This window comes from Falco punctatus, assembly GCF_963210335.1.
Source record: "Falco punctatus genome assembly, chromosome: 2".
Lineage (NCBI taxonomy): Eukaryota > Metazoa > Chordata > Aves > Falconiformes > Falconidae > Falco > Falco punctatus.
The window spans coordinates 116,440,141-116,584,319 of NC_137581.1; the positions used below are offsets into that span (position 1 = coordinate 116,440,141).

The 144,179-nt window shown below is 40.6% G+C and overlaps 4 protein-coding genes and 2 long non-coding RNA genes across 15 annotated transcripts; 3 read left to right on the forward strand and 3 right to left on the reverse strand.

Moving 5' to 3' along the window:
• Positions 1-2,708: 2,708 nt before the first annotated feature.
• NSUN3 (NOP2/Sun RNA methyltransferase 3) lies at positions 2,709-21,837 on the reverse strand. 3 transcript variants are annotated; one of them, XM_080377023.1, is made up of 7 exons: positions 21,696-21,818; positions 20,852-20,930; positions 20,529-20,633; positions 18,508-18,851; positions 16,740-16,894; positions 16,147-16,268; positions 2,709-3,359 (listed from the first exon to the last, which is right to left on the reverse strand). In XM_080377023.1, exons 3-7 carry the CDS (start codon positions 20,540-20,542, stop codon positions 3,098-3,100), a joined length of 897 nt encoding a protein of 298 aa, XP_080233149.1. In that variant the 5' UTR covers positions 20,543-20,633; positions 20,852-20,930; positions 21,696-21,818; the 3' UTR covers positions 2,709-3,097. The 3 variants fall into 3 exon arrangements, with proteins under 3 accessions (XP_080233149.1, XP_080233150.1, XP_080233148.1); XM_080377024.1 differs by lacking the exon at positions 20,852-20,930 and having other exon boundaries at positions 20,524-20,633; positions 21,696-21,837; XM_080377022.1 differs by lacking the exon at positions 20,852-20,930 and having other exon boundaries at positions 21,696-21,825.
• Positions 21,838-27,601: 5,764 nt separating this feature from the next.
• ARL13B (ARF like GTPase 13B) lies at positions 27,602-71,787 on the reverse strand. Of its 7 annotated transcripts, XM_080377016.1 has the most exons (13): positions 71,630-71,782; positions 69,385-69,665; positions 67,513-67,566; positions 66,757-66,931; positions 64,914-64,984; positions 61,212-61,461; positions 41,735-41,840; positions 38,263-38,465; positions 35,803-35,899; positions 34,455-34,686; positions 33,870-33,986; positions 33,304-33,372; positions 27,602-28,506 (listed from the first exon to the last, which is right to left on the reverse strand). In XM_080377016.1, exons 4-13 carry the CDS (start codon positions 66,813-66,815, stop codon positions 28,430-28,432), a joined length of 1,281 nt encoding a protein of 426 aa, XP_080233142.1. In that variant the 5' UTR covers positions 66,816-66,931; positions 67,513-67,566; positions 69,385-69,665; positions 71,630-71,782; the 3' UTR covers positions 27,602-28,429. The 7 variants fall into 7 exon arrangements, with proteins under 7 accessions (XP_080233142.1, XP_080233144.1, XP_080233141.1 ...); XM_080377018.1 differs by lacking the exons at positions 67,513-67,566; positions 69,385-69,665 and adding an exon at positions 31,572-31,615 and having other exon boundaries at positions 71,630-71,787; XM_080377015.1 differs by lacking the exon at positions 67,513-67,566.
• Positions 44,718-56,162, forward strand: STX19 (syntaxin 19). Its single transcript, XM_080377025.1, has 2 exons — positions 44,718-44,851; positions 54,830-56,162. Exon 2 carries the CDS (start codon positions 54,905-54,907, stop codon positions 55,781-55,783), a length of 879 nt encoding a protein of 292 aa, XP_080233151.1. The 5' UTR covers positions 44,718-44,851; positions 54,830-54,904; the 3' UTR covers positions 55,784-56,162.
• LOC308059531 lies at positions 44,845-120,468 on the forward strand. Its single transcript, XR_013926282.1, has 2 exons — positions 44,845-50,112; positions 116,638-120,468. It is a non-coding gene; the product is annotated as an uncharacterized lncRNA (long non-coding RNA).
• Positions 72,166-106,542, forward strand: PROS1 (protein S). 2 transcript variants are annotated; one of them, XM_080377012.1, is made up of 15 exons: positions 72,166-72,576; positions 76,799-76,956; positions 78,004-78,028; positions 78,360-78,446; positions 81,773-81,895; positions 82,052-82,174; positions 84,067-84,192; positions 91,008-91,129; positions 93,632-93,750; positions 95,840-96,029; positions 97,027-97,194; positions 98,214-98,382; positions 100,068-100,216; positions 101,005-101,218; positions 104,143-106,542. In XM_080377012.1, exons 1-15 carry the CDS (start codon positions 72,498-72,500, stop codon positions 104,286-104,288), a joined length of 1,998 nt encoding a protein of 665 aa, XP_080233138.1. In that variant the 5' UTR covers positions 72,166-72,497; the 3' UTR covers positions 104,289-106,542. The 2 variants fall into 2 exon arrangements, with proteins under 2 accessions (XP_080233138.1, XP_080233139.1); XM_080377013.1 differs by lacking the exon at positions 72,166-72,576 and adding an exon at positions 72,628-73,904.
• Positions 105,675-116,639, reverse strand: LOC308059532. Its single transcript, XR_013926283.1, has 2 exons — positions 109,207-116,639; positions 105,675-109,169 (listed from the first exon to the last, which is right to left on the reverse strand). It is a non-coding gene; the product is annotated as an uncharacterized lncRNA (long non-coding RNA).
• Positions 120,469-144,179: the final 23,711 nt, after the last annotated feature.

Genomic DNA, 144,179 nt, shown 5'->3' on the forward strand with positions numbered 1-144,179 from the left:
CTGCTTGTCTTCATTAGAGATCATGACGATTTCTCTGGTGACTCCACAATCCACCAGAAACGGTCAATTCCTTGCCCTCGTCTTGCTCACCTGCCTTTTCCCCGGGGCTGCAATTTCCTCTAAAGATAGAGAGGCTGACTTGACTGCTACCCCATTCTCATCCATGCTGCAGGGCACCGCAAGGAAATCAACTACACTTCCCTGGGAAAAAGGTGTGAAAAGGGAAAACGTTGCAGCCTTGCTGAACAGGAGTCATCTTATGCCATCAGAAGTATCCAAGAGGTACCTGAATGGACACAGAACCTTTTCAAGAAGTACCCTTCAGTGGATGCTGCTTCCCAACACGTGCGCAGCTTGCCCCTTATGCCTACAGGCATGCCCCCATCCTTTCTGCTTCTCCCTTCTCACCCCCTCTCCCTCCACATGTACTTACCAAATCCCTGTCATCAGTCAGAACCGATTAGAACAGAACAAATTAAACTCCACAGCACTCTGGACTAGCATTCATCTGCTACAGCGCAAAATAAGTACCACTTATTAATTAGCCTCATTTTTTCCTCTCTTTTTTTTTGGGTGCATTTTTAGACTAGTTGAAAAGGAACTCCAGGAGATCAGCAAAGGATTATGCAGAACTCAGTGCAGCTTTTACATCCATCAGGAGGCCTCGCTGCATAATTTAGGTCTAACGCAATGCAGTTCACAGGGACTCACCCATATGCTACGACAGAGAAGTTCAGTTTTCCAGGATCCCTTTGTTCTTTCTGTGATTACCTAGCCCACGTTCTCCTCAGCCGCGCAGTTTAACCACGTATTTTAATTCCATTCCTGAGTAAGTTACATTCTTGGCTTTCCATTTCAATTTCCACAGGGCAAATAAAACTGATGGAAAGCATTTTGACAAAGGTATTGTTATTTCATCCAGTAGCCTGAGATGACTCCAAATCTGGATATTACATTTAATGTTTCTGGGACAGATGCTGTTAGGTCTTTTCATAGGAACACAGTATCATCTGCATACATTAGTAACTACTGTGCCTCAAGTTGCATACGCTTTATATCCTCTTTTCAGAGACATCGCTGACAATTTAAGACTACAGGGGCACCTCAAACATTTTTCATCACAAAGTAAGGAGAAGTGACAACGGTGGAAGCTCACGCACCGATGGGGCAGAGTACATCATGCTTTAGTTCCTGCAGCAAACGGTGCAGCGGTGAGACACTGTTGGGAGGGCGAATTGCCTAACCCATCCCCCTCTTCATCACAGAAGCCTGAAGAACCAAAGCTACTGCTCATGATCAGCATCTGCTTTTAGGCAACTACTATTTTTCTTCAGTTCAGGGGCCGTTCTTCTGAGCGCTGCCCTCTCACTGCTCTAGATGCTACAGCCAGGACCCTCCCCGCAGCCACAACGTTCAGAGCAGGAACAAATGTCAAGTGCTCTGCGACCACGGGTGTACCGCCAGAACCGCTGTGAACGCAGTCGAGCCCCATCGGTGTCACAAGGTGAGCAGAGAATAAAGGCAGTGATAAGTCAACTGAATTTTTCAGAGACAAAAGGCAGCTCAGTCACGGTTGTAATAAGTACGTGTGAGCTCATGGCAACAGAATCACTGGAGAATCTGTAGTTTACTGCATTTCCAGCATGGTTACATGGAGCTCCTTAAAGATGGCCTCACGCAACCAACATTATTCCTGCCTTTGTCAACAAGTATTTACAAGCTGATGTTCTTTTGTACTCAGAAAAAAACCCAACCAAAAACCTGCATTAACGAGTCCTATTTGTGATTGCAAAAAATGTGCAATTACATATATTCAAATACGTACACACAAAACATATGAAAAATATATATATGTACACAGTCTCACACACATTTCCATGAGCCACGCATCTACTAGAAAACAAACCACGATTCTTTAAAAAACAGTTATTATATGCTTCTATCAGGGAAAGGACTCCTTGCTCAAAGAGGGATGAAAGGGGTCCATTCTACATCAAGACAAGCATCTGACCTAATATATACCCCACTACATGATCCACTGATAGGCACAGGAAGATGTAGAGGGCACGTGCATATGCGTGAACACGTGCACACATGTCTATATCCACAGCATTGTGGAGCAGAATTGAGGAACCTACAAACACCACCAGTACACCTTCTCACTGCCACTCTTCCCTCACACACCACAGATACAACATGATGAATCCATGTAGTATTTCTTCACTCATTTCTTAACTCCAGATTGTCCGTTCTGCTTGTCGTGACTGTCACTACGTAACAAAACTCTCCGAATACTGTGCTATTATTGCGGTTATTAATCATTCTGCTTCTGTTTCAAATATGTGCTCTAGAGGCTGCTGGATATACTGCATCATGCCACGAACTGAGTACCAAAGCTAAACACATCTAAATCTGCTGTTTTAAGGACATTTCAACATAATTTACTCTCTCAAATTGTATTTTTGTAAGCTCAAAAATATAAAAATATTAAAAAAAGAAGAAGTTGGTGTCGATACAGCCACTGACCTTTGCAAACTGTAAACAAAAGGCAATTTTTAACCAGTAAACAACTTAGCAAATATGAAACCTGTTTTGCCAGTGCTTGGAATAGTCAGTGCTTAAGATGACAGACTCTGCATACAAATAGATTCTTACAGAAAAACAGATTTCTATATGTGTTTCAGAAAGAATGCAGGAGCTCCTTGACGTCAGACCATTGAAACCATTTATTTTAAACCATACTGTATTAAAACCAAATTAGAAATTAAAACCCCAAAAAACCTGTGCAAAACCCAGCACGTTAGGCCCCTATTCCAGGACAAAAATCCATTTAAGAGCATCACCTTGAAGACAATACAAAGCTCCCTTGACTTCATAAGGACTTCACAGAGGCCCACAAGTCCAAGTTTGAAGACACATTCAGTATTTTAAGTTAAACAAAATCAGGTGTCTAGCTTCCTTTTGATCAGGCAGCAGCTGATACCAAACTGCAACACTCTAAATTCAGTTCCCTTGGACACGTTCACATACACATATGGTACTAGGAATATTAATTTATCACATCTTGCTTATAAAAAACTAACAGGCATCAGACAGACTAAATTTTCTTTAGTTTAGCTATGTACATTGGACCCCACGCTCTCCCTTTCTCTGGGAGAACCAGAAGTTCATGCTTTTGCATACCACTGAGAAAAGCAAATTCCTGAGAAACAGCTTTGGCCAGTTCACTTATGTCTACAGGCATAACATCACTGCAGGAATTTAGAATGAGATTTATCACATCACTGTTTTCTGCCTTTGAGAGAGTGCACGTAGAATAGACCAGTGATCCACCAGGACGCAATGCTTTAATAGCAGACCTGCAAATAACAAAAAAAAAAAAAAAAAAAATCAACGTAAGAAGCAACATACTGGGGGTGGCGGAACATGTGAAGACTTACAAATCTAGCATTACAAATAGGCATAAAGATAAATAACATAATCAAAGCATCTTAACAGTATATAATTGACAGTTCAGGAAACTACCTGCAATGCATTTTTCCCTTCTCATTTACTAATTCATTCTCAGTTAACAGAAGGTATTTTTTATAGAACAGTGACACAAAGAAAGCAGCATCCATTCAGAGCTGCAGTACATACTTCAAACATTCATATGCGCAGCACAACTGTGGAAATGCTACAACTGTGCATACAAAATGGGTTACACCACATCAAAAGTGCTAGTTAGATACTTAGCTAGCTGCTTGCAGAACAAGTATCAGAATGTCCAACTGCAGTAATAGCCCAAACTAACTACTGAGCTGTAATTCTACCAACATTTCTGCAAATCCTGCAGCTTATTTAGCAGGTAAGAAAACTCGGGGGTTTCACTGAGCCACTACTTTTCAACCGGATTTCTTAAGGAAGTGTGATGTATTGGATCATACCGTTTGTTTATGTGCCCTTTACCTGTTGACAAATTTTGACTAAAAGGCAAAATAGTGGCTTAAGATTTCAAGTATCCTGAAAGCTTCATGACTACTAGTAGACGGACAGAACAAAGGATCCTTTTCACTTCCCCACCGAAACTGAGTTGAAAGAAACTCTTCATTTTTTTACTTGCCATTAAAACAGACCTGCAAGGCCCTTTTTCAGACAGATAAAATATAACCTGTGAGAGTACAGAAATGAGATATGTCATCCATATTCACCTACTGCAAATTAAGAGTAAGGAGAAAATTCCTACACCTGGCACCACAGAAGAGCATTCTTCAAATCTGGTACCACCACATAACAGAGAGAAGAAGCTACAGTAAAGGTTCACTTGCCATTAAAATGCTCTCTTAAGATAATCCCTTTTAATCATACACTTTGGAGCCTTCAAGGACATAACGGCTCAAAGACTGAGTTGTAAGCTAGTATTCAGACAGATCGCTGCTTCTGGAAAACAGATACTACTGCGCTGAAGCAAATAATACACTAAAATACAATTGTTCCCTAAACAAAACTTCTTTTGTTTAAAACAAAGACAATCTGCACAAGTGCACGTTGTTACTCAGCTTGTGAGTATCAGAGAGAGCACAAGGTAGACACTCGAGGGACTGCAGGTGTGTCACGGGGAATTCAGCGGGTGCACGAGGGCAGGGCAGATACTGGAAGCATGGATTTGTGGAGCACAATGACACACAGAGTCATGCTGTATGGAAAGGCACTGAATAATCCTAGATTGGTAGGTAGTACTGACAATACTGCATTGCCTTCCCCTGCCCCCTAGGAAAAAAAAAAAAATCTATGGGAAAAAAACCCCAAACCCACAACATATCCTCAAACCAGTTGAGGTGTGCATCCCCCATACACTGTTCAATCAGTGAACCTGATTCCGAGCCCAGATAAACAAACACAATGCCACTGAAAGAGCCATTCCTCCAGAGACAGGCTGAGGACTTGCCAAGGGTGATATCTGAACAAAAACAGTAGAAAAAAGAAAAGAATAAAATAGAAGGGGAAAAAGGTAAGTCGTTTTAACTGGATTGGGCCTTTTCAGGAAAAGAATCAATAAAGTAAAGCCTAATCACAAGCAGGATCAAAGAAGATCACAGATCAAAGCTATTCTGAAAGTCCTGTCTGAAATAATGAGGAAACACCAGGAAAAATGACTGTTTCAGCCACACATAATACAACTCCGTTCACCTTCCCAGGTGAAAACTCCTGCATATCATACCCAGTCTGTTTCTCTGGGGAGAGTACACATTATCACGCTCGTTTCTTCTATGAATCTCGGTTACATTAATCAGCAAGCCAAGTACGTATTTGACTGGAATCTATACTACTCCAATTTTAGCGTAGCCCTCTCAACTGATGATGCTCAAAGAAAAATCAGTGCTTAATGCCTTTGTTGTATCAATCTTCAGTAAAAAGATGGAGAGTGAGCAGATGGCTAGCACATTTAGCCTAAATGAGTGAGCAGTTCAAGTTCAGCCTCTTATAGGTAAAGAGCAGGTTACAGAGTACTTTGATAGTCTGAATACTTTCAGTTTAACTGGGCCTAATGGACCCATTCTAGGATACTTCCAAAATTAGCTAAAGCCATCACGAACCCACAAGCTTCTCTCAGACCTCTTGAGCAGCTTTTGAGAGGCTGTAGAAATGTTTGAGACCGTTTTAGACACAGGTTGATATAGGACAAAATCTACAATGCCACCCTGAGACAGTACAACAGAGCAGGTGCCATCCTAATGTCCCTTCCAGATCTCATTTTCTAAAACTTCATAGAGTTACCAGCACGCATTTGAATTGCCTGCCTCCGGATAGTCATCCTTCTTCCCCTCAGCACCCCAACACGTCCTTCTTCCCCTCGGCACCCCAACACATCCTTCTTCCCCTCGGCACCCCAACACGCAGGCGCTCCGTAGCAGGCTCCAAGAGCACCAGCACTGGACGCGCTGCTCCAGGCTGCCCCCGTCTCTCCAGCTCCCTTCCTGGCTCGCAGCTGTCCCGCCGTCCATTTCAAAGGGCAGGGCTGCTCTCTGGCTGGTCCGAGCAACCACAAAGAGCCCAAATACGGGGATGGTAACTATTGTAAAGCAGAACAGGAACGTACAACCTTCTAATCCCTTGTCTCCTTGACCTCACACCAGTTCCGGAAAACATAAAACCATTTTCCTGCCCGCCCCCCCCAAAGAGTTGCTTTCTAGCTTTCATAGTAGAATTCGAAGCGAACAGGGCTGAAGTCTAAATGGGCTCTCATGAAGGTAAGCTGATCTTCACAGTATTATTAGAAATCACCTACTTTACTCCTTGTCGTGGAGCTTCCCCCTCCAGCTACACCATTTCCATGCATACAGGAATGCCCAGCCACGAAAGGACAGCTAGCTGGCTTGAAAATGTGAAAGTGTTTTTGCATAACAATCAGGATGTACCTTTAGCATACCTGATAACTTTACCCACAGCCCCAGATAATGGCAACTGCTTTCCTACCTGTAAGATGGATTCTACGTGAATATTTAAACAAGTGAGAAGGTATTCCTACCATGTAAAAGTGGACAAGGTAAAAGGCAAAGGGATATAGCAAGAAAGTAAATATAGCTACAGCTTACAGGATTAACAGCCTAGACACTTGGGAAGCGTCCTTTTCTTACCATATATAAAGCAACAACCATTCAAGAAAACACTTTCAAAGGCACCACGCTCCTGCAACTGTCACTGGGGCAGTGATTCAGAGGAAAGAGCAGCACAGGATTCTTCTGAATGAAATCCCGAAAATCTCACATTACCCCCCCCCCCCCCCCTAAATCTAAGCCTCCTTAGCTTGGGAATCTTCACCGGGCCATGACCCAAAAAGGTCAGGCTGCCTAGTGCAGTTATCTTTATTCTGAATCCAAGTTATGAATTAAAATATCTAAGGAGGATTACTTTATGCTGCAAGGTTAATCAATGTATCCATCTTGTCAAGTTCAGCAACAGTTGTTTCAGTGGCTGTGTTCAAAGTCAACCGAACGCCATCCTTGATTAAACCGTGCTTGGCTTTTGATAAACCTGCACCGAGCTGCAAAATTCAAAGTGAAGTAGTGCTGGGCTCAAAGTCACAGGGTGATACCGTGCTGGGCTAAGCAGATTCACAGAGTTTGGTCCCCCCGTCATCAGCACGACAGAGAATTCATTCAAGTGAATTTGTTCAAGTAATTTAAGAAACTAATCTTCCTCTGTAACCAATGGAGGGAAGCAAGCTTATCCAAGGGACGGGTCGGAGCTGTAGTATAACTAACGGACACTTAACAGGACCCCCCACTGCTACTACGACTGCATCAGCTAAGAACTTAAGATTCCTCTTACATTTGGTATCTTGATTATCCTCACACCAAATTCTTAGTGGAAGGTCAGCTCTTAGCTGAAAGAATCTGGTGCCTGTTTATAAGGTACCCTGTAACTTCCAAAAATGGTCTCTAAATCTGGAACGATTAAAAACGAGGCTAGGGCAAACGACCCTAAAATATTTTTTCACCTTCCTCTTATTATAATCCATTGTTTAAAAATAAAATACATTACTTAAAGTTAATTAATCTGCAGTTATTCTCTCAGTGGTACAGACAACGTTCCTGTTTATTAAAGAACTACAACTTCCAGTTTAAATACAGATCCAGTTGTACTTAATTTCCTAATTTTAGATTCAGGTATGTACATTTACCATAATGAATTTTACATGTTAGAGGCACTAATATTGCAGAGTTTCAAGCTTCATATAAAGAAGCATAAGAGCCAATATTAAAAGCTCAAAAAACTTTTCCTGAAGGGATACTCATGACTTGTTCCCTTTTCCCTACAACCATGTTTGCTTTAGTACTTGCAATCAAGACCCTAAAGCAGCACCATTGTCGGCACCTGATATGTGTAATTCAAGCTTTTCTGTTGCATGCTATCATACTACACCACTGCAGGTGTGAGGTTACTGTTTTAGCACCGTAAGAAAGTCAAGGCATAGCAGAAAAGCCTAAAATCAGTGAAATGCATGACAATCCATCGCCATGCCCGTTTGATCAGGTATGATGGCCTATATACAAGATCTCCAAGGTTAGTTCTTCCAGGAGATGACACGAAATGGTATGCAAAAGTAGTAATTACATTACAGAACTGCAAGTACTATTGCACATTACAAGACAATGTACATGCTAAATCAAAGAAAAAAATAAAGTCAGCTCTTCTCTGGGGTTCTGCACACAACTGTAGTACGTATCAGCAGGTCACAGCTTAGGAGACTTCAGTGACATCAAACAGTCTAAAATTTTGATGATTTGAAAATGTCATCAATAGCTTGGAATTCCAATAGCTGGAAAACTGCAGATAGTGTGAGATTCACTGGCACATCATTCTGTAGAAACTTGTGGGATGCTTCTCCACGCTTGCTTTGAACTACTGACATAATCAGTTTATAGCCACTGAATCCACACTTCAATCTTTCCAGCATATTAGTGCAAGACACATCTGTAATCCAAAAAAAAGGGTGGCTGATGTTCACCCCGTTCAGGAAGAACTCTGAAACAATTCAACACATGCAGACTGCTCCCCTCCTCGTTTTAAATTAGGTTTTACATATTGTGCTATGGAAGTCAGATGTACAGAAGATGATTTACAGCAATCTAACACCTCATATTACAAGAGTACTGGATTAGATTTTTTTAAAGAAATATATTATTTTAAAGGAGTTTTATTTAGTTTATTTCCCAAGATTAACTTTAAACCTAACAATGGAGACTATGCTAACAATAAATTAGCGAAAACACAGCACTATTATTATTTAATAGCTCAGTGTAAAAAGACCAGTCCAGAGCCACATGAGAACTTCTAAAACCAAAACACTCTTACATGCAAGTAAAATGTTGTTAGCCATAACCCAAAAAGAGGATTTTTCACACTTACAGAAAATTAAATGTGACAGGGTGACATTTTGTTCATTCTAAAAGTCTCGATGTCTCAAACATCCTTTTAAAAATAGGCAGACAATAAATATATATTTCATACTACAGCTAGCACCTGCATGTCCAACCTACTCCTCCTGTGCTTGGGTTTACGTTGCATGCCATTGGAAGGGTCAGCATTAATTATGTTAATCATTCAACCATTTTCACTATTAAAGCAAAAAGATTACACATATTTTAGGGCAATTTTAAAATAATACAACACTTCAACAGTGCCATCTCTTGGCAATCGGGATGTATTTCTGCTCAATACATGAGATAATGTCTGATCAGAATAAAAACCGTCAACCCTTTCATAACCTATTCAAGAAAGAAAGCATCTCAAGATGCATTTGCTTTTATCCTCAATCCTATTACTTTTATTGACTAAAGATACCACAGGTTTCTTCCTCTTACATGAGTCCAGATACATTGTGGTAATATGGCCTGCACATTAAAAGGTTTTACTTGTATTTATCCAAACCGAGTAAAAACGATAAGGAAATGCCTCCTTGGTCAAAATACCAATTTTTCAATTCTTTGTGATGGGTGGTGACAGAGGTGCACAGGAGACAGAGACACTAGTTGAAGTATTCTCTCCATACCCCAAGCATGTTCTCCTTGTGCTCCTGTGGTGGAGACTCTGCAGTTCAGAATAACACAGTAGCAACAGGAGAAACATGAAGTGAACTGCTTTTTTTCAGCACTAGACTGACTGTAAGTAAAAGGGGGCATAACCACCAAAAAATCCACACAACCAGAAAACCACCAACCAAACCCCCCAACCTCCCCCTGTTCTGCTGTAGCCAAAATCTGTCCTGAAAATTCTTATAAATAACATATGGATAGCCAATAATTTTCAATTCTTATACAGCAAAGATCAAACCTTTGGTTAACATTACTGGGCTTTCTCCTTTGACGCGTGATGACTTCTGAAATACTCACGCTATTAACCGGGGCTGTGAGACATCTTTTGCAACACCAGGACTGCAGCGCCTCTGTCATGGGAACAGATCCGTTTATTTCCTGTTCTCACACTTCAGGGCCACAAGTGCCAACGCAACACCTATGAATCTTGCTGCCACTCTCAACGCTGCAGCTGCCCCGCGTGCTGGCCTGCTGGGTCTTCACACACTCAGCATCATTTTATCAGCAAGGCTGCTTCCAGCTGGCTAGCCTCCAGCAGCCACAGGTAGCCCACTGTGACAAACCTTCAATCGCTCCATCGTTTTAGTCATCCCAGAATCACCTTCGTACCTCATATACTCTCAGAGGTCCACCCCTCTGCCCAACTTAAAACTTATTATTTGCAAAAAGAGAAACATACATAAACCAAGCAGAACCTTCTCAGCTACAGAAGGGAGAACAAAAGACCTTTGAAGCCCACTACAGACTTTGCCACACGGCTTGTGTTGCTCTTCCTTACAGCTTATGAAACACGGGTACACATAGAAAGGACTGGAGGTGGAATTAAAGCAAAGTTGTGCTCTAATTTAAATCTGTAATCCCCAAACAAATATCTAGCTGTTGGGTAGTTTATTTGTTTATTCGTGCAGTTATTTATTAATTCAATAAACTTGGTTTTGCAACATATTGTAAGGGACTTGACTCACAGGGCACTGCCAAAGGCTTAAGGAACCAGGCAGTACTTAAAATCAGAAACTATTTATTTTAACACCTCTGATGGAAGACAACATCGAGCCACAACAACGGCCACAGCATGCACTCACCGTGAAGAAATTCAAACCAACCACGAGTCTAAAAAACTGAGTAAAATGACTCGTACCTCCACTAACATAACCAACAGCGTTTTGGGGAATGGCACAGCACAAACGTGCCACATTCAAGGACTTGAAATTAGAACAAAACCCCAAGTCCCCTTGTCCAGGGAGCAGCTATATAACCGTTTCACCCGGAGCGGGGACAAGGATGCACAGAGAGGGACCACGGTTTGCACAGCAAGGCGCCCAGGACAGCATGCCCAGTTTGGAGCCTGGGGCTCCCAGCCTATACAAACTATTTGGCTTTTCTAAGATAGAAAGTCATTAAAGGAGGAATCATTCACATAACCCACAGAAGATTTGCTGGTGGAACAGTTGCAAATCTAAAAAGTTCCCAGTGGAGTTAAAGTATTAGACAGTTATGAATAACAAGTGTATTAAATGGTCAGCTACAGAGGAGCAAAGGGAAAAATTCCCGGGAAAGAGATGAGTAGTGTGATGAAATAATCCTCAGTAAGATTTCCTCCACTTTTCTACATGCCTTCTTCCCTTGTCCACAGAAAATGGCATGCACTTCTTTCCTCAGCTCCAGTACCGTGGTTCAGAATTCCTTTGTGTCACTCTAAAACGCCCCTGAACACCCAGGGAGCTCCTGTGCAGGAATCCAGCACATGCTGGGACAGAAACCTGTGGCACAAGACAGCTGCCGTGTTTCTGGGGGGACCCTCTTGTGCTTCTCCTCCTCCCCCAACATTCAGCCCTGCCATCCTTTCAATGCTTGACACTAAAATTCAAGAACCTTCTATAACAGTAATTTTTTTAAAATGTTCAAGACACTGGCTCTCCTTGCCTTTGCAATTAACATTAACAGCTGAGATTTTTTTCATCAGTAGCAAGTCACAAAGAAAACTGAATCACTTGGCCTGGACAGGACAACTAGCTAATTCCGAGTATCTTTTTACTTCATCATTACATGTCTATGTGCTATAAAGGCTTTTGTCTAAATCAAAGCAGAAATGGTACAGTGGTACCATATACTAAATATATGATGGCATAGTTATAAAAAATTTTTTTTGCCTTCACTCTACAACAAAAAAAACCCCAAACCACACAATTAAGAGCTCACAGTTCCTCTTCTAGGTACATGTAAAAACTACATTTCAGTGAAAATATAAAGGTGACACCGAAAGTGGGAAGAGGAAAATTGGGATCTTTCTAGCAAATTGTAGCATTTACTATACGCTATGTGAAAAAGACTCTTTTTCAACAAATAAATCTATGACTATATATATTCTATAAAACTATGTAACTAATTTTAACATACCAGAGAACACAGAGCAGCTTGTAACTTAAGGTTTGTTACATTTGCGTCCTACCTTTCCAACAGAAGTTTTAATGTTTATTCTAAGTAAGATATATTTCCAAAGGTCTGGACCGGAGAAAATAAAGCAGGTCCTGTGTCATGTAGATTAACCTTTAGAGACCTCGGTTGCCAATTCTACCTGATAACTCGAGGAAAACTGTCAACCTGCCAACTTCCCATGGGTGCAGACCGCTAATCCAGCACACAGCGCGGCTGCACGCTCAGCAGTCTGCTCGGGGACCGAAGCAGCAAGGCAAACAGATCAAAAGCTTTATGAAGCCACTTGCGCAACACCTGGTTACTTAGATATATCATATTAACTAATGGTTTAAGTACCCTTTAATTCAGAAAAACAGGTTCCGAATATTTGGGTGGAGGTTTTTCTTGTTTTATTTTTCTTTCCAAGTGCATGTGCACAACCCTCCTGCTGCCCAAACTATTCAATGAGAAAGAAAAAAAAAACCAACATAACCTCAAAAGCTCTGGTAACATTTGCTTCAACAAGATCGGCAATTTCAAATTCCATGTTATAACTGATATTCAAAGCAAAAAAGTTCTTTTTATCTCACTACTGTGCCCCACTTGCATAGGGTTTGTAAAAAGTTATACGCATGTTATACAGAACCAGACGTGGTTCCTTAAAAAAATCTTTGTATTTGTAAGATAGGGATTGAAACATTTCGTTAACTAGGAAGAATAAAGGGGTTTTCTGGATTTCTCAAGCCAAGTTTAATGCTCCATCCTGAGTTCTGAAAAAAAACCATACAACTCAAAAGAGATCAACCAGGAAAACAACCGTTTCATATGGCTTGCTTTGCTACCAGTAATCCAAAGCATACTTCAAAGTTCTCATGCACCCCAGATTCCCTCTAATCTCTTAACTTTGTGTGTGCACGTCTTAGGTATTCGAAACAACCTCCCCTGTAGCTAACTACTAGGGGAAAAAAAGTGGTGAAAAAAGAAACTCAGCCAATGTGTATCTTTTAAAGCTAGTCTGAGCTCCTGTGGACCAGAACTCTATTAACCACCAATTAGAGCTGTTTAATTACTAAGAGATGTTGTGTACAGTCATGTTACAGTAGTCTGAATGCCTTTGCTGTGTTTTCGAAATCGGATCCTGTTGGATTTATTTTCAGCTGAACCCTAACAGAGTTTCTTTCTGCAGCAGCAGCTGGTCTAGGAATAATTACGACATCCATAAGAGTTTAAAAGTAACTATGCACTCAAGCTTAACCCAAAATTTAATTTCTATCTGAGAACTGGCAACACTGGTAAATTCTCTTATGGGAACCACTGTATTTTGTGCTAGCATTCAGTATCAGGAGCTGAACATTCCTTCCTTACTTTGCAATTTGTTTTCTGCATGAACACTCCAAATAATAACAAGATTTGCAGCGTGTTCTCGGATTATAGCACTCAGCAGGGATGCTTTGGTTTTAGTATTAACAAACATTACAATCTCAATTTCCTTCAAATCAGTGATGCCCTCACTGCTTACAAAACGTGCTGGTCAGAATTTATGCCCCTTATTTACATTTCAGATTCTATTCAGATTGGCATAGGAAGATCACCGCACCAGTTCAATACTTATTCCAGATCTTCATGCTTTGAAGCCTCTATGTATTTAATAAATCACACTGTGTTGCAAAAAATAATTTTCCTTCCTCTGCTTCCTCTCTGATGTCCAAACCCAGAAAAATAGATTACAAGATTGCAAGTGAAACATTTCCTTAATTAAGAAAGGGGAAAACTCAAATTCTGGGCTGTGTGTCACTTGATAGAAATGAAAATAGAACTCCCCTTTGCATTTTATCTTTCTCATTTTTGTGTTATCCTTATATTTAATACGACTGCTGAACAGCAATAATGCTTGGTCCTCATACTTTTAAGCTTCATCTTAAAATCACACAATATTACATAAACTACTTTCAACAAAATTGCTGGGTTCCAGCTTTATACTTTTTTTTTGTTTTACAGATACAGAAGACAAGGTGAGATACGCCCACGAACATAAAGTACCAAGTAATCTGAACAGATAAACCTGAGGTAGCTCTGCATGAGCTGACTCACATAAGGTGCAGCACAGCTGGATCAATGTAGGTTCAGCCTTCCTGAATTTAAACTGGAAGTATCAGAGATGGGATTCAAACTCAATATTTTATTTATAATTGTGCACTGTAGCCATAAATCAAAGCCTTGAATAGGGTAGCATTCCACAATTTTAGTTTCACCAAATTCTAATGCACTTGGAGGAACCACCTATAGCCTTTCCTGGTCTCATTTTATCATTTCCTTTTTCCCTTTTGACACAGGATCTGAGATGTCTTTAGTATTGGAAATTCATTCTAAAGTGATCAGATAAAAGGCAGAATAAAAATACTGTGGACAGCTATACCATTTACTAAGCATATATCAAATATTTTAACTGATAACGCTTGTAACCTCTAACACTTGAACCTAACCATTTATTTCAGACGATTCAAAATCTTTTAAAAGACGGGGGGAAAAGAAATCCAGTGCACATAACAATAGATTGGTCGATCTACAGAACTACTCCAATCTATGTTGAGCAATGAAACTGAAATTTGCATCCTTCTACTTCAATTTACATTTCAAAAGAATTTCTCCTTACAAATCTAGTTCTTACTGCTGTTGCTATAATAAAGTACACTTTCAACAAAAGCAAAGTTCTTGATTTAATAATAATTTAATTAAATCTGATTTGGGCTGACAGGAACCTCTCCTTTCTTTAAAAACAAGGTTCATGCTGTCATCAGTTCTCCACTTCAGGATTACAATCTGGAATGATTTATGCAGATTCTCAAAATTTCTCTGCATGATATATGCTTTCTTTTGGTAGGGGTTCACAAATTGCATTTTATATGTCAAATATTGAAAAGGGAAAACCGAAACAGGTCAGTGTTTTAAATGTGATTGATTTCTTCAAAGGAAATGGGTGACATGATGCATTACTGCAATAAGATACTCATATTTCTGTTATAAATCATTGGCTCCTGCTAGGCCTTTTTCAACTGGAAGTCATGCAAAACTATCTTGAACTGCTGCAATGGGAACTTTCCACAAAAACTTTCTTTCTTTTTTGTAATATGTTATTTTTTCCCTCAATTTGCTTTGACAGATGGACTTGGATGTGACTGTTTCTTTTCAAAAAACACTCAAGTCTAGAAGGTATTATTGGGAAGTCGCTTTATTTTTTGCCCAACAAGAAAAACCGTAGAGTCTGAAACCCTTTCACAACTGCTAGCCTATGGCTGGTATCCTGAAAAAGTGTAATACATAATGACGTCCATTTGGATTATTATTGAAAAATAAACAAACAATCCTCTCTCCCCCACCAAATCCCACAATCTTTTACTTTTTTACCCTATCAATTATAGTCAGTAGTCTTTCTGGGCCACAAATAGTCAAACAGGTATTAAATTCAAGCAGCACGTAAGAACGTGCAATAGGCAACTCAATCTCTTCATATGAACAGACCAGAAAGCAAATTCTGAAGCAGCATTAAATAATGACCTAAGTGATGGTAGGTAACCTGTCTTGACTTAGAGCTCAGTTATTAAAAAGACTGCAACAAAGAACCGTAAGGGACAATTCTGTGAACAAGCATCACCACCACCACCACCACCACCACCACCACCACAAGGAGTGTGGGGAAGAATGCCCAGCTGGGCAGGTCTACAGACTATTTTCACAGGTAGTAAAAAATACCCCCACACTACTAAAAGTTATGCACATGTTTTTTGCTCCAGCCGGGGAATATATCTACAGCCATTTTAGCTGTGCCTACAAAAAATATTTTGATATGGTACCAGACTGTGCAGAGTCATGTGAAAATGGACACATACGTGGATAAGCAAGTCACGAGGACTGTACAGCAGTAAGGTAGCAGAGCATCTGGGCCTTACTGCTTATGTTACCCCATACAAATTTCCATATTCACATTAACCTAGACCAGCTGTTTCTTCTAAACAGCATTGCAACAACATACTATTCACATTCTTTTCACATGCTGAAACCTGGTTTTGGTTATTAAACATGACAAATCTTGCCCCCATGTAATTTTTCTTAATTATGAAAAGCTCCCTTAATAGCTTTCCTTTGCCCTTCTCACCTTAGCAGCTGGAATTGTAAAGATGATAACTTTTTCCTTTGTATTAGCCTAAGTGTAGCTTGCTGAATATCAGAAGAGAATAGCCAACTTCTGTCATTTGAACAAGGAGCATCAACCAGTACCTATACCATAAATAAGAGCAAATAAAGACAATTCACAAGATACTCACTTTCTGAACACGGTGTACAAAAAAAATCCACTCAACTTTTGCTAACACATTTTATTTTCCATGTTCTTTTTCTTTTTTTATTTGATGTTTTTTTTATTTCCATGTTCAGAGGCAAAAATGATCTAATTACTCTTTTGAGATGTTTCTATCAGGGGGTGGGGAATAAGAAATTACTGCTCCAAAAGTATTCTCTATCTGAATTGCTCTCACTTGTTCCCCCCACTCCTAAGTACACATCATGCAAAGAACACAGCTACAAGGTCTTCAGAATTCACTACCAAGGCCGAATGATCTTGGTTCCCCTCGATAGGTCAGATATTTTTGTGGGGGCCAGAAAACAAAAAGAAAATTAAAAAGAGCACAGCATAGGAAGAGAAAGAAGCAGAATGCAGAAATATAATTTTATAATAAGTAATAACATTACCTTGTCGTATAATTCAGGCTTAAGATCTCCAATCTGCGTACCGTCCATTTTAGTGATCATTATTAAGTTAATGAAAGGATCTGGGATGAAGGATTCTATTGTCTGTTTCAACCATGTTGACCTCAAATCATCGTTTTCATTACAGTGAAACTGACCTTAGAGAATTAAAGCAAACAAAAAAGAATTAAACACCCTAAAGCCAATATTTCTGGTTTTCCATTTTTTTTTTACAAATATAAGGATTTACACTGATTTCAGAAGTACTACTGTTTTGCCATGACTGCCACAGAGTTTACACCTTACCTGCTTATGTTATTGCACATTTTATAACACTGCTGAATTTTTATACACAACAGTAAATTTCAACATGCTCCTACCGAACAATCCATAAATATTTAGTAGTAAGTACTTACTGTAGCAATAGACTTCCACAATGAAAACAACTTTAAACATGGTCCATATCCAAAGACCAGTGCCAAATGCCTTTCTGGGCTCCTATATGAGGTACATGCCCTTTATTAATTAATGAACTGCCTTCAAATAAAACACCAGTTTCGTGTATCCTAAGCCGAGCAGTTCAATCCCTTATTTGAAATTTAAGCTAGAAGTGTTTTAACAAAAGCCTTCTGGTTGCACTTACTTTTAACAATGTAGCCAGAATAATTATCCCTTACCACTGTTGCTTGTACCCAGACCAGAAAAACAGCGTGGTATTTTTTTCTCTTAGTCCTATTTTCTAATTTAATAAAATTTCTAATTCCATATCTCCACAGGACGTCCTACGCTGTATTTGCCACGCACAATACAGTACATTTTAGCATTTGCTGAGGTATATTAAGAATCAACCTCCTTACATCTTATGTTCTTAGCAGCAATTTGGTATCTTCAGAAACAGCCATGAGATGAGTGTTTTGTTGGTTTATTTTTTTATTATTCTAAATCTTTTGAAAGGACAATCCATACTTAATTTATCTCATTGGCATCACCTCATTCCTCTAGAAGAGGGAAGGAAAACCAGCTGGAATCAACAGGTGCTAGTGGTTACAGTAATGGTCTCAATCAGTAAGAACATAAGGTGCTGTGAACATTTTGAGACAACTACTACCCAAGCTAACATATAAACTTGGAAACAGCAATCACAGCTTGCTTCCCTGGCCTGGAAGAACTGAGCGGCTGCTTGCTGTTACCTTCTAAACACTGTGATTATCTTAGTGCCCCTCCACAATATCTAGGTAGATTGAGGCACAGAGCTTATCAAATACTGATACAAACCAATTCCTCATCATAACCTTTCTCCCTCTGCCTAGATCTTGCATATTTACTTTGTTATGCTCTGTTTTACATCAGTAAACTTAAATTTACTTATACTACTGCACAGCACTGGCCAGAGAGGTAGCAGAGGAGAAAAAAAAAAAGGTACAAGTATCGCAAGATTGCAGATTACTGACCTCCACGTACCAACAAATTATGTGATTTTAAGGAACTTCTCAAGAATTAACAATAAGGGAACCAGTGGAGAAAGAAAAACATGCAATGTACTTCACTTTTGTCTGTCAGTCTGTAGTAACCTATACTTTAACTACCATATTTTTCATCCTCTTAAGCGAAAAGATTTCATAAAAATCTTACTAAACAGCATGGAACTACCTGGAATATAAACTGTTCTGGTTTTGCCCCCATTCCAAATCTAGCACAGACAACAGGCACAACTGAAACGGCCCAGGCACAGAGCCAGGGATCAGCTTCTAAGCGCACCTCGCTCCGTTACCTGGACAGGCACACTGCAGGATAGCTACTGATTTACCCCCTGGTGCAGCACAGAGATCCAAAACATCTTCCCCGTCTTTCACTTCTAACGCCAACACTGGCAATAGCGAAGCAGCGTTCAGCAGATAATACTCTTTCAGTTTACCAGCCTGGTGTTTCTGTGCAGGGAATCTCCCAGGGGCTCTCCTGATGTAACACTTAAAGGATGCTGGAAGATAGGGCAAACTTCTTGGAAAGGCAGGATGATATCCCCTCGCAGGCAAGGTGGTCTCCAGTTCAGCGGACTGGCTGAACTTGTTAAGCAGAATGGCGTACTGCCAGCACAATGGGTATGTGAGTACATCTCTAAATTGAAAAACCAAAAAAGCTATTTAAGAACTTGACAAATAAAATTAGCATTCCACAGCACAGGAAGCCCTTTCTTATGTAAGGATAACAATCTCACCATTGGATGATTCCAGCATAATCAAAAAGGAAATATTTTGATTAGATAAGATTAAGAAAAGTATGCAGGTAAATAATTTTAAGAGAAAATCAAGCCACCATTTTCTCTAATTATTGTACTTAAGGCACTAACTTCTTCTGAAACAAGATGTTCTCTGTTTTCCTAATTCTTTGGCAAAACAACTGCAGAAGTTATAAATGATGAAGGGTGATGCTCTTCCTGACTATAAAGTATTTCCCTGGGGACAAAGACCAACTGAAATATTAGTTGTAAATATTGCAACAAAAAGAATCACATTGGCTTTGCAACAGTTATTCCAGCCAACACCATAATATGCAGGTTTTACAAGTGGTTTTTTTCTAAATTTCCTTGTAAGTTCTGCAAACACTGGGCCAGAAGAAATTAAACTAATAAATATTCCTGGAAGACAGTAAAAAAGAAGTGCTTATATGGTAGGAACAGGCTTGTTTGTTTTTCAGTTAACTTTTTTTAGACCTTTCTTGCATGGATTTCCCCTATTTTCTATTTGAATTCCTCTCAGGACTTTTTCATTTAGTCTCAAAAAATACTACTCTGGAACATTCGTTGCCTAAAAATGAAATACACATTGATTCAACCTAAAAGAGTTTTTGATTTGATTCACTTAAACTAATGCTATATGTCTATGGGTTTTTTTCTTTTTTTCTTTTCCTTAAAAAAACTGAGACACTTATTTTAAACTACTTTTTACTCCAAAAAGGGCGCTCACGGGAGCAACATGGTTTGTAAGACTGTGATCACATAAGATCCCGTAAGATGCTTTTTCATTCCAAATAACATGGCACTGATGACGGGAGCGCTTGTCATGCACTTGAAGTCAAAGTCAACTGCTTTTGTTCAAACTCCTGTTGAAAAGTGTATAAGCTAAGCAATGCACTTCTCCAGAAGGGCTCTTCTGCTGGCTTCCCTACGAGCAAGGAAGGGAAGACGTCGTCTCTCAGTACCACAGCCAGTTCTTTAGCGGCTGCGGGATCAACGCCCAAATTAAGTGACAGACTGTTCTGTACATGGCGTTAATATTCAATCTCCTCTAAGGAAAGAAATCAGGGGATATACTTCTAACATCTTTGTCCCAGTTTCTCAAGATACTATAAAGCTGTAGAAAAAAAAAAAATCTTCTCTCCAGATACTATAAAGCTGTAGAAAAAACACTAACAGCAGCTGTTAAATATAAAAGGATGCTTTTTGGACCATGTTTTTCAAAACAGTCACAAACACGTAAGATGGTAGTCTCCTTGCAGTGCATATGCATACAGGAGAACAGAAACTTCACATGCCAAAAGAAACATCTCAACTAAAAAACCCTAAAAAATTCCAAGTTTTAGGCTTCTGTTATTTCATGCTTTTATGCTAGTTCTAAACTGGAAAAAACCTGAAGCAGTTGTTACAGTCTTTTTTTTTTTTACAGTTGTTACTGTTGTTACAACAAAGTTACAGTTGACTCTTTCAAAAGTTATTTTATGAAGCACTTGAAAAAATAACATAACATTTCCCCCTCTCCCCTCCCTCCCCCATCTCTCCAAAAAAACAGACCTGACCCTGGTCCACGCATCTCCCAGTTCTGTTGTGTACTGCTTCTCAAAATGATCCAGAACAACTTGACAAATCTGCTTTTCAATTCTCCCCTTTGTTTTATTTTCCAGCTTCAGAGAGAAAAGGAAGATAAATGTAGTAAAGACAAACAAATGGAACCCTCCCTTCTTCTCACTAGAATTCTTAAAAGAAGATTTTATCAATTTAAAACAACTTAGTGATACTAGGATGCTCAGGTATCCAGGTCACACCACAAAGGTGATCAGGATGTAACAGAAATGTCACAGAGAACAAACAAGCTGAGCGAGCACGCTCTCTTCGTCCCTACCTGCAAAAAGGTTATTCAGAACCTGCTGATACTACTCCTTCTCCGTGCCCACTGTGCTCATACCGTGGTTCCTGAGACCCTGGTACACCAGGAGCAAAATGAGCAAAGTGCGATGGCAACCACGCACCGCCACGTTGTACCCACGTAGTTAAATAAAAGGAAGAAATTAATTTAAATCCTTGTGTAATTCAGCTGGAGTTGAGCTGCAAAGAACTGCGATAGCTAATATACTTCAAGAGTAAGGGGGGAAAAAAAAATGGTTACACATTATTTTTTTTTTTAATCTATGGAAATCTTGTATTGGATATGGAGAGGAAGAACGTTTGGCTTCGAAGTTGCGCTGCTCAGAAGGAACCCCCGAAGGCAAACGCCCGGCTGCGCGGGGCCCCCCTGCGCAGGGCCTGCTGCAGCCCCCCGCACAAACACCGGCGGAAGGCGGCACCCCAAGCTCCGAGTCGCTTCTCCGGTTCCTTCATTTGTTAATTACACACCGCGCGCCTCCGCGTCCCGCCCCCCCTCTCCCCCGCCCCCCCGGCGGCAGGCGGCGGGCCCGGCCTCCCCTCCCGGCGGCGCGGGGCCCTCCCGGTACGCGCGTTAACATGACACGCACCCGGCGGTGCAGCCGGGGAGGGGCTCACAGAGCCGGCCCGGGCCCCGCCGAGCTCCCCTGCAGCTGCGACCCCCCCGGGGCGCCGGGCACCCACCGCCGGCCCGCAGCCGGGCCTCCTGCTCCCGCTCCCGCCGGCAGGCAAGGCCCGGCGGCAAGGCCCACCCCGGCCCGGTGTGCAGCCCCGAGCCCACCCGCCCCGGAGAGGGCCCCGGCCGCCCCCCGGCTGCGCCTCACCTGGCCCGGGGCGCGGGCGGCCGCCCGGCGCGGCAGGAGCAGGAGCGCGGCCCCGGCGGGGGGCGGCAGCAGCCGGGCCGCCGAGCGCGGGGGGAGCCGCATGGCCGGAGCCGGGGCACCGCGGCGCCCCCTGGCGGCTGACGGGGCAGCTGCGCCCCCCGGGCCCGCCGGCCCTGCCCGGGGGCTGGTTTCTTTGATGGGAGTTACTTTGGGTTGGTTTGTGTTGCTGGAGTTGTTTGGTTGTGGCTTTGGGGTTTTTTTTTTGGTTTGGTTTGGTTTTTCTTCCTTGCCCTCCCCTTTCCTCTTTCCCTGGCCTCCCCTTTCCTCTTTCCATTTCCCTTTTTTCACCTTGGCGGGCTGTACTGTCCTCCAGTCTCCCCTGCCTCCTCCAGGAGACAACCCGGGCTTAGGCAGCAACTGGGCCCTCCATTTATCACCTTATAAAACGGATGGATCCTCATCCCAGAGCCTGCGCGAGGTGCTGCTGCCACCCACGCCACCACCATCAGGCCTCTGCTAATTAACAGCTCCCACCAGCCCACAGCCCCGGCTGGCCCCGGCTGAGCGCAGGCGGCCGGCTGCTGCTCAGCACCCTAGAGCTAGACCAGCTCTAGCTCACCCTGCTGCTACTGCAACAAAAACAAACGGCTAGAAATGTGACAATTATTCACACAAAAGTCTTAGGTGCATTTCCAGATGAGCCGTTCCTGGGGAACGGCCACCAGAACCACCAAACTGAGTGAGCAGCACTACAACCTGAAGCTGTGCCGAGCTCGGGCAGTCCCTCGTCCCAACAGAAGCGCCGGGACCTGCAACCCCCCCTATGAGCAAGGGCATCTTGCCCCACCAGCCATCCCTGCCTGCAACCATCGCAACAGCGAAACAGTCACCCCCTCCCCTCCCGCAAAACTGGCGCATCCATCAGCATTTGCCGACACCCCCAGCTGAAGAACAACCCCTGTGGAAGTGGCCAGTTTGCTCAGCAGCAGTTTCGATTAAAGCCTGCCCACGTGGAACCGGCCTCTCAGCCCCAGCCTGGAAAAGGGTGCAAAGGTAAAGGCAGGAGTGCTATCGTTATCAATAAATATTTGAGTTTCAGGCACTGAATAATGAAGCCCGAGAACATTTATGCAAACCCCATGCAAATTACCATTGAACTTGAAAGCTTGTTTGAAAAGTTTCAATCGGGACCCTGACAAAGAGCCAGCAGGCAAAACGGAAGGAAACCAGAAACAGCTTTTTGATAAATGAGTTGTACCAACAGATACAGAACAAAACTGATATAAAAAGTACAATTCCCTGCAGCTGTAATTCTGCCAAGACCAGTAACATACAGGAAAATACAGATAACAATTGAATTTCACTGTTCCACTAAAAAGTGGTACCACTACAGTACACTAAAGATCCAGGCTATATTCCCCTTGTAGATGGTGCTGCCAGCGTTGCTTAATGTGTCCGAAACCAGCGAGATTTGCAACGCAGCAGAAGCAAAGAACCGACTTCAGTAAGGTTTGTTCACTAGCAACACCACCACTACGGACAGGCAGGCTGTAACAAACCAGTACAAACGCCACTGCACCCTGTACCTCTCCCATGGGCTACTGGAGGGACGGATTGACTCAGGGGGGAAATAACATCAGTACGTGTTGAAAGGCAGGCTGCCGTTTCTCTTAACAGTTATCCAAAATTATGTGATTTCTGTCACCAAAGCAACTACGCTTGCCATGGTTAAGTGACCATGTGCACACCCAGATGCCCTGTTACACCACAAGCTGTAGCTCATTTCTGCAGAATCCATTGCTATCCCCACTGTAACCTCAGTCCACAATTCTCTGAAGCTAACAGATTTCCTTGAAACCCAAGTTTCCTTATTTCAAACTTGTGTTTTCTAAGCATGTCCTTGCATTCAGGGAAGCAGAGGAAGAGGACACAGTGTATGCTTTATGGCGCCGTGATACTTGCAGAGAGGGAGGATGACTAAAATGTCTTAAAATTAGCAAGTCAGTAATCAGAAATACCACCAGCAGCACATCAACATCCTCCAGGCCTAGAGAACAGAAAAGATGGACCACTCATGTGACTTCCACTATTCGGTTTCAGGTGTCTACAGTTTCCTGGAGCAAGCACATATTGAGCCTTCACTATTATTATACAGTAATTTAGAAATACACAAGCAAACAATATTCTGTTTGTTTGTTATGTCAAGACAGACAACAAAATCTTGCCAGGTGTTACGGAGATGAAAGTCATGGACGGCGTGACTTTTAGGATAAAAAAGTAGTAGATTAGAAAGATCACGTAAATTAATGCTATTGGGATGTAGTACTCTTCGTGAAACTTTTTAAAGACTAATTTTCTGTATGGTAAATTTGAGGACATTGCTTTTTGCAGTAGCAAATGCAAACACGGTGGGAAGACTGACCAAGCATCAGTTTGAGGTCTGCAAAACCTATTACCTTCTGATGAAAAGTTTTATGTGTATGTATACATTTCAAAATCCTGAGTCTCCTTCTCTTCAGTCCCTCAGCCTATTATCTAGGTGCTTATCAGTGGATCACGATTTCAGTAGCATGGCTACCTTATCCAGACTCACCTGGCTTTGCTGGTCTTCACAAGTCTAACCCACATACTTTGCTTGAAGTGAGGATTTGATTTCTTGTTACTCGTCCTCTCCAAACTTTTTCCTTTCTCAGCCTTTCCACCATCCCAGCATTAAGAGATTCTGAAGTGATCTGAAATTCATATTCACCGGGGAATACACATAGATTGCTAATTGTTCCATGGTCTGCTTTTTTAAAATGTTCTGGAAAGCACAGATTTTGTTATCATAGAGCAATTGGCAAAGCAATCCTAAGAAAATACAGCTTACGTGAACAGTAAGGGAAGAAATAGGGAAAAAAAAAACCAAACGCCACCACCAAACCCACCCACAAAAACCTTCACAAAACCACCAAACAAGGAAAAGATTCTTCTGTCCTAAGACAAACTTATCTCAAATTACACCTACTATTAAAATATAGTTCCTTGGTCCATTTACAGATGCATCTACTGAAATAATGTGGGGTATGTTCTGTTCAAAATACTATAGTACTTGAAGTTCAATGAATTCCAGAAGCTAGGAAGCTAACAGGCAGTATGGCAAAGTTAGTGGGTGGCACGCTGAAGTTACAGCACTAAGCTTTCAACTAAAACACTGTCTTAGTGGAAAAAGTACCTTTCAAATGTTATTTAAAGGGAAAAAAAAAAAAAAAAAAGAAAAAAAAGAAAAGCCTATGCTGCTTGCTTTGTTGCTGCCCATCAATCTTTTTGAATGTGACATCATTATATCCAAACACAACTGTTCTAAGGAAATACACTGGTTTCTACTGGAGAACAAAATTGTCACGAGACCACTCCTGGCAACCTTATTTTAAACGTCATCTAAAGCAGCCAAACTGAGAAATCCATTTTTAAATGACAGACAGGCCTCCAGAGGATAGAATGATGGTTCTATGAGTTTCAAGGAAAGGATAATCACCACAGCCTTTATCACAGCCTGGGAAGTGAGAGATGACACAGGCTTAGAGTCTGTTTGTTGCGCGGGGGCCTCCACGGCCCCACGGATACCTGGCGGGATGATGGATGTGCCAGAGCGCTGCGGTTACACGTGCCTCGCGGGGCTCTCCGCGGGTGCTGTGCTGCTTCCACCTCCATCCTCGTCACCAGGGCTCACAAGAGGGCAATCAGAAAGCTGCCATCAGCTGCCTGTGGCAGGCACTTCTTTGAAAGCTTTCTAGTTCTCCATGAGGACTGCGAAATTGAAATCGAGATCTCACACGGTTATCGGAGAGCTTCCTCAGTCACGGTGCTTCTGGCTCACCTCCATGGGAGTGCCCCTCACCGTGCATCATTTACACAGAGACCACGTCACAGACGTGAAACTGAACATAACGGATATCAAATACACCTACTTTTTATAATACAATGATAGTTATTATTTTCTATTTGAAACCTTGAAATCTCTAAGGTCCCTCTGTGCCGTCTAGGTTTTGGCTAAAAAGACAATAACTTATTTTGAAGCACCAATTACCTTCTACATTAATTCAGCTCATGAAAATTACTATTCTTTAGAAGACACATTTAACTGACCTTTAAAATATTTTGTCCAAAATGTATTTTAAATGTTGCACATCGATAAGATGAAATTTTCTGCTTATGTAGAATATTCCTGTTCTTACCGCTCATGTATTAAGTACAAATACTTAGCTGAATCTACTGATACATTTTGAAAGCGATCTTATTGAAAATGAGAAAGTATCAGAACCTAAAGAAATCTCCTGATTTGTGCAATTCCTTCTCAGCTTACAACTGTGCAACTTATTACCTATCAAATATTAAGTGCACTATCAAAGCACTTCATATGTATACACAACGTAGTGCCAATCTATCAATAAATTCTAAATTTGACCACAATGCAGTTGTAAAAATACATGAGGATTCCATCTAAGATCTCTGTTTTGTACATTTTAACAACGTAAATGAGACTTGCAGCCACCAAACACTTATGACCATAACTGTTTCCAAAACATTGGAAATTTATGATAATATGGCAAACACACTGATGCTGTGCATTAGTTTTATTCTACACATAAATGTCATATTGTGCAAATAAAAAGTCAAGGTAGTATAAATTACTGAAAAAACCTGTAGTAAATAATTACAGAGCATATTAATAAACAAACTGTATGAAACATTTTTGAGTACATTGGTCACATACTGTTAAAATTTATTTTAAAAGCAGAAACAGAACTGATATGTGTCCACACACACAACACGCATAACACACGTTTCACATAAGGTATTGACATCTTACATTTCAGTTTCTCAAGTTTTGTTATCACAGCAGTATTTAGTTTTATTTTTAATAAAGACTTCCATTAATTCATTTTAGGTAAGTGTTAAAAAGGTAATACATTTCTAGAAACTGGAGCTGTAAAAATACAAGCCTGTGAAAGTAGAGTTTTTAAGCCAAAAAATTTAAGTGGTATAGCTAAAGATAGTAAGATAGAGAATGCACACATAAACTTTTATGCAACCACACCTTCCACTTAATATCGTGTGTGTTTGAAGTGAAAACAACTAAATCCTGAGAATGAAACTGAACCATGTTACCCTATTTGAATACAACAAAAATACTCTCACGGTAAGTCACATACAAATTGTTTCATCCTTACACTAAACTAGCAGACAATATTCCTCTCCTCCCAATCCAAACTTAATATTCTTAAGACTGATTTTTTTTTCCTCCACTCAAACATACTCTTAAAAAGAATCTTAATAATTTCATTTCCATTAATATGGCAGATGTTTATTTGTGCAACTCATTGCCATAAGGGGTATATGTCAAATATTTCTAACATCAAAAGTGCTGAACATACACATTGCATTAACATCTATGAAAATCATTTGGTAACACCATGTTGTGGAAGACTGAGTGAGTGACAGAAAACCATCAAGTACTGCTTCAAAAAATACTTTTGAAGGGGGGTTTCCTCCTTGCTGTGACCAAGTGGCACAATGATCCGCCTTCACACAATATACCAACGGTTGTCTCCAAGGAAAGAGGAAAAAACATTTAAATAGGAATATAATCAATTGTAACCCTTGCTGCTTATGTATCACCTGTGTGTGATTTTTTTTAAAGTAAAATCAACACATTACATGGAAGTATTATATAAGACCTTAAGAATCTGGGGTTTCTTTAGTTTTCAAGATGGTATTTTAGTATTATCAAGATTAAAAAATGCTGGAGCTTAGCTGCATACAGGTTGATTCAGTTTTTCATGAAAACTGATGACCGAATTAGTGCAAAACTTTTACTATGAGCAATTTTCTCATATGACATAGTAGACAATACAATATTCAGCTCTGGTTTTGCAACTGAATTTATTACCTATGCCGAACTCAGTTAACAAAACAAAGAAAACAACACATAAGAAAACTTTCAGACAGTTCAAACAGCATTAATTCTGTATAAAACGTTTTTATCTTCAACTTTCCTTTCTACCTTCCCCCTCCCTTCAGATTGCCAGAAATAGGACAAAAGCATTTGGTAGTGTAATCCCTCGTAAGAGGTATTGCTACTGTAAGAGAAATGTAAGACTCAGACATACTCTATGGGTATGCATTTGACTATCAGCTTTCTAATGCTTTCTAGATGTCATTTTATTGGTAGTAGGTATGCATATCCATTCAACTTCCAAATAATTTTATAAAAAGTTAGAAAAATATACTCAATATTTGTTGCATAACCTTTCTATATTCATCCTATCATAGAATCTTACAAAATGGTTTAGAATCATTTATAAGCTGCAAAAATACCAACCACTGTGCGGCACCTGGAGAAAGACCGTGGTGAGAACGTATAACCCAGTATTCTGTGATCTTGAAGGTATTTTTCTTCAGGTTTACAGCTATGTATTTTCACAAGTAAACCCAATAAATATCCAATGCCATGTTCATATGAGCATCCATGGACTTGATCTCACGCTGAATCCTGAAGAAGAGCTGGTGTTGTGAAAAGTAAATGACAAAGTCTGATCAACCAAGCATGAGAGAACGAACTCCATGTTTAATTGTCACCAAGTTGTTTTGCAACAAGCCGATAAAGTTATAATTTTAAAAAATTTCCTTCAAGGGAAAAAACGTTTCTGATATAATGTGTTCATGTTTTTTAAATGCTATTTGTGATCCAGTTAAGCAATGACATCATGGGTATCACTGTTGGGTCTTTGGCGTATAGGCAACGGGGGCAGAGGCTTTCCATAGAAATCTGTGTAAAAAATGCAAGAGAAGAAAAACACATCAATCTGTTATTTACTATCTCCCTTGCCTAAAGAATGTTGAAATAAGGTAAATTCTCACTTCCTTAATGAAAGCTAGGTAGTCTACAAGTTTTGAGCTAATTCCTACAAGCAACTTACAGACATCGTGCTAGTCTGGAGGTGTATTGGCCAAAACAGGGCTTAATTACATTTTACTATACATGCATCAGCATTTGCGAGATCAAGCCCAAAGGTGATCTGTAAACATCCCTGAAAATAGGAAATGAGACATCCAAAGTGTACAAATAACAACTGAAAAAAAGAAGTATCAGAATTTGAATGTTACTGTAGTCAAGTCTGCATTACAATAAAGGTTTAAATACAGTAACACTACGCAGCATCCAAAATTTTGGGACCACTTATGCAAGGCATCTATCTTGAAAACCACACTACGTTTCTTAAAAACTATATTAAGAATTTTTAGATTCAAGTGCAACATTTCCTTCTGTCAATAAAGGAGTTTAAAGTAGTAAAATTGTTCAAGACAAAATTATTAAGTACACCAGAAAAGAGTAACAACTATTCCCAAAAATTGTAATTGATTAAAAAAAATAAATAAATACAAAACCCACAAACCTATGCAGACTGCTACATGCAAAGCATTTCACAAGCGAAATAATATAATGAAAGATGGAAAAAGGAAAGAGGTAGAAATCAAGAAAAAATAGAAGCAGCTTTTTGAAGCATTCAAATCTCAATTTTGTTTATACTGACAACCTCTTCTCCAACAAAGCCTTGATGGCCTGCCAACACAAAATTCAGCTTTAACTCATCATAATTTTTCAAGAAAAATACATTCCACTTGTTCTACATATGGAATAACTTCTGTTAAAATTGCATTCCTAAGCTAAAATTAACAAACGCAAGTAAGTTGGATTGCATGACTCTAAGAATATGTGTATATGTCTGTAGGATCAAGGCTTTAGCTATCCTTACAGTTAATCAGTAAAATAATAACACTTCTGTATTATTGTTGTAGATCTTATGATTTTAATAGAGCTAATTCAGCATTGCAGCAGCATGTGAAAAGCAACAAAACTGCAACAAATGATTCTAGGGTAAATGAAAACCTGCACAATGGATGTTTTTATTAGTCAGTTCCTTGAGGTCTGGCAGACAATTTTGACTGTGTGTCCAATAATGAAAGAGGTTTATCATCCTTGCAAATGTATCCTCCAGTGACAAGAAATAGACACTCATTACCTAGTGTTGTGCTAGAATCATTAGCATGACTGGAAAAATTGCAGTCTTTAGTGAAAATAAGTGTATATAATTAAAGATTTATATAATTGCCTCTACTGCCTGTTGACTCTGCCAAAGTATCAGACGTAATGTTCGCTGCTAAGAATGACACAAAAATGACTCAATATATATACCAAATAGCCTGCTCACCAACACTTAAATTTTTCAGTTTGCATACTAAATCATTAAGACAGATTTATGTCTCTGAGAACACCTCACATTAAAAAACAGACCTTTGGAGGTTATTCCAACCTCACACTACACTAATTGTACGTGTTTCAGCAGCAAGGTATATCACATATCTGTGACACTTCCAAAAAAATCATTTTTAAGACTAACTGACAAAGACCTGTACTAGAATGCATGGGAATACTGACAGACACCTGTTCCTGTGTTTTTCCATGGACTAGCAGAAATCAACACTACAAAAAGTTGTATCTGCTTTGAAGCTTAAAGGGGGTTAGCTCACACTGAGGAGCTATCAAATGTTTCATCGACACACTCTTGGACATAAGAGTTGGAGAATGCTCCTGAAAATAAGCTCTATGCATAACCAAAGCTCCTTAAACTTTTAGAAGCAGACTGTTAAAACACTTTTTTTCTTTCCTTGCCCTGACGGACACTAACAATTTTACTTGGAGTCCTGAGCATTCTACTGGAACTGAGGTTTTTCAGCCTGGTCTACACGAAAGGTAGATGCTCATTTGCCCCCCACACAAGGATTTTTCAGCTCCTTGGCCAGTAACGGTTTGTCAAGGCATGTTGTTCAACAGGATGCTGTATTGCTATAGAAAACAATGTACTTCAGAGAATCCAAAAAACCCACAGAGAAGAAAGCCTTACTAAAGCCCCAGCTATAGGAACCAATAAACACCCTCCTGCCAAACTTTAAGCTTTCACTGCAAATTGTACCTTCAAATCATTTATATCAATTAATCATGAAACCTATAAGGAAACCAGGCTTTTTTATTTCACAGAGGTTGAACGGCTGAAAAAACTTCTAAAACTTCTCCGTTCGTTTTAGGAAACTCAAATGAGTTTCTAAGCAGGAGCAGGTTCTCCATCTACAAAATACGTAAAAACTCATTGAAAAACACTGTTGCGTGACAGAAAATGGGCAAGGACAGATGACAAGCTAAAATCAGTGCAAGATGGACTTGGTGGTTAAGGGTCAAACTCAATGATCTTACGGGTCATTTCTATGATTCTATGGCTCTCAGATGGTCTGAGTAAAAAAAATAAGTGCTTTAAATGAAATAAGTAATTGATGTTCTTTGATATCAGGACTTAACTAAAGATTTGGCAATGCTGGACCATGCATTTGAAGAACTTTTTTCATTTATAAATAGTGATGCCTAATACATGTTTTCTTGCTTTCTGTATCTGTGTGAATCTTGCATCTCAAAATTCCTGAAAAAAAACAAATCTCTGCAAAGAGCAGGCAATGTCTTGAGTCAAGCTGCAAAGTTCTGAGCACTCCAAGTTTCCTCTGATCTCAATGGTTACACCTCTGGTCAAGAGATCATTTCCCTACCAACATCTTTTCCATTGTTAAGATTCCAAAACACTTTAATTATTGTCCTTATTTTACAAATTGACTACATCAACACAGATCTCAGGTTACTAACTTACATACCTGAGAGTTGGCAACCTAGCTTATGCATTTTTTTTCCCTCTTTGTCCCACCCATGTTCTTGCTAGAAAATGCAACACCTCCCTTAGGCACAGGCAAAAATTGAGTACCATCTCTTCCCTTTCTTCCCCTCCCTACCTCTTCATCTGGTTTTTCTTTCTTGTCGCCTTCTCATTATTTGCCTTTAAATAAAAAAGAGCAAGATGGTTTTATTATTAAGACTATAAATTACATTTTATGCACATGAATGATGTTCCTGTGAAAAATAAGTTTTTTAGGTTTTGGAGATCTTAATTCCCCTTTAAGCATCTTTTGATTCTTTGGCAGAGAAGCTCCATTTTCTGTTGCTTCAGAACTTCAGCAGGTATGTACATATGGTGCTGTACTACATGATAGTAGCACAATCAATTCAAGTCAGGGTTAAGCTCAAGGATCATGACATCCACACTGAGCTCCTTTCTCTTTAAGTTCCTCAATTAATGTTCTCTTTGTTGAATTTGTGTGAGTGTTCCCATTGCTTTAGTTTGGTTATCTTTCTCCGGTATAACTCCAGATGTCTCCACATTCAATTGGCTTGTCAAGATTTGAAAAATAAAAATGTAATAAAAAGGCAGAAATTATCATTTAAAACTGAGAAAAAGATGCAATATGAGCATATGAAAAACAATCTTCCACGGTCTTCCAAAAATAGAAAACAGTCATTACTGCAGAAAGAAATTAAGAACCTGCCTGCTACATCTTGACATTTCCAGTTACTAAACTTATTTTTCCTATCAGTTTGTGAACTTCCAGGGACACTGGCTTTTCAGGTAAAGGAGCAGATCCCAAGCTTTATCATTGACAACTCTCCTTGCAGACCAATAACCTAGGGTTTCAGTTGGAAGTCTCGCTACTTCTGCAATCAAATTTATGTTGGGCTTTTCATCACAGCTGGGATCGCAGTCCCTCATTTGAAGTCACTAACATGATGCACTTAATTTGGAAGTGCCCACATGTCTGTAGCTTTCCTTGCCAAAAGAAAACACCCCCAAATCAATGACAAAAAACTTACAGACTATGCTTTCAAAACCATACGGAGGCAGTACCAGTGGGGAGAAGAAATTTTAGACTATCTCAAGAGGCAAGACAGGGAGTCAGCCTACACACAGTGAATTCACCTGGATGGAGGCTATGGTTCACAGAACTACAGAAAAATACACGGGGCTCATTTGGGTTCAGTATTGTGATGTGATTGGCACTTCCAGATCAGATCGTAAGATCAGTGTGGAAACAAACAGGCAGTACAGAACCAGCCTGGATGTGGAAAAGCCACTATGGATGGCAAATTAATAAGCCCTGCTGGATCTCTGCAGTCCTGCTTAGGTCTTTCTGCGGTATCCTCTCTGCTGAGTACCTCAGCCTTTTTCCAGTATCCAGCTAACCCCGCTCCTGTTCCCACTGCATCAGATAATGATGAATTGTCTACATATGGAAAATGGAGATACACTTTGAAACTTCCATTTTGAATGCAAAATGTGTTTGGACTCTTAAAAGCAATTGATCCTGCTGCTCTTTGTTATGTGCCACATTATAATATTTAGTTGCATGCTGCTGTGCAAATAACTTCTGATCATTAATAGCTTCTGATATCCTGTGCCACTTCAAACTTTATAAGGGAATCTGACAGAACTTAATCTTTTTGGTAAAAAAAGGAGTAAGACTTGAAAAATCAAAAAGGTGCTTTCTACTAAGCAAAAGTGTTAGCTTTTGGTCAATGAAAACTGGCATTAAGAAATTTAAAAAAAGGATGAAGGATGAAATGAATGTAGAAGTGAATGAACAATGGAGAATGCTATAAAAAAAGTAAAAAATCCAAAACATTTTAAATTACCAGCATGATGAGTTTCACCAAGAGGCTCAAGTTTTCGAAGTCTATTAAGTTTGGGAGTTCCCCAGCCAACTAAAGGAAAACAAAGACAGTCAAAACACGCCACGACTGCACTTGATTCTGATGAAATGTATGAAAGCCAGCTCTCTTTGGGAGAAATCAAAGCATTTAGAAATGCCAAAAGTATGTAATATATTGTATCTATGGTGAATAATTATTAAATACTTTAAAAATAAATGGAATTACCCTTAAAAACATTGATATTTTAATCACTTTTTCACCAGTCAGTAGGCAAGTTTCTGCCTTTTTTTTTTTCTTTTCTTTTTTTTCTTCTTTTTTTTTTTTGTGTGAAAACAGTAACATGTTCCCCCACAAGGACAGATCAAATTAATACTGCTGGAAGTTCATACTGTGAAGTGGGAAACTGCATCAAAGATTTCCTAGAGATTAAGTTTCAGTAGCATATCTCTGTATGAAGACCATTCCAGTTTCATCATTCACAAATGACTATTTTAAAGGATTAATAACCACAAATTGAGACATCTATTATTATTTGTTAGTAGACTTACCTGGTGGAAGAGCTGGTGGTGGTGTAGGATTTTTGGGAACAGTATCATCAGTATTAACAGGTTCTACTCTGTGGCCCCTTTTTAATTTTGGTTTTTTACTTTTTTTCTTACTGTTATCTATACCAAACAGAAATACAGCATTACATATCAATTATATTCAGAGAATATCCTACATCATCTTCTAATAGAATTTTTGGGGTGACATAAATCAGCTCAAACTTACATACAAAATTATGTGAAATGTAAAATCTGCACATCATTTTACTATAGAAAATAAACTGTAAGCATAAAATATATGCAAACTCTACATTTTAATCAAGAAATTCAACTTAGCTTGGTACTGATGGGAAGTGGACCTCATATTTGATTATAATAAAAATGTACCTAGTTTCAGCTACAGTATCAGTCTCACCAACAAGCATGCCCTTTTTTTAAACAGGTCTTCCAATACAGTGCCCTAATGGTGTATTTTTATGTTTTCAACAGTTTAAATTAACATATGGTATCACGGAAAATAACACAGACAGAAGGAAGAACTATGTGAAAAGTAACATTAAATGACGAATTCAAAGGAAGCAGTTTTACCTGAGTCAAGGCATTCTGGGGCTTGCTGCTCACTCTCTTCTTCATGCTGCAAAAGTTGTGTAGTTGTAGAATTGCATGTTTCTAGTCTACTATCATTTGTGATTTGGCGGCTGCTACTTGATAAGTGCTGGGCATCCATTTGTTCCTGCTCTGTTTGTGATTTCAAGAGACTTGTAGCCTTTTCAGTCTCCAACCTTTGCCGCTTCTTTTCTTTTTCAATTTGTTTTTCATTCTAAGAAAAAAGATATTTTTTTTAACACCCTCTAATGCTGTAAAATGACTGATAAGACAGGAAGGTAGTTTTAAAAATCAAAATGTTCTAAAATATTTTTCTGTCCCACATCTAGCATAGAAAACATTTACAAATAAGTAAAGAAATCAAATTGCCAGTATCCTGTCCAGAGGAAGAAAGTCCTGAGCAAAAGGTTAGAAAACTCCTAATTTCCTCCTTTTCTTTTTTTTCTTTTTTAATATTTTAGTTAAAACACAATACACATGCACAGAACTTAAATAGCCAGAAAGTGCTACCATGATTTGGAGAAACACCGACCGAGTCATATGGACCCAATGACAGGCTGCTTCACAGGTTCTACATCACTAAATCGCAGTCTCTGCAATGCGTATACTTACACCCTTCTCTTCTTACTCTGTACGTTGTTATAAAGTGTATTATTGTGCATGTGGCTGACTTTACAAGATGTATGGATATGGGCACTTTTGTCCTGGAGAGAAGCATATGTTTGAATTACTTACTGAAAAAGTCTCTGAGAGTTTATGTGTTTCTTGAGACTGTGTTACCTCAAGTCAACCAAATAAAAAAAATACGGTACAATAAATAAGAACTACCTGAACTCAGAAACACAGGTTAAGGAAACTATATATTATATACTAATATGCTTTTCTTCTTTCAAAACTAAGAAAACTTCTTAATTGTCTCAGGTTTTCAACAGAAAACAGGTTATGCTCAGAAATCCAGTCATAGTAGTCAGAAAGATTTTATATGGCTCACTACCTCAGTAAAACGCTTCACAAGAAGTTAATACTTTGAATATTTTCCACTCCTGAATATCCAATAGTTTAATTAGGAAATGTGTTCAGTCATCTGTTCACAATACCTTTATTCGACCATGTCTACGAAACTTTTTGTCCCCAAATCAAAAATAGGGAACATTCTTAACATGAAAGCATTGACTGAATGCAAACAAACAAGACTGACAAGATAAAAAAGAAGACAAAAGTGCATACAGACTTAGAATAATTATCTTAAATGAACCACTTTTCTCATTACCTCTCAGAAATCTGTTAGTGGTAGCTCTAAACCAATCCAGATTTCCACATATTCCCATACCTCAGAGATGACAGCAGCTATAGGCTGGAAAGGGTTTTCAGAGTTCCCAGGCTCAGGATCTTCCTCATCAGGTACATTTCTTCCTTCTTCTCTTTCCCTTTGTCATTGTTGTTGGGTTTATGTTGTTGTTGTTGTTTTAATGTTGGGGGGGGGGGGGGGGGGGGGGGAAGATGAACAAAGAATTATGAAGAAGCCAAGCCACAAACTTTACACGCTAGAGAAATACTTATTAGGCCATCTAACATCCTCTGGTTTATGCCAGCTGAGTTTTACAATATGCTTCTGTATTTTGAAAAAACATTCTACAGAAATCACCCTGACAAGCTAACATCAATAAAGCATGAGTATATGTCATGGCAGAGGTAGAAACCGCTGCTACTTGACAGAAGATTCAATCAGCACTTGGGAAGTAGAAGCAGTTTTGGAGGACAGGATACGTGACAGAATAGATCTGTAACTGGAAGGGTATGATTGTTTAACAGCATGCTGAAATTGTCATGCTGAAATTTTCACAGTGGTAATCTTTTATAACAATTTTTTCAAGATAGTCAATCATTAACAAAACAAACCAAAACAAAATACAAAAAAACCCCACAACTATGTGGTGGGAAAACAGACTATGTAAAACCTATTCTTCTATTTTTAACACACCTCCATGTCTCATAATTCTAGATCTTTCTTAATACACATAATGGAGAACTGCTACTAAAGCATTCAGTTTATGTGGTAGCAGATAGAGAATTCATATTTGCTTCAATTAAGCTCAGAAAAGTTCAGAAAGACACACAATTCTCAGTATACTGCTGTTGCACTAGTAGGTTTTTAAGTACCAGACCTTTATGCAAGAAATATTCAACTCCTGTGTATTAAATAGTATACCATTAATAAATTATATGCTCATCAAACACTTTTCATGAATCGCTCTGATAGCACTGGTGCATAGGAATCACTGTTACACCTGCTTTACAACTGCAAGCACTGAGAGAGGAAATAACTCTGTTGTTCAGAGGCACGGAGGGGAATGAAAGGGAGGTCACAGACGTACCCAGGAAACCATTCTACTTGGAAGGAACAGCCAGTGCTGTTTTAAAATTTACTGGCACTACCTCTCTGGTTTGCCATTTGGAACAAGATGTTTGCTATGAATGTATTATGGAGGAAATGCACTTTGAGAAAACATTCAGGGAAGCAACTCTGAACAATAAGCAGTCTGGGGAATTATTAAAGCACAGAATGAAACAGAATTACAATTGAATACAGATGAACCTGTTTCTTACAGTGAGGAATCGATGCAAAACAGTAAAATGAGAATTTAATGCCATCTCTTCTATGTGAGACATGCCCTCAGCTACAGGTAAAACCAGCAGAAGCTACAAGCTAGCTTTCCTCTAAGACACAAGAAGTTTAGCAAAACTTTGAAGCCTTTAATCCAATTCAGACCCAATCCATTCTTCCAGTGAACAAATACAATCAAGATCATGGAACAGGAGCAGAATATATGGAAAATGCCCACATCACTAGACAACCTCTGAGAGACTGTTCAAAGCCAGTGCTCCTCACTACGCCTCTCAACACGGCATAAACCCAACACAGTCCAACATGGTCAGAGCGTTTTGTCGATGCAGAGACATCTGGCAGACTAACAGCGTATGAATTTTTTTATAAGTTTGTGAAATATGTATGAAGAATGTGTCAAATTCCAGGTGTTTAAAATGTGCTTAAGCAATGTACTTGCTGAAGTAAACCAAACGGGCATGAGTACAAGCCAAGACACTTCACAGCAGCTGCACAGTCACTTCCCACAGTAACTGAGACTCGCAAATCTCTGCGTATATAGGGCACACAGGGGGACAGGAGTGATCAGCAAATTTTTTAAGAATGCCTTGCTAAAACGTTTCACTTCACTCTATAATAGGAACCATGGTGGGCTGCTGATGACCAAGAAGGGCTGTGAAGGGAAGAAATATATTGCTTGTCCTGCTTCTCCTCCCTGCATCGTCTTAAGTCTCTCCATGCCTTACCTGCTGGATATCCTGAAGTTCATTAAGCATAGTGTTGAATAAAGTTTCACATCTAGTCTTTGATATTCACGTATGGTTTACAAAGTCTACCTTAATAAGTTTATTTTAGACGTACTTGAAGGTGACCTAAGATTAAATGCCAGGACTTAATTTTTTTGGTTAGCCTCTTGTAAACTTATATTAGCAAGGGCAAATTTATTCAACTACCGCCTTGCAATTCTCATTCATGGTACATTTCCAGCACAGAGCAAATAAAATAAAGGGGGTGAACCAGGCAAAAACTTGTAGGTCTTAATTAAAGAAAGGATCTAGCACTCAGGTCTGTACTTCTAATATGGATGCTCTTGGCTCCGAAGTTTTAAATTCTTTATACAGGAATGAATCAAATATCTTAGAGGAAGGGAGGAAGGGGAGGTAGGAGAAATTACAGAGACAATACCTTTCTTCTCGTATCCTTCTCACGCGCTCAGCTCGTTCTAGTTTCTTTTGTTCTTCATACGCTTTTTGTTCTGTAGTGTCTCTTTGGATGCGCTCATTTAAGGCATCAAAATCTTTTGCTATGATATGTAGTAGCCAATATAAACCCTTTTTTATTGATTTATCAATTTTTTTCCCACAGCCCATGATAGCTGAGCAAGGTTCCTGCAAATTTAAGGAGAGAGAGCGGAAATTTTTTTTGCAGTTCAGAACACATTCCTTGACTGAAAACAAGAATTCAGCCAAACAATTACTTTTTACTGTGAAGCTTGCAAAACTCTGAGAAGTAGGGGAAATAAATTTGCATTTAGGTATTCTATAAATTTAGGTGCTTTTTTTGCCAATATACAAATCACATTAGTTCTACCAAATTCCATTATTTCCAGTGTGATTTCAAAAATACTCGAATACTGCACAGAAAACCATGTTTGCATGTCTATCTCTAGACATATACATATACCCATTCCATATACACACAGCTGTAACATATATACCTGCTATGAGTATATATGTATATTTACAAACCTGTTTCTATACACATCCATATCTATGTGTCTATATAGAAATATAACTTATCAACCCCAAATACATATGTTTTGTTTTGCTGCTGGTTTATAGATAGTCCATGTTATATTTATGTAGTAAAACGGAAAAAACAAGATGCAAGAGAATCAGCTTAGCTCCAGTTCATGAAAGAAATGTTCAACTTGTTCATAAGCACTAAGGGGATAAATAAAATCCAGTGTGAATTTGTCATTAAAACTGTCAAACCCATTCTGTTTCTTAGATCAGAAGAGGTATTGTGGATAGGGGTGAAGCAAAATATTACACATGTTGATTGGACTGAAACTTTTATCATGATATACTCATCAGTAAGAGAGAGAACCATGATCTAGGCAAACCAGCTGGAAGATGGGTGGAAAAGCCAGTGCCAAATTAGTTTGGAATATGTTATCTAGCTTGGATGCAACAATTCAAGGAAGTGGATTGACTAGAATGATTTTTCTCACTGTGCTCCTTTTGATTCAAACAAAACTGGTTATGAAAATGTATCTGGTAAGAAAACATTGCAGGAACAGGAGTGGTTCTCTTAACATGAAAAAGCTTCAAGGAGATACAATAATAGCCTTCAAAAACATAAGGCACAACTGCAAATAGGAAAAGATTAATTTGTTCCTCATGTTAATTGTCAGGAGGACAAGTATAATGGGCTTTAATGGAATAAAAGAAACATGGCTTGATTCTAGCTTAGAACACAGAATAGCAACTGAACAGATCCAGCTATGTGTTTGCCAGGAAGAAATGGTATTACACACCTGATTGTGTTCAGGAGTGAAGGACAATTACAAAGACTCTCTCCAATGTCAACACATATAAAATTCCCCTTTACCTCTTCATTTGACAAGCATTTAAGTGGTACCATAGTCAGATATGGTATGTACAATTTATAACAGAAAAAAATAATTCTGTCCTGTTATGTCCCCCCCAGTGCTAAACTGCTTTATCTATATATAATGAACATATCTTATATATTAATATATATATTTATATAAACATATTTCATATAATTTATATTTAATGTATATCTTAAATATACCTTTATTTTATAAAAATATATAGTTTGCATTCTAATACATTCCTAATTTGTCTAAATTAAGGTTTAAATATGAGTGTTGTTCACTATGGAATGCCACAATACTCTAGCAGAACCTCATCAGGAGAAAATGTATAGGCAATAATACCTTGTTTCTCTCTGATAACTAAGATAAAACAATAGACAGCACTGGGGCAATTTTCTTCTTGGTTTGCACGAAGATTATTGTTGCTGTAGTTCAGTTGTAAAATACAGAAATTTAGAAATACAGAAAATACAGAGATATTAAAAAAGAAAGAGGAAAGTAATTCTCACTGACACCGTGTGACAGTGAGACAAATAGCTATCTGTGGGAAACAAAGATCCAGAAAAAAACTAATTAGACAAAAACCAGTTTTTTGGTCCTTGCCTAATTTTATTTAGATCTTGTTTCACAAGACCCCTGTTTAAACTCACCCCATGAGTCATCATGTTGAAACAACTTGGGACCATGTTTACCTTTCATCAGCCCAGTAAAGAAGCTGCCCATTTGAGTAGGTAAGAGTCTCAGCTGATTTCAGCTATAATGACTTAAGAATACGTGATCTAGTTTCTTTGTTGATTACACCCAAGATACAAATGGACAACTAGAACAGCATTTCACTGGAAAATGGCACAAATTAAATAATTCTAAAGTATTGGGGAAATACACTAGAATCTTACAGGTCTTTCACATTGATGCTGCTTTTCAAGAAAATATTTATGTCACAGAAGTCCCTTGGTAAAACAAAATGGCAAACTTGCAATTGTTATTTTTATGATAGCTACATATGCGTACTGCAAAGTCCACTGACTGAAGAAAAGCATTCAAAGAGTCATGACATAATGACTATAGCAGAGCTATGCCCTGCTATAACTCAGCTTTCTAGAGAAAATAGCAGCACTATGTATTACCCTACAACTCTCCCTAGGGAATTAAGTGTATTTTTGAAATTTTAAAAACCAAATACCAGCTGGAATGGTTTTGCAAAATTGCCTTTTAATTTTGGCTAATAACATTACATTATCTTTTTAAATGTTTCTTATTGAAATTAGGAAAAGTTTACAAAAGTAAAGCCCACAAATAGTTAACTAATAAACTGGTTAATTAAAACAAATACTTCAAAGAAAATTTTGGGAACTACTGATTTAGATAAATTATTGGAAACATTGACCAATATTAAGTAGCTTTCATACAGATTTCTGGTTTTGGCTCCCTCTCCCCTACCCTTTTCTTAGTTGTTTTTTTTTTTTTTTTAACATGACTGTGAATACTACATCTGAAACACGGGTATTTGAGGACAAAAATTTAACTAGCAACTAGCTCCAACAGTGTTATTTGGTGACTACTGTTCTGGAAATTAGATTAATTCGTAAGAGTTTGCCAGGTGGTGACTCAGATTGAATGATGATTTTAGCTATGAACAGAAATGAGACAAACACCATATCCAAACAGTGATCCTTCCTGAATGCTAACGTAGGCAAATTCCATTTCCTGCTTCTTTTTAAAAAGGTGGAATATTGAACTTGCTGTCCAATTAAACAAGCTTTAAACCATATCAGTAACAAATTATTCTTAGATGGTTTCAGAATGGACTAGCATGTACACTTTCAGGATTCTTGTTATAAAGATTTCTTCAAAAGATCCAGAAGCAGAACGTCAAGGTGAACAGGAAGAATTGCTTCCAGAACAGATACATGTCCTGTATCTTTGCTGGGATTGCAGGGTCTGAGTTTCAGTTTTACACTATACGGGACAACCTCCTACCTCGCTGCAAGCTTTACATATATTAGAAAGTTAAGCATCTTAAAAAATACTTACGATTTGACACAGACACTTGTGTTCATTGACAAGCTTTTCCAGAGATAAGGATTCTATTACATCTGCTTCTGACAGGGCTCCTTCTCTGTCCTGCTTATTTGCCAGCCTAAAGAAAAAATTAAAAGACACACTTAGCATCCCGACATGAGATTCTCAGATCTCCAAAGGATAAGTTTTTGATAAAAATAGGAAGAAGGGGAAGAAGAAGAAAGTAAAGACAAAAATACCTTGTTTCAGCCTTAATTCTTAATTGGTCTTTCTACTTAATAAACATGTCAGTCCATGCACAATTTGCAACAGATACTAACATTAATTACTAAGGTGCTTAGTAATTATTCAATAATTATTAATAGATGAAGCAATTATATTTTACAGCTAAGAAGATGGATGTAAAAGACTGTACCATTCTACATCTAAAGCTACACAGTACAAGCTGTTGGAGTCTATGGAGACATCAATATCCTAATTAAAATGTATTTAAATTGGTCAGCATCCAAGAAGGTAGGATGGATTAACGTGGTAAGTTTCCTTAAGTATTTAGGAATGTGTTAACCAAGCAGATATAGTCCCTAAGAAGAAACTTCAAAAAGTAAACTTTCAGTCATGTTGGTCAATGATTTTCTGAGTTTGCTTATGAGCAAATATTAATAACAAATGGAGAAATTTAGGTAGAAGTCCAAAATATGTACTTTAAACAGGCAAACATGACAAAAACCCACACAGGAAATAATTCTGGTTTCTTGAGGGTTTGAGAGTTTCAGAAGAAATAAACAAAACTTCACAAAAAAGGTCAAGTCAAAAAAGAGTTGTTCCCATCTTCCATAAAAACTCTCAATGACAATAGGACGTATAGTCTTTCCTCTCCCATCACCTGCTTTTAATTAACAAGGTAGTATGGTAGAACTCTAGGAACTATGAGGAGATATTAAATAATATTTAACAAGCAATAGACTACTCCTGTTCCACAGTTACTATTTTTCAGCATGAAAACTGGTACCATGTACTTTTAACCAGGACAGACTATTTTGGAATATAAGCATACAATGCAATCTTATTTTGCACTTTCTGCAACAGTAATCCAAGCTAAGCGCAAAGGCTGCAAAGAGGAGTATTGCATAACATTAGGAATCTGAAAATTGCACTTGCTGCTCTCCGAGAAAGGAATTCCACTAAAATAACATTCTGAAGTTTAGCAACGCTTCTGTTACATGAGAACTCTGATTCAACTTTCTGGATAAAGTCACAAATATTTGGCTTCCATGAATGTAATGTCAGATGGTTTTGGAAGCAGATTCCATATCTCAAGTCATCATCAACTCAAATGGCTTTTAGAGAATGTTAGGCCAAAGCTTGTACTTTGGATTTATCATACTCCTTGCTGGTAAGAATCTACTCCACAGTTAGCAGAACTTGTCAGCACTTCAGTTTGATCTAAGACCTTATTCCCTCCAACTTTCCAGAATCACAGTGTGACAGCCTCAATTCTTAATGATTTTATTTCCTTGAGAGGAAGAAAAAAAAAAAAACCCCAAGAAAAAAAAAAGCTGTTTTACATCTATAGCTCAAAAAGCATTCCTTGACACCATTAACCTCGTGCACTATGATTCATTATCTAATCTTTTCAAGAAGAGTTTATGAAGGAGACCGTAGAAAGACAGCTTCTCAAAAGTCCATTCCCTCTCCAACTTCATCGGTCTTAACTGCTTGTGGTCCAAAAAGGCTCACTTATTTACCATCAACCCTACACCCTACTGATAACCAAAACTTTGCCAACCTGCCTACAGAGCTAGAAAAAGCATGAGGCCTTCCTCCTCACCCCTCCTTTGATAATCCACTCCTACTTGTCAACAAAAAAAAAAAGTACTTCTACAGTACTTTGTATGATTTATTGCAGAGATTCCCTAACTGCTGTTCAACGCACGTACAGAACCTACGACGTTTTCAATATGCTTATGATACTCTGGCACTATTTCTTCTCACCAACCAGCTAGAACAAGTAATGTCCTCACAGTATTTAGCTATGAAATAGAGCCAAAGATAAACCAGGGGGAAACTGAAGAAAATATTTCTGAACACGGAGTTTGTTGCCACAGCCTACTCCTTTCTCACCTGTAGATTAAATAACTGCACTATTTACTAGGCTATTTGGACTGCACATTCTACAAAGCACTGCTGAAGCAGAATGAAATGTTGGTAAGCTGCATAGCTCAGCGTGAGTGTGACACTTAACGCCCTGTAACTTGCAGTAGCTGCTGATTTTTAACTTCCAATACCTTGGAAGGTCTAAGATTTGCTTTTTTGTCCATTAGCTTCCATTTTCTTCATAGCACTCCTGTTGCAACATTGACTGTATTCAAAAAATACAGCTGAGGTGCTGTGTCTGAAAAAGTAGAATATCCAAATAGCTATCTCCACCTTATGCTCCTCAAGAACTGAAGTGGTTTTGCACAGGTCATATATCTCCTGCTCGACACCCTGCCCACTTCAGCCTTGAGGTCAAACTTACAAATGGAGTTAAAATATTTTTAAGATACTCTGACAAAGTGTATTACTTTGTTATTTGCTGGGGTTTTGTGTTGTTTGGTTTTGGTTTTGGCTTTTTTTTTTCAGGTAAATGCATTCATACATCCATGACCTACCCTTGCTTCTTTTTCCCTTCGTGCCTTAAAAGGGAAGCAAGCAATCCCTGCACTTACACTTGGGCTTCATCCGTAGGCAGTGCTCCACTTCCAGCTGTAAACTGGCCCCTATCTAGGGAGCTGCTCCCAGACACTTCCTGCTACTGGGCAGCTCCAGCAGTGATCCGCCTCTCAGCAAGGCTGGGTTTCAAACAGGCAGAACCAGATTCCCCAAGCAGAAAGTAATCAATTTGCCTGTCTACTGCAGTTGCAGAAGTCAGCTCCTCTCTCACACCGCTGCTCCCGATGATGAACCCTTGGACAACTGTATAAGACTTAGAAGTGGAAGGCATGCAGAAAAAACTTCATGGAATGTCACTCAAGGCATATTACTTAGGCAAATATTAGAAACAATGTTTTCCGGATTATACTGAAGCTGAAACCTCAGGAGTTCCTCTGTAAAAGATAAAACGGAAAGCCACCAGCACAGGAATAAAAGGTAAAGACTCTTCTTTTACTTAATGCTTGCTAAGTTGCAAATATCAGAAAAAGGCTGTAGTGTGGTTTAAAATGGGAATGTGCCCAAGTGTCAAGACATGCAAACAATGGATGTCTATCCTGCGAAGAATTGTGTATTTCTCTTGGTGAATATAGTCTCACAGCTCTGCTGCTCATGCACAGGAATGCTAGGTTTTGAAGCAAGTTTATGCATAAAACTTCCTTCCTCAAGGAATACATCGGAGTTATCTTAAAGGATAGAACTTGATTTTAGTTTTCCAAGTCAGTACAAAACTGTAGTATGTATATAATAAAAAAACCCCACATACTTGAAAGCACAGGAGAGTGTCTGTTGGTTTATCACATTAAGTTTGCTAAGTAAGAAACTTTTGTATGTAAAATCATGCCTGACTTATTTCAATTTCATATAAAGTACGTTTGGAACATTCTTAGTGAACAAACTTACTTTACACAAGAAATAAAGCTAGACACCAACTCTTTTTATATCAGGTAGGATTTTTTAAGCAACTAGAAAGCTTTTGAACTTTAAGAGTCATGGGAAACAATGTGGAAAGGGAGTGTATGTATATATTGGCACAACTGACATCTACAGTTCAATGACAGAAGACATGCCAGAGAAAAACAGAGTCTTAACACAAACTATGTGTGTTCCTTGACTTGTTTCTAAAATGTAAATTACTGAGCAAAGAGGAAAAAAGAAAAAAAAAAATGACCAGTATTAAAGTTTACTTTACAATCCAAAAGATTTAGTGGGAAAAAAAAATCCAGTATGAACTGGACATATTTGTATCTCAGCTTTCATCAAAAAACCAAGAAGTGTTACAGAAAGGGTTTATTTGGGAAGAGGGTATGTGCACACCCATATGTGTGTTTTCTTGTTTTGTAGACACGGGGGATTTTTTAAACCTTGTTACTTCCCAACTAACACATTTCTCTTCACTTCTGTGGGATTCTTATACAGTAAAAACACCGAAAACAAAATACCGTATAGAGTACACACTGCGGGGGGTGGTAATCCCTAAAAGTGGCTCAGTGATGCTGCTTTTGGGGGTAAATTATATCAGTTAACAAGAAACCTAAAATTTTGGGTCAAACCTCTATGGTGGCCATCAAAATTAACAAAGAGCAAAGCATCCCTGAGGTCAAAATATTACAGTACCAGAACTATCAACATGATTAAAAAGCAACTTTAGAAAAAGATGTCTATGAGAATGACTTAGATCAAGAAAATTAGTCTTTAAGGCTACTTCAAGAAGCATAGCTTTGAGGGACTAAATTAGCATTCCTGGGAAAAATTAAAAAAAAAAAAAAAAAAGAAAAAAAAAGAAAAAGAGAACACCTTTGAACTTCACAGCAGTCTACCCAAGGGAAAGAACAATGCCATATTCTTCAGTCCATGGTCAATCTTCTATTTAAAAATGCTGTTCTACGTTTTTCCTTTAGAAATGTCACCTCTCATCTGTTAACTTGTTTGTTGGGCAACCCTGTGGACAGCAATCAGTAGGATATTTTATCCTAGAGAAGTGAGGCCTCAGCAGATACAGCAAGAAAAGGTTTTGTTAAGTCTTTTTATGTTTTGCTTCTGTTAACATCCATGAAAGTCAAACTCCTGACCCACAAACAGGCAGAAAGATGCCAGTTTGTCAGACTGTTTTTTTTTCTTTCCTCTTCAGTTACTGGCAGTGCATTAGCTTTTCGAGGAAGTCACAGAAAACAAAATTCTTTATATTTTTACCGAACAAGCAGATAGGAGAACTAGCCAACAGTTTCCAGCCTCCAATGGAATTAAGCACTCTAAAATTAAACTCTGAGCCCTCTCTTTCCCCAGAGTTTTTGTGGATTGCTTTTAAAAGCTTTTAAGTACACTGAAACAATTCAAATGGTGGGTGTTAACAGTTATTAAACTACATTCTTTAGCACTCTTAAGCCCTTGTGCCTTCTGGATTGTTGACAACAATTATAAACCCATCAGTAGCTTTTTACTGATTAACACTAGGCTCTTTCTCAGGTAATCTGTCTTATTTCATTTCTCTAGTTTACTTTTCATGCCTTCAACTCTTATGCAAAACAATAATTTGAATATTAGGGTAAACCGTACTGAAAAACTGGTTAATAAATTGCTAAAAAATTATCTGCCTGCAAACATCAATTAAGGCTGACCTGTAAAAAATAAAAAAATAATTAACTGCTTTCATGCAGTTGCAGGGAGAAAGAAGAGACATTTTTCTAATTCAGCCTTTTCTCTAAACATTTCCTCCAGGTCACATTTAAATACGAGAATACTTAGAAGTAAGATTCTAAACTCATCCCGTTTATAATACCTCCAGGCGACTCTAGAGCAACTTCACTCTCATATTACCTTTTGAAGCAGTCACAAGAATGTCAACCATTACAATTTGTTTCATTTTGGTTAAGTGGCCTCATTCTCACCTCAGGTCTGAATCATATTCCTATTTACCGAAAACATGGTCCTCTGACACACTGCTCTGCTCTCAGTTTAATCATACCTATTGATCAAATAGGCTGCATCCAAAGAGATGTCTGAGCTCACATCGGGAATATTATGTTCAACTTCCAGATGCGTAATCCCAAACCCAATGACAATAAATGATATTGCCATACATTTTTGTAGATTTTTAAAAAATGGTTAACTATTAATTATTTTCTTACACTCTATTTCATGTTGATATATCAATACCTAGGCAAACATTGAAGTTATTTAGTCTAAGTTGCCTGTATTTTTTTAAAAAAGTTCCCTGAAAATCCTTTGATTTACTACAGGTGAGTTTCAAGGCTGTGATATGTAGCTATATGGTCTGACAGAGATGAAATGGGAATGTGAAGTAGGTGGGATGTTGCATAACAGAAATTTTGAGAATGCAATTCTACTGCCAGGAAGACAAAAATCTTGAAACTGATTTATAGCAATAACTTGTTAATCAGGAATTAAAACTATATATCCTATTAAATCAAAAGAATTTCACTTGTCCTCTACCCTGTTGCAGACCTTTCTCTTGCTCCTTATTTATTTTCAAATACTGCTTTAAAATATACCAATATCTGGACCTTAATTATGTGATCTTTTGGCAGAGGATATTATGATTTCCTTTCTGTGACCTACAGGTGGCCATCATATTTGCAATAGCTAATTAAGTGCAGGTGCTGACTTCTAGTAGTATTCTTGCTGGAAATAAACAAATAAACCCAGGTATTTACATTTACTTCTCTCTGCTGCTCATTTCTGAAGTCTCTTAAAAAATACTACTGATGGTAAACATCAAAACATTAAGGAAGTTCTTTAGTTTTGCTTTTAATTAAGGGATACACCATTCCCTTACCAAATACAGAGAATAATCCACAGCCTAACTGATCGGCAGAGTGAGATCATTGTTTTGTCAGTCAGGACTTGTAGGTGCAGCATGCGTCACCGTAACTGTGACTTACATCAGCACAAAAGCACGAACTCGCCACCTTCCATTACCCACAGTATCAGCAGGGAACATGAGACTTGTCTGGAGACATGGAAATGGTGGTGGATGCTTCTCCTCAAGTCTTCCACAACTGCAGCCACACATTCGTAACAATGGTTCCAAAACTCTGTGGAACTATCTCAGATTTGCCAGTGGTTCACTGTGCATCTTTGAACCAAATACTTCATAAAAGAGCACAAAACCCCCCACATTTTTCTAATTAGAGAAGTACTGACAGTTGTAGAGATTCTGAAAGTATAAAAGCTTGTAATACAGGTGATTCCCACACAACATGACTGTGCTACAGGCTTCTGGCCAAATGGCCAAGAACACCTGAACTACTTCAGGTAACTAAGGTCTATTCTCCCCTCTCCATCTCCCTTGAAGGGCTCACTCCAACAGTGTGATCCGCTTACACTTTTCCCACAACTTTGGACTCATTCTTACCCATCTTATGAACTCCTGGAAAACTCAGACCTGTTTGATTCTATTTGAATCTCATGTTTTTACTCAATATCAATATTTCCCTACCTCCCATGATCTATTTCACACCCATCAGAGATCCCGATCCCCCAGGCTACCTTGCTGCAAACGCAGCATCGCTACGCTCCTGCGTACTGGTCATTTTGGTTTCACTGGGTAGCCTTATGGCAGTTATGGTGGGTAACATCGTTGTGGGGACAAGCAACCAGATTTTATTTCCTCAATGTTACATAGCAGGCAACACCAGAAGCAACGTGCTGCAGGTTATTTCCCAGCAGCTGACAAATACAAATGACCTTTGCATGTTAGTATTTTTTAATATTAAGAATGAGATACCCATTAGCACTTAAGTCCCCCGTGCTGGAAAGGTTACTGATTTTGCACTACCATATCATATATAATCTGATACAGTTTAGCTACCTTCTACATATAATGGCAGCTCTTTTTAGGCTCATAACCAGGACAAGCTCTCTGCCTTTGATATTTTCCTCATGAACCACTCCCACACTTCCCACAAACAGAAACTTGAACTTAGACTATTTTTAAATATGTTTTCCCAATGACTTATCATCTTAAAACAGAGATGCTTTAAGAGGATGTTTTCATCCAACCACCTTGCTGCATGATAATCCTTGGTTTAAGCACATTCATTACAAGGCATTTAAATTAAAGGAAATTTCTTAAACAAAATAAAAGAGAAATAAATGTAACCTGTAATAAGATTGCTCGCTTTAGTTACTTAAGTTATATCTTGGGGTAACAGGGCAAGATTCCAAAACCATCAAACAAGTTCCTTCTTTTCTTGTGAGAATATACAAGAGAGCACAGCCTCTGGAGCAAACTAGAATTTCAACCCAGGCCCCTAGTTTTCCTCACACACTACTCTAAGTATCTTAAACTGTAGGCATTTAAATGGTATATGTGTCTCAGTACTTTTTTGTTCTTAAAGTTAAGACACTCAAAGTAGTAATCAAGTTCCAGACCAAAGTATGATTCCCAACATTACTCGAAGGCATTGTGCTCAAAAAGAACAGTTATACGGGTTTGCTGGCACCATATAAAAGAGCTGTAATGTAACTTCACTGCAGCCTGGATATGGATTTTAAAAGAAAATAATTAAAAAATGTGTAAGATTACTTGTAACGTGAGATTCTTTTGGGACATGTTGCCCAAAAGCACCCTCTACCCAGTGCCCTTAATTGACTTATAATAAGGAACAGGAAAACAAACTGACCCTTACTTTTGTCACAATCATAAAAAAAAAAAAAAAGAAAAAAAAAGAAAAAAGGTAGCTATTTCTGTAGAGGTAAAAAAGCAGTATGATGCAGAACAGAGATTACACATCTCAAAGAGCTCTCTAAGAGAGAATTCTGACCCTTGTTTGCCTGTAAATCCTCTCCTCCTGGTGGAGCGCAGTATGTTAAAATGAACGTAAGCAGGCATGCAAATTGCATCAAAGGTGAAATAAAAACAGAGCCTTTTGCATCAGGCAGTTTAATGAAGGTGCTGAATAACCAAGAAATAGTGACCAAAACGACGAAATTAAAATAAACAGCAGTTCTTGGTAAGTCGGGTGTGGATGGGGAAATAAAATATTCATCAAAGCCAAAAAAGAAGCCATTAAATCTAATTACAACCAGTAAAAAGAATTCCATATGATCAACTTAGCTACTTCACATATCCATTTAAGCCTTTTCACTTAATGCAGCCCAAACCTCATTTTTGGATGTAGGCTCCCTGTTCACTGGGTCTACTGACACGTTAGATAGGTGAAAGAATATTTTATGTCTGCTTTGCAATTAAGGAAAAGAACCTTTCAACTTGCCTCCCCTCTCCTTAAAAAATAGAGAATATATATTCTTTTTCATTTTCATCAAATTCATTATTTGTGTTTAGGACATATTTTAACATCATGACAGATTATTAATAATGGTGGTCCAGTTATCAGGACCTATTATGTCCCTCATCAGTGTACTGAGGTAATTGGCATTATGAAGACCTTCCCAACAACATATGTCATCAATTTGACTGGAGAGATTCATAACCCTGATGAGCAACACAGTAAAGTTATCAGAAGGCAAAGACTCCTGCAATACCCTTAAAATGTATTTGACAAGGATGTGTGCAAAACTGCATTTCTGAACCTGTCAACTATATATAACTATAGATAAAGATGCCCACCAGAGGAACAAATTCAAACTTAACCACCAGCAGATCTTCATGATAAAAACACTGTGAGGGGCAGGGAGGGAAGCCTTTCTAAAATATAAGGTATGCCAGAGTGACCAAACTGAAATGCCGCATGCACATTCCTACTTTTTCTCCCCAAATACATGTAAGAAAGCATATAAGTACTCCTTGGACTCAAGTACAACTTAGACACTGGGCCAAACTGAGCCTGGTTTTTCTTCTTTTCCTTTCCCCTGTCACCTTCCCAAATCCACCCTGTAGCCCTGTCTGTTCCTTGGCTGTATTTTCCATCTTACATTGCTCCTAAGTGTGAACACAGAAGGCACAGTGCCATATCGGCTTGACTAAGTTATTGCAACTATACTATTAGAGCAACTCCATTTCTACAGATTATCTTTTATTAAAGACTGGCTCGCAGTGTGTGATTCTGGCTCCAAGCACATGGTTCAGCATTGGTAACAGTGCAGACAAAAGGCAACACAGCGGCGTTATGACCAAGGAAAGGCCAGGAACAGGGGCGAACCTCATCAATGCTCTTCAGCTTTATATGTGTAAGAGCATTTAGGGCCATTTCTAACCACAGTCAATAATTTGAAGCTACAGTTTAAGAAGCTAACACTTTCCCCATCTACCAGTTTGGTTTGCCTTTACTGCAGTCAGTCTCTTAGCTGTTTTAACCCAAATTTTCAGGCCTTTGATGAAGAAAAAGTCTGATGAGGATGTGCTAGGCTGTGCTACTTTATCACTTCAGAAAGACAGTCTTTTAAAATCTTATTTTGAATACAAGGGATACCCTAAGTCATTAGATTGCTTTCAGGCCACGTGTTTTCTTTACTGAACTCTGAAAGAACAGGCATATTCTCCCTCTTTTGACAAAAACTTCAAAGAAATAAATCTTTCATCTCAGTCAGAAGAACAACAGGATGTGCCCCTATACATATACACAAATACGTAGGAAAACAAGGACTCGGTATATGAACAAAGCTTATTGTAGAACACTCAATAAGTCAAGCCAACAATTTGCAAGGTTATCTTTGCCACAAACACATCCTTATTTATTTGAAACCAGCATGCATTTCAGTTGCCAGTATAATCAACGACATTTATTCATGCGTGTTCAGTGGCAGGTTTTGAAGGCATGCCCGATAGGACATAAGATACAAACCTAGGGTTCAATTGCTTACATTCCACTCTTTAGTGAGACTGATGTTTAAACAAGGAAAAAAAAAAAATCTATTAACACCAATCTCAAGTATTTTGTGCTTACATCTTTGCAAGTTTGGTGTTTGGGAGTACTTATAGATTTGCAAATCTGTTGCTTGCCCCAAGGAATACAGCTATTTCAAGACCACTGCACCCAAAACATTGAAAAGTATATGTCAATCATTAATGGATACACAAATTGAAGATGAATCCCAGTATAGTTCTTGTGCTCCTGTGTTTAACTTACTTTCAAGCCACAGAAGATTAATCATATGAAAAATTGGTAACTGCCTTTTTGAGAAATTGTACTGTGTTCTGAAGCCGTAACTGGATGACTGCATGCATGTTTTAAGAGGTTTTCAGTAATTACTTGCATTCTCTTAGATACAAGAAAGTCTCGCCACCTCACATCATAAGCGTTAATGGTACCCTTAGAACTTGCTTTTAATCACAGGCTCGTCAAGCCGTGCAAAATTAACATGGGTCAACAGATGTGTTTGGCTATACTAAAACAGATTTTCAGGTCACTTCTCTGAAGCCTTGTTTAGCACTCCTGGTTCCTTTCACATGCCCCAGAATGAACTTTCCCTGTGGCAGTCTGGGTGGTGCCAAGCTGCTCTGAAACATTCCTAAAGAATGTTACCTTGATGAAATTGCCTGACTTCTTCTGTGGGCAGATACGCAGCAAGTTAGGCAATGAAGAGGAATTATTGTAACAATGTTAATACATGTTGCATTTTCCCCACCCCAAAGTAATGTTTTCCAATTAATTACTTGCAAGCTTGCTGGTTCACAAGTGTCACTACAGTCCTGTGACTTCTAATGACTGCTAAGGCTTTTTGGATTCTCTCGATGCAGATCAACAAACACATTCAGATATTAAGGCATTAAAGGGAAAATAAATTAAAAAAAAAAAAAAGCAGCAAGAGTAATCCACACTTGTGCAGAATATCAACATTCTTTCTCACGATTGATTTCTGTAGCATTTCAAGTTTTGTTTTTTCAGCTAATCCGCCTGCAGACAGCAAGATTTAAGTCTGTGGAGGACACATTCATACTGTTAGACTCCGTGACTTATGTAACACAAAAATCTATTTAGGGTCTTTAAATACCCATAAGGGAGCAGAGATACCACAGCAGTAACATTTGCAGCTGTTCAAATGTTACAAAATCATTTGCGTACAGACAGGTTACTGGAGTAGACCTTTGCAGTTATTACAAAAGTATCCTTCTGGATACTATACAGAAATAGTGCATTTGCTTACTTACAAACAACCAAAACAAAGTTAGAATTGGGGTTTAAGAAGAAATGCACCTATAAAACACTACTATTTCAGAAGACTGCCCTGAAATCTCTGAAAACAGCCAAAAGATTCTACTGTACTGTTTCACCTTTACGCTTGAACAGGCCTTTGAAAGACACACATTTGATTTAACCAGAAGACCCCAAGTAAAAATCCCATAATCTTCTAGTCCTTTTTACTGAATTTTTCCATTCTTGCTCATAGTCCAAGGAAAACATTCATAAAGGTTTTGAGAAAAATACTTTCTTCCCTATAATTAAAAATAGTTGACCTTTGACATTTTCTAAAACATACACAATAGAAACTTTCTATTAATTATGTCTCCAGTAAAGCATGCACAACACCTAGGGTAGAAAACAGAACTAAATCCACCTTCTATTAAACAAGAAACAGTACTAAATTGTATCTCACTATGGTGCACAAAGTCCATTTGCATAAATGTTATGAAGACTGCAAATGACAACATAAGAATAGATGACAGTAATCTAAAAAGGGATTAGAAAATCTTCATGCTGCAACATTAGTGATATGGATCCACCTCTATGAAGCTCAGCCATTAAAAGAAATAGCATTTTCATGCTAAATTATTCGAGTTCTTAAATTACTAAGAGTTCTGTTCTGTTTTGCTGTAGAGTTAAGTGCTTCACTTACTATCGGTTTAACTCCCCAGGCAGAAGAAAGCAAGGAAAATGGAGAAAGGCTTTTTGGTGTGGCTAAACCAAAGCCTAAAGCAGCTTATTTACGCCAGAACTCTGATCCATTCGATAGTCTATCTCATAACCTCAAAAGCTGAAGCGTGTACTTCCTACTGAGCATCCAAAAATGGAGCAGCAGATTCACTTCTATTTTTTTTTTAAAAAGAGAGATTTAAAAGTTTATTCGTTTTCATCAAATAATGTATTACAATTAAATAATAATTTGAGTTACTCCTAGTTTCCTCCCCAAAATAAAAGTCCTCTCCACATGCCATATTCTTCATTGTCGTTCCTCCCGGCAAGTTCTGGGCCTTACACCACCCACAACAAAAACGGCCTTGGGCTGCAAATCACTGTGTGTGGGAAAAACCACTGCAGTGAAGAAGCTGAGGGATGACTGTTAACCGTATCCACCTGAAGACAAATTAAAAACCTTAGCTTATGTAAACGGAATTAAATGGTGGAGTGCACTGACACCACCTACCCTGTACGTTTGTCCAGAATACCTACCACTTCCAATTCACTGCTACTTTACTTTTGTAGCTCTAAATTCAGGAACTATTTTCCATGTCTATATATAAATGCTAACATTGTTGTCACACTTTGATTACAGTCAAACAAGAAAAAAAGATATCAGCGTTAACTCCCTGTGTTGGCAAGAGGGGAAAAAAACCTGAACCCTAAAACCATGAGAGACCGCCTCCAAGAGCTTAAACTGCGAGCTAAGGAACTACAGATAGCTGGAGAAAACAACGGTGCAACTGTACAAGAAGAAGAGCTGGAGGAGTTTGAACAGCAGGCCATTATTTATGAAAAAGAGCCCATAACTGAAAGGCACTTGCACGAAATCCAGAAGCTTCAGAATGACATTAACAATTTGGTGGAGGAAGTTCATAAATTCAGTCAACAACAAAAAAGCCTACTATCTTCAATGAGAAGATTCAGTGTTCTTAAAAAGGAATCTAACATAGCAAGAGAAATAAAAATTCAAGCAGAGCACATACGAAAATGTTTGGATGAACTTTCAAAAACAGTGAAAAAAGCTGAAAATGAACATGGGCCATCACGTGCCGCAGTAAGAATTCTGGCTTCCCAGCATGCTTTCTTATCCCAGCGTTACGTAAATGCTATGCTGTCATACAACGATGCCATAACTGCTAAGCAAGAGAAATGCAGAAAATTTATTGTCCGTCAGCTTGAAGTAGCTGGTAAAGAGGTATCTGAGGACGAAGTCAATGACATGCTCCAACAAGGAAAATGGGAGATTTTCAATGAAAATCTACTCACTGAAGTAAAAATTACCAAAGCTCAGCTTTCAGAGATTGAACAGAGACATAAAGAACTAGTGAATCTGGAGAACCAGATCAAAGACATAAAGGAACTTTTTATCCAGATATCAGTTCTGGTGGAGGAACAAGGGGAGATGATCAACAACATTGAAATCAGTATGAACAACACTCAAGAATACACTCAAGTATCTAAAGAAAAATTTGGGCTTGCAGTCAAGTATCGAAAAAGAAACCCTTGCAAAGCAATATGCTGCTGGTGTTGTCCATGCTGCAAATGACAAAAGAAATAAACTGTTTGAAATACCAATGGTTCCTATTTAGCAAGCTGACCTCGTAAAACAGTCTCAGGACCCCTCGACTGCTTTACTTTTCCTCCCATTTCTCCTTCCACAGAGCTCTCAGGAAAAACTGCATCTGTTTTTCCAAACAGAGTTAGAAGAATGCAAAGAATTTTGTGGTTTTCACAGGAACACATGAACTAGGGGAAAGGACCAAAGGACACAAGTGACACTTTGTTCTTCCAGTCAAACTAAAACAATGTGGCAAAAAACTACCTGTGCTTTCGGAAAGCACTGAAAATATTGTTAATCTCAAAGACGGATTCATAAGAATGATTTAGTTAACTTTCACAAAATAATAATTAGCATTTTTAATTGCCTTGTGGATTTTTAGTACTCATATTTACTTGGTTCAAACTCTAAGGATTTTTTTCTAGGAACTTGAAAATCTACCAAAAAGAAATCTACACATAAAGCAGACAGCATTAATAACAATCCAGAACATGATGCCTAAACCAAACAAGAAGTCAGAAACCAGTTATCAAGAGTGTTTCAATACTACCTCTATAGGAAAAGTTACTAACAGGCTTACTTAACTACTTAACACCATGAAATAATGCTCATGTTATAGCAGGACAGCACGCACTGCCTTACAGAATGCAAAACAGGCATTGGGTTATTTATTTTAATGACACCATACTGTATTGCTTACAGGTAGGTGTTCAGTTGATATTTTCCGAACACATTAAAGATCACTAGCAGCAGAAGCCCACATTACCAAACCTGCAGGGACATTTGGTAGCAGCCTGCCGAGAAGCCAAGCGTTAATAAACTGACAGAGATATTTACATTATTCAACTACACAGAGCGGACCCCTATCAGGTCAGGAGAGGGGAATATGAGACTTCATTACACAGTGATAAGACACATTCTTACTGCTGCCTAGCCTAGCTAAATTTGCAGTTGCCTCTACAATTTCACTTTTGCTAGTACAAAAATTAAGTATAATAAAGCAATAAAACGCCATCCTTATTAAAATAAACATGATCTAGAAACAGAGAATTATTTAGGTTGAAAGAAATTTTTTGGGAACATCCAGACCGATCAACCTCTTCCTCAAATCAAGACAGGAATTTCCCTAGTTGCAGCTCCTCTCCACCACTTCTCATCCCATCAGCACATCTCCAAGAACATTGTTCTGTTATCTTCACACCTTACTAGTAAGCAGCAGGAAGACCTCTCCCTTAGTTTCTTCATTTAAAGTCCGAACAAATGCAGCTGACTCTCCTCATATGTGACACACTGCAATACCCAAGCAGCACAGACTCCCTATAGTATAATCAACATTTGTCTTCACAGTTTTCTTGTAGTGCCAAGTCCAGAACCAGGCATGGTATAGGACATGCATTTATTTATACTACTACAGGAATGACCAGAAGGACTAGTCGAGAGTATCTAGAACTCTAAATGGCTCTATGAAATTCTGCCAGTTGTAGAAGCCTAGGATCTTCATGTAGGTATGCAAAACAGATGCCTCAGATAGGAAATATGAGTATCACCCCTGAGCACCTAAACCAGAGCAGCTAGACATTGACTCAACCGGTCCCTGAAGATCCCTTAGATGTTCTCTAGGAAAGAACTGAATTAGCAAGACAGGAAGTATATCACTGCTTTATTTTGCAGCAGCAGTTACTACTGCAATGAAGAAAAGCAAGCAGATGTAAGTGCTTTTGTTCTCCATAGTCCCAATGGTTGGTTTCTGCCCTGTTCCCTTTTGGAACTTAATGAGAAACAGTGTTCTAATGCAATTTAACAGAAAACAACAATGCAACTGAGACTTGATACGAAACAGAAAATAACAATGCAACTTGAGCAAAAAGTTACTTCCAAAAAGAAAAAAAACCAAACCAAACCAAAACTCCAAAACCAAACCCCACACCAGGAATGTATGTCTGAACTCCGTTCGCTGTGCAAAGACACAATCAACACCACAATATCTGGATACAGTCAGAGAAGTCAGAGCAAAATGCACTGCAATTCTGCAAGTGCAAAGTGAGCTAGAGAGCTAGATATCTTTAATTGCATCGGGGGGGGGGGGGGGGGGGCGGGCAAGGATCAATCTACTAACAAAAGGCACTACTGAATTATTTTTACATTGCGACATATTATGAATTGTTGGATTTCTTCCATCTCAGCTTAAAAGTGCAACTGAAATTGACTGCTATCATAGTACAACCAGAGGTCTGAACCATAAAGTGAAAAATATTATTTACACATTAGCAACAAAAAGTAGAAATAGATAATGACACCACTGATACAGTTACATTAAATGATCTCCCTTACATATATGGAAGCTACCTTCATGTCCCAAGGGCAAAGTACAAATTAGCCAATAAGCCACACAGAGAAAAAAGTTGCTATGGCCAACATGCTCTTTCATATATATATGTATGTACCTATGTATATAAATGTATGTAATTCACACAGAAATATGCACTACACACCACACCATCTTCTTTTCCTGTTTTTACTTTTAGAAAAAACAACAGTACATAACAGATAGCCCTTTCCTTCCCTCCTAGGCCCTTAAGAAGAAAAGCACTATGGTAATTCTGTGAAGGAATTGCAGTCAGCGTTCACAAACAGAGAAAACCAAATTACAGCAAGCACCACTGGTTTACACAGCATCCCCCATGCAGGAGTGTTCACACAAGCATCCTCATCTGAGAGAGAAAGGTGTTCCTAGGCTAGCCCTTCCTCTGCACACAACAGATACATTTCTCAGAAGTAAATACAGTCTTGTTAAACAAGAGCTGTACCTTATATACTGGAAAAAAAATCAAGTTTCACTAACGCTCAGGAAGACAGCTGCCTATCCACACACAAGTAAATAACTGAAGTAGTTTTCAGCTGTATGTTGGTTAGAAAATGGCAAAAGCAGAAACAAAAATACATAACGAACTGCAGAAGAACTGAGAGAAGCCCAGGAAGACTTGCAGAAAAGAAAGCTTCTTCTTAATATGAGGTGCTATCAACTCTAAGTAGATAGTATTAACTACATCTTACATTGACATAAGAATTTGATTGAGCATTCAAAATGATTAACAGCAGAAATTTTGCAGTAAACATTAAAGTAACTTCTCAGTGATGTTTTTAGTTACACAGTTATGCAGAAGAGCAAACAAACTAAACCAGAGCCGACAGAGTTCTAATAGGAAATGTGAAACAGTAAAAGCTATAATCCCTCATCACCAAAATAACAGGTAGAAAGTAACTTTCTACTAAAAAAAACCAAAAACACACAAACAAAACCAAAACCTGTCTGGCAATGTCTCTAGTATAAAAATACCAGCCATAGCACATAGACTTGTATTACATCTTGCGTGTGTTTCACGTCAAAGACAAAAAAAAATAAAGCCAACAAAAAAACACAAATACAAAAATAACCCCAAACAAAACCAGTATTTGCCTACATAATATGAAGATTACATGTTCCTTTCTGATAAAAGGTCAAAAAACCCTCTAAGAAAATAAAATATAAACTTGCATACCTATATAATTGTTGAGGATGCTGACAGAAGAATTGAACCATGAACTGCAAGAACTCTTGCCTTCTGCAACTCAGTTTCCCCATACATAACAGACTGATTAACTACTTAAGCATTTGAGTGTTAAACAAAGCCTACATGAGCAAAGCAAACATAAATTTAGCAGTAACACCAAATGTAAAAGAATTATAGAGGAATTAAAGCAGGTTAATTAACACTGATAATATACAGCTGTGGGCTGGCTTCAGGGGCAGCGCGTTGGCTGATGTGGATAAGGTGCAGCTGTGGCTGGTTCCTGCTAAGTACTTAAATAGCTCTAAGGACTGTATGAAGAGGAGGACCAGATGGAGAGAGACTGGGAAGAAGCAGAGGGAGGTGAGAGAGTGTGCCCTGGATGTAGGAGAGGCCCTGGGAGAAGAAGGAGGCCTGGATGAGGAGGAGCTGGCTGGAAAAGGAGCCCAGATGAAGAGAGAATCCAGATGCAGCAAAGGCAAGAAGCGGGGTGGACTGGCCGGCAGAGGATGAAGAAACAGCACAAAGAGTAGATGAATTATTGAAACCCTGTGGGGGATCGGTGGCTGTGCTGGGGCAAGGCGTGGGAACTACTTATTGAACTTAACCTGGGATGGGGTGGTAAAAGCCTTGTTGCAGCCAGCCAGTTTTGATAGCGCTATGACAACTGAACAGTAAAAAACCAAAAAGCCAAATGTAACATTTAAAGTAATTTGTACTAAGTCAATAACAGCCAATACCATCAGCACTTTAGGAAGATCGTCTTAAAATGATACTGGGATATGTCCCATGGGCTATGACAGATATTAAGCTGCACAGTACCAATTCAAATTGAAGCAAGCATCACATTGAATAATACCAGAACTCTTCAGTTCCCATATTATTCTAATACAGGGTGTTTTGTACCAATCTTACGCCCACATTGCAAATTCAGCCTACTCTCTTTCCAGGCCATTGAGCCGCCGCTTCTCCCTGAATAGTGCTCAGGCTCACTATCCATTACTTTATCTGGGAGGATTAGTAGCAAGAGTAGTCTTCCCCTTTTCTTCTGTCAACAGGGTATGTTCTTACCCCTGGCAAAAAGCAGAGTTGCCACAAGCATAGGTATCCTGCAGGATTAGGGTATGCCATAATACAATTGATTAGGATGGAAGAAAAGATGGCAAAAGGAAGAGTGGGCCGATGATCCCACTCTACTTTGCTCCACAATGAAGACTGCATCTCAACCTCTTCAGTAATAGATCCTGTTCTTCACTGTGAAGTGAGGTCCATGTACCCATGACAACTCACAGCGCTGTCTTGCTAGCACCATGTGCTATGTGAACAAACCATTTATTGCTGAAGAGATTACTGGTATTGCAGAATACAGTCAAGCATTTACAATTTAATTAATTGATGTAGGCCTAAACAGTAACAATATTTTTACATGATATTGCCATGCCAAACTTGCGCAAAGCCTTTAACCTATCATACCATTTTGAGTAATATTAGAATTCTAAAGGGTTGAAACCCCTCAAGTTATTATTTTTTCCAATGCTAAAGAGAAAGAATAGAAATAAATACCTCTGAGAAGGACTAAGTAAGATCTAACATGAGGTGCTATTAATGGATTCAATATATCACCATGTACAACTCAGGAGGGAAAGAAAAGGTTTTGTTCACTAGTATGTTACCAAGATTGGTATAAAAAAAATACTTCAGAAGTACTGTAAAATGAATTGTAATACTACTTAGTGCTAAAGTTACAGTAGTATTAGTGTACTTTATACTTACATTTATACTATACATAAATACTTCTTTAGAAGGTGTATCGAAGGTCAACATTTACAAATTTTCAAATTAATAGAACATTTATTAACATTACTTACACTAATACGGGTTTTCCTGATATCTTAGGGCTGTTTAAAACTTCTGTCATGGCTTGTTTTGTTTCTTCCATTCTTGCAATGTCACTGGAATCCACAACAAATATTACACCATAGGACTCAGCATAATAATTTCTCCAGATATTTCGAATTCGTTTGCCACCTCCTAAATCAAAGATGGTGACTTCAAAGCGTCCCTGTTTAAGGTCAATCTTGGAAAACCCAACTGTTGGAGCCACATCTTCAGGAGACTCTGTCAGAGTTCAAAGAAGAAAGCCTTCAGTAAAAAAAAGTGTCCTTAGTTATTTAAAGAAGATTTTACATTGTGATTTGTGTAGCAAAATTTGTATTTTAAAAATATGGAGAAAACCTTCCCTGTTAAGTGACACCGTATTTCTAAACCATGTTTAACCAATTTTACATTAAGATTTCCCCTCTCCTCCAGTAATTACAACTTAATGTACTAGTCTCTCAGCCAGTTACTTTACATTAGTGTAGACAGAAGCTCCACGGGGAAAGAAAAAACAACCAAAAAAAAAAAAAGAGCCCCAAATGCAAATTTTAAATATTTAACACCACAGTTAAAATGCAGTGGTGTTCAGCATACTGTAGTTTTTACTTTCCCCCTCACCACCAATGCTCCCACCTGAACAGTTATACAGCATTCATACCGTATTAATCCAAGTTTGAGAAGGAAAACAAACAAAACTGTTAATGCATTATGACCTGGGAAGGCTTGTGCTCTGCCAAATTTATTCTTTATCCCTCACAGTTGCCAAAACAGCCTCAAAAGTTCAAACCAAGGGCTGAGATGAAGTGACCAAAATCATGCTCTTCTGAGATCAATTCCCTTTATTCAAGATCAGGTTTTGGCCTTTGTTTGTTTGTTTATTTCTAATTTCTGGGTTGTGTTTTGTTTTTTTGGGGGGAGGGGTGTTTTTGTGGTGTTTTTTTTATTTGCCATGCAATATGCTAATAAATGCTTTATATTTAATACTTTTGCTTGCAGTCTCCCTTTCCTGCAGGCAAAGAAAGCCTGTACTTGCCTCACACCACTAGGCTGACTTTGTAAGGGTGAGTTATTGGATCTCTGCAACTGCTTTATGTAGCTTGGCAACACGAGGCAGGAGAAACAGGTGTAAAATTCAGCTTGTTAAGAGGGAGAAATGAAGGCATGGTCAAAAGCACTAAGCTCTGAAGAGCAATACAGAAGCAAAATAACTACCAGCCTTCTGTTACTGCATTCCTTTTTTGAGACTCTCACACACAGCCCATACAGGATTCAGAACAGACCCCTTGGCCAGAATAGTGTAAGCCAAGACTCCAAAAAGAGAAGGGTCCAGGTTGCCCATTTGTGAATAATTGCAGCTTCAAAACTCAGATGACTTTATTTTGAAGAACATTTGGCACTGTAAGCCATACATATGTGCTTTAACAAGACAGAACAATGTGAACGTGAGGGTTGGTTAAGGATGAAGGTTATTGATGGTGCCAAATGTAAGGGGATATCGCTGAAACACCTGCTCCTATTGCATAGTGAAGTCTCCAATACTAAAGTCTTCAATGTATAAACAGGCTATAGATCAATTCTGGCAAATATGAATTAGTTAAACATGGTTAGCAATATGGTGTCACTTAACAGTAATAGTATGGCGTAGAGGCAAGGTAGATAGCATGGAGAGGGCTGCCTCTTAAGGTGTTGTGCTGTGCAGCATGGGAGCCCTTAGTCCACTGCAAAAAGATTAGCCTGCAGAGGCATTTAACTATCTTGGAAACATTAAGACCAAATGTTCAGAGTGCTTTGGTGTTTAAGTGCCTTGAATTGGCCACTGTGCAACATTGGTGACTGTGCAAAATGCAAAATTGCAACAAAATATGGTTGGGATTCTTGTTTAAATGTCATGAGAATCATAGCGTATTTTTGGCCTACAGGGTTTTCTTGTTCAGTAGTCTAATAAATAGCTGAAGGAACATGGTAACTGCAAGCAAGTCAGCTGCCTCCATCAGTTGCTTTATGTGAAAGAAAGTATAGGACAAAAGCTCAAGGCTGTAGATTTCATTTTCGTTAACAATTACTTTGAATTAATGCAGTGATACAAAATATTCTGCTTAATGATATACATTAGAGAAATCAATGGACCTGGTGGGTTTTTTTGGTTGGTTGTTTTTTTTTCTTGTGTGCTTGTGCTGAAGTTGCTTTCAAGTGACCATCCAGTAATGTCTCTACTTCAGTAACCTTTATATCAACGTTGTAAGTACATATAATGAGGAAAAGGTTCAAAAGAAGGAAATTCTATGTGTATGTATACAACATAAAGGATGGTTCTAGTGATACATATTTTCTATCATTATTTATCACCAGAAAAGCACTAACAATTTTCTAGGCTCTTCAGTCAGAGGCCACTTGATTTTGGAGGGTACTTTGCACCACCCAGTGACACATGGAAGCAGGATATAATTTGAAATAAAACTTGTGCCTATGAAAACAACAACTCTCTATGGGTCATCCCCCACCTTGTGGGGATTGTCTTTCTAAGTAACTTTCCTCTTGTGTAATAACAAGAGCATACTTAGTAGTGTGTTGGCAGACTTGGAGACTCTACCTCGACTTTCTGTTTGTGTGTTACATAAGCTCACGAGCTTGCTGAATTGTGAATAAAGTTATGAATATTCTCTCATTTATATTCCCAAATCTTTGCCCTGAAAACATGATTGCTTCATTATTTAGCCTTCCATTCTGTTTAGAACCCAACTTCATTGCCTTTATCAGCTAAATGTGACAGTTATTTCTAAAAGTACTATTTTTCTGGGGAAAAAGTGGAATAAAGATGAGTATTTCTAAAGGGAACCTCCAGGAAAAGATAGTTCTGACTTGTGTGACTGTGACTTCTGAATAGTCCTTGCCGTAAAAAACAAATTATTTTTCCCCTTACCAGGTCTTGTGAAGATTAGAACCTTCAATTAGTCTTTAGGGTTGATAAAACCAGCTTTTGGCTGTGCATCAGTCATTTGTGTGTGCATCAGCTGGAGGAGACTGCAGTTAAGTCTGCTGGATTTTAGCAAAAGCCAAATATATTTCAGTTCTTAGGACTCTTCAACCTAGGCAAATGGGCATGGTAACCAAAGTCATATTCACAGTGGACTAAAGTCCAATGCTGCACAGCACAACACCTTAAGAGGCAGCCCTCTCCATGCTATATCTACCTTGCCTCTACGCCGTACTATTACCTTTGAAAAAGGTGTAGCAGAATGGTAGCAACTTCGTTGAGCTATCACTAACATGGCCTACATTAGTTCAACACTATGTTAGGCACAGTGGCCACCGAGCAAATGCAGAGCTTGCTCTGCTACTTCTCCTGAGCGTAAAGCACATGACTGGAAGCACGTATTTTTTAAGTCACCCTAGCATGATTTGCGGGATATAAAAAAAAAAAAAAAATAATCAGGATCTTTATGTTTCAAAGGTAAGACCCCTTAATTTTTCTCCCATCTGCAGGTATTCACACAATGGGGCCTGTGACATTCTCACTTTGGCAACCACACTTGTGCTACTTTTCATGGTAAAATCACCAGAATTTTCTTTCAACGATACGTGAGGGAGAGAGAAATTAAAGAGATGAATCAACACTTTTAGATTAAAATGATGGAAAATAGTAATTATCCTCTCTTTCAATGCTGCATTTAGATGATAAATTAATTGCTTACCTCCTTGAATTCCTCGGACTGTAGCAGTTTTACCAGCATTATCAAGACCCACCATTATTAGTGTCACCTTCCTCCATAAGGAGAAAAAAAAAGAAAAAAAAGATATTTCAAATCTTTTTTTTTTCTTCTAGCTAGACTTCACTTATTTTATTTAGTTTTTTAATACACGCATAGCAAATCTACCACAAAGTAGTAAAAATAATACGTATCAAAACACCAAGTAGCAGGCTTTGTTACAATTGTGTATCTGGTGTACAATCTGTCAAACCATCTGATGAGACAGAACAACAGAAACAAGGTATGACATGAGAAATCTAATATTGTGCTGTAAGTTCCACATGAGAATGATTTGGTTTTCAACTCTTATTTGCCTGCTGAAATCTAATTTCAAGGTACCATAAATTTTATCATTTGGGTTTTTTTATGATGTGGTCATGGTCTCTTTTAACAATTTCTGTAATTTCATTTCCGTTCTGCTGTATCTTTAGCATCCCTCTGCCTCAAAGTAGTGCATACACTAGAAATTTATTTCCACCTGAACCAGTGCATCAGAACACTATAAAGTATACAACACTTGTGTAGACAACATCAGATGCTGTAAATAAGCAGCACTGGTACTCATTGTGCCTTTGTTTCAAGCAGGAGCTATCTAGACTGCAAATGTGTAAACCAGTGGTGTTGAGTACGTACAATATATTAGCAATCTGATATACAGGTTAAAATTTATACCAGGATAGGATTTTAAGCAAGGCAATAGGAAAAAAATATATATATATTTGTATACTTCAGTTGTTCCTCCTATTCACAGCGTCAGAGCAGTCAAAGGAATGTGCTCAAACTGATGCCCCTTTAAGTGAAGGAATACTAAAACCATTGTCATTTCCCAGTCTTAAAACGAATAGCATCATACATAAAGTATGATTTATGCAAGTTCTTTCAGAAGAGCCAAAAACCTCTGAGCAAATAACCTAAAAATGAACAGTAGGATCACAGTAAATTATAATTTAACAGGAAGCCAAAATCAGAACACCCATAAACATATATAAATTCACAATTGTCTATAATACATTGGTGGTGTCAGGAAGCTATTCAATCCACCGTATTTTTTTTGAACAGCAGCACCTTCTGTAAAACCTGAACTATGTAGCATTGAAGAAAAGAGCAAATCAACCTACATGAGTGTGAAGTAGAAAGAAGTGTGGTGTACCCTTTACTTCCCTTCCTCATAGTCTGCAAATACTTTGAAACAAACTATGCACTAACTGTGCACCTCTGCTAATTGGAGGGAAAGGGATGCAAGATGTCAAAGTAAAAGTAACAGAAACAAACAAGAACAGCGAATTCCATAAACCAGCATAAATCACCATGCTACCCGCAAAACGTAGTATTACGATACTTGGGTAACAGTAAGAAAACTAATATTACACTGGGGCTACAGTCTACTCTTGACAACAAAGTGGTTTGAATACATTACACTTCAGAATCTCAAAACACAGAAACTAGATAAGACAAAAGTTTTACATAACCATGTAAAAACTTTGCATAACCATGCTAGCATAACCTCATAATGTTCAACTTGAGAAACAGTACGCAAAGGACAATATTTTGAACTTTATGCTTTCCTGAAGTCAGAAACAAAGTACCTGAATTAGAGAATGATTATCACTTCATTTTTAGGTTCAGACAATGTATTTTTCTCAAGAGAAAAAAATGATGAATTTTATCTCAGCATTAAAAAATATGAAACTGTTATATAGCAAATAAAGTAAAACATAGGTGAGAGGACATGAAATGCAGCTTGGGAAGGTCAGCAGAGGAACATAAAATACTTCCACATGTTTACCTGACAGGTTCCTGCCACCGTTTTAACCAGCTGCAGCAATTTGCCATTAGACTGAACATCCCTCTTCAATAGCCATCCAGAGCCGCGAAAGATACAGAAACAATGTGGACAGGCCAGAACAACCCAAGACGACTGGGAGAGAGACTGCAGAGGCCCAGACGTTGTCTTGCCACTGCTACAAAGGAGAAAGAAAAAAATAATAAAGAAATGCATAGTTAGCTCCTACATGTAACAAAAGCAAGTCATTTCCCTAGCAGCAGCCTGTCTATCCAGTGTGTCATACTCAGTTAGCCCCACAACAGTCTCATTATGTCTTTCACTTTCCCATCCCCTCACGCTTCATCTGCCCTCATTTTACATATCTAGGCAGCAACAACACAGTACTTACACAAAATAATAATGCAAGACCACTGCACATAAGGAAACTAGCAAGTTAGAGCAGTAAAACACATCAAGTTATGAAATTCCAGTGCTTGCCTTGCTAATGCACCACACAGCTCTGCTGACTGACAGAAAATAAGGACCAATTTCAAGCATTAGTAAAGCCTGTAAGAACATAACAGGATAAAACATCAAAAGCAAACAATGTCCTATCTGTTATGTATATTCATTTAACTGTCAATTTCTTTTACACAAAAAGATCCCATAGCAAGGAAACTGGGTTCTCTAGTGAGCACTCTCAGGAACTTAAAATATCTAGTAATTGTCACCAAATTAATAGAAGTATCAAGTACTTCCACCATTTCACAATCCCACATTCTATTCTTCAAGCAGGAGAAGAAACAGAGACTATTCCTCTTTCTGATGTTGCTGTGAAACAGACAACAGAGAAAAACTGTGTGATCATGTGCATGCTTGTTTCTTTATATGCACACTTGGCTATGAGACAGCAAAGCTTACACAAACCATGCAGTCAAGTGCACCAAGATGCAAAAGCTTTAAAATTCCCTTTGTTGTTCAGCTACAATAATCATACCACAAACAACAGCAGTTGTCCAGGTAAAGGCCTTTCACCGGCAAACTTTGGGCAATTTTACTGCATGAGTTCAAATCCACAACCTCCCTGGTGGGATGATGTGCCGAGTTATTTTATTCACAGCACCCCATATGGTCCTGTGCTTTGTATTTTTGGCTGAAACACTGCTGATGACACAAAAATATTTTGGTTATTACTGGAGAGTGCTTGCACAACATGGAGGCTTTCTCTCTGCCCCACGCTCCACGCAGCCAGTAGGCTGGGCTGGGCAAGAAGTTGGGAGGGGACACAGCCAAGCCAGCTGGCCCCAACTGATGGGAGGGATATTCCATACCATGTGATGCCATACTTAGCAAAAAATAGCTCAGGGAAAAGAGGAGGAAGGCAGAATGTTCATAATTATTGTGTTTGTCTTCCCAAGCAGCCATTAAACTGCTGAGGCTCCACTTTCCAGAAAGCAGCTGAATGTCTGCCCACTGATGGGAACTAGCAATTAATTCCTCTTTTTGTTCTGCTTGAGCATGCAGCTTTTACCTTCCCCATTAAACTGCCATTATCTCTATCGACGAATCTTCTCATCTTTCTTCTGTTTTCTCCCCATCCCATGGGAGAGGGGAGTGAGCAAGTCACTGGGTGCACGTGTAGCTGTTGGGCATGGTCAGCCCACCAGTTCTTCTCAGTGCCAACGTGGGGCTAAAGGTAATGACAGCTTTGATCTGAGCACATGTGTGAGTTGTTAATTGGCAGGCTCCTGCACTGGTCACTGAGCTTGCTTACTTTACTGCATATTGGAGTCCAGCACTTCTTAGTGGCTGGAAAAGGATGTTTAGATTACTCCTCCCTCGGGAAATGGCAAAACCATTTGTAGGATTATGTTTGCTCAGGTGCACTTGGTGGGTAACATGGAAGGACGGGGAAATCCAGTGTGTATCTCAAGGAGATTTAAACTTGGGGGAAAATAACCCATGATCTGAGTTGCATGGTACAGGAACTGTACAGCATGGACCACTTGAACCAAAGGAGGATGAGCCTTGTGAAGAAGCAAGGCAAGCATGACGATGGTTCAACCCAAGGCGGTCTTGGCACCCAGCAGTCCAACATGCCACTTCCCCTGCCCTGAGTGGTCACCTCCAGAGATGGGGCCCAAGTCACCAGCAGTTCTTATTCGCAGAAGGGGTGGGGGGTGGCTATGGAATAGGGGAATAAATCCACGCATGTGTCATGGGACAGGGGATGGTGGTTAATGACACACCGATCTCTCCTCCAGAGATGATCACAACCCTTGCAGAAGGAATGTGCACCGTCACCTCAGCTCATAGGCTCATATCATCTTAGCACCCATTTTGATCAACAGCTTAAGCTAAAAAACCCAACTGGATTCATATCAGAGCAGCTGAGAGGTAGAGATATTCCCTCCTGCTAACTTGCCACCATGAGCAGATTAATTGAAAGTGTAAATAATTCAAATTAACACTTTCAACTACCATAGCAAGTTTTCTGAAGCTTGTTCCTCTAAAACTCATTTTTTAAACAAAGAAATTCCTTTCATATTTTAAGCAATAACTAACCTCAAACTAAGGTAACTTCGGATTATGCAGAAAACAAAATAATTAAGGATTATAACAACTTTCCAAAGTTTTGATTTTCCCCACCTGGACCAGCAGAAGTGGGGACAAAATTGAGGAACTGTCCCTAAGAAACTACGATGGTTTGAAGAATTTATACAGGTAGGAACTGAGAACTTCTCCTGATCTTATGAAGCTGCTGTATTCAGGGATGCCTTTGTGTGGATCTGCCACCATTCAATGCCAGAAATGCTTCTTCCAGAGCAGAGATAACAGATATTCTTTAAATATTTATCTTCTGTTACACAAGAGCACCTGAAAGTAGCTTCTGCATAGGACAGTTTAGTGTATGAAGAACCGAGAAGTTCCTAAAAAGGACAGCAAAATGATTACAACTATTACAAGTATTAAAACAAGGCTCCAAAGAATCCAAAAAAATCCTCAGAACACCTCACATGCAGCAGAGTATGGTGCCTCAACCCACAAGCAAGTACCAACAAAGCTAACTTTGAGAACACTGCTACACAAGTTTTCAGCTAGCTCTGCTGAAAAGCAAAACACAACAGCACAACGAACAAGGCACTGACAAAACCGCAACTTTTTCAGTGCCTGAACATCATCACAGAACAATTCCCATCCCATATTACACACATCGTCTAGGTTTGCAAATTGTCACAGAATTGCTCTAAAGCACAGATGTGGCCCACAGCATTTAAATGGGATTCATGAGATGAAAAAAACTTGTTAGAGAGTGAAAGCAGAGGATGACTATGTCATAGCAGAGAAATCTTGTTTAAATGCAAAACCCTAAAGGGGGGGGGTGGGGGGTGGGCATGAGGTTACAAATAAGATAAAACATTTCCAAAACATACCACGATAGGAGGAAGGGGCATTCAACACTGCTGAGAAAATTATGGTGGAGAGGCAAATCACATCATGTTATGCTGTTTTGAATATACTTGATCTCTGAAATAAGTATGGAACATACTACCTGTACTTTATATGCTGCATTAACAACACTGAGAAGCTGTTCCAGATGTATGTCAGCTTAAACTCTTTATGCTTGTTGAGGCAAAGCAAAACCAACATACCCACAAACTCAGAAAATATGTAAATCTGTTTAGTCAAGCCAATATACCATTCAGGTAGCAGGTCAGCACAAGTGTCAAGGACTAAAGAGTGTCAAAGATCCCTTTTTTAGTTATGAGAACAGAAAAAGCATACTACAGAGACTAAGAAAAACATGATAGGTAACAGCATTAACTCCTGACACTCTAGATTAAGATCACGAGCTACTTAGCAGCCTGTATGTTACATGATCCAAAGTACTGGGTACCAGCAAGTCCAACAACCAAGACACCTGACGAATAAGGTTATCTACTTCCATGTCAAAGCACAAAACAAGCACCTTCTACGCATTTCACTTTCAGAGTTTATGTTAAATGTTCTGCCTTTGGTAGAGGCTTTTACGCTAGATTTTTTTCATTCATATCAAGCTCTCACTTTCTTCAAAACATAATTAAAGAAACCATTCAAAGCTGACCCTCCTCAAGGCTTATTTAACCTCCTACTGTGATATTCCTTGCCTTACTTGAGTTTTAATTTAAAATCACAGTCTTTTAGTTGTATTGCATTATATTTCGAACAGGAAACCAAGCTTCTGAGCAGAGAAGGCGGCATATTCAGCAAAAATCTGAACACCATCCTCTCTGCCACAATTGCAGTGTATTAACAGGTGCATGAACAGCAAGCAAGAACTGTAACATCTTAAAAGACTGAAGCATACAAGTATTTGTGAGACACAGGTCTAGGACCATCAGTTCTTCTATGAAGAAGTTTCTGCAAGACTAGAAACTCAAGGGACTTTCCACGCTTTCCAGCCACGTTCCTCCTGGCATTTCCAAAACAGAAGCAGCCCTAAAACGCAGGCTTCGGAGCAGGCACGTTTCCTTTGCTCGCCTCTTCTACTGCGGAATATATTTTTCGCTTCATAAAAATCAACAGGTAGGCTGCCCGGCACCCACCGCCCGCGGCTGCCGCTGCGGCCCGACACCGACGTTTGATGCAGCGCAGGACGCTGGGCCCCAGCCCGGCGGGGCCGCCCCCCACCTCACCGGCCAGCCCACCCGGGGGACGCCCCCTCCCCGCCGGCAGCCCGCCCTCCCCGCCGGCACAAGTACCTGAAGAAGCCTCGAGCCCCAGCACCGACCCCCCGCTGCCCACCTCGCCCCTCTGCCCTGGAAACACCACAGGCCCCGGCGGGGCCGGCCCGGGCCACGCAGCCAGCCGCCTCACAGCGCCAGCCGCCGCCTGCCCGCCCAGCGGCACTTACCGGGCGCTCAGCGGACGCGGCGAGGCCGCGCAGGCCGAGGGCTAACGGCTGCCCGCCCGCGCCCCCGGGGGCTCGGTGCCGCGGGGCCCGTCCCCGCCAGGGCGGCCGTCGGGCCCGGCGTTCCGGCGGCGGGGAGAGGGGGGGGGAGGGGGCGGGCGCGTAACTCCGCTCGGCTCCGCCGCGCCGGGCCCGACGCGGCAAGTCCCCGGGGGTCACGTGACCGCTCACGCGCAGCCGCTCATTGGCGGAGGCCGGGATCTCCGGGGCTGTTGAGACGCGTAACCAGGCCGGTAACCCCTGGTTACCGATAGCAGGAAGCGGGAAGGTACAAACTTATGGAGCCGACGGCAGGCGACGCTAACGCTCGGGCGGCGGGGAGCGAGCAGGCGGGCCCGCGGCTAGCCAATAGGAGCGGCCGGTTGCCTCGGTGCCCGCGAGGATCAGCCAATCAGCTGCGAGGGGGCGAGGACTGAACGCCCGCCTCCCCCTCCCCCGCTGCCCTCTGGCTGAAGTAAACAGCGGGCGGCGCGACCCTGCGGCAATGGCCGCCGCTGCTTGCCTCTGCCCCGCGGGTGCGAGCCCCCTCCAGCGCCTCGGTTTGTGGCCTGCCGGGAGCCGCTCCGCGGGAGGATGCCTGCGGACCCCCAGAGCCGCCCCGCGGCCCAGCCCGGGCTTGAATCGCCCACAGCGCGGCCCGTACTGACGCTCCCGCCGGGCCACCGGCGCTGCCCGGCCACGGCGCAGCCTCCTCCCGCCCCGCTGCTCCTCCCTCCCGCCCTCAGAGGCTCGCCCGGCCCCACCGCCGCCGCGCAGAGAGGCCGCCGCGCAGCTACGGTGCCGCGAGCGGTCCCGGCTGCCCCCGGTAGCGATGAGGCCGCGGGGCAGGCTGTGCCTCCCGCTGCTGGCCGGCCTGGCGGTGGCCATCGCCCTGGCGGAGGCCGCGACCTGTGAGTGAGGCGAGGGGGCGGGGGGGGCGGCAGGCGAGGTGCGGGGGGCTTCCTTAGCGCCCCTCACGCTCCCAACGGCCCGGCCCTCAGCGCCGGGGGCGAGCGTGGGGTCGGGGGCCGCAGGCAGCGGCCTCAGCGCTGAGGCGAGGGGCTGCCCGCCTCACCGGCGCGGCGCCGCGTCCCCTCCCGGGTGCGAGCCCCGCAGCCCCCGCGGTTTCTGTCGGGGCAGCTGAGCTGTAGTGGGGCGGGGGGGGGTGGCGGCCGGGGTGCAGCTCCGCAGTCGGGGGTCAGTGAGCCCGCGAGTAGCGCTTGATTCGCTTGGAAAGAAAACATTTGCTCTCTGGAGAGTTGGCATATACTGTGGAGTCCGGGCAAGCGGCCCTGACTCCCTTCATGAGTTCAGACCTATCGGCCTAGGTAAGCACTACTCGCTCACCTATAGATCAAAAAAAAACCCAACAAACAATCAACGCTTACATCTTTGACACAAGAAGTCTTTGAGCTTAGTAGCAAAAGAAGGCACTGTGTATCTGGAACAGGCAGAATTGCAGTTTCAAAGAAGCCTGTTCCTGACGCGTTTTACTAATGATTAAACAGGCAGAAGTAAAAAACTAATGTTTACTATTCAAGCTTCTGTTTGAATGCTAGGGATTCTGATTGTGAAGGGAACAGTATGGAAGGATGAAAGTTCATTTTATAACATTTTTGAACAAGTCCTAAAAATAAATCTTCTAATAAACATTTTGTAATGTTTGTTTTTCTCCTGTTTTCATCACATTTTCTGTTCCATTTATTCTCCCCACTGAGTACTTTGTCAGTTTTCTCTTTTATGAACAGTGAGAAATTTGAAGCTTACGCGTGCGAAGTATCTGTGGTCCATGTAGTCCAGTTTATTATGCCTGGCTCTGAACAATGCCAGGGATTTCTGGAACAGGGAGGAAAAAAAGAAAAAACAGATCTTAATAATGCAGCTTGTACCAGTCAATAATCATAAAAGAAAGTTGTGGCTCTGCTAGTGTAGCTGCATTCTATCCAACATCCAGTGAGGGACATGTTTTGGATAAGAGGGAGAAGGAACAGGCAAACATTAGCAGTCGGTTGGGTTTATTTTGTTTGCTGCGTAAAGCTTATGTCACTGATGAGCATTTTGGGAGACTGTAGTCGCCGGAATTGTGGAGCTGATTGCAATAGAACAGCTGTACAAACAAGATGATAGCACTTTCTACAGTGGTATCACATCTCCTTTTTATTCAGTTTATCAGATCTTGCTGAGTTTCTGGGAGAGAGCACTAGTAGGCTACAACTGCTTTCTGCAGCTGGGGTATTAGGTAAGCAGCTCTAAGCTATGTTTAACTAGGCCACTTACGGCAGGTTTATAGTTGCATCTATACTACAAAACAGCTGTAAGGAACCACTGAATCTCATCCTCTTCCCCCATTTTTTATTTTTATTTTTCAGTAGCACTGCTTCTAAACAGGTGCTTGATAAATAATCACTCTACAGTGTCTGCACAACACCTACTTTAATCATAAGGCAATTCAATTCTATCAGGCTTCAGTGATAACCAACGAAACACACAGAGTTCTTAAGGGTTAACTATCGGTCTGGCAGGGTCAAAAATGTGCTGGAGTTTCCTGTAATCAAACTGGCAGCAGCAGCAGTAGTCGGGATTTTTAATTAAAAAAAAAATAAAACCAGTTGAATAAATACAGTACTAATTCTATGCATGGGAATTGAAATCTTTGCACTAAAAACATGGATTTTCATTGAGCTACCTGTGTTATTTAAACTCAGAAATCATAGGAAATCAGCTTAGGAGAAGGCTGACCTGCTGTGATGTAGGGGGAAATACCTGTTTCCATTACCCCACTGTGTTGAAATCACAAGATAAGCAGTGTTAGATCTGGTGTAATGTCCTGAAGAACACTGCATGCACTTGGAATTTTCTTGTGCTTTATTTACTGAAAAACTGTGTCACAATGAGATTGGTGTAGCTAAAGATCAAAACAAGATTGTTTAAAGTCAGCTGTAAATTAGGCCTCACCTATAGCACAGAGCCCCTGCCCCAAAGCTACGTCAGCATGCTCGCACTGGTAGAAAATCTCCACTGTAAACAAAACCAGCAGGTGCAATGCAGAATTTTACTATTTTGTTGTCACTCCTTTTCCCTCAGAACAGATATACTTTCTGCATCCTTCTTATTACGTAGTGACAAATACAGCCATTTACCCAAGTTAATTGAAATGACACTGCTAGCAACAGTTGGTGATAAACAGCAAAAATATTTTCTGGGTATGCTTTCCAGTGCAGTTAGGGCTCAGAAGAGCTCTCATGAGGTACTTCTGTCATCTCACCGTGCTTTTTGCCAGCCTCCCAGCAGACGCCATGTCAGTGATGGGCTTGTGGACTGAGAGAGAAAGTCTAGGAGATCCACAGTTGCAACAATTTCCAATTCACTGCTCCTCCTAACTGCTGTATGAGGAATACATAACAATCAGAGAATCCAAATCCAGCTCTTGAAATACATTGTTAACAGCCCTTGAGATGTGCTTCTGGCATAATTTAACATTTGTGGAAGTAGAAAACGCTAGAGGAAGAAAGCAGGCTTGAATCATTTCTTTTGTGCCAAGAATTTCTGGAAGTGGGGGCCCAGAAATTAAGACTTTTCTTTAAGAACACCATGTAGGTCATGTATATAAGAAGAAATGAGTCCTCAAATACTGGGCTGCTGCCTGCTCATATACTTATTGGTGGAGAAGGGCACAAACTGACTACTCCTTCTTGCGTTTCTAAGCAACTTGCTGGCTCCTCTCCGAGATGAAGGTGTGCTTCAAAACTTTGGAGGTATGCTGTAGCACGTCCACCTTATGCTCAGGAAATCGTAGCTGTTGCCTTACCAGAAAGATTAGTCTTACCAGAAAGAAAGCAAACAGATCAGTTTGGAGATACAGGCTTATCCCAAATCAAATACATTTAGGATGCTGTAACAGAAAGGTTTCTTTAGATCATTATCAGATGTTGCAGTGCTTCAGAGTGCTTCAGTTGTGTTCCCTGTCACTTGATCGAGACTTTTAGGTAACATATGTAGGTTTTAGTTACAAAGGTGCTCTGAGATTGAGGTATTGCGTGCTCATAAACAGTACTGAATTGGCTATGTCTGCTTGAAATAATCTTTTTAGATTAGTGATGAATATGTATGTACACCATATCTGGTTTGCACTGCAAGTGTCATTACCCTCACACAATTGTGCTGGTCTGAGAGGTTAAGTTGTGCAAAGGCTGATAAAAGAAGGACAAGTGCAGAAGTGTAGTGCTCTCTAGTTAACATATGTCAGCCATGCTCTTTAACCCTATCAGCTGGACTTTTTCCAGTTATGCTTTTCCATGTTTCTCTTAATCACAAGGTATGTCCAAAAATTAAACTGAGGCAGTCTAATTTCATTGCTACTCCTATAGTGTGTGCTCTATAAAGAACATAGAAGCAACCCTTTCATTTTTAATATAATTTCCCAACTCACTTATTTGTTCACCATTTGTGTAAAAGTCAATAAAATGACAGTAATAAGATACATGAAAATTAAGTAATGACACATAACATCAAAGATCTGAATTATAAGTTACTTACAGTTGTATTTTATCTTGGTAAAATGTGAATGTATTTCTAGGTTGTCTGCCTTGATATTTCTCAGGATATCACTCTCACCTTTCATTTTGTCCTGTTCTTTGTGGTTCTGAAAAACAGAATAACATTTATGTTAATTACATATAACAGGTAGCCTGATTTTGTAAGACACAGTTTTGGTCTCAGATAAGTTAAATGTGTTCAGAATATTTACTCGTAGAATATTACTGAAACACGTAATATTAAAGGCTTCACAGCTTTTTTCCTCTTGTTGGTCACATATCTCACTTTGTAATATCTATAGCTAAAAAAGAAATATCTTGTCCTGCATATGACATTTAAGTTATGCTTCAGGCACAGCACTACCCAAACATTTTTTTTGGTAACTCAGGAATTTTTTGGTCAGAAACAGCTACCCCACATACAGAAAACAGAATTCTAGGTTTTCTTGCCCACAGTTTTCAAGATCATAGCAAACAGCAACTCCTGACTAAGGATTTAATTCAGACTTTTGTGTTAGATTCTCATATTTAAGTGATTACAGTGTTTTTCAGCTGTTAATAAATAAATAAATAACAACAGAGCTTTGTTTCTACAAAGTTTTATCCCAGCAGTATGCCTCTCAGTTCCTGGTGAGGAAACGACGAGCAAATTCTTTTATGGAGGAAAGTAAGAAGGGAAATCTAGAAAGAGAGTGCATTGAAGAGTTATGCAATAAGGAAGAAGCCAGGGAAATCTTTGAAAATAATCCTGAAACTGTAAGTATCTCATTAATATCTACGAGGTAGATAGTAGTTCTTTGCAGAGGGAAAGCTAAAAGTACATAGAATTCACACTGCAAAACTAAAAGAAGCCCAACATGCGGACTGGTTTGAAATTCTTTGTGGATAGAACCTGCACAATTAGTAATGAAGACTGTATAAGCAAAGAGGATAGTTGGGTACATATTATTTTAGTTTCCAGTACAGACCACCAGTTCTAGACCACAGTTATCTGCAGGCATTCCATGTGGGGAAACTCTGTTGGCTTCAGTTAAAATTTTACACAGAAGATGCGTGGCTGTGCAGCCCTTTTAATGAATGGAATGGATGTATTACTGCAAGCTTTTTTCCTAGTGGGGAGAACTCTGTTCCTCACTTCATTCCTACTGCATGTTATTTAGTATTACATAGATTTTACTCAACTTTGTACTGTAAAAGGTTTATTACAAAATACATGTGGGTAAAATGAATTTTGTTTTGCAAGCTATGCCAGTTCCATGTTCTGACTTTGATAACATTGCCTGTATTTGGATATACTGATTGTCAAATTTAAATAGTTTTAGTAATAAATAATCAGGGTTTTTAAACAATTTCTGTTTTAGTAACAATTTTCACTTTATTTGGAATTAATTACATGTACAAAGTTCAACCCATTTGAGGGGATTTTGCTTATTTTAGGGTGGAAAAGGGAAATAAAGGAGACTGCTCTGCATCCAGTAACATCAGGCAAGATCCTCCCATTTAAAGAGAGAATTTTCAAAGTAATTTTGACACCCAATTAATTTCATTGCCTTCACTCTGAATTCAGTGCAGTATCTTAATCTCTTCACTGTCTTGTGTTTATCAAAGTCTGCTGTTTTAGCCTAAACAATAGTGATATAGAAAAATTGGTCTATATTCTATGAGTCAAAGTGACTTTTTCTTGTTTGCTTCTTTTGTAGTTATGATACCATTATAATTTAGAATGTATTCAGGAATATATTCTGCTGTAATTCTACCTACCTTACATTTTTATTGCTCTTTATTTTTCTTTTCTTTCTGCAGGAGTATTTTTATCCCAAATATTTAAGTAAGTACAAAAAACCTGAACAATTCTAGTATATCATTCACTGATCTTCTTATTTAGATAATACTAGTTTAGTTATTCTGCCCGTAGCCCTTGAATGATTTCTGTGCTGATTATAATGCATAGGAGTTCCTAGGCAGTTCTGTGTGCTTAGATCCTAGCAGAGGCACTCAGAAGGTTGGTCTGTGATCAGCTGTCCTTAATATGCCCAAACAAGTTTTCTAATTCAAGCTGTGAGAGCAGACTCTTTGAAGATGCCTTGCATAGGCTGTTGTAATTTCAGTCTAAATTAGTGTTTGTATCATAAGCAGATTGTGTGGGTTTGCATTTGCAGGCTGCCTTGCCTCCTATCGAGCAGGGATTTTCAGGGTTACTGCAGTTACTCCAGATTCTCCAGCTGACCTGAGGGCTTGTGTCAATGGTAAGTGCTGCTGTGAGATCCTTTACCTAATGTACTCAGGTCTAAGAACACACACGTAGGTGGCTAGAAAGTTCACCTAGGCAGAAGAAGAGACAAATCTCCATTAACTCACAGGCAAACTCAATAATCTAAAAAAGAAACTCACAAATAAAAATTAGGTGAGATGAAGCATTTTCAGAGCAAGCAGTATAAATGACTGTTAACTTTATAAAGCATGCTGGAAAAGAAACATAATTAACTGCAAAATAGAAGGTAGAATTCATGCAAAACCAGAACTGTCCTACACCAACTCATCAGCATTCCCGAGTATGTCCTCTGTACTATACCACATCCTTTAATAGTTACGCTTGATTTTTGCATCTAGCAATTCCTGTTCAGTCAGTTATCCATCTGGCTAATTCTCCATTCTAACACTCTTTGGCCCATAGCTACACTGTAGCCCTTCATGAAGTGGGTAACATTACTGGCTGAAAAATTCAGTTACTAGATGGAAGACATAGTCATTGACTCCAGACACAAGAAGGTCACAAAGCGTGAAACTTGTGATACTGCTTAAATGTTTTAATTTTTTTATGCCTATACATTCACAAGTCTAGTGTGAATTGTGTTTTTTTCTAGTGAATTCACAGGAAGCAATCTGTACCATGTTCCTTAAATGTCACAGTTGAAACATCTCTCTAAACCTCTTAAACCTTTACAGCCTGGTTACATCATAGAAGCTTTCAATTAGTTTGAATAGGGATACTTAACCATCTGACACTGGTTTTGTCATTGAAAGCAATGGAAAGCAAAAAAAGTCCTTAATAATTACACTGCATATGGTCATGGATGAACATAATTTCCAGATCACTTGGCCAATGAATGTACTCCCATTCATATCACTCTTTCTTATTCTCATTAGAGATCCTAGGAGGAAAGGATTTAGCAGAGCTCCGTGAATGTGCAGTGTTTTTGTATTGCCCAGTGAAAACAACTAGATTACTTGATAGTCATTGTATTTCTCCATTTGGATTCACATTATAAAATCAAATTAAATGAACTGTTACTATTGGACAGTCACCAGGATAAAGGAGAAGTAAAGTTAGTATGGATAAGATTTTCAAGTGTTTCTAAGGCCTAGATGTTCAACAAAATGTATGCACATCTCTGGAAGGGAGCTACTGCTGAGAAAGTGGAATTTAAAGTTCCCATTAAAAGTATTTAACATTTATTTTTGTAAAATGTATTTTCATTGAGACAAAGATTTTGTGATACTGATGTCTACATTTTTTTTTATTTTAAAAGTTCTGTCTTTCTGAACTTGTTGATCCACATTGTTTTGATATTGTCAAAATGAAAAAAAAATACCTAATGAGAAATAATTAAATAATTATAAGAATTAGTTTATAATAATACAGTAACTGGTTTCAGTCTCAAGCTGAAAAAAATCAAGGAATAAAAATAACAAGCATGTATCTAACATGCATTTTTAAGTCCCTGAACAACTGTATCCCATACATCTACATACTTAATTGCTTGTGAAAATAAACACTTACAGATCCCTGCCTTTACATCTGTACAGCTCACCATGACACATCTCATGAATACCAAAACCTCTGAGTGGCAGAGGATACAGGTACCACAATACATTTTTTGCCACCACATACCCTTTCTATTGCAGGCTGAGTATCACTTCTGACATTTCGTTGTTGTCACAAATGTTTATCAAAAGACATTGCTGGATAGTAGGTTATAAGGCACCCTGAACTGGGAAAAGGAGGAACACCAAGCCCACTTTCAGGAAAAATGGCTGCTGCATTACTGTTCCTTCAGTGACATCTTAATCATTCATCTGTGGACATAACCTCTTTGTTCATCCAATCCTGTCCATCCTGTCTTGTCTTCTTCCTCTAGTGTATTTCACCAGTTCTCCTTTGTTCATTCATTGGTTTCCTCAAGTTTCTTGCCCTTTATATCCTTAATTCATCTCATTCAATCTACTCATGTTTCACACTGCCAACTCAATCCTTTTTCTCTCAGTTCAGACTCTTAGTGCTGTATAGTTGTGGAGCTTGACTGGCCTCTGGGCTTCTGGATTTACTTGCAGCAAAATTTAATTAGGAGTAGATTTAATTGATATATACAATTCATATAGATATATATGTAATATACAAACACAGATTTTGTTAAGCTTTCTTGGTCACAAAAGACTAAACATAATTCTGTGGAGCTCAGTTCTTTAGCTCTTTTGAGTGAAGTAAGAAACATTTGAGCGATCACCTCACTGGAGGCCTTACATACAGAATTGTAGCAAGTTTCAGTCTTCAGGAAGACTTGCCTTTCATTCCACTTTTTTGAATCCGACTATCACTAAACTCTTTCTTCTTTTCATTCTGCTCTTTTTTAGAACTCTACCTTTTTAAAAAGCATGCCTCAGAATGACATTCCAGAGCTTTACAAGAACATAACTTTAAATAGAAACAATGTGTTTGTAATGTTTGAAGGCCTGCAGAAAAATAATCCAAAAAGCTACCAGCATATTCAGGAGACACAAACAGAATGATGCCTTATGTGGTATGGTGATGTAAAATTACGAAAATAGGCAGGGGGGAAAGTTAAAAGAACTTCATGTATATTGGTTAGAGAAAAAAAAGGCAGGGCATTCTGTGTTCTCTGCCCTAGTCTTTTATTTTGAGCCTTGCTTTCTTAGATCTTGCTAGTAAGCACAGTCTCCAGTTGATCTCTTTACAATGCAAATTTGTTTGCCATTGAAGTTAATATTTGTAAAAGGCGGTAGTATTCGACACTGACATATCCAGTCTACCCACAGGACCTGGACAGCCAAGGCAACCCAAGTGTTAGTTTCTTTGTAAATGTGACCCTCCTTGAATAGAGAAACTGGTCTCTTAATCTTGGATTCTTGGTATTCTTGAAACTTTGGTATTTCTAGTGAAATCTGTGGTAATATGATGGGGCAGAGCACCATTTTAAAGAACCACTGTTCTTTAAAAACAGAAATACGTCCTTAAAATGTAATGAAAACAGTGTTAAGTCTGTGTTTTGTCACATCTTGCAGGCTTTAACATGGCTTAGTAAATCATTTGTTTTCTAGTTGTTTTCTACCTGACAAAGAAGAAGTACTGATGGCTTTTTTTTTCTCTCAGCCACTTGCAAATTCTTGCTGACAGAATTAGTAGCAAGATGGTTGTATGGATACTTGATGTTATGCATCAAGCTCCTTCCTGTTTATGAAAGGTGCCTGTGGGAAGAGAAGAAAAAGGCTAAACTGATCCTTGAGGAAAAATAACGCCAAGTAACAAGTATTTCCAATGTTTTCCATCCCACAGAGATTTCAAATCAGTGTAGCCCTCTGCCGTGCCATAAAGATGGATATAAGGATTGCATAGATGGACAAGCCAAATATACGTGTGTATGCAAACTGGGATGGCAAGGAGAAAAATGTGAAGAAGGTATAGTCTCTAATATCATCATGATGTTAGTTCTCAAGAACACTACAGTTCTACTATTATTGTACAGTATCAAAACTTTAAGTATATCTACCGCCACACAGTTGGTCAATGAATGCCTTCCCCTCAGCAGAGATTTTTATTTTGTTTTTCTTTTAGATATAAATGAATGTGAAGACTCAAACGGAGGTTGTAGCCAACGCTGTTCTAATTTACCTGGAAGCTACCGTTGTTTATGTGAAGATGGCTATTTCATGCACACAAATAAACGGGATTGTGGAGGTAGGAAGCGAGGTGTAAGGAGAACATCATTATATGACAGTACATTGCCTGTTGACTAGAGAGAGGAAATAATTGAGTTCAGTATTCCCTAAATGCTGTAAGTCAGCAGAAGCTTGCATTGCCTATGAGAGATGAGTCCTGCTTCACCTTGGCTACTCATTCCACCTGCAGCCTTATACCACTGCAAGCCTTTGGGCAACCGTACAGCAAACCAGATCATGGAACTGAGATGGGTTGAAACGAATTCAGGGAGGGGGGGAAAAATAAATGGAAAAAGGAGAAAGGCTGTACATTAGATTCTGCTTCATTACTAGAGCTCTGTACAGCTTGTTTTGGTCACTAACCATTTTCACATACCCTTTAAGCATGCTGAGACAAGAATCTAGAATGGTGCAACCAGGTGATACTGTTACCATGTCTGGTAAACACTGGTTTAGGCTGAATCACTCCTAGTTAGTGATGCTGCTCTTTTGGGAGTTTGAAGTTCATTGGAAAAGAAACTATTAATGAATCTGAAAATGCTCTTAATGGAGAGAAAGGTTTGTCTTTTACTCACCCAGCATAATTTTTTTTCTGTACATGCTTGTGTCTGTTATTATTAGGCCATGACCCACGTGCTTCATTGCATTCCACATAAAGACTATGCATTGACATAATTAGCAATTCTTACTGCATAGTTAGGAAAAAATACAACCTCATTCTATTTTAATGTCATATTTTATTGCCAAGCTATGGTAACAGTCTTGGATAGTGTCAAATAATTTAAGAGGCCACACTTGAGGGCCATCTCCCAATGTCAGTTCCTTTAGTATGTATATTTTTGTGAATGAAAAATTTCCAGAGAAATTCCAGAAGAACAGAAGACTGCTCTTTTGTCAAAAAGGGCAAGTAGATAAGTTGGTTTGAATCTCTTTAATTCTTGGAAAGATAGTGGAATAGTTGGTTAAAAAAATAATCAAAGATAAAAATATGCTAATATACCTTAGTACCTAGAATACTAGTTTGATCATTTGATAAACCAGGTTTAAGTGTTTCATTACATCCAACTATAAAATTACACACCTAGGAGTTTGGAGTACACACTGCAACTGTAGAAAAGTAGGCAGAATTGAGGACAGCTTCAACTTCAAAAATGGTTTGGGAGTCATTGCAAGCCAGTGGCAGAATCTGTTCTCCCTGTGCAGCACCTTTTCCACTACTACTACAGAACCACAGAGAAAACTAGAATGATCCCTGCACATACAAGTGGGAGCTGAAGTACTATCAGGGATCTGATATTATTCTGTTTGCAAGACATTTAGTAAGATTGATACTACAGGCTGCATCCAGTTGTCACATCTGCATTTTGAAAATGACATTGAAAAATTGGAAACAGCACAGAAGATAGACACTAAAATGGTTTGAAGGATGGAGAGACAGTGAGGGACTTGAACACCTGTCAGCATAGCCAATTAAAAGACAATTGTGACATGAATTGATTGTAGCATATAAGAAACTTTGATAGGATTATTTCTTGCCTTTCTGGATGTCTTTTTTTCTAAGATAGGATTTTATTATGCAGTCTGGTTTAGTTTACAGGAAACCTGCAGACTGTTTCTCTCTCTGTCTTCCTGGACATGCATCCCTTTTCCTGTTACCCACAGAACACATGAGGGAATTGGAAAGGTAGGCAGGCAGATAATTTGTTTTCACTGAGAGTATGCAGAAGTGCCTTTTAGAGACCTCTTGAAATCTTTATTGCTATAGCTATAGTCTGCTACTAAAGCATGGTAGACCTAGCAAGAAAGAGACAGTTTGCCAGCCTCTCTCAATTTGCATAGTTTTTGGATAGGGTTAGGAAAAAACGGTATGCAAGGGAGTGATTTGTTTTGATAACTTGTTTGTATTTTTAGATATAAATGAATGTGTGTTGCATCCAAACATCTGTGGGACAGCTGTCTGTAAAAACACCCTGGGGAAATACGAATGTGAATGTGCAGAAGGCTACACATATAACTCAACTTCCAAGAACTGTGAAGGTAGGTCTTCACAACCTCTTTTTTTAAAATTTAAATCCACTGCTATACTAAACTCCATCATCACATCTAGTGGTGTATCATATTGTTTATTACAATATGACTCACTTTTCTGTTTTTTTCAGAGGTTCAGTCAGGCTATATTACATGTAGTATGTACAGTAGCAATGACTTACTCCCAGACATCAGAGGGTTTTATGGTACACTGCCGTGTCCTGCTGTATGCCAGGTAACTTTCTGTCATGGGAGCTCTCCTGTCCCACTGTAGAGAGGACTTTCTGTCCAAGCTCTCAAACCAGCCAGCATGTTTCTTTCAGAGAACTTGGAGCAATCTGTTGAGGATCTGGGCATTACTAGAGTGTCCTGTACCTTGTTTTTAAGCATCGTTACAGTTACAAGGGTGAAATACTTGATGTCAATCAGTTTAATAAATATCCCTAACTCAAGACAAGCTATAGCAAAATCAATTAAAAGTAAGCATTTGGTAATTCAGAACTGGGCAAGACAGGAAGATTTATAAAGAGGTAATCACCAGAAATGAAAACCGTGCTTAATCAGATTGTCTCAAAACCCAAAAAAGCGTGTCTTTATCCATCTGATAGGCTGTTTAGGTGCTTATTTAGCCCTCATGCCTAGGGGCTCAGTCTCTGTCCTTTGTATGTCCTTAGATCTCAGATATTGGAAAGAGCTTTTCACTGAGGTCATTGAATTCCATTTAAAATAACATTCATTTAATCCTTCCTCAGGGTGTCTAGTTATGCTAGAAATAACAGCATTAGAGTGAACTGATCTCCATTCTAAGCTGGAAATGACAGCATGGCAGCTGTATAAAAGATTTTTTATAAAGACCTTGCATTTAAAATGAAGATGTTCTTAAATATCCAGAAAAGGAGCGATGAAAAAAGGAGCTGCACCAGAAGAATCTTTCATTTGGTATATTATTTTCTAAAATGAAAATCGGGAAGGAAGAATTTCAAAATTAAGTTCCGTAACAATTACAGCAAAGTTGGGAAGTACTGATAGCTAGCAGTAAGGCAGCAAGAAGCCATTCATACACAGACCATAATAAAATAACTTCTTCAAGCATTGAAAATATTTGCATAATTGTCCTAGAACACATTTTATTTCTCTCTACTTGTTGAAGTTTGTTTAGTATACACATCAGAAATTAAATTTCAATTGTAGAAGAGAAATACAAGCTCTTAGTGTTTTACTATGAAGAGGAATTTTCTACATTGCCAGTTTAATAAAAAAGTATCAGTGACTGATTTTTGTTTTAAATGCTGCCTTTATGTTATTGCTCAAAAGGACACAAAAGTAGCTTCTTGCTGGCCATGAATCTTTTGCTCCATGGCTTCGTGCGCAGCTTTCTTGTGCCAAAGCTTTGCATAGTGTAATGATTACATATTCAGATGTCAGATCTTTGTCCAGTTCCTATGGGATTAAAACGTTACTGACAATTTTGTGTCCCTGTGTACACTGAAATGAGGAAAATGTCACAGTAATTAATCTCTCACTCCTCTTAGTACTTTCTGCAGATACATGGGTTGCATCAAATTGAATTTAAGTGTTGTTTTTCTTCTGAAACACGGATTCCAGAAGTTTGTAGGATGAGGACATTAAAATGAGCAAAGTCTTACCTCCTAGAAGGAGGATTATGCTGCTAAGCTTTCAGACCTCGTTGTAACCACATTAAATGAGTCACCAAATCCTGTCTAAGGACAGGATTGTGCAGACTGACAGGAATGTAGCCTTACAGAAATACTAAATGACATTACCTCTTCATTGTCATATCACATGTAGGTGGCCAAATTCAATTATGCTTATTAGAAAAACCAAATTTACATACGTTTTTGCACAACTGTCTCTATGATGACAGATACTATTAGCGTGGACTAGAAGAGGGTTTGTGGTTTTTTTCTCACCCATTCCTAGCAGAATGTTGCTATAGTTCTTCATCCCCACCTTTTGGGAGACACTGTCAGTGGACGATATCTGTACAGTCCAGTCTTTGTTTCATAGAAACCGTACAGTTTTAGATACACAACTTGATTATCATCTCCTCACCACCTTTGCAATTTCAAACACCTTGCCAAAAAAAGGAGTAGTGGGAATGGGTAAGTATGCTTATTGTGCTAGCAGGGTCTGTCTTGCAGTCAGTAGCGAGGAGACAAATCTGAACCCATATTTTAAAGAATTACCTAAGTTTTGGCATGTCTTTCCCTACATTCTTCTTCCGTCTCTGAAGGGGGACCATGTATTAAAGAAGTGACTGAACCAGTTAATCAAACAGCACAGAGTATGTCTGTATTCCAGTTATTAGTCCCTCGCTAGCACATGGTCTGAAGATTTGAGGAATTGAGTTTTCCCCTTCCCTCGTGAATTGTTCAACACACACAAAACCCTGACTACCCACATCCATGCTCTGGGGAAATCACCATATTTCCCTGGTGTTATATAGAGTAGCTCCCTTCTACAACATGGTATGCAGCTCCTTTGTGGCCAATTTTATCATATTTTAGCAACTTATCTGAAGCAAGCTATTTTAGCTTTCCACTGAAAGCAGCTGTATAAACCCAGGTTGCTGCTCAGATTCACGGGTTTGTCTGAATAGCTTCCGCTGAGTGTTTTATGATGTGGGACGGACATTTGGACGGATCTGTGGGAAGCTTTTGAAATAGCTCGGACAGACACGCAAAGATGCTAACTACAACTTGGAAGAATGAAAAAAAAAGCAGGATAGTTATAGCATAAATTATTAAAACAAAACTCAAAAAACTTGGTTCCCTCCAGCCTGTGCATGTCAGGATTTCTGTAGCAGGACAATTAGCTCCACATAGGGAGATCCTACAATTTGGACTGATCAGGAATTCCATAACGTCCGCTGAGGAAGGAGACTTCATACCTGTTCAAGAAGCTTGCCTGTCCCTCTGCTGCTATAGTACACTCTGGAGTGAGACCTTACCATTGAGCAGCAGGTTTATTTTGGGTAATGGAAATTTACACCCCCACAAGGACTGGTGTAAATTTCTGAGTAGGTGATTTAATGATAGAAATTCATCTGTCAAACTGTGTAATAAGCTTTCATAATAACTTCATAAGTCTCTGTTTGTCTGCAGACCCTGGGCCTGAGGGACATGATCAAAATTAACTGCTGCTTGTACAGAATTCAGCACTCAGATTTACAGTAGTGCTACTGGTTAACCAGTGCTTGTAGTTTTAATTCTGTAATGCTAGGTGTTCAAGTACTGGAAGGGGTACAGGATCTTTCATGAAGAACAGTATCTCCCCTAAAGCATCTACACAGTCATGCTCCTCTGGGGAGGGCGTGGGAAGAGAGGTGCTTCTCAGAGTCTCTCTAGTCCAATTCCTTTTGGGAGGTGGTAAATTTTATTTCCTTTTACCTCTCCACAATGAAGCAGTCTATAGGGTTAGGTGATTGTGGTTTGTTTGTTTTTTCTTTCTTCTCTGTGTGGTTAGACTTGGGTGGATTTCTTGGCCTTTTCAGATCCCAAAATGATCGTAACCAGAATGATTTTTTTTTTTTCAAAAAAAAAAAAAAAAAAACCCAAACAGGCAGGGTAGGAAAACACACAGAAAGTGTTCTCCTCACCCATCATATAGTATGGCTAGGCTACATTTTGGATTTTGTCATTGCCTTATTTGCATGTTAGCTAGGATGCAAAAATCAAAGTGACAAAAGCAGCTTCACATTGTAACACACCATCTTTTAGTCTTAGTTTTAAATAGGCATCAGGTTGCCAGTCACCAGAAATTATTAGGAAGTGAGTTTCACAGCAGAATCCCTTTCACAAAGCTGAGCTTACAATCTGCTGGGTTAGGCAACCCCATCAAGACCATAAACAGTTGATTTCTAAATGGAAAAGAGTACACATGCCAAACAAAAGAGTAAGAAGTAATCTAGTTTTAGCTGGAGAAAATGAAGGGATGAATCAGTTGCCAAGTATGCATCAGCGAAGTATTTCTTAACTGACCAAATCCTGCCACGTGACTAATGTGCAAACCTTATCTCCAAAGCATATGGAAAGAAGTTTGAGTAAGGCTCAAAAAGAAACACTTAGATATTGCAACTCATCCTTGTATCTTACTCCCCTAAGAAGTACTACAGGTAAGAGGCCCAAGTGAGTGAAATAGGAATTAAGCTATGAGTAGAGGGTTGGTGATATACAGTTGCAGGAGTCTGCAAATGTGTGCATACATATGTACGTGCAGAGTAACACTTTCTCAAATCTGAGCAAAGGTAAAACTTTTAACACTAGCAAACATTCACTTCTGAAGGGACTGTAATTTCAGGCACAGTCACAATTTCTATGCTCATTATTTAAAACTAATTCAAGTTGTGAGGTTGCAACACAGAAAAATTTGCAAAATGTCAGATCAACTTGAAGAAACATCCAGTACTGTATTTCTATATTAAAAATTCCTTTTACTCACTTAGCTGACATTTTTGATGGGTAAAGCACTAAAGGGAGCAGGGAGAAGCAGAAGAATCTCCTACATAACCTTTTCTACAGCTATGAACCTAAGACCAGTTAGAATTTAAACAATCCAAAAAGCCAGTCATCAACTCTCCACTTATATTTTAGGAACTGTCTTCCAATATGTATCAAACCTTTCCCCAGAACAGGAAAACATGCTGGTAACAGTTGCTGGTCAAAGGCTTGAGGTTTTCCATGCCTACTTATAACCCAGCAAATGCATTCTCTGTGAACCCACCTGTGACAGGCAGTGGAACCATGTACAGAGCAGTTGGTTTGAGCTCCCTTTTTATAGAAGTACCATGATAATAATGCAGAGACTCCCATTAAGAACCTTGTTCTTTTTCCCATCCCTCACTGCTTTCCAGGGGAGAAAGCTTTTCTAGTGAAATGGAAGGAAGGAGGTGGTGGAGCTGGCTGTAGAGTGCTAATGCCGCATTGACTTCTGCACAGCTTGAATATACTACAGATTTTTGTATTGCTTCCTATACCTTTCAGTAGAATGCCCAAGACACTCGATAGGCTTCTAGCATGCAGTGCAATCATTCTGAACCTTGCTAAGCTAGCTCAAAGTGGCATTGAAAGTCTTTCCAAAAGGCGGGGGGGGGGGGGGGGGGGGGGGAGCGGGGAAGACCTTGTTGTCTTCCATCAGCCTGCTACACAGCAGGAGATGGTTCTCAGCTTGGCAGAGCAGAGGTAAGCAATCATTCTGGAGCAATACAAGTGACTTGGAAGAGTCCTCAGTAGTTCATGCAAAGAGTAAATGTGAAAGTTAGTATCACAGACCAGCCTATGTAAAGGGCCATCCAGCTTCTGAAGATCAGGGGGAAGAACGGGAGATGAGTGGAAGGAGGTAGAAATTATGCAAACACGAGCAGAAGACTATTTGAATCCTGTAGCTTAGATAGCCACACATCAGATTGTGATGTCAGATGGAAAACGGACACAGCATGTGACTAGATCTCAAACAGAACTTTAGTTCTGGCTGTATTAGCTGCAGTACAGCACAGTATGGCTTTTTCCTGTGATAAGGTCACGTACGAGGGAGCATGAGCCTGAGCGTGACCCCTTGCAAAGAGGACTTATGTTAAAGGTGAGGAAGAGGAGACATTTTAGTAATGGAGAACTTTTCAGCCAAACATGAGACCAGCTTCCTCAACCTATTCATGAAGTCTTGGCCACCCAAACTGTGTAGAAACTGCTAGCACGCACTGGTAAAGCAACTTGTCTGTGACAGTTAACTGCAGCAGAGGTAGAAATCAAAATAGCATCCACAAGCTGTTAAACATAGTATCCTGGTTTGGAAGGAGATGATGCATGCTCACTACAAAGTACCAGTTTCTGCAATAAGGTTTTGGTTTGTTTTGGGGTGTTTTTTTCTTTTTTTTAAATTTTTTTTCCTTTTCTTTTCTTTTCCTCTCTCCTCCCCCAGGCAACAGGAAAAAAAAAAGTATTTTAACCTTAAAAGAAAATCTAGCATAGTATAAAACAGATTTATTTTTTTTAAGTGCACACATTGGTACAAAAGTGTTTATTCCCACTAGAAGGACTATTTGTTTCAAAACAAGTATTGCAGTTTCTTTGATCTGAGGCCCAAAATTACCCTCATTAGAGCCTTTCATCCAGGACAGATTTTGTTTGTTTCTATATTAAAAATGCAACAGTTACATTGGTCTTTTACACAGTGTTTCATTTCTAAATTATTTATTATGCACAGCCTACTAAATAGAAAATGAAGTTCCCTTAGTTATTTTAGCTTATTGGCAGCTAAAATCCGATTGGTCTCCACAAATAGAAGCTGTCTGAAACTATTTTTTTTTTAAATGAGATTATTGTATGCTATTTTAAAATGTATGTTGCTCTGAGATTCTTCTGGTTTTCTCTGAAAAAAAGCTCATCCTTTCTTCACATACTTGCCATACATACTCTTAATACTCTTAAGTTCTCATGACATCTTACAGGGAAAGGAAGAGATCTGACCCATAAACAGTAGTGATTTATTGAGGTCTCTCTCACTAATTCAGCCACCTTACAACTCAGCTTCTTACTGCCTCACAAATCAGACCAAATCTTTCCCAAATCTGCACACAAGGCCTATATCAGATTACTGGGTCTTATACACCTAGCAGGTGACTGGATTGTAAATTTTACATAAGACATCCATTAGCATTAGTGTAGCTTAGCAGCAGTCACCTATTGGATTCACGTTATGCCAGAGAACCCATCTTGCCCATTATTCCATTAATTTATTGTGTTAGTTTTCAGTCTGTGCCATGAATAATTTGAATAAATTTTTCTGTATGCTTCCATTTCTCCTAGATATTGATGAATGTGTGGAAAATGTTTGTGCTCAACTCTGTGTTAACTCTCCAGGAAGTTATAGCTGCTATTGTGATGGCAAGAAAGGGTTCAAGCTCTCTAAGGACATGAAAAGTTGTGAGGTAAAACTATGCTATGTAAAATTCCACGCGGAAAATCACAAAGTTGGATGTTTCTTTATGACATTATAAGTTAGATTAAGGAAAATAGGAAGCTATTTGAGAACAGATTCAAAACCGCTGGGAAAGTGCTGGGGACCCTGAGCTGTGGTTTGGCTCGTAAAGCAGACCTGGTAGGGATTTGGATGCCATTCAGTTCATGCATGCTCGTTTACAGGAATCCTCTCAAGAGAAGCTCACTTTAGCCAGTAAACTTTATTCCCTTCTGCTTCCAAAATAAATCCTAGCTTTCTGCTATCTAAGCAAATAATTCCTGTTCAGCTTACTCAGAGCCAGAATACTCCATTTATCCCTATGTTCCCAGGTTTTCCTTAGACTACACAAAAGTTCTCACTCTTGGAATTATTCTACACTTTGCCTGTTTGTGTTGAAAAAAAATGGATCTTTTGCACAGTTCTGATCTGTCATAGCTTAAGAAAAAGCACTTAGTAATACTTGCAAATTGAAAAACACTTCGCAGCCAAAATCAGGTGTTCTTGCTCCCTTTGAAAATTTACACTTCTTAGTAAGGGAAAGTTTCAAACTCTGCAGAATCCCAGTTCAAGGATTTTCTGGTGAGTGGTTCTCTGTATACTTTGAAAAGTTCAGGCAGGCTGAGACTTGTCATGCTAAGTAAGCTCAGATAACAGGCTGACAAGAAACAGTCTCTAACACAGTAAAACAAAATTGGGCTTAAACTGTAGGAACAAAGTCTGACAAAAGTTCTAGCATGTGTGCATTACATCTTGTTTGTAATTTCTGAAATTTAATACCTGAACAACACTTACTATCATTATTTCGTTTTGCTTATTCGTGAAGAGCACCTTCTTGCCTGATTACATGTTATTTTCAATACTGTTGTTCAAAAGTGATTACCTCTCTACCTGGAAGTTAGTTTCAGGCTTTTTAATTGGGCAGAAAAAAATTAATCAGCTGAAAATATATTCAGTCCAAAGACTAATGACACTAGCAGACATAAAGTGAATTAGCCATAAAATTCAGGGTGAACACCTATACATTTAATGAAACTGCTGCATCATGAATACAGAGGTCAGAGTTTAGGAACTGCATTGTTAACTTTTACCACAGTACAGCATGTCTTGAGAACAGAAATGCCTGAACACATATTCTTGATCGTTGCCTTCTGTAGGACTGCTATACTGCCATCATGTAGAAGATATTAAAGGGGTATTTTGAGGGATAACTTCAGATCAAAGTGTCTTTTAGGCTCCCACTAGTCAATGAGACAGGAGCTCTTAATGACTTTCTGCAAGAGTTTTCTCACCACTCTCTACATGCAGAACCTAGTTCCCTGCACCTGAAGGAAATCAGTGCACTTTTAATACAAAACTGTAGATGTTACTTGAATTATAACATCACAGTTTCAGAAGACAAGTCAACAATGCCTTGGAATGGATACCTGACATTTGTTTACTGAGTGTTTTACTAGTTTAAAATTGCACCACACATAAAATAGATATTATTCCTGGCCACAAATGTCTTTGTTTAAAACTTAAGGTAGATGAATACCTGAAAGAATAAGCACCATTTTTTTCCTCTCTCATTGCAACTGCAGTTGACTGACTGTGATTGCACACGTTGACTTTGGCCAGAGCATTAGAATTAATCCCAGTTATGCGTAGTTACAGGCCTTTCAGTTGCAACAGATACTTAGAACTTCTTTTACAGTTTTGCTGAGAATGTAGTCTTAAGAGTTTCATATTCCCACTAACAATTCTCAGAAATACTAATTCAGTGCTATTCCAGAGGAACTGTGGTGTTCATTTCATGAACATTCCTCTTCACAGCTCAAATAGGACAAGTACATTCAAGGAACAGCCAGAGAGAAACAATTTCTATTAATTTGTTACGTTTTATTCCAGGTAAACTATTCTAGTAGTACTAGAGATTGTTCAGCTATGAGTACTTATATATCAATATTGGTAAGGAAAATAAAAGGTGATTTTTTTGTAAGTATTATTATTTTGATTAAATCTTCTCAAGGCACAGCTCTGGCCCCACTCTCTTCTAACACTTGATCAAGTTTAGGTTCCAGACAACTAACAGTGGAGCATGGCAGGACCATAATAGGAGGGTGTCACAAGTCAGTGGTAAAAGAATAGTGCCTGATGGAAAATTTCAATTCTTGATTCAAATACTAAATATGGAAATATTACTTGCAATTCACCAGAGCTATGTTTCAACCTGAATTATCCTTCGACAACAACTTAAATAATACATACTTCAAGCAAAACCAAAACCTCACCCCTTCATTGGTACATAGGTACTCAATTTTTAACAAAAAGAAAAGAAAAAAAAAAGAAAACAGAAGTAAGCCATTGCTGTATAAAAAAAAAAAAAAAAAAAAAAAAGAAAAAAAAGAGGCTAGCAGCCAACAATAGGCGTTGCTTCTTGAACTATCACAGTGCTTTAACAGCTTTTTTTTTTTTTCTCTACCATTTTCAGGCTGTTACTGCATGTACCCCACTGAACCTTGAAAAGAATTATGAACTGCTTTACCTGGCAGAACAATTTATAGGAATTCCTGTTCTGTACTTGAAGTTTAAATTGCCAAATGTCACGAGGTAAGCATTTGCTATTGATAAAAGCATGCACTGAAATTATGGACATTTGTTTCTGTTAATTTTTTGAGGGTTTAAAAAGAGCACATTGCACACATAAAATAAATCATTGTCTCCCCACTGATTAAGATACCTTTATATGGAGAATGAATTGACTCTGGTTCCTACATATACTAGCACTCAGAGGAAGCTGGAGTCATTTGAAAGCGGACAGGCAAGAGTAATGTGTCTGGAGTCAGTTTACAGCATTTCTTTTTGGTTGTAACATGTCCTTGAGCCACCTCATCAGTATAGACGGCAGCTCTCTTACATGGCAAAACTGAAAGGTCAGCAAGTTTCTTTCAGAAAACTTCTACTCAGAAGCAGATAGAGGAGGCAGTAGCAGCTGTGTCCCAGCTAGAAAACAGTGCCCAGCTAGGGCCAGACACGCACCATTGGCATTCAGAGGTGATCATACCTATGAATCACAGAGCTGGAATTTTGCAGCCATTACAGTCCTGGTTACCAGTGCTGTTGTTGGGAGAGGTGTATGGACTGGCAGAAAGACTTCAAAGAGGTCCAGACTCAAATAGGTAAAAAAGGAAGAGGACTGAGGGCAGTAAAGTTAATAGGCAGCAGGTCGCATTGGTCTGTGGACAAGAGAGGAAAAAGATTGGTGCGTCCTCATGACAGCAGGTTACTCTTCCTCTGAAGGAAAGAGCAGGGGCTTGGAAAGGTGGGAGGTGGTGATACAGATACAGGAAGGCATTTAGAATTCTCAAGATAAAATTCGGAAGTTATAGGACAATAATCACTGTACAACTTCCAGTTATATATGGGAATCGCTTTCATTTGGATGTTGCTGCTACTTCACTTCTGCTCTGGGTAGAAGCTGTGATATGCTACACGCATACTGCTGAGAAATAAAACCAGGCAAATGCTCCCCCCCCCCCCCCCCCCCGTGCTTCCTTTCACAGGGTGTTCCAAGGACACTGATAGAGCACTGTCTATATGATTTCCTTTACAGCTGTCAGAACAATTGCTGATGGTAGCGACCCCTTTATTACTTGTGGATTTCTTTGCCACGGCAGCTGAAATTGCAGTGTTCCTTGACTTACTGACCAAACAATTTGAGGGTAACAGTAGCAGCAGCTGTTGAGCTGGTGATCCCCAGAGCCTTAGAATCTTACAGGACATAAATATTGAGAACCTTTTCCTCCGCCACAATTCCAAGTTGACCAGGCATTAATGCTCTCCTGGAAGACCTTTCTAAGATGGTAAATGTTTGAAGCTATCTTAATAGTCTCTGTGTAAATACAGAATGATTTTTCTATGGGTCTGCCTAAGGGACAATGACATCTAGCGGACAAAGACGACTGAAAGTGAAAGTGATCCGAGTTCTTAATTACAACTCCCTTACTTGTTTCTTTTGTTCTCTTCAGCAAATCCTAACTTCCAAATGCTTTGTTTTATCCTTTCATCCTTTATTTTATCTAGTCCAAAAGTTCTAGGAGGCGAGGACTATTTTTTGCTATACTTACATTGCCTCTCTTCCACTGTACGGGTTCTATAATGTAAACCATAATTTTGCTACATGCACACGTCCAACCAGCTGCCAAGATCCAGACAACAAATCTTCAAATTAGGGAATGACATATAAAAGGCAGCAGTAACCAAAGCAAATTGCTAGGTTATAAATTGTTGTAGGACAACACTTGGTAACCTTGTTGCACTGAAACACACCACATATCATGTATTTTTTCTGCATGCATCTCCACAAAATGTAGTAGGAATATTACATATATCTTCTTACTCAAGGGAGCATGATACCCTTCCCATGAAAGCAGATTTGGGAACTGCAGCTTGGGGCATTAATCTCAAAACTTTTCACTGCATTCAGATGAACAAGGCTTTGATTAGATTCTGTTTTTGACTAATTGTGTTCAGATATCACAACTGCTCAGATACAAGGTTACCAAAAGGTTGCTATCTATCAAGGTTTGTTTTGGTTTTTTTTTTTGTTTTTTTTTTCCCCCTATTAATGGCTTATCCTAGACTACACAGTATTTCATGTTTCCTGTCTTCTTATTAAGATTCCTTCTTCACAACCCAGGTTTACAGCAGAATTTGATTTCCGGACATATGATGCAGAGGGAGTTATACTATATGCAGAATCCTTTGACAGTACAGCATGGATCTTGCTTGCTCTTCGTGATGGAAAGATTGAAATTCAATTCAAGAATGAATTTGGAACAAAAGTCACCAGTGGAGGCAAAGCCATTAATGATGGACTGTGGCATATAGTAAGCTGGGTTTTCTTCTCCCCTTTCCTTCCTTTAACCCATTATGGGAACTTTCTAAGTAAAGTAGGGAGAAACTAAGCAACTATTAAAAAGACTTAAAATAAGGCCCTGAAATCCCAGATTTAAAAATCAACCAAGGAATGCACAAAAATGCCTTACACCTGGGAAATCACAGCAACTGTTTACAATCCAAAAAGAGATAATTAACACTTGCTGGCAACATAGGCATTATTTTTTGTAACCATGAAGAAGGAAGCAGCAGAACATTAAAAACCCTGATTGCATGGTCAAGTGTATAGTTATTAGCTGCTTTGTCTAGAGAGCAAGTTTTACATTTGCTAGATCAGAAATCCATCTTGTTCTTCAAGCTTGCATACCTAAGATGAAAGGCCTTGCTCACTTACACCATCTGTAAATCACACTAAATTATTAACATCAGTTATGTTTTGGGGTGTTTTGTTTTTTTTTTTTGGGGGGGGAAGGGGTGGCAGGACAGGGGGGAAGAGAAACTATGATTCTTCATAGGGAGGTAGGCAGGCTCCTGTTCTTTGTGGAGATTAAAAGTCTACTTTGATGCCTAATAATTGCAGGAGCAAGCATTGAACCTATTTTGTCTACGTCCACCTGAAAGATCCAATCCTCTGTAGCAGGTTGCAGTGACATGGAGAACTGTATGCCAGATGTGAACTGGCTATAGAGCAATTGTAGAAATCAGCTTCTTGCAAACTGTACAGCACATAAAGGAAACTAATTGGTTGCATGGGTTTTCCCAGGGGTAGAGTACGGGTGGGATGGAAGATCATCCCCCCTGTGGATGTCCATGGATATGTACAGTTGCCACAATTCAAGCATTGACTGCATTAGAACTATTTTAGAAGTTAGATATTTAGAGAAACATCAGTAATGCTTTGTACAAGTATATGTAATTAGTATTTTAAATATCCTACATGTTTGTGTGTATATATATATATATATCATTGTTTGTATTTAATTCTAGATATCAGTTGAAGAACTGGAACACAGCATCAGTGTAAAAATAGCTAAAGAAGCAGTCATGAGTATTAACAGCCCAGGAACTCTTTTTAAACAGTCACAGGGTTTCTTGGAAACTAAGGTGTACATTGCAGGATTACCTCGCAAAGTGGGCAGCACTCTTGTTAAACAGGTAACTAAAATAACAAGTAATGTTGATTATTTACTGTTGAATTGTTTGGTTTTGTACTGTTTACTTAGTAGTCACAGAGGAAGGAAGTGTGGCATGGAATCCATTTAGAAAATGAAAATCAGGTTATTAAACCACTGTTTTGAAAATAAACATGCATAAAGCTTTGTAGTCCACCTTTGTTTGTAAAAACACAGCAGTTACAGTCCAATCTTGCAGGATTCTGTAGTCTGTTTCCTAATATAGCGTCAAGATTTTCTAAATCACCACCATTTCTGCTGTGAGTGCATTTCAGAGTGATTCATGATTCTGGTGCTGGCTTTTGCTAGGCTCTGAATAGGTGTAGAATTCACTGTGCAGGCAGCACAATGAACTTTCATTTTTTTCTAGGTTTTATAATAGCCCAGGCTAGACAAGGCTCATGATTCTTTCAGTCTTCCACCCTCAACTGCTCTGTCTTATGCTGTGGATGGGTACAGTGAAGTTGTTGTGACTGTCTGCTTCACAGTCCAGAAGCCCTCATACTAATTTGCAGCCTCGAAAGAACTGTACAGTAGAGGCTGCACTTTTTGTTTTTGCACAAAAGTGAAGTGGAGAGAAAAAATATGAAGCAATACAACAACATCCCCTTACCCAATAGAAAGTAATTCCAGAAATTTCTTTGTACTTTGGTACAAGGAGAAGATGAAGCCTTGAACAAAGAGCAGTGCTAGCGATCATTGTCTTTCAGCTACAGAAAAGCTGTTGTGACCTAAACAGAAGGACAGCATAAGCTTTAAAAATTGAAGCAATCTGTACAGATCACTGGCATCAAAATGGGTGATGACAGTAAATCCTTTTGAAGGCTGTGGTACTAAATCCATGCCAGTTGTTTTCTCTAAGCATCAGTGCTGTAATCTATAGTATTGATAAGGCTATTACTGGCTACCCAGAAATAAGTTGATATGTAAAGTAAAGCCTTATTATTAACATTTTTGAAACAACTTTGAATGGAAACACCTAGCCCTGTAATTCTTCTACAGATTAACCCTCGGCTAGATGGGTGCATTCGTGCCTGGAACCTGATGAATCAGGGACATTCAGGTGTAAAAGAAGTTATTCAAGAAAAACAAAGCAAACACTGTTTAGTAGCAGTGGGGAGAGGATCCTTCTACCCTGGCACTGGAATGGCAATGTTTCAGATAAACTATAGTAAGTATTTTTCTGCCTATTATATTTTTTGCTGGACTGGTGATGGAAATGATGAATTGTCTAACAAAAAAAAAAAAAAAAAAGACCCCCACACAAACTAAGCTGTATACCACTGAATTCAGCAATGATTCCCATAACTTCTGTTAGAGATTTGCTTGAACAAGAATTCTAATCTCATTGGTGTCATCCATTTAATTTCTAAAGTGCTTTAGGTTAGGAAGTGTTCTTTATTTGCAAAAGATGGACACTGTTGAACACATTCACTTTCCAAAGACCTGATTCTTTACCTTGTTCATCAATGGGGAAAATATCATATTAGTGGCAGAAAAAGAAGATTGGGGATGGGGAAAAAGATTGCTCATGGTTTTGTGTATGCAGTCCTGCATCTAAATGAACATCCTATGTAGATGTTTAGGTGCATCTCTTGCTTCTTCCTGAACCCAGAACTTTCTTGCCTGACTTCCTGCCCCTAATTTCAAAATTTGCAATCCAGAATCTACTTATGCGCACCTGAGGGCCCAACTCTCGAGCATCATCCCAAACCCTGTTGTGATTATACTCTTCCCCATCCCAAATGCTATATTACCCAGAGCCCTGCTCTGATCCCCAATCCTTTTCATCTCAGGACTTGCTATTCTTTCCCAGGATTTTTTCTCTAAATTCCCTAGCCCACCTCAAAAGATTTCTCCAGCTGTTTATATTCTATCCTTCCAGCCAACTTTTATCAGAGCTTCCTATGCCACTCCAGTTGCCTCAACTTTCTTCCCTCACTAACACAATGCTGCCATTACTCCTGAGCTTTGTGTTTGGGGCTGCTGCCATTACTTCACCCCTTCTCCTTTCTGTTCACACCAAAATCTAAGAGGCTGCCCACACCTACTGATGTCCTTCTGTGTGCTATTACTGCCCACCATTGCCCTGCCCGTTTGGCTTTGTGTAAGAATATAACCTCACCTTATAATTTCGAATTTCTGCTTCCTCAAGAACTACTAGAAATCAAGAAACTACTAGATTTGACTGGGACAGGGATGGGGGAGGAGGCACTGGGAGAAAAGATACACAAGATGGCAAATACCTCTTTAAATAGTAATTTCTGTACTAGCTTCCCTATGAATGCATTATATGAAATTATATTTAAATTATCTGCATATTTACTTTATACCCCCGCATATTCCCATTTTAATACGGAACTGCCTTGGAATGTAAAAGCATGTGAAAACTTCCAATCTTCCACTCAGTGGCAGCAATTTATAGGTAAATTAGTTTGAGGGATTTAATTTTGAACTGACTTCTGATACCTCTAATGAGTGTGGTACCTGTTTCACATTAGAATGGAGCAGGTAATAAAAAAAAAGTCTAATAAGCACAGATTAGGGAAGATGCAGGATTAACAATTTTTCTTTTTTTTGTTTTTGAGGGGCAGGGGGAAGGGAAGGTGGGGATGGGTGGGTTTGGGGTTTTTGGTGTTGGGGTTTTTTGTTTGTTTTGGGTGGTGGTGGTGGTTTTGGGGCTTTTTAAACTCACAGTTCTTTCTGAAAATTCCAAAGTTCACTGGTTGTTGTTTTTTTTCTGGAGATTAGTACTAATTTTTCCAGTCTGGGTGCAGATTAAATACTAATTTTTAACACCATATTAATTTTTCTAGCAGATGGATTTATTAATTTTAGTTATTCTTTTTAAAACAGATAATCTTGACAGTTCTGAAGATTGGCTAATAAATGTGACTATGACTATTCGCCCATCCACAGACACTGGTGTTATGTTTGCCTTGGTTTCTAATGAAACAGTGCCTCTTGCTTTGTCCATAGTGGACTCTAACTCCTCTGATTCACAGGTGATCTTACAATTATCATAGCAGCTGATACACTTATAAGTCACATCTCTTGTTTTTGTCTCACTTAACTTACTACTCCATTTTTGAAAAAAATCAAACTAAAACCAGCTACTTACACTTCCTTACAGTGGAGCTGGTAGGCTGAGTTAGTATTTTGGTAAGCATTTAGATCATATAATGATGTACAGAAAACGTATTACTATTAATGATTGCTACAGCAGTGACTAAGCTCTCTTATGTCAAGTACTATCCATTACATCACATCTTCTTAACATTCCCTTCCAAACGCAAAAAGCAGAAAGGGGAATATGACAGAAGCAGATCAATGATATTACAGTAATGGCATCATGTCAGTATCAATTTATAAACAGATCTTTTTGTCCTTAGGTTTCCCTTTACATCTGTTTACAACAGGCATCCCAAGATAAAGTGTGATTATACACCATGGTTAATCCATAAGGACCGATAGTGAACACTTGGTTACCTTTGAAACTGTACTCCTTTTGCCCTAAGAGAGACAGGATTTCACCTCAGAACCATAGCCAGAAATGTTTTACAGAGAATGTTGTCACTAAGAAATCTCAGAATATACATGAATGGCATTCATCAAAGGTTATGCTTATACATCAGTGTTGTTAACTTTTCCAACTTAAGGTTCCAGTTTGTCAAATGTGGCTCTAACGTTTCCTTTTCTTCTACTTCCACATACAAAATGCATCAGAACTAAGTATAATTGTGTGTTAAAGTTATACATGACATCCTTTGTGACCTACCATTCTTCCATTTAGAAAATCATTGTGACAATCGGAAACATCACTGTTGCGCATCTGGAATCAAAGAAGTTATGTACACCCAGAAGAGTGCTGGTTGGGCTTCTAGTAACCAGACAGCAACTTGAACTGTCTGTTGATTCACACACAGACAGAAGCAATTCAGAGCAACTGTCGATCCTGCATCAAGCAATGATGGCAAATGTTGTTACCTACTTGGGCGGCCTGCCAGGTAAATTCTGTTCCTCCTCATTAATTTGATTATTTGTACAAGACTGATTATATTCAGCCTTACCAAAGCTATAAAAATACTATACCTGTACAAAAAGAAACAGGGTCCGTGTCCTGTCCCCCCGTCCCGCCCACCAAGTGGTTCTTGTTTCATCCTGTCTATTCAGCTTTCGAGGGAGGCTGCTTTTCAAAAGTAGCGTTATTAGGCCTATTAGAAAGGAGTCTCTCGAGGTCTGAATTTGGAAAATACCTTGTATTTTGAGCTGGGGTGGAATGAGCGTTGCATATTTCTGAAATGCCACCAGCTGGCACAATTTAGGAACTGCATCAACCATGTAAGAAAAAGGAGCATTCACAAGTAAATTGTCAGAAGTGCAGAAGTCAGGAATATGGTTTCAGCAATTAAAGTCTGGGCAGCAGATGACTGGCAATCTTTATGAAACAGAAAATGTGTTGAAACAACAAATATTTTGTTTAAAGCAAGCTGCAAGTGTATCTCTGGTCTTAAGACTTGTACAAACGTTGTTTTGTACAGAAAGTGTACACATGCTTATCTGTAAAATAGTTTGACTTCAGGGTGAATCATGAAGAAAAATGGCATTGCCACAGAGGAGGCATTTTCAAAGCCTAAGATCCTCAAACTTGAAAACTGGGAAAGACACCATGGTTATGACATTACTACTGGCAGAGTTACTACCGTATCCTCTCTTAAACAAAGTTATTTTAGGGAGAATAAGTTACAATTCCTAAGGAAATTTTGAGAGGTAGAACAACATAGTCTTGAACTGACACCCATCTTATATGTAGGCTGCAGTGTCATAGCGCTGCCCCAGATACAGCCAGCCATTATCTGCAGTGTTTCTTCTGCAGGAGAAAAGGGTGCACAGGAGTAGAAAGAGAAGAGGAACTGTGTATCCATTGGAGATTATCTCTTTAGGCTTTTCTTCCAAGGTAGCATACACAGGGGAAGCTGGAATTATGGTTCTACCCTCCAGACTTGCTTGTTAGAATAGAAGGAAGGTTTAGGGCAGCACTGCAGGTACCATGGCCTCTGTCTGCAGTGATGGGTTCCTCCGTACCCAGGCCCATATGTTGGAATTGACTTGTTCTCTACAAGTCTTCATACACTGGTAATAGAGGATGTAACAAAATTTAGGTGCCAAATATGACAATTTGTACTCTAATTTTGTTTTTGAATGGATATGCAATATCTTGGGAACCAGATAACCGGGTGAGTTCAGTTTAAATTGAACGTGTAGAATGAGAAGAATGCTCTAATGGTGCAGGACCATCACATATTGCAATAGGTAAGCATCAGTGTTTTTGTGATACCTCCTCACTTTTAAAAGAGGTGAAGTCAGTATTCACTTAGTAGAGGCAAGCCAGTAGGTTAACTGAGCCATAGTAACTCAACTAAGTTTCTGGTCATTTCTTAGACCTCTTCATCTTTGTGATATTTAATGATCCTTTCTAGTACCTTGCCAGCCACAGAGTAATTGGCATTGTAAGAGCTAAGACCTTGGCTTCAGTCATTTATCCCAGCTAGTTACTTGCTGCTTCTTAAAAATAAGTGTAAACTCTCCACTTTAAGAGGTATCTTCAACATGCAAATTAACAAAAAACCCTCTGTATGCATAAACAGTTTCTACTTAGAGGTCTGAAAAAAAAGCAAGAACCTCCCCCACGTTATCCAAAGCAGCCTTTTCCACAACAGCCTGTAAACAAAGAGAAAAAGTAATACAGGAAAAGTACTTTCTCTCCCTGTGTACAGCCAGTTTGGCTACACTGATCCATTTACACACTCTAACCCACGCCTGAAAAGCCTCTGGGTTTACTGATAGTGTAACAAGGTAGGTAAGGATCCCCACACTTAGCTACAGCGCACAGAACTTTACAGTTAAAAGGGACCTAACAAAATACGCATTTCATGAAGACCAGAAGTCTTTGATACACATTTCTGCAAACTAGTAACAGCGTTGGGAGTATGTCTTTATTAATTGATACAGCACAACCAGTGCCAGCTAAATGAGCCTTGCACAGTTCTATGGCAGCAGTGTGATCATCACTGGAGTAAAAAGAGCAGAATCTACAGGACTGTGCAGTACCTCAGCTTACAGCAAAATACAGTTACAAGGAAGCAATGTTTCTTGTTCCCCAGACAATCAGCTCTGTCTTCTAGGAGGGATAGGGTGATTAACATTTGGGGGGGGGGAGATGACGCTCTTGAGATCAGCTTCTAGACATCCTCATTCTAGTTGCTGAAGGTGCTTGGATCACCTTATGTCTACTTTGTAAGAATCCAGTTGTCCCCTAAGACCTCAGAGCAATGCCTGATTTTGTGCTTAATACATTGCTTCCTGGAAGCATACGCATGATCTGATTTTGCTGTAACCCAAACAATACCTCAATGAGCAACAGATAAAGTGAGTCTTTTACGGAGAAATTCACTTCGAAGAAGCAGTAAAATGTGTGGAGTTCCCAGGGGTCCCTATCTGAGAACTTGCAGGTTTGAATCCAGAGTAGCTTTCTGGCAAAAGCAAGATGGTTCTTTCTGTGACCTCTAAACCATAAACATCTGCTTGTAGGTCAGGACAAGAGCAGTGGGCTCTAGGAAACAAACTATTGATTCACTGTTGTTAATACAGGAAACACTACCATCAAAAACATTCACAGAGTTCGATTTCTAGATGGGAATAGACTTCTAATGCATATTTCAAATTTTACTGACCTTTCAGTGTAGTTGACTTGATCTCAAATCTTAAAAAAGAGGGAGAAGAACTTAAATGTTTCCTGCCAAAATTGTTCTTTTCTCCCACCGCTGACTAATGGATGGGGAATGAAGTATTCCCCATGTTTTTGCTAATCTGAAAAATACGTAAGAATTTGCATGCCTTGGCCTAATAAGTTGAATGTGTTTCTGTGCAGATGTTCCTCTGGGTGCTACGTTAGTAACCGCGTTTTATAATGGCTGCATGGAGGTGAAGGTCAACAACAGGCAGCTGGATCTGGATGAAGCCATTTCGAAACACAATGACATTAGATCTCACTCGTGCCCACTGATTATGCAGTAACCATCCAACTCTTAATTTAACTTCTTTTCTTTCAGATATAATTTGTGTAATTAGTCTCATGCCATAATGAAGCCTGTATTATTTTATTCAAGGTGTGCCAGGAAAATAATCAACAGCATGGTTTTCCTCCCTCTTATATAGAAGGGGGCAGGGGGGGAGGAAATCCCCTCTTTTTGGCTGTGAAAAGACACTCAAGATCAAAAGTCTATAAAATGTTCTTTTATTAATATCAGTGATAAATCTTAAAGCTAGATTTATCTTCCATGTTCATACTATGCCCTAGATATAGTTTGGAGACAAAGTTCAGGAAGTTCTTTTTAGAACCAATTTTACTTCTTATTTTTCATATGTCACCACAAAGTTACAAGTTGCAAATTTTTGTAATGTATTTGAATCTAAACAAAACTAGTCTCATGAAACTCATGAGGTTTTCCAAGCATAGAACAGAATGAAAAAATCTCTACAGGTTTTGTAATACAGTTTTTTGTAAAGGAAAAAATACCCCAAAATCCAGACCCCAAGCTTTATGTGACTATGTTTACAAGTTATATCAATATTGGTAAAGGAACTTCAAAACTGAAATGTTTTGTAAGTAGCTCAGTTTTTTTAGGTAGCTCTCGTTACAGTGTACTGGCTTAAGTTCTCTCTTAGGAACCCAGCTTTATACTTTTAACAGAGTTCTGGATCAGGTCAGGTAATCTACTTTCAAAGGGGGTTAAAATAGAACCCAGGGAATCCTGGAAAACAGAGGAGATGGCTTGGAAGAAGGAGCTCTGATCTTCATCACAGGACATCAAACTGGAAGTTGCTAAGTAAAGCTGAGAAGCTGCAGCAAACATTTATTCCACTTATGACAGATCTAGCACCCCTCAATATGAGCACCCTCTAACTGTCCATCGTATCCCTTTTATTTAGGTCAGCCTTGCATTTACAGAGCCCTTGTGAGCCCTGTTGTGGTTGTGTTTCTGACGTACTTGAAAGCCTAAATTTTGCTAGTAACATCAGAATGTAAAGCCATATTCTGCTCGGTAGTTAGAAAAGTATTGTTTTCCTCAGGTGTGCTCATTTCAAGCACATCTAATATTTCTTTAGCATCCTTTGAGTGTTCTTTCCCCTTCCAACCTCATTTTCACACTAGAAGCCTCCCTGTGCAGCTCACCTAGTGGTTTTGTTAACCCCAAACCAAATAAATAGCAAGAGAATTGCTGTAAGCAATGAATATATACTCTCATGCATCCATCAGAGAGACATTTATCTGCCAGGATTCTTGACCTGAGGTTTGCTTTCTTTGCTTGAGACATTGAAGTGGAAATGTATATACAGAAGGATGGATTGTGACAATATTAATTTTGAAGGACTGCTTTTCTTCAGAGAGATTCCTAGTGACATTAATGAGGACTATCATTAGTACATCAGTATGGCAGAATCTGATCCCATCTTTCAAAATTATTGCTTTGTCTGAGGTTATTGTTAACTTCACTTCCCACTTGCGTGATGTGATACAGGATTTGCTCTGACTTTCACACCAGCCAGCACCAGTACAGCCTCCGAATCTGCCCAGCACTGCCTCATAGGTAGCTGCTTAGCAGCAGGAATACCGTAGGACTGACACCAGGGACTAATTGCCCGTGACTACTACATGTTCACTTTTCTACATGGCACATAAAAAAAAAAAAGCTTTCATTTCCTCAGACTCCTTGGAAGGGAAATAACTGCAGGAAAGCATCCCTCCTGCTCTCCTCCCACCACAACACACATATTCTTCATTTGGGCCTAAGTTGAAGAATAACTTGACTGAAATAAGCAGGTTTTGCATGCGAGGTGGAGCTGAATTGGGACTTTTGATATTAAATACATGTTGTCACTTCATTTATAGTATTTCAGCAGCACCCGCTGAATTCTAGAAAGTCCTCGGGTCAGCCTCTGCTTTGTACAACAAACACAAACAATGAGATGAGGAGCATAAAGTAAAGTGTTATCAATACTCTAAATGTTTATATTGGCCTGTGCAAACAGAAGAAAAGGTTTGGTAGGGTTTTTTTAAGATTTTATTTGTTTAAGTGTAATAAATGGTATAGAGATGAAATGAAAGGAAAAAAAAATAATTTTCTCACACAGACACCATTTCTGGTTTTCATGGAATAGTATTTTAGGGTTTTGTAGTTATAATGAAACCTCTGCATATTTTTTTAAATGTAAAAGTGCCTCCCTATTGTAAGGATTAAATAAAGCATCAATTGTGAATTTCTTTTCATTTTAGGTTGTATTTGCATATCTTTGTTCATTTTCACTGTGCAAGACTTGTTGAAGTGGTCAAATGGCTTACTCAGGGGGTTGTCCTAATCATAATGGGCATCAAAGAAGTGGCTCAAATTAATATGCTGTCCAAATAGGTATCCAATATTCTCTAGACAAATTTTTAAGTTTATTTATTCTTTAATATTGCCTAAGGAAATTTAAGCTATGCTTAAAACTACATATGGAAGAAAGGACATCAGTGAGAGTTACCAATTTATATTTTTCCTCCTTCATCAGATGTATTTCATTGGTTTTTTAATCATCATAATTTCAGCAAGGGCCATTCAGTGCTTATGCAGAACAGCTGGACCTGCTTTGTGCTTTTTCAGCTCCTGTGCACCAAGTGTTACCAATCAGTGTCCTAATTTCCTTGAAAGTAAAATCTAGTCATGGAATTGGTTTTCATTTATACTAGAGCAGCTTCCTGCTTACATGCCTGATCTGAGTTTACTTTATATGCTTTAAAGCCTGCATGTCTCCTGGTAGATGGAGTGCAGACGCCTTCACTGTTAATACTCCAGATCTTCAAAGAAGGAGAGGCCAAACTCATTTTCACTTATTCTAGTCCTGCTTATTGCTGAACAACGCACCGATGTCTGTCCTTCGATGTCATTAATTGTGTGTACACGCTTAATATATTGTTGCCTCAGCAACCTTGTTGTATCAAAATAACCACCCCGATTGGGGAGCAATTTCATCTGCCATAAAAAACAGCTATGTACCAAAAAAATTAGATACAAGGAAAACCGCAAGGGAGTAAGTAAGGCATCACTTTGCGAATAGTAATAATAATAATAATAATTAGAAAAAAAAAAAAAAAAAAAGAACCAAGACGCTGAAACTCTGGTTTTGTCCCACCTTCTTTTTCTGACCACAGTCCTGCAGCAGCAGTTCAGAGCAAAGTGACCTTGGTTCCCATCATTTTAGGAAGCTTATTGCCCGACACATTGGTGCAAAAGTGCCAGCAAGATGGGGATACTGTTGTACTGAAGATGGAGATGCTGTTGTACTGCTGTTGGAAATCAAAAGGAACAGCAACAAAAAACTCTATCCAAACTACTTACAAAAACCTTCACAATAACAGGGTTTACCATTCATGGTTTTTAAAAAATGCTTCCTAGCCACAAAATGACTGCACCCCCATTGGTGCACTGGGCATATCCTTTCGCTCTAAGGGTACTTGGATTTCAATAGGAATATGTGAATAAGCAGCTAAATCATAAGCTGGTTCTGAGTAAGGGAGCTAGTATGTTGCTTACAGGCACTTGAATCAGTTGAGTGGTTGCAAATCAACACAGCTGTATGTAATTCAGGACTTAATTATGTGGGGTTTTTTATTTAAAAAAAAAATATGTGTTTTTGGTTGGTGAGGGTTTTTTCCCCCCCCCAAGGAATTTGTAGCATCTCAGCAAATAAGGAATGTGGAAAAAACACAAGTAACAAGAAGCCAGTATCACAAAACACAGGTTTGCAGAGTCAGATTTTCCTCCCTCCACCATCATTCGGGATGAGGAGCGTGGGAAGTGCAACAACATATAAAACAACCGCCCCACACCCCCTCATGCAGTTAGGTGTATTTTGGGAAAGTCAAGATACACACAAAAATTCTTGAAATACTGCTGTTGACATAATTAACATTTCCATACACAAACACCAACATGAAAGCATCCTGCGCAGCAATCTGTGCCCCAGGATTTTTGAAGCAGCGCGGTGCTTTGTTTCTGTCTCTTGATTTTGGAAGCACCAAAAAGGCAGAAGTTCTTGCTGAGCGCTTGGGGGAGGGACGCACACATATAAAAAACCCCAAAACCATCAGAAACAACACTAACCGAAAAAACCCTAAACCCTCACTAAAGAACACACACCCCAAAACTCACAAACCGATAATATCCAGTAGGTGTTTTCACCTCCTTTCCATCCTCTTTTCCACCATGCCCCTCCAAATACATAAAAGCCTCTTTCCAAAAAAAAAAAAAAAAAAAAACCCAAACAAAAAACAAACAAAAAAACCCAAAAAACACAAAACAAACCACAACCTTTTTTTGCCTTTTTTTTTTTTTTAAAAAAAAGCTTGCTTTTTAACCTCTCTTTGCAATTTTTACATCATCCAGCATGGCACCGGCTTGCTCAGCAGTTGGAGCTGTATCCCCCCTCTCCCCAAGACAAGGTTTATGCATGCACGTAGTCGAGCAGCCGCGCTGCCATGTGAACTGGAGCTTAAACGAGGGCTTCAGGTTGCCCTTGGGCCACCAGCAGAGTAACTGAAGGCACAAGGCTCTGGTCTGCGATGCCAGACCTGCTACGGATCGAGCCTCTTGCTCACCTTTCCTCGTAAGCAAACAGGTCCTCAAAGCACTTCTGAAAATCTTGCTTTGCTTTCACAAGCCTTAACAGCTCCCGGGTAGTGCTTCGTTAATGCTCACGAAGCAGCTGCGTTTCCCTTCCCTCTCCCCACCCCAGTTACGAGGAAAACAAACCCCAACGCAACAATACCCTCCTCCAAAGTTACAAACCCCCATATAATCAGGTTTCCTGGAGGCAGGGCCAGAATCAGGATCGTTCTTCTCCGGTGGGGTCAAACCTCTGCTGGCAGCTGCCTGAAGCTCCCCTGGGGAAGCACGTGCTGACAGCACCACTGGCGCCCGGCACGAGTAAACCAAAGGCATGGTAAGGGCCACAGGACTGGAGAGCAATGCTTCTAGAACTTACTAGTGGTTTTCTTTATGATATCATAAATAAAATATGAGTTCCATGTAAAGCCTTCATTAACAGGACGTAAGCTGCAAGACGCAGGCTAAGTTCTGTGTGAGTTGTTACAAGTTTTGGGTAGCACAGCAGAGACAGGATAAAAATGGCTTTGCTTAAAACAACCCCAAAAAAAGAACAGTTCACGTGTGGAACAGCCAACATTTCTGATCATCATTCAGCAGGAGCTTACCTTTCCAGGAAAGGTTTTTCTCTTCTTCAAGTTCTGGTGTGATTCTCATCAACTAAAACTATTTAACAAAACCCACAAGAACAAACAAGAACAAACAAAAATACCCCCCAAACCCCAAAACAAACCAAACAACCCTACCCACCCACCCATGACCATCATTAAAGCAAGCCCTACACTTTTCTAGCCTATCACAGAGTGCTTGATCATCCCCACCAGCTGCTCACAGAACCCTGCTAACGCAGCCCATTGAAAAGCGATCTTCTCCTTTACACCTGGGTGGAAGCCAGCCTTTTGCTTGAAGGGTTGGTTGTTGGGTTGGTTTTTGTTGTTGTTGTTTGTTTTCTGTAACAGAAACCTGTTTGCCTGGAACAGGCAAAGCCTATCACCTTGTAATTCACAACTTTCTATCACCACACTGGGCAGCAGACGAACCGCAGTCTGTGTCTCGGTGAAGGTTTGTACACGCTCTCACCTTTTTGGAGGATTCCTAAGTAGTTCATTGGCAGCTTCTACAAAATCCTCATCGTGAAGTCATTACTCTGCATTTGCTCTTTTCCACAGATGTGAACCAGGATGACATCAGGATCTGCCCCAAAAGCATCCTTCCAACTGCTGGGGTGGGCCAAGACCCCCAGCCCTTGGGGTGCTCCACCCTCTATGGGAAATGAGATTAGTCAGGGTCAAACAGTCAGGAGAGGACCTCGAGTCCTGCCTTCGCAACCAAAAGCTGCTTTTGTAGGCACTTAGCTTTTCAGGCAAAGATAATTGAACAGCATTTCCAAACATGCTCCATATTACAAAAAAAAAAAATGTCTCTTTAAATGCACGACAAGTAAGACCAAACACTTCAAGCAAGATGAACGCAGTTACTGTAGGTCTTCTTTAAGCGAGGCGAGCCTTGCGGTATTATTGTCTGAATTCTTTAAAGTCTTCCCTGTGTAAATAGAAGTCATCTGACAAAAATTAGAGATACAGGCTGAGTTTTTTTCAAATGAGCAGACAGAATGTAATCACGATAATTCGTCGCAAGATGGGTTGGTAAATTCTTTATGTGTCACTGAAAAGCCCAATCATTGATTTAAATGATGTGAATCTTCTCATATTTTGTTCCTGCAGAAAAGAAAATGGGGTTTTACTGCTGTTTTAAAGCAGGTAACTTAAATGGTAACTCCCTTATCTGCTTGTGCTCTGTAGCAACCTTCCTTCTGAACCGGCTTTGGACTTTTATGGAAAGGTGAGGACACCAGGAGCCCCCGGTTCCCCACCCCTGACGCCAGCGGCCACCGATGCATTCAGCAGTTCCTTGCTCCGCTTCAGTGTCAGTGCTGTCATTAGCAGAGGCTGATGAAGCAGAGCTATGACCTATGATCTCAAGGGCTGGAAATGTAGTTTAGCTCATCTGTAAGAAAGTAAGAACAAACTTTGCCAATATTTCTAACGTCTGGCTACTGCCAGAAGCCTGAAGAAACTGTTGCTAACCAAGGATGACAATGATTTAATCAGTCTTCCCTTACACCCTTTTGTAAGTCTTGATATAAAAAACACTCTCCACCCCCCAAAAACAGCCCATCCAGCGAAACTTTAGAAGTGGACATTAGGTCCTCAGGACCACGCACAATGAGTATTATTAAACACCGCCCTGAAGCACTTTGTGCCTCTGCCCAGAACCAACTGGGTTTTCCTTCATTGTGTGCGCTGTGTTTTCTGCTGCTAATGTTGGCTTTAACTCCTAAATTGCAGAGAGTGTTTGTGTAGGCAGGTGGCAAAACCAAACCTGAAGGAATGATCTCCAGGGGTGCAAAGGGACATCAGGCATCCACCTGCTGTTGGAAGTCGGCCACGCCACTGCCCTTTGTGCCTCCGAAAATCTCTTACACAGCCAGAAGAACCTGCCCTACACGCAGTACCTCAAAGGCAAAACTTAACACTGCGCATTATTCTTTACCAGAGCAGAGATCTGCCTGGATACAAACACGGAGCTTTATGTTTGCAGTCAGAGGAGCAATGCAACAGGTCCAAAGGTTCTCTGACTTCCAGCAAAAATGAATCGCACTTGTGACAGCACCGCATCGGGAGACGGGTTTTAGCCTGTCCCTGCTAAGTATGACGCATACAGAGAATGAGAAAGCAACTTTTCAGACAACCTAAAAATCTGATGTCTTCCTGCATCTGTTGCAAACTGTACCATACATAAATTCATAGCATAATACATTTTTAAGTGTTGAACATAAGCCACATTGGCTGTACCCACCAATGCCAAGTTTAAACTCCAGCTAGAAAAGTTCTACCCAGACTTTCAGTTCCCAGTGATGAAGGAGGCTGCAATGACACTTTTGCAACTTGCAATTTGCCTTTTGCAGATCGCAGCTGGGTTTAGGTGCCACGGCCCCAGTGTGAGTGCTGGGGACTCCAGTGCACCAGCAAAATTCACCTCCACTTCTGTTCCACCAGAAAGTCCAGTTGCCCGGTGTGGCCGAGCCTTGGAGGAGACCTAGCTGGCAGTCACTCAGCCCTCCCAGCAGAAAGGAGATGCTGGGCAGCTGTGCGAGGCAAATGGAGGGGAATGAGCAGATGGTACGTGTCTCATTGTTTGGGGTTTGTGTCCAGCTGCTGCTGTCTAGAAGTACCACTGGATGCTCAGCTGGTGCGGAGAGTGGGGCGCAGAGGATGTACAGCCCATAGGTGATACACCCACCCCCCCGGAAGCAATGGCATTTACAACCACTTGTCTGGCTTTAAACAAGCTGCATGTGACCCCGGCACGGAGCAGGGTGCCAGCCCATCACTGGATGCTGCCTCCTAAGGGGGGGTGGGGGGTGGGGGGGGTGGGGCGGGGGAGAGCCCCGGCAGCGGTTCTGGCTGCCTGTCCGTCACCTCTGCAGACACTGCAATAGTTCTGTGCTGATTCGCAAAGATGCTTACAGCAATTCTGCGTCTTCGTATTAGCGACAAGGGTTTGTCTGCTCAAGGACTTGGGCTTTGTGCTGCGGGTCACGAGGCTGACTTTTCCCCGGAGCACAGCGCCAGTTTTGTTACCTTGCCTTGTAGGGCAGACACCAATCCTGCCCCCTGACCCGCTTATTTAGCCTTTATAGCAAGAAAAAGATTGTCCAAACGCTGCCCCGAAGGCAAACTCTCTATTCGATGTTAGTCCCCTCCCCCCATGTATGAGGTTTCCCATCCATCACCCACACCAGCAAAAGCAGATCCGTGGATGTACTGCTCCTCACCGAATGTTCACCTGGGAGTTCCTCTGGGTACAAACAAAGGATTTTGAGATCCCAGCGAACACATGTCTGACCTGCTTGGCTTAGCAATAAAATAATGGCTATGGTAGCTGCCAGCGCAGCAGCCTCGCCGGCAGTGTGAAGGTTCGTGGGATGCTGGGTTCTACCAGGCTCGGGCATCACCCACACTACAGAGCCCTCCTCTGGTATTTAGTTATCAATTCCCTCGCTGTTTCATAAACCAGAAAAGAACCTGGCTCCCTTTCGTATGACTAGGTTGGTCATACAGGACTCTACCTCTTTCTCTGCATTTGTCAAACCTCCTCATTTCTAGCCCTTCCATTCCTTTTCTCTCAGCTCCAGGCTCTTCAAGTCTCCTCGTGCCTCTGGATGAGGAACTGCCGACCTGAGCCTCCTTCTCTAATTGGCATCACGCTTATTTCCCTGCCTCTGTTGTTGATCACAAAGTGGGATTCAAAGCACCTGGTGCCACCCAACAACATTTTAGTCTTAATACTGAGGTTATGCGGCTCTGCAAGCTGTACCTGCGCTTAAGGGAGAACACGAGCCCCGGCTGTTCCCCTGGACCAATCTGTGCTCCATCAGAAGGGGCTGTCCTGCCTCCAGGGCTGCTCCCGGATGCCGCATCCCTCGGTGATGATGCAGTTTTGAAGGCAGAGGTGCCAGCTGTTGTGGAGAACCTGAATTTTGAGTGCTCTCAGGGTGGTGGCAGTGCAGTAAGGCTCCTGCCTCGCCCTCTGAGGTGGCGTAACCAGCTGTTGTTGAATTCAGGTCGGACTCTGTTGGTGGGCTCCCCGTAACAGCTGCACTTCCATCTCGCCAGTGTGCAGGGACTTGCTGCTGCTACAACTTCATGGACACCAGGGTCTGCTTTCAGGTTCTCCGACACTGGTTTTGGGAACCTCTTCTTTGTTGAGGGCTTGAGCCCTTTTAACAGGAAACACAGGTCTTGTCTTGACCCTTCCAACACTCTACTACCCTGGCAAAAGGGATGTTGATGTCAATGCTGACATTAGGTTGCTGTATAGCACTGCAAGGGAAAAGTGTTTTCCCGCTGCTGACCCTTTAGAGTCTGACTCTTTATATATGGTTGGTTGAAGTGCCGGTCTTCAACAAATACCTGGAGAAAGCCGGTGGTGTGGGTCCATTACTGGAAAAAATCAGTAGATGCTTAGCTGGTCATGCAAATTGTATTGTTGCTGTGTTCATTGAATTATCTGCTGTGGAACATCATCACTAGACCTGCCCTTTGCTTCTCCTACCTGCTGTGGGAAGAGGAAGAGAATTCAACAAAAAATACTGATCCTTCCAGGAAACACACATCTGAAGCTGATGGTCTCACCAACCAGCTGTCATTTTATTATTTCTTTGTAAATCTTTGGTTTCCAATAGAACACTTTGTCCTGGGTCCACTACGCTTCCCTAGGACTGGGGCACTGCTTTTCATTTGCATTCTCTGTTTCCTGGCCAAACACTGTATCACAACCAGGGAAAGCTTGCAAGAATGCAGCAGCGTATCGGGGTGGAAAACAAACATTCCAGGGATACGGCAAGTACTTCCAAAGTGAGCAGTATGCCCTCAGCAGGGTCAGAAGCAATGTTCGGTCAGAAGGGAACACAAGCACATGATGGCTGGAGACAGCACAAATAAGATTCCTTACACAAAGCAGTCTGCAACGTGGGCAGGGGAGCTTCTGCTTACGTGATAAAAGCCGATGGCCTGGATTAAACTCTATCTGCGCTTCTGCCAGCATCTACCAGCTGCAGCGACCTGTCCACCCAGCCACTCTGCCTGTGCCTCCTTGGTCAAATATATTTAATTAAGATACTGAAACCAATGAGAAGTGCCTGCTGCTCACCTGGCTAACCAGTGATGTGCTGTCAGTGGAGTGTGTATGTGCGGACAATCACATATTTTAAGGACAAAACATTCCCCCTCCCCGTCCCCCGGAGAATTTCCACCTTGGCTGACAAACCTCTTTCACGCCGAAGAGGTGTGTTGTTTTGGATGCGCTATTGCCGCTGTCTCCCTCAATGCTTTGATACGATGGGATGCACCAGATCTTAAAGAAACGCTCTTATCCGTGATGTTTATGTAAGCTCTTAAAGTTGACACAGGTACCAGGAACACACAAGCCAGGCTTATGTGAAATATTTGCTAATACAGTTATCAGCCTGGCAACAACATCTTGGAATTTGGTGGTCTTTCCACATGCTTGGCAGCGATGACTTATATATTTTTTTTTTTCCCCTGGGGATCAGCTATCCATCCATTTGCTGTTCCATAAATCAGGTTGCCAGAAATAAAGTCACTTTCTAAAGTGCAAGATCTTAGCAACGGGAAAGCTCGGTTTCTTTCCAAAATTCGGTATTTTTGTGTTGCCAATGAAATCCAGAAACGGGAGGGAATTGCAGAAATTTGGTGGAACCCAGCTCCGGAGGGAGCCCCGGGCCGTGCGGGGTGCGGGATTCCCGGGTGGGCAGGGCAGGAGGTGCCCCCCGAGGCGGGGTGGCTGCGGGGGCACCGGGCTGGCTCCGGGGGCTCACGGGCGTTAGCCACGGCTTGTGTCCCAGCTGCATTCCCGCAATTCCCGGTCAGTCCCAGCTGAAGCGCGGGGGTGAATAACACAGCGGAACGGGGGGGTGAGGGGTGAGCAGGAGGGAGGGAGGGCAGAGCTGCCGGCTAACAGGGCAGGCTCACGGCGCCCAGCCCTCGCCCGGGCTCGCTGCGCCTGTTGAAACCGTTTGTGCCCCCCCGCGCGCCGCGGGGCCGGGGACGCGAACCCGCCTCCGCCAGCACCGGCGGGGCGAGGGGGCGGCGGGGACCGCGGGGTGGCGCTGCGGCACCGGGAGAGCCGCGATGAGCCGGGGGCGGGGCCCGGGGCCCGGGCCCGCGGCCACGCCCACCCCCGCGGGGCACGCCCACGCCTTTCACCGGCCAGGCCTCCCGCCGGCCTGGCCACGCCCCCGCCGTCCCGGCCACGCCCCCGCGGTGCAGTAAGTAAGGAGCAGGCTGAATCGAGCACCAGCCCCTCCCTTAACAGACCCCTCGGGGGTTCATCTTCCGCGTTTCATCTTCTACTATAATTTATGTGCCAGTTAAATAACTCCTGGCCTTCTCAGACTCGTGAAGTCCTGGAAACACAGTCGAATTTAATTTTTTTTTTTTTTTTTTAAATTGATGGGCAAACAGGATTCCTCCCCGCCGCTGTAAAAAGCAGGCGTTTAGGCTGGTGGAGCAGCTGAAATGGCATGTGAAGGTTTCGTGGCGTAACTGTGGCCCATCCGAAGTGACCTGGGTAAAGTCGTCCTCGCCTCCCGCTAGTCCTATTGCTTTGCTTTCAGGGGAATGAAGAAGGCTCCACCTCAGGGTTGTAACGGTTACAAATTATACATAAAATCAGAATAAACCCCTGTGAATTGCAAATAAGGATAAAAGCAAAGGATTCATTACTCTCAATAGCTATGATCTTCCTAAATAAAAAAATGTAAAATGTTCAAAGTATATTGGGCAGAATCGTTTTAGCTAACCCAAACCATTCCATAGTAAAATATCGGCAACACACTCCGACAGTGATCTCCGGGAAGTGGGGGATCCCCTCCAGTCACATTTTCAAGTGTCTCTAAATGCCCTGGTCACTCCCAAAGGCTTCCAGGTCAGCTCGGCGCTGGCAGCACCCAGACTAAGGCTTTGTATGGACCGTAAAGGAGGATGAAGGAGTCGCTCAAGGTGTAACAAAGGCAACAGCCACCTGGAGATGCTCATTTGCAGTTATATAGCTGCGCAGGCTATTCGTGACAAAAGAGAAAAAAAGAGAAGAAGAAAGAAGAAAGAAAAAAGAAGGAAAAAAAAAGAAAAAAAAAGAAAAAGAAAAAAAGAAAAAGAAAAAAGAAGAAAAAAGAAAAAGTAAAGGAAAAAAAGAAGCAAGAGGGGGAAAAAAAGAGGTTTGCTAAGGGATCAGAAGTCAGAGCTTAAGATCCTGTTACCCCCAGCTAGATTCCCATCCCCCATTTCTGGCGATGTTCAGGTGGGTTCCCAAAGCTTTCTAGCAAGAAACAACTTCCTTCTTTCCGAAGCTACACCTGGCGCGAGAAGCAAACCGAATCCCTAACCAGCAATGGAAGCAGCGAGTCCACGTATCGCCATCGACACCATCCCTGGAGCCAAAATGGGCTGGGGTGAGACGAGCACCCCTGCTTCCCATCAGCGGGCACCTTGGGCAGCACATCCATGCGGAATGGCCCAGAGCCCCGTCCGGCAGGGCCAGCGGCACTGAGCGCAGCCCTGCCACCCTTCCCCTTGCACTGGGCACGTAAAAAAGTGTTCTTGTAATGTCTGTGGTGCAGCAGACTGTAAAACAAGAGGGAAAAAAAGCCCAGGTGGAGTCATCTTCTCAGTCAGCTCCTTAGGAGGCACAAGGTGGGCAGAAGGGGGTTCATCCTTGAATGCGGTTCAGCCCCCCCGCAGAAGGCAGGTTTTGCACCACAGAAGGGGAGAAGGAGCGCTGAAGGAAAGGGGAGATGAAGTGCAGAGCTCCAGGCTTTTTCACTCCAGGCTTTTTCATTGCCTTCCCGAGCTCCGAAGGGACCAGGGGAAAGGGGATACAAACTGTGTGCTGACTTACGCCGGTGATCAGGCGGGGACCAGGTGGCCCTTGTATGTCTTAACCAAAAATATCACTTACAATAACCTTAATCCTTATTCTTCCCCTGAGTACTAGGGATGGGGAAGAGAGCTGAGGCCGGCCTCTCAAATCAGCCACGCTAATTCTGCAGGGAAGCGAGAACACCAGCTTTTCTCCCACACGTATGAACCACTGAACCTCTCCCCGTCCCAGTTCAATCAGTGGGCAGTGTTACTCCTTCCTGCCCACCCCTCAGCCCAGCCCCGCAGTGCAACGGTCTGATTCAGCCTTGAGGGGCTGGTAACACTTCAAAGTCTCCTGCAAAAAGTCAAGCAATGATAAAAAGTATTACCTGTGAACAGAATTTGGAACAATTATCCATACAAAAGAAGTGGGGCTGGAAATTTGATTTATTTTGCTCTGTAACAAGCATTGGTTTGGTTTTTGTTTTCTTTTTTTTTCTTCCTTTTTTTTCCCCTTTTTTTCTTTTCTCTCTCTCTTTTCTTTTCTTTCTTTTTTTTTTTTTTTTTTTCTTCTGTCGTTGCTTTGGTTTTGTTTTGACTATAATAGGGAAAGATTCTACCCCTTTGGAAATATAAAAGCCATATACCCATTGGTAGTTTCCTGGTTGTTCCAAAGTCTTTTCAAAAAGCAGCATCAGAATGCCATAGATCTCTTAAGCAAGGCTGACTTAAATGCTAAGATGCAACAAGTGTTGACTGCTCTCTGAGTTTCTTCAGCACTTTCACAGGAGTTGCACACTTACAGCATGGCCCTTGTCCCTGTTGTGTTAATTTATTTCCATCCCCTTTACTATTAAACCACTCCGGTATCAGCAGCTCCTCAGGATGGTCCCCAACAACTGCCCCTAACAGGGAAACTTCCTTGAGCCCCTCCCTCCGTGAGGAGCATTCACAAATGTGATGCTTTCAGGTTTTCCTCCTATAGACTTGTCCTTCTATAGTGGCCTTTTTATATTTCAGTAATATATTGGCTTCATCAACTTGCTGGCAAACTTCCTGCTTCTGATGTATTGGGGGAAAAAAAAAAAAAGCTTTTATGGTTAGATTTTGCACCCTTGCTCCTCAGAAGCTTTTTTGGCCAGCTTTATTGTAGCTTCACATTGAGCTTGCCAGAAGGTTTATTATCTTTTCTGTATTCTTCATTTGGACTTCCATTTATTGAAGGATGTCTTTTTTGCTTTTAATAACCTCCTTAGTTCGCTTTTTGCCATGCTGTCTTCCCTTCTTGTCCCCAGATCTCTTAGACTTCAGGAGTATTTGACCAGACTCCAAACACTCTGAAAACATCAAAAGAAAAAGAGAAAAGTACCCAACTTCTCAAAAGCTGCCAGAATTCTATTTTTTTTTTCTTCTTTTTAAAAGTAAATTTGAAACTGAAAAGCCTGCCCACCCTGTAGCAGAAAACTAAGGTTCAAAGTAACTTGCTCCCTCTTAGATCCCCTAAAATCATCATAGTTTTCCAGGATGAAAATAGAAGCATCTGAAAAGCTGATGGAGAATACCTTTCATGTGGGGAACCCCAGGAGGCAGAAAGATCGAGGTATGAGATTAAGTTCTTCAATATGCAAAGCATCTACTTGCAGGTCTAAAAGGTTTAATCAGATCTTACGAAGTGATGCAAGTTCAAAGAATTTAACACAGGCATGTACTGTGGTGCTTGGGAAAAAACACTGTGGTGTCGATAATTCAAGAAGCTCTGAAGTGAGTAATTCTCAAAGCACGTGCGCGGAGCTGGCAAAGACGGTGCCCTTAAAACAGTGGTCGAGAGGGAATGTGTGATTTAGCAAATCAGTCAAGCGGTGAGCTTTCATCTTTGGAGTCCCGGTTTATAACTTACTTAAGGCGTTAATTATAAATGTCTTGGGTATCTGTTCCTCACTTAATTAATCTCCACACTTACGTGAAGTGTGAATCCAGATCATAACCAAAAGCTCTTCTAGCACAGATGGCCTCATCCGACCGGAGGAGAACGAAAGCTGCTTTGGGACCCAGGCACCGCAGAAAGGCAGCTCACATCTAAATGCTTACAAACACTTGCACACCAGCGACGGTGGAAGATTTCACTTTTTTGCCCAGCAGTGATCTTCCAGGCCTGAGGATCCTGATGTAAACGGGGATCCTCAAAAATTACCGCACAGCGTAACTCCCCATCAAAGCAGGTTTGGCAGGATTTAATGCGCATCTATTCTGCAGACTTTCCTTAGTGGGTGGCGTTAGCTCACGTGGATCCATACAGTGCCTAGACCTGTACTGGGAACCAAGCCAGGCAATTTAAAGCTAGCATGGATACGTACATTATTGCCCTACGACTGCAGAGTAGACGTGCCTGTAACCTCCTGGTGGCTGGTCCTTCGTTGGGTGGTGGTGTTCAATTTCTGATTCAAAGAGTGTTGTTCATTGAGACCTGGTTGATGAAAAGGAAGGGAAGCTGGAAACGGTAAGAAAGATAAGAAGAAGATGAGAGAGAACAGAAAGAGAGGAAGAACCGGGGACCAAAAAAGAGAAATAGATCCTGGAGAAAAAGTCATGAAAAGCAGCAGACATGTCAAAGGCAATTAAGCTGATCTAAATGCTTCAGACCCTGGACTTTTCTCATAATGTACATTAAATGGAGGAACACTGGCAAGCATTTGTTTCACTGCACTACACAAAGCACTCACTAATTAAAAATAAGTAAGTCAAAACTTAGGTTTCTGTGCACATCCCGGTCTTGTACAACTTGATTTTTATAGATTTTTGATGTCTTCTAGTGATGAGTTCATACAGAATAAAGCATCAGTGGATTAAAAAAAAAAAAATACAAAAACTTTATAAGCTACCATTGTTCTTTACAAGCAGCTGCAGCATGAACATTCTTCCTATAATTAGTTCTGCACGTGAGTTAAAGATGTAATTCCATAATGAACTCATCAGGTTATGGAAGCTTCTACATCTATCATTGATGCCATCTGTTTATTATTGAAAAGGTAGAGATGTGCATGCGTTATTGCAAGGCATTGTTAACCACTATAACACTAAACATTAGATGGTAGTAGTTACTTTTTTTTTTTTTAAAAAAAAATCTAGTTTACTTTTTCTGCACACAGGCAAGCTTTAATTAAGATTGAGATTAACTGAGGCGTCACAGGCTGTGTCTGAGTCACTGTCTCAATTTGGAAGCTCATACGCGTCTATCTTCTAGACTACTACAGCTCTACAGAACTTAAAATTTTGTAGATCAGGTATTATTATATGGAATATCTGACATTTTTTCCCCGGTAAAGGATGGACAAACAGATTTTCTCAGGTAGTACAATCTTTGCCTGCAGACCCACTGAATTTGGCCCTGCAACTCCAGGTGAAGGTCATGCCTGATGAATAATCACAGATTTTAACATCCTCAGTCCAGCTTCACTTCTGCTGAACATTTGCACTGGATAAAGCGTAGTTAAATAACTGAGTTAAGTAGAAAATACTGCTATTGAATGAAACTATGAAAAGCTTTATCATGAAGACTTTTTCCTGACTGTGACTGCATAAGTTTTACCACTTAAAGCTATAGTTTTACTATTACTGTTCTAATAGAGGATAAAACAACTTTTCCACTCCTTGAGCAGAACCAAATGTGTTGCAGAGGCATCTGTTTATAATTGTCAAAGGTCTGGCTTCACAGCAAGTGCAAAATCACCAATAACTAACATACCTGCAAATTCCAGTCACCTTTTTCATATAGAAACAAGCTGGTCGATGATGCAGGAGTGCAACACAGAAAAAAAAAAAAAAAAGAAGGGGTTTGCCACCAAGGACCTGGCTAGCATTCATCAGATAACCTAGAAGAAATTCCTTTTGCAGAAATAGAATTATTATTAAAACACAGCAATATATATATTTACCATATCACCCTCAAGGTTTTTGAAAAACTTGGAAATGTACTGCTTAATAGCTTAACACTGAAATGCAAATAGAGAGCATCTCCACGTTTAATTTAAAACTGTTGATTTGGGTTTGATTTCCTAACTTTCGGTGACTAGCTTTTGAGTTGTGAGCACTTGAGAATGCTGTTATTTTTATCTCCTTCTTTCCAGTCAAGGGTAAGCAAAAGCTGGCTTTCTATATCTAATTTCTTCTTATTGCTGTAAGCTTTGTACATGCACACACATACAGAGGATCATAGCTTCATCTGGCTTTTGTGGACCCAAAGTGTTTCTAAGGAACAATTTTGGATGTGGGACTGTTTTTGATGCCAAACCCTAAAGTTCCAGCTGCATTGTAAAATTGGAAAGCTAAAGCAAATCTCAATTTTACTTTGCTTGGAACCCAATGGGCAATCTTTGGTTGATGAAGGATCACGAACTCATGGCTCTTGCACCTCGAGTGGCTCACCAACCATTTGGTGTGGCTCAAGCACGCAGGCAAAGCCACACAACAGCAGCAGTGTCACGCCGGTGCCAGCTGTGCTAATCCACATGCCCAGTGAGACAACAGAGCGACCTAACGGGGAGCATTTACTCAGGTCGTTGGCCCATGCCCACCCTTGGAGGGGGAGGTGGGCTCCTTCAGAGCGCTGCTGGTACCTTCCACATGACAAAGCTTTCCCGGAGCACTCTTCCCAGGTTTGGCTTTCTGATGCTCAGTTCCTTCAAAATCAGTGCTGCTCCTAACATCAAGAAACTTGTTTGCTCCACTACTGAACAGGTCTTTCATTTTGTTTTTAACCCCTGAACCAAGTAAAAATGACATATCAATAGGGATCTTGCTTGACATAAAAAGGTGCAATATCTGCAAAAAAAGCATTAGTTCCTTAAGAAAAATGGGAAAAAAAGGTGCAGAATATACTAAGAGTGTGTTTTCTATGTGCCCTGACTCAATGTGTGAAGACTCTGCTGGCCAGATTGCTATGGGGACATCGTAGACTCTACAGAACGAGTGGGACACAAGGAGATAACACACTTTTATCACTTAATCTGGAAAGCTAAGGTGACTTCTCATTCTACATATGGAAAAGAAAAGGGAGACTATCTTAAAAATAAAAACTTCATGCAAAGGAGTAGGTGCTCAAAAAATTAAAAAAACAAATCCAAAATCAAAAAAGTATATTTTTTTTCCCCTTAAATGGATTACATTGAATTGTCACCACCAAAATACAATGTTTCAAATAGTTCACGCAGTCCATCCAAAACACAGACCAAAATCCAAGAGTCTTCACAAACTTTTTTTTTTTTAGCTTTTTTGAGTCTACCCTTTTACCTGTTTTGCTGGGGCACCATGAGGCAGGCAGAGGGTGTCATACTGCAGGGGGTTTGGTGGGGGTGGCAGCTTAAATAAGAGCCGTGATGGTGTAAACAGTCTGACAGTCATTTCAAGTGCATTGCTTCCTGGCAGGGATAGACATCTGATGGCTTATACCCATACAAGAGCAGCAGATATTTCAATAACCATGGCATTTTTCACCAGCAGGCTATGAATATTCAATAAAAAATATTTCCTAAAGTGTCTCATCCTGGCCTTTTTTCCTTCCACGTGATATTTAAAAGAAATTAAGGAAAAGTCACAGCTGCTTGCTCTACATTCCCGTTTTCTAACTTTGTCGCTGTTTCAGGTAACACCGCAACTATTCAATAATCACAAGAAATCCTGGGTTGCAATTACCAGATTTCACATCTTTTATTCTGCTCTAAACGCTTACCCTTGAGGACTTAAAAGAGACACAGAAAGTAGCAACCATCACTGCTATATCTGTCATCTTAACCTCTTCTTTGTGGCTGTTTGACACAGTATTAAAGATGGTGTCAATTGTACTGCCTGACACCATAAGAAGAAGCTTCAGTATGAAATTAATCAGAAAAAATTACTTTCATTCCTTGATCAGACTCGTAATCAGAGAAACCCATGAGTGCAGAGGCACAGGAACCAAGGTCCATGGTGATGCCCAGCTGTTGTCCCTTAAGATTTATACCTGGGCAATGGTGTCAGCCTTGTTTTACCTCTACTATGCCACCTGAATATATAAACAGATCAGGGCTGTTGATACCGCATCCGCCAGGAACTACAAACATTTAGGATCTAGTATTATTCCTACAGAAGTCAATGGAAGCCTTACTGACGTTTTAAAAGAATGCTGGACCAGGTTCAAGGACAGGGAAAGAACAGATTTGGCTCCTCTAAGTACCTCAGGTCTATGCTGACCTCTGAAATAATGTTGGGTGTTTTTTTTTTCCAAACGTTTAACAGGAACAAATATTTGTATAGGTGTTACACAATTGTGCCAAGGGGAAATGTTGAATTACAAAATAAACTGCATTCCTGACAAATTGTAATTACTGCCCAGGAGAGTGAACACCAAGAAGCTGCTTCCTCTCTGTTGTGGGAACCAGGCGTGTGCTGTGCACCTGATCAGAAAAAAAATAAAATAAATCCCCCAAATAAAAATAAAAAAAATTAAATTCCCACAACCAGAAAGCTCATGCAGATTCACACCAACAGGTTTGGGATTTCAGAGTTCTGCGCAGATGTCAGAGAGGGGACTGGGATAAGGGGGACCAGCGCCTGGTAATTATGGTTACATGAGCTGACATAAAGGAAATTTGAGATTAGAAACTCTCCCCCATGTCCAGAGGCCAGAAGTGCCCCCCCTGTTTTCCAGAGGTAATCCCTTTCACTTCCATGACGTGGCTCCAGGTACATAACACATGCAAAGTGCAGGGTCTGGCCTCTTCATATCTTGCTTTTTCTGCAGTGCTCTGATCAGGAATTTCAAAGATGTGTCACCATCAGCTCAAAATGTTAAAAAAACCCGTCAACTATACGTGAAGCCTCAAAATTCCTGACACATGCTAAAAAAATAGACTTAAAAATAATAAATGCTCTGCTCTTTTAATTTGCCCACCCCCTTTCACAGTACGCGATGTTCACATATTTCAGGTTTTTTTGCTAAATGCACAAGGGCTAAAAATGTATTTCTTTTCCAATGCAACCTGAGATTCTCAGCTGAAGGCCAGATGGCAGTCCATACTATGAAATTCATGAAGCTGGAGGACTTTGCGGTGGCAAGGTGACAGACTCCATGTGGATGAGAGCAAGAGGCGGGTGGGTGGCCAGCCAGAGCTAGCAGGGGCTGATTCTTCGTAAAAGACAGACAAAACTCAACTGGAGCCAAGGGGTTCGTTGCGTGGTGAGCATGACCCGAGACCACGTTCATACCCCGTGCTCCTGCATCTTGCCCTACAGGCAGGACCGCTGCTGCCGTTGATCCCTCAGCACATGCCCCACCTACCCCAACCCGTAGAATTCCCCTCATTCCAGCTCTCACCAAGCTGACTGGGATTGATGCGCTCTTCCCTTTGTGTCCATTGACCTCCCAGGGCCTGCCCACCTCCCCAGAGGGTGCAGGGTTTCTTCTCACAGAAATGGGAGCACAGAGTCACCATGTGGGGCTCCAAAGACTGTGACGACTCACTCTGCTTCCCCACCAAGCACAGGGCTTACACACCCCGTCTGCCAGAGCTCAGGTCTCTGCGGACCGTGGGGCTCACAAACGACCCTCCAGGGCAATGTGAGAGCTGAGGGGCACTAACTGCCTCCATGAACCAGGCCTTCAACAAAAGACAGAAGCTGTGGCTGCCCCCTCCCTGGAAGTGTTCAAGGCCAGGTTGGACGGGGCTTGGAGCAACCTGGTCTGGTGGAAGGTGTCCCTGCCCCTGGCAGGGGGGTGGAATGAGATGGTCTTTATGGTCCCTTCCAACCCAACCCAGTCTGTGATTCTATGAAAATGGGCACATTCGGTTCTGTTTCCTCACCAAAGTGGAGCATCACTGGTCTTAGGGCAAAATCCTCAGAGATGTCCTCAATCTTTCTCTTACAATTTCTGTCTGAATCAGTGGAGACAGTCAAACAGCCTGTCTGCCTCCTTGCTGTCCCAGCCAATTTCCTTTGATCTTGTCTGAACACGCAGTTAAATAAAAAAAGTCACGTTCCCCAGCTCCTCCTTCCTGAGGTACCTTTTTTTTCTTCAAACCCTTTGCTTCTCCAGCCACTCCTGATTTTTCATTTCTATTATCTGTAAGGGGAAAGGGATATACTCTCCACCTGTCCACCTCTTGGGGAAGCTACAGGAATCCATTCTCATAGCTTCGGCCAATCTGTGGTGCTCTACCCATGTTTCCAGCTAAACATGGGACGAGTAAGGCTCGTTGCTATACCACTATCCCCAGCTTCTCGTCCGGGAAAAGATCAGAACCAAGACTAGGATGCTTTAGCCACAGCAGGAGCCATGCTGAAAAGCTACCCGTATTGCATGGATGTCAAGGTTGAGGGACAAGGATTGAGACGATGGCTTTTCTGTTGTGCCACTACAGCCTCTTCCAGCAGACCAGCTCTCCCCTCTCTCTGTAACGGACCCGTTCAAAAAGGCTCGGACACTATGGAATTTTTATACCTATTTCTTCTCATCGTTCTCCCAGAAGCAGGGAAGCACACCTTTAAATAAATGGGCAAATGAAGACCAGAGAGACGGAGTGGCACAGCACAGGCCGCACAGGACACCAGTGGGGTAGCAGATCAGGGTCTCAAAGGCCATTCTCGAGTGCCTCGGCCACTCAACCACTCCTCCTTCAGTCAGGCTGGGAGCCAGGAGCTTTCAGATACAGATCCAAGAGTCAAGCCTTAATTCTCCGCAGAAGCTCAATTTGCTCCAGTTTCTGTCACAGCTAAAGAGAACATCTAGGTCACATCTCCGCTCGTTCAACCCTGCACAGAATCCTTCAAAGCAAGAGGCCTTCACCGAAGAGTTGCCCACATACCTTATTTACTCCTCATTTTGTGGATGTAGCCCTCACCCAGTGAGACAGAACCATGTAAAGCAGAAAAAAAGGCGATACCAGTTGTGAAAAAGGGTGAAAGAGGCTAAAGCAGCAATGCCATTTCCCCCTCCCCATTTTCCGCAAAGTCCTGCCTTTCCTAGCGTATTACTTTAGCACATGAAAGGAGGCATGGGTCACCCTGAGGATGAAGTTCAGCCTGCACTCAGCTTCCACCCATAGTCGATAGCTGGACCAATTCTGCAGCACAGCCAGTTTGTTAACACATAATTTGTCCTTCTAAGGAAACATAGACCAAAGACAATGGTGAGTGAAGATCTGGGGCTGGATAACAAGTATTTCAATAGCTTTCCAACTCAACAAGGCCCGTGAAGCTTTTCATTAGCAGTAATTACACAAGAAGTAGAGGTCACCATCAGAAACTTTACAGAGCTTAAAGTTCAGGCGGGATTCAAAATTAATTTTAAGTTAGAAAATGAGATTGAACATTAACACAAGAGGCAGATAGATGGAAGCTATTGCAACTGTGAATCGCTGTCTTGAAAAAATTATTACCTTTTTTTTCTTATGTTGCTTTTTTTGCAACTTCTGACTATGAAAGCGCAAAGTTTTATGTCCAAGGTGCTATGAACATGACTCAGTGAAGGAAACAAAGAGAAAGTTCACACTGAATGAGCCCCCTAAAGCATCACGCAACTATTTGTAATTTCAGACAGCAAACAACAAAAATCCTGGGTTTTGGCAAACGAGATCTTTCCCTCATTCTTCCTACATAGTACATCAGGCCAAGCCAACCCAGAGAGAGAGCTAGAAATTTTGGTTACTGATGTAGAAACCAAAGTTCTCTACCTGAAATGTGCTTCCCTGCAGGTGGATTCTGAGCAGCAACATTTATAGCATCACAGACCTTGTGTAAGATGCTGCTTTTTTCTCTGGTAATATTCCAGGAGTAGCAACAGAAGAACTATAACACAGCTGGAGGCCCTCGGAAACCGTTCTGATTTACTGCAGTAGCTGCACACAGCACCGTGAAGCTGACCTTCCTGCTCCTCAGAGAACCAGCCTTTACTTAGAAAATTAATCTTTCATTTTGGCACGGCATGGGTCAGAACCCCCCAGGGACCGTGGACTTTCAAAATGCAACGCGCCTACTCCTCGAAGGGTCACGGTGTACAAAGCCAGCCTCAGCGCTCAGCGTGAGCACCGGCGCCGGGCTTCCCACCCAGCGTGCGTCCTCACTCCGGGGCAGCTACAGCCTCATTAAGAACAAATGCTGATTGTGCCCATGCACAAACCTCGAGGAGGATGAAGGCAAAGCAAAGACTTTTTGAGGCTTTGCCCCGTGGCTTGCATCTCTGTAGAGGCACGCTACGTATTCGCTGCCCAGATCAAATTCTGAAGAGGTATGTGAAGGTTTAACTAAGCAAAGTTTCACAGAGGGACGTAATCAAGGGCCTCTACCAAGATGGAAGTAGCTTTCTGATGGGATCAGCCTTCCTGAAGTACGGGAGCATTGCTCGCCACAAGGAGAAGGACAAGCTGACTGATCACAAGCATACAGATTCTTTAGAGAGTGACCTGTAATGGGCCTCTTCTCTAAATGCCACTACTGTCCGTCCAGAGGAACTTTAAATATCAGCGATGCGATTATTCTTGGTGGGCAGTGCTAAACAGGTAAGTGCAACCTGGTGCGTTAGTTTTCCTTATCTATTTTTGAGTCAGGAGTTGAGAGTTTCAAATGGACCGGGCAACTTAGGAACACACGTTTGGAACCATCAGCTCCAAAATCACGGAGTGCATGGAACGTCTTGCTCCATGGAAATCAGAAGAGACCAAGTCTGCTAACAAGTGAAGCTCATTTGGCTTTGAGAGCGATACGCTCATTTCTAGCAGCTGCCAAACTGCCCTTAATGGCTTTAAAATACACTGTAATGTAACAGGATGAAAGTCACTATATACTCTTACAGAACTGCAGAAGCTGTAATTTCATGTTCAAGCTGCACGAGTCTGGATTCCTTTGGAAATGGATGTGAGTTCACTTCCTGGCTGTGGGAGTAAAAGACCTCTGTGATTACAGGGCACAGGAGAACCAAGGCTCTGTAAATGTGAAGTAATAAACTTCCCTTACTTAGATCATATAGGGGCTGCATGTTCCTGTTTGAATGACAAGCTCTGACGGTACAAGTTGAAGCAGAGTGTGAGTACTGGGGGTTAATACTCTGTGAAAGCTGAGTATCCATTCAGGGGCTGCTACTGGATAAATAATATGTAATAATGGCAAATGATGCTTCACAAAAGGCGAACACTGAGTTAAATAATGTGGACTCCCCTCAAACATGGAGAACTGCCTGCTCCTAAGAAATCTTTAGTTTTGATTAATCATTTGTAATCTGATCATATGGAAGAAAGCAAGCTGCCTGGTGCAAATGACTATTTTCCCTTTCTTAACAGCTGACCCAACAATTGGGAGCCCTTCTGGGTTGAGGAACAAATTAATATTCCTCAACTGACTTGAAAGCATTTAAAGACTGAAACAGGCTGCATATGGAGATGCAGCTAAAAGTCGGTTAAGTAGTAAGCAATTAGTGGTGTATAAACCATGAATCAGTCTGTTTTGATGATAAGACTGTAATTTCAGCTTTTGCCTTTTCAGTACATTTCACAAACACAATAGGCAGGCTCATACTGAAATGTGAGCAAAATATAACTCTGCTGTCGAGTGAATGCGTTTCTTTTTCCTTCCTTACTGCTCTCTAGGAACCAGGAGGAAGGTTCAGTGCATCACTGCAGACACGTTCTGAAGTTGTGTTCCTATGACCAAGCCCTTCAAAAAAACATGAGGAAAAGAGTCACATTAATGTTTGAGTGTCCCATTGGGAAATGAAAGACATCATCGATATGATCGGCAGATCAGACTTGCTCTGTGATTTCATGCTTTTAAGTAGTTCAGCGTCACTTGTCCATAAAAAGTTGACGAGTACTAAATAATGATGTCTTCTAGCTAAAATTTTCCCCCTTCCTAAATTGAAAATAAAGATTGCATTTCACATTTGTTTGTTAAGTTTGGGTGGGTTTTTTATTATTATTATACTATAATAAATACTTACATCCCTACCTGAATTCCAAGAACAAAACTATTATTGATGTTTGAAACTGAGACTAGAGGTGACACAGAAGTTCAAGAAACACCAAATGAGGAGTGCATTAATCTGGGGAATTCAAGAAAAAAAGCAACTAAACCCTTCTTCAGATTAATTTTAGAGTTTCTGTCCCAAACTATTTTAATTGGAGCCATTTTATGGTTCAACTCACTTGCACTCCTTGATTTGGAAGAGAGTGTCAGAGGCTCGGTCTGCACCTTGATTAGTAACATAAAATCTGATCAAATACGCTGGGTTGCACAGGGACCAGTGGTAAAAGAAAGTTAAATGGAAAAAGGATATAGCTATGGCTGTTTTAATCACGAACCACAACACAAGGCTAATTTAAACAATGATTTTATAAGGATTAATATTTTTTTTGTATGTGATGATTTTTATTTTTTGGGCTTTCTCGCAAACTTCCTTCTATTCAGAGGATTTTAGGTTAAAACATGTCCTCTGTCTGGCTGGAAAGAGTAGACAGAGACAGAGGAGAAGTTCTTAGGGGGCCAGCTGCAGCACCGTAAGTTATGATGGATCCCCACATTAATTCTGTCAGTACTTCAGGTGTGAAATGTATTGCCAAATTGTGCATATTTCTTTCCTACTATGCACGCACAGGAAAATGCCCTTTCTCCAAAATAGAATCAAGGATACAAAGGGAAACTTTTTTTTTTCAGAGATGGTTTTCTTTAGCCTCTCAACATTTCATGGCTTACTTCTGACCTCTAGCTTTCTTGCTGTTCCATTGTGTAGGCATGCACCTCCAAACCACTGCCACTCGTCTTTACCCTGCAGCTGTGAGCCTGGCCTTGGCAGTATCTCACAAACAGACCATGGCATTTCAGAGGTCATTTCATTAGCCATGGGTAGGCTGAGCCCAAACTGCAAAAATAAGAGCTCAAGCTTTTACACAGCGTAGTAACAGGGGCTCTGGCCCCTGCCACAGACCTGAGTTGTGTTTTAAGAAGATTGTCCGAAATCTACTACTTTTTTACATGCAAAATCAATGTAACTGGAATAAGAATAAAGTATGAAAGAGATGATGCTTTTTGGCAATCATATCAGTATGGTCTAGAGGACAGAAATGCCTTTTCCTTGTCTTATTTTGTGCATGTCCTTCTGTTTGTAGCATGCTGGGCCAGCGATGCAGACAATGAAGCACTGTGGGGACCTGGTGTCAATTTGGCAGGTAAAGGGTGAACCACTGGTTAAGGGGGCAAGCATGTCTGGAGCAGAGAATAAATTGAAGACCTTCTGGCTGTGGTTCACCTCAAACAATCATAAATTAGTAACTCAACTGGGCCACTTGGTCATCTTCTGTTCTGAGGATGGTTTTCTCTACTTGAGTCAACTAAATGATCAGACCATTTCGTGGATAGATGCAGTGATTCCTGATCTCAGAGTTTTTCTCTGCATGCTGATGCATGGATATGGCCGTGGGGTTTGGAGCAGGCTCAAGATGGACAACCTATCCTACCTTCATTCTGGTCATGACCATACCTGAACCTGTATTGCCCAATATTTGTTTTTAAAATAAACTTTGCTGTGCCTAATACAACCATGTTAAGCCTGAGTGAGATCTGGAACACACTCTGGTAGTCAGAGAGAGCCAGCAGAGTTTTGGAGCTGGTCCTTCTCCTTACCACATTTAATCACAGGGAAGATAGCTAGCAGGAAAGTTAACTAGAAGTTTAGTACCTTAGTGCTGGTTTACAAATGAAGAAATGATCTTACCTTGGTAGCATTTTCAGGAAATATTTACAGGAGAGACAGAATAGATATGAGTGCTCTTTGGGCGTTTCTTTTGTAGAAAAACCTTATGAAGCTTGATAGGAATTTAATACATACATTTACAGATGTTTACTAATGGTTGAATAGAATTGACTTATAAAGGCCTTCAGCTATTAAAACACTCCTGCCTCCAGCGGAAAAAAAGCCAGCTAAGAGACTGTTGGCATAACACAGAACAAAATAATTTCTCTTTCTAACCATCCTATAGAGTCTGTGCGTGTGATGTAATTCTCTATTCAATTCCACAGAGAAGGTATCATTTCCTATCAGAGTCCATCGGGTGTTTGTATGTAGGTTTCCTTTCGCAGACTCCATAGCATAACCAGAAATTTCATTTTCCCTGTATAAACTAAATGGTATAGCTCTTTTCCCTCTGAAGCCATGTGATATCTGTCACCACAAAAACAGCCTACATGCAGCTGAATCTTATTTTGGAGCCCGTACCCTTGCATATGGTTTCTAGATAGAGGCAAATATCACTGCCACAGAGCTATTTAACTAATATATTGTCACACAATGATTAATTTCTCCTATTTTCAGCATGGCATAGACCCCCATGTGGTAAAATAATAGGCTGAAAGATTAGACACCACCACCATCTGTTACTCGTCCCTGATTTCACTCCCTCTTTCAAGGGCTGATTGCAATTTCAAAATCTTTCATTGAATGAGTCTATTTTCTTTCAAGTTATTACCTAGATGACTTCAGTAATTCTATATAGATGAAGCCTGAAAAAGAAATGCTGAGAGCAGTGAAGGCGCATAGCACATTTACATAATGCAGTGGAGGAGAGGGTGCTGCGAGAGGAAATTCGCAGGGCTGGCACCTCAATTCACCCGCCAGTGGGGACAGGAGTGTAACTCCACTGCCGGCCTTGGAGTCACTCCAAGGAGCCACGCTGCTGCTGCAAGAGAAATGAGGACCTCAATGTCCCATCGCTTACCAAAGTCATCCATCGTGTACAACAGGTGAGAGATAATAAACCATTTCTTTTAGAATGCCTAGTACATGCTGTTTTCCTCAGATGAGTATTTTTTCTCTTTGTAGGTGAGCCTATTCTGTCCAAAGCACAGGAAAGTAAAAGGGAGAGGGGAGGAAGGAAGGGTAAGAAAACACAAAGTAAGAAAAGCAAGCATGTCTTAAGCAAGCATGAAGGGGAAATTAATAAAAAAAAAAAGTATTCTGTGATCAAGATCCCCATTAATTTGAATGACTGTCAGGCCTCAAATCAAATTAATGTGCACTGGACCTTTGGCACACAGCCCTTCAAATGCAGGCCCGCCTTTGCAGAAGCACCTTTGCCCTTTGCAGGCTCGGTGCTGTCGGCACAGCGGACACCGGTGGTGCTGCTCTGCACGGCGCTTAGTGATAGGCATGAACCATTCTCCCCGATCAAGGTAAGGCAAGCGAGCCTCGTAAGCAAACATACATTTAGCCTGTGGCAAATCCTACCGAAAGCAGAACGAATCCACGCTACCACATTCTTTGCTATGGGAGACACTACGCAGGCACGAGCTGCATCTCCACATTTTACCAGCTGCAACACTGGAAAGGCTACTGCTGTTTCTGAGACAGAAGCAGAAACAAACAGCATTTCTGATAGCAGCCCTATTTATGTTCCTATTGGAGCAGGGAAAAAAACATCCCACCTTTGTGCCTTTGGACAATGTTGTATGTAGAGGCACCTTCTTCCTTCTCTGCTCTGTGTGCAAGTTCCAGCTGGGGACCCCCCTTAAGGCTGCAAAGTTTTCCCTGTTTAACCTTTGAAACTACATGTGCAAGGTGGCATCAATGAAAAGTGACATTTTTCTATGATATGGGTAAAAATCTTAAATTTCTTTAGCAGTGAAATGGAATTTCACTCTCAAATTTTCAGTTTTCAGCAAGCCATGGCTTTATTCCAGGCTGTCATTAAAAACACCTAGAGTACGTGACCTGCCTGTGTTAACGCCCTTCACTGAATGCAGGGATGGACAAATATTTCATTTGAAGCTTTTTACCCTCTTTTGTCAGCTGAATGAGTGAAGGCTGAAGTGTCACGACTGGCCTGTATGTGCCCCACCAGCTGATTCAAATCACACGTGCTCTGAGCCCCTGAGGCGTGGGCATATGGGGACTCTGACATCCCACTCTTCTCCTTAGCCTGGTCTGGGGTCCTGGTGCCTGCAACTTGCCCTGTCAGCTTTGCTTTTTAAATCAGACTTCAGGCATAGGAAAATGCCTTCCTGCCATCAGGAAGCAATAAACAAAACCCCTGAAGAGGTACTTCATGCCCCATGGAGTGAACTTTGTTTTCCAGATCCATCACTTCCATTGTTCGCTGCGGGATTCTCGGCAGAAGTAAATCAGCACAGCTTTGCTATGCGTGACAGAGCTGCCCCAAAACGGAGCTACTAATGTTTATGTGTAGGAACAACCTAAATGTCACTCTTATGTCTGGCTCATGATTCAGAAGACCATAACTGTTTGACATAGCCCATGTATTTGTTATTTTAGGGGGCTGGTTATAAGGAGATGGCAAAGGTTTAGGAGTCAATGATCTCCATCAGCTCTACAAACAAGGCAAGACTGCTGGGCTTTGTTTTCGTTTGGGAACTTTCCAAGCATCAGTACTTTGCAAGTTACCCCCATAGGCAATTCAGTGTCTGTTTCAAGTTAATGTGCTTTGTTTTTCAGGCCACAAATAAAATCAGAACAAAGTAAAAGTTCAGATTTGTTTGAAAACAACCCAAATTGTGTACCGTGTGAAAAGAAAGGTAAAAAGAGGGTCAAGGAAGCTGGGAGTAGAGAGGGCATGGGATAGCGAAGAATCTCTCCAGAGGAGGGAAAGTGAATTTTAACACACAGGAAAAGAACAAACTGAAGAGAGGAGAAAAAGACAACAGTTAGAAAGTCTACATGAAAATCACTTTGAAATACTGTAGCTCCCTTTCTCCTGGTAAGGTTCTGGTCTCACTCATGAGGGAGTCAAAGGGACTGAAACTGCGAGCGCTCATATTACCGTGGTATTAGAGGCACATGAAGCAGACGACAGCAATACGATCAAGATATCAGGCCAAATTCTACCCTTGATTACAGTCATTCAACTAGCTTGAGAGCCTTGTTCAACCTGATCTTTTAACTCGCTGATTCCTGAAAAAGCTGTAGCAACAAGGGGGGACTTGCATTTAATCAGATATCAAACACACACATACCTTTGTTAAAACAAACATGACCACAGGAGGATTTAGAGGGATTGTAATTTTTTTTATAACAGCAAAGAGCTGTTAAGGGAGGTACCTTTGTTTCTAAATCTGTGAATATGATGCTATGTTTGCTGATTTTGGCCCTGCCTTATACTTGCTTTCACCCCACAAACGTTTTCTGAAGGAGGACACCAGATTTAGGCTGCTGATTTGGTGCTCAGAAGTCCCAGTTTTACAAACCTCCATCCCTGCACAAATTCTGGATGTACCGGGGAAGAGCGGTCCCCATCTGTCAGGCGGGGATTACATTTTCCCTACGACATTAATAGGGCAAAGCAAAGAAAATGTGTACTTCAGTGATGAGCTGTGTTAGTACCTTTTCTGGATTAACATATTTTCTCTCCTGTGTTGGATGTATTGCTCTGTGAAGTCAGCCTCAAAATTTTCCATTGACTACCATGGAAACTGCATTGGGCCAGTAGTAGCCATAGTGATGCCAGATGGTAAGAAGCTATGCATATGACTGCGATAGAGAGTTGCTCACTGAATACTAAATTCAGATGGGTGCCTTGGATCCAAAGTAATCAGAGTTGAGCACAAATGCAGACAGGGAACCATCCCCAGGCACAAAACCTAGTTAAAAACGATGCAAGTATTTTGTGAGAAATTAAAGCAGGGTAAAACTATATGCAGTAATACAACCACTTATCCAGTCTCAGTGGGGTAGTTTCACCCTTTGATTCACTGGATGGGTTCATCTTTCTATGAAGATATGCAAAAGAAAAGAAAAGAGAAGTGAAAAAAAGGCAAAAAGAGCTGATTCAGCTAAGATGGACACCAAGCAACGAAACTGGCAGACTCAAAGAATTGTAAATAAGAGATGAAACCTTTGAAATCCATATCACCACTTCAAGACTGGCTTCAAATCAGAGGTGACCCACAGCCATTATAATACCTGGGTAAGTTTGTTGTAGCTTCCGCTAATTGACTTTGGCTTCTTAACCCAGTTAAGAGCAGTTGGTCATATCGAGCAGTTTGAAACCCAAACCTGCACTCTCAGGCAGCTGGAAGAAAAGAAAGAACTACATCTCATTTGTGACATTGAAAGGACTTGTGTCCTTGTCAAAAGCAAGAAATTAAGAGGGCCAAGACTTCCTCCCACCCTACTCTGTTTAATAGCAAACATCCACGCCTGGATATTGCAACGAGGACAGCCAAAGAGAAATTCAAGGCAGATGAATGTGTTGACTGTCACCTGGGATAAGAAAGTTGGTGGAATAGAGAGAAATTTTCACTGTGCCTGTAATTTGTGTGACTATGCTTTGTGCTATTTTTTGTTTGTTCGCTTGGTTGGTTGGTTTTCCACGAAAACAACTCAGAAAACACTGCCTGGGCAGAGAATCAGCATGAGCAACGTAGGTTTCACCAGGCAGGGGACAATCTGCAATGTCCAGTTGTCACATTGCCCAAGCATTTTATTTCCTTTGCAAGAGACAGAGAAACAGGTCCTTACCTTTCAAAAGACCTCTTGCTAGCCCCATCAAAGAGATGCAATTGAAAAGCAAAGCAACGTTTTTGAAAGAAAATTTCAAGGTTTTCTCATATAAGTAAGAAACAGTGGTATACAAGGAGAGAAATATACAACACTCTCCACTGGGATGATTAAAAAAATAATAGGCAGAGAGCCATTTCAGTAAAACTGCAATAAGAAAAATAAAAAAGGAAGCTTTACATGCCATGGATACAGCTAGAGGAGCAGTCAACAAGGCGTGATTAACAACAGCTTGAAAATGTTTCTCTGCACACAAATTGAATGCATGAGGGAATATATTTTCACTATTGCTCTTAAAATTAGTCTGCGGATGATCTTCCCAGATGAGCTAGGCTCGTATCCGATGTCTAAATGTATTCATTTCCACAAGAAGAGACATTGATATAATGGCAATTTCGTGCAATGCAAATCACACTAACCCATTGATTTTGTTAAGCTCAGCAGCTGATCTTGCGTGGTTGCTTACAGACGCGGGCCAAGAGACCACACTGATTGCGACAGTAAACTGAACTGATGTCTCACATTGGCTTGAAGATGCAGCTTGACAAGCGCTGCTTAAACAAACCTGAGCACGTCAGTTATTTTCCAATGATTTACTCCTTACAGTCGCTCACAACGTAAAAGCCAACAATCAGTCATTAGCACGCAGCAAAGGAAAATTTCCCAGGGTATTATGTATCATGTTTGGACAGTTAGAACTCACTGCTATTATTTATTCACGCCACTATAAATTATTCCTCTCAAAATGAACCCGAGTCATGTAAATGCTGACTTGGAAAGTACCAAAGACCTCTATTTTCCTGCAACATGTATAGTTCCTTCCTAATAAAGTTCCTGCCTAAAACTGGAAAACCAAAGGCTGGAGGAGCTTAGGTATTTAAAATCAACGCCCTGGTGGCACAGGGGAAAGCAGTTCAGTTATCATTTTCTTTGTCCCTTTTAAAGCTCTAGATTTGTTGAGGGCTTAAATCGTTCCAGCGCTGCAAAACAGCACTGCTGAAATGTGAATAGCTTTCTCACTGGTGTGAGCATCAAATTATTTGTCACAGGGTTTTTTCTTCCTTTTTTTTTTGTCTTCTTCCTTTTTAAATACAGATTTTTGTCCTGTCAAAAAATACCCAACTAGGCACCTGAGATACGCAGCAGTTTTGAGTACCTACACATGGTGTCACTTACAGCAAGGAAACCAGAAGCAGTCGACCAGGCTGAGGAGCCAGCCCTCCATGCGGTGACAAGCCTTTCGGGCCACCGATGCTGTTCGCACTCCCAGAGTGATGCCGTCTACTAGAAACTCTGCTCTAACACCGGTTCATTTTACGCAAGCCTCCTGACAGGTGACAATGTCATCTCATGGACGTTGTTAACAGGGGTTGGGTTGAAATCAGGGAAAACTAGGACTGAAAAGCTCCCTGGGAGTGGTTATACGCAGCCAGAACCTGAATTATTAAATCCAAGCCATTTCGAGATGTCTGTCTGGTGGTTCATTCCCACAGACACTTCCACAAATAGGGGATGACAAAAAGGTTTAAAGGTTTCCCTTGTTAAAAGTGGGAAGAAAATAAACCAGCCCCCACCCCACAAACTGCTTTTTGCTACAGTTTGGAATGACGGATCTTGGAAGACAGCTACCCCGAGGCACCGAGGAGGGACTCACAGAGAGAAGCTGAGTTGAACTCCCAGGCCCAAGGGCTCTTGGGCTCATCCTGCTCCCGCTGAAATAAATGACTGATAAATATATATGAGCCCAACGCCCTCTGAATTTATTAACTTGGCTGCAAAGTGAAAACCAAACTTTTCCGGTGGCTGGCCCTTAACCACAGGCCGTGTGATGCCCCTCAGCTTCCACAACAGCTCTAGTACTACTCAGGCGTGTAGTGGGGACCGAGTATCCCACAGAGGCTGATCCAAACCATGATCAGGTTGGAAATTTTCAGTAGAAAGTTGTATTTCTCACTATGTTTAGTACTTCTTCTATTGCTCAGCCTTTGACGAACAGAGCAAACTGTCTCAGCTTTGATGTCCTCCAAGATATCTGTGCTACAACTTCTGTATCTGATTTACGCCAATGCAGAGGTCAGAAGCGCTGCATTCTGGGGCTAACTGCCTGCTCAAATCTCTGACAGCTTTATTGTCATACCATGGGAGAAGTAGATACCTCCTTTGAAGATAACTTGAAAATAACTTGAAAAAGACTTTGTTGTTTTAGGCATCACTGACATTTCTTTGGGATTTTCTGTCTGCAGCTCCACCAGGCGCTACTGAGAGAGAAGCAGTCCTATTGACAAGTTGTCCCTGGAGCATGGTGTAAATGTGACATCGTACCTCACTTGTACGTTCTGGAGATACCGTCTTGTTTTCATTTGTTTGGCAAAATTTATCTTACAGAGGCAGGGAACATCCATGCTAAAGAAAATGATTGTTGTTACTTAACTCACATAAACACTGCTAAAGGTATCGGCAAATCAAAGAGTTGGCCTCCACTGACTGCTGCTGCCATAACACGTCTCTGGAGAATTCTTTCTCCAGAGCCTTCAGCGATACAAGACAAGCAGTTTCGATTTAATCTTGAATACGGATATATTTCAATGTTTTGATAATTTCTTCCATGTTTAGACACATCTCCCTCCTTTTTGGTTCAAGACACGACCAAACCCAGTGTCTGTGTCAGGTCATTCTAGCATGATCCTTCTCTGTCATTAAAGCTTGAAGAGACAGAAGCTCCTACAGACTAAAATCAAACAAGATCAAGTTTTACAAGCTCGATAAGATCAAACAATGTGAACAAGCATTGAGAGACAGACCTTTGATGGATAGAAGTTGTAACCAATGGTGTACACAAACTAAGGGCATGGCCCTTGAGCTTTGGTGTTTCTTCTGTAGGACTTTAGCTTTGAACTCCTGAGGTCCCTATTTACCCATTTCCTTGCAGAGAACGTTTCCCACTTAAATAAACATTCTCAGGGCTCTGCATAGGACAGGCAGTCCAGGATCCAGATTCACTCATGATTTTGCTGAAATGAGTCATTTATTATTTCAATTAATTATTCAGCTATACTTGTGTATTTGCCATCATTCTGCTGGTTTTTGATCTCTTGTCTTCATTCTCAGGACATGATCTTTGCAGGAAAGGGACGCACAAACAAGACAGCTGCTAAAGAATGATGTCACTCATTAGTTTCACACTGGAAAAGTAAATACGCTAGCAAATGTCTTACATGTCTGTTTATTTGTGAGCAGTAACTAGTTTGGAGAATGTCTAACGGCTGTGACTTACGGGTAATAAACCCAAACAAGGGAAACGTCAGCACCTTGGTTGACAAATGCAAAGGGTTTTGTTCTAAATGGAAAGTCCCTTTTTGCACGAGTGCTTGCTGTTCCACTGGCTGCAGAGGAAAGCCAGGAGCACAGTAACTGAGGAGATCTGCAGCCACATCTCACAGTTTGTCCTCCCATCACCAGCCTGGGTGGGATGCAGCTGCCTAGATGTTTGTTTATGAAACTCCCAAGCTTTTCTCATCAGGCTATGCTGCTCAAGCTAACAGCCAAGTCCTCCCCCGTGACCCATCTGAGCGACTCGAGGAGGCTGTGGGGAGCCAGGAGAGGGAAGGCTCTTTCCCTGTGTGCTGAATAACAGCTCCATTTTCAGCACTTCATTAACTATTGCAGCTGCAACAGAATCACTTTAAATGGGGAAAAGAAAAAAAAAAAACCAAACACAAAACCCCACACACAAACCCCAGCAGACCCCCAAGCTGAACCATGGGTTCTGCAAGTCCAGGCTCTTCTCCTCTGCTTCCCCAGCTGAGGAGCTCTTGGGGACATGGTGGAGCAGCACTTGCCCGCAGTCACACAGATCGTAGTCCCTGACACTCCTGTCACACAGGAGAACCTTCCTGGCCGTGCTGTCAGCAGGGACAGATGTACTGGCAGAGAAGTAGAGGTCACTGGGTGAGATCCCTTAAGGAGATGCAGGTAGCACCCCTAGCTTTCTTCTGAAGTGCTAAGAGACACCAACACTGCCATATGAGCCCAAACCCATCCCAAACGTGTTTGTTCACAGAGCAGATACCACCAGCACTGCATCAGTCACTCACCCATCACTAAAGAGAACACAGTTCTTCACACCATTTTCAAACCTCTTAAAAACACCCCTTTCATCCCAATGTTTACAGCTGACAGACATACCAGATCCAGCAAGACACCCCCTCCCCTTGCCTCTCCAAGTTTCAGTATCAAATCGGTCACTGTGGTTTGGGTTTCTCAAAAATTGGAATTTCAAAATGGACAAGCGCCTTCTGCGCTCTGCCTGCCCCACTGGCAGACGGACCACCCTGAGCGAAACCAGCTCTTCACAGACCTGTCGGCATATCTAGCTTGTATCTCATCTGGGTTTGAGTTTTCCCTAATTGTCTCACCCTCAGGCCCTGGAATAACACTGATCGTGATGGACAAAGGCAGGGCAACAGCCTGTACTTCTCCCCTCCTCTCCCTGGAGGCAGCTCACCTTCGATCCCTGAGCATCACCTTCAGGGGATGCAGAAAATCAGACTGCAGCTTGCTCTGTGCAGCCATCCTGCCCGGGGCTCCTCCAGCTTAACTGGTAGTTGAATAATAATTCCAGAGTTTTTTGTGATTTCCAGGCTATGTACAGCTGAGGTAAACTGAAGCTATGAGTACATAATAGCTTAAAAAAATTTTTACAAATTGAGATCAAGCGGTATCGATGAGGTTATATGGGCAGAACATGAACCATTAGCCAGCAGCCACTTCTTGGGATAAGGAAACTAAGTCGTTTGACTCAGAGCAGACAATAGGTTGATGTGCATGAAAGAAAAACAAGTACAGAGCTGTGAGATTTCAACCATTTAACTATTCAGCAAAGAGCCCGAGTTTTTCTGTGTGTTTGGTTTTCTTCGTTGTTTTGGGATTTTTTTTTTGCTGGGGTTTTTTTGGGGGGATTTTTTTTTAAATAAAAGCTGTTGCCTGGACCGTTCAATCTGCATTAGTAAATTAATTATGCACACTAGCTGAGAATCGCAGTGTGAAGTGATGCTTTGAATAGAATACAGGATGTATTTTATTAGGGAAAATTTAGACAACACAAAATCTCAGTTGTTTCTTTCAGTAAATTTGCTGCAACAGGACTTTTTCCTAATCCTACCAGCTGAGACTTTCTGAGTCTGCATCCTTAAAGCTGTTTTTATTATTCTACCATAAGAATAAAAACCCTCATAAACCTTGATTGAATGCAGAGCCAGGCAATTTGGGGATTTTCTTGTCACTTATGAGGTCACCTTTTTAAACAGTTGTTAGAGCATCCAGCCATGTATGGTGCCAGAGGAGGAACCTGCAGAACCAGTATCTCCCACACAGCTGGCTACCAGCAGCAGTGGTGGTAAGAAGAAAAGGAAATGAGGGAGATGGTTCTCACTGAGGGTTTTAATTCACTGCTCACCTCTAAGTGGTGCAAGTAGTTAACAGCAGTTGTACATACACACTTGCCAAATTACGGTTGGATATGCACTTCTCTTACAGGGAGCTGCACCATTCGGTGAATCTGCTGATGAAAGATGGGTGGTGACGAAGATGGTGTTGATAATGATGGGAAATAAACAAAGCCAATTGAAATATATACTTAAATTTGAAAAGGACCCAAGTGGAAAGACCCTTGATTACTGTTCTAAGCTGTGGAAGTGCCCTTTTAATGGAAACTAAATACGTTCAAAAAGTCTATTTATCTTTACTCGCTCTCTCACACACCCCCACCCAGATCGAGCTGGTTTTTTGTATCTACTAACTTCTTTCAGAGTTTGACAGTCCAATTTTATTTATTTGCTTTTGATATTTTCTAAGAGCACCCAACTGGCAACTGCAGAAAGGCAAGCATCCTGCTTCCCAAGCAAACGGAGTGCATCGTGTTGGCAATGGCTGTCTTTTCCACACTGACCTAGAAGGAAGACCTCTTGGGGGAAAAGGGTTGAACGTAATGTCACAAGAATGCCGTATTTTTGCAGCTGAACGGCACATCATTCTCTGCACACTGTGTTTTTGCAGCTGGAATACTTAATTTGTCTTATTATCCACACCATATAGAATCTCACGCAGAATATGCTGTTATCAATGTGTATAAACGATTATAGTACATTTTGCCTTCACTTTTTTGTTGTTGTGGGGGAAAACTGCCTCATCCAACCTGATGCAGGGTAGAGAATCACCTATTAAAGATATATGTTTGCTGTAGTGGCACGCATGGTCTAACCATCTGGGTAACTCGGGTGCAGGTAGGTAGCTGTACTAGCTACACAAGGATTCGGCACTTGCACTGACTTGGCTTAACAGGGGCCAAAATCTCAACCAGGGGCTCTAAACACACGGTTCGACTCTCAGCTAAACAGAAACAGGGAAGAGGGTTGGTGGAGAGCAGCCAGCCTCGGTGCTCAGTCCTCAAAGCTTCAGCTTTAACCACATGGTAGCGTGGAGGAACCCGCTGCAGCATCACATGTCAGGGATGGCAACTTCTGCAGACTTGAAGACTCTGCGTTTGGAATTTGTTCCTTCCCCTGACCTTCATTTAAAAAAAAATAATGAGAAATACTTTTCTTAAAGGCCAGGAGATTTCTATGGCGGGTTCAGAGTTTTCCTGTGGCTCAGCAGTGTCCCATCCATCAAGGGCACCAGCCTCAGAAAGGGGAGCACAGCACCAGTATTTTTGGGGAAATTTCTCTAAGGTCAGGTTTGTATTTGTGGTTGATCTTCACAAAACCCACACAGAACATGTGCCTTTTGCTTCTCTGGTGCTCCGTCCACACAAATGGCCAAATATTAATAATGATTTCCCTGTTTCTAAAGGGATATCCATTGATCATGAGCGCTGCACAAGCACGTTATAGACTGCAATTTAAATGTCACATTGCATAAAAGCATCTGCTTACCCACCAAAACGCAGCACTTCTTGCCCACCCCAAATCTCTGGGTGCACACTCCCTAATTAAAAACAACAAAAAAGCCCCCAATTAAAAAACAACAGCTAAAAACGAAGCAGGAAGGTGGCTGTAACTGCTCATCACTGCCTAAACAAAACTCACTTTAAAAGCAGAGCTCAGGGAACTTTGTGAATGAAGATGATTTTGTGCTGGATGTCTTTTCTGTAGTAAAACCAGCGTCTCTTGCTGCGGTGGGCTCATCCCAGTGACAGGGCAGCGGTACCCCTGCGGGATGGAGGGTGTGTGACTGAGTCCCTTCTGCATCGCAGGGAGCCTCATTTGTCACTACCATTTCAGAGAAAGGTACAGATCACAGGTGCGCATCTGTTTAAGCTGTCATGCCATAAGGAAAAAGAGCTGGTGAAGCTACACAGCTGAAAATGAAGAATATTCTTCCCTGGCCATTTACTATTCTAAATTATTAGCAGAGAACGCTGAAGAGTACCCAAACCTGTTTCACACCAGGATCTAGCTATCCAGTCATTGCCAGAGATCTTTTGAGTCAGGATTACAGTCTGTTCCTCAAAATACACCTTGGGAGAAAAAAACCCAAACCAACAAACCAACCAACCAACCAATCAACCTCCCAATTCATATAAAATATCTACATTGCTAATATGCTTATCTTCACTCACATCAGCTAGTCTTCACTCAGATTCTCATCTTGTTTAGGTCACTATGGAAACTGCACAGTTTTTAATTTGCAAAGAGAAGACTGTAGTCCTACATGGTAATTGAATACTGATAGCCCGTGAGCCTCCCAAATGTCTTTTTACAGACTCATAGAAACATTTACTAGGTGTGGGAAGAGACTGAAATCTGGGGGTGGGGGTGGAGGGGGGATGGGGGGCAGAAATCACCTTCCCTACTCCGGTTTCTATTGGAGAAGATGAAATACATTTTACTTTACAAATAACTAGTTTGAGAAACACAATCAGGTATAAGTTTGTTCCGCCCCCCCCCCCCCCCCCCCCCCATTTGCAGTGTTTCCCATTTAGAAAACAGAAAAGTCTCATGGACATATGTAAAAAAAACCCTTTTCAAACCTGGAAGAAATAGCTCTTTTTTTCCCCTTTGCTCCAATCTGACAGCAAATTTCTCGAAGGGCTTCTACATTTAGCCTCACACACTCTTTTCCCCTAGATGCTCGGCTATGCCTCTGATGCGAATTCAGAAGCTGCATTTAATTTTAGGTGCAAGAGGAAGACACTGCCTGAAAAAAGATTGTATGAAAAAAAAGGCAAGGCAGACTCCTTTCGCCTCTGAAAAAGGGATGACAGCTCTTACACTGTGACACGGACGACTGAGGG

Coding starts and splice junctions, on each gene's coding strand:
- NSUN3 (XM_080377024.1), bottom strand. CDS start 21,797: ATGCGGCTCCCCCCGCGCTCGGCGGCCCGGCTGCTGCCGCCCCCCGCC. Junction 18,852..20,523: donor GATGCGTGGACCAGGGTCAG/GTCTGTTTTTTT, acceptor TTTTCAATTTAG/AGATGTACTCACATACCCAT. Junction 16,895..18,507: donor CCTGCAGTGTGCCTGTCCAG/GTAACGGAGCGA, acceptor TAATTCTCTAAG/GTCAGTTTCACTGTAATGAA.
- STX19 (XM_080377025.1), top strand. CDS start 54,905: ATGAGAGACCGCCTCCAAGAGCTTAAACTGCGAGCTAAGGAACTACAG.
- ARL13B (XM_080377014.1), bottom strand. CDS start 66,815: ATGTTCAGTCTAATGGCAAATTGCTGCAGCTGGTTAAAACGGTGGCAG. Junction 64,985..66,756: donor CGGTGGCAGGAACCTGTCAG/GTAAACATGTGG, acceptor CTCCTTATGGAG/GAAGGTGACACTAATAATGG. Junction 34,687..35,802: donor TAGCTGCTGTCATCTCTGAG/GTATGGGAATAT, acceptor CTTTTTTCTTAG/AATGAAAAACAAATTGAAAA.
- PROS1 (XM_080377012.1), top strand. CDS start 72,498: ATGAGGCCGCGGGGCAGGCTGTGCCTCCCGCTGCTGGCCGGCCTGGCG. Junction 82,175..84,066: donor AAATAAACGGGATTGTGGAG/GTAGGAAGCGAG, acceptor TTGTATTTTTAG/ATATAAATGAATGTGTGTTG. Junction 84,193..91,007: donor AACTTCCAAGAACTGTGAAG/GTAGGTCTTCAC, acceptor CATTTCTCCTAG/ATATTGATGAATGTGTGGAA.